Raw genomic sequence first — 144,179 nt, 5'->3', positions numbered from 1 at the left:
TAGGAACACTGGAAGTTGCCTTGCACCGACTCAGACCAATGGGCCAATCCTGTCCAGTACTGTCGATACATATTGGCAGCAGCTCTCCAGAGTTTCAGGCAGGAGTCTTTCCTAACAGGAAAGGCAGGAGTCTTTCCTAACTTTACCTGGAGATGCCTGGGACCTTTTGCATGCAAAGCTGGTGCTCTACCACTGAGCTACAGCCCCTCCCCAAACCATCCAACCCACAATGTCACAAATCAGGACTGGAAAAGGATGGGATGGCAAGACAAAAAACATGGGAAAGCATCAGGTTGGCAACAACGCCATCTGGGTAGGATGGCCGTTCCAGACGAAAGGACATCCGTTGCACATCAGCAGGGATTTCATCAGAAAGCATTCCCAAATGCATTCTGCCATGGTTCAAAGCAGTGTGACCCAAACAGTAAATTGCACTAAAGCAAGGGTGTCGAACCACTTTCAGCCAGACGGCCAAATTCCATTTCAGAAAGCTCTCGGGGGCCGCATTCCAGTGGTGGGCAGAGCCAAAGGCAAAGGGGTGGGACCAAAAACGCCAGCGTATTTTAGCGTGAAGCTCTTCCTGCCCGTAACTCAGCCTCGGGAGAGGCATTTCAACCTCTTGGAATGGGGGAAAAACTGCACAAAAGCCAGGAACCACCAATCCATCGGAGGTTGGGTGGAAAGGGGCGGGGCCAGGGTAAGGGGGCATGGCCATCTGGGGAATGCCAGATGGCCAGATTTGGCTCCTGGGCCAGAGGTTCTGCAGCCCTGTACTAAAGTGTGCCAATCCTAAACACAAACAAAAACATGGGTTTCAGCAAGCTGAAAGGTTGGCCCATAGGATGTTTAAATTGCATGTTTATCGACATCTGCTCTTCCAAGCAATATTCTTTCTTTCCTTCCTTCCTTCCAACTGAAGCATCTGCCCTACCCAAATATCAAGACAGTTGTGGATTTATAGGCCAGGCAACAATGCTGGCAATACTTAATACGAACCTTCTTTGCATAATACAAGCATAATGCAATGCTAGCTTGGATGAATATTTTAGCCCTGATGAAGATAAATTGCATCAACTGCATCCTGAAGGACAGTGGATTTTGCCCTCCATTAGAAATGGTTTTAAAAATACACACACACACACACACACACGCATGAATTGAATCAAAATGAATAAATGTTAGCCCTAACATAGATGGGTAATAACTGAGCAGACTAAACATCACTCCTTTAAAAAAACAAAATGAAACCCTCACCCCAAGGTCATAAGAACATAAATTGCCTTGTGGAATCAGTGATAAGAGTCCACTTATTTGCAATATACCTCTGTGTGTAACCCTATTCAGGCATTCGGCATCCATGGGCACCAAACGCATGAAGTGGGTTCCATGAACATGTGGGCTAGCCCTGCCTCCTAGACACAGATACATTTTCTGGTGATCATTCCCCAGCTGGTGCAATATGAGTATGGATGTGTTGCTCCCATCAATCAAGGCTCCAGTCCTCATGGAGGGAGCCCTGTGTGACTACATACAGTCCTCTTGAACTGATGCCAATCATGCATCGGCCGAGGGATGTGACCGTTCATTCATAACATCTGAATACCGTCAAACACTGCATAGTTAACACCGCTCACACAATGCATAGTTAAGCTACGGAATTTGCTACCACAAGTCATAGTGATGGCCACCCATTTGGATGGTTTTAAAAGGGGGTTAGACAAATTCCTGGAGGAGAAGGCTATCAATGGCTACTAGTCCTGATAGCTGTGTGCTACCTCCAGTATCAGAGGCAGTATGCCTACGTACACCAGTTGCTGGGGAACATGGGTGGAAGGGTGCTGTTGCGCTCATGCCCTGCTTGTGGGTTCCCAGTCGACAGCTGGTTGGCCACTGTGTGAACAGAATGCTGGACTAGATGGACCTTTAGTCTGATCCAGCACAGCTGTTCTTGTGCTCTTAACAGCCAAAGCTCTCTGGGCAGTTCACAAAAATTAAATCCTAAAATGCAACATGATAAAACATAATATAAAACCTTTAACATACAAAAATATTAAAACAGTTTGAAACATGTGAAAAAAAATAAAAATCAACTGCCAGGACCCGATAAAACAGCTACCATTAAATAGCCCCATCATTTGCCGCCAAATGTCCGGGAGCAGAGGAAAATCTTCACTTAGGGTCGAAAAGATGATAATGTTGGTGCCAGGTGGACCTCCCTGGAGAAAGCGTTGCACAACCTGGGGGGCCATCACCAAGAAGGCTCTCTCCCTTGTTGCAGTCCTCTGAACCTCCCTCAGAGGAGGATCTCGGAGGGCCTCAGATGCTGTTCCTAGTGTCCGGGTAGGTTCATGCTGGGAGAGATGCTGTGCCAGGTATTGTGGCCCTGAGTTGTGCAAGACCAGCATGTGTGTTGGCATCTAAGGGAGCATTCCTATCGGGATAGGCATCCACCTCCAAACTTGGAGGCGACCACCTATCCATTGCATGGTGGGAAAAGCGCGGAGGGGATCCTCTCCTCTGGACTCCAGCTGCCCTGCATTTGTGGCTAGACGGCTGATTTCAGCTGTCTAGCCATGGGACGTCAGAGCGTGGGGTGGGGAGGCCGGATGACACACAGAGAGCATTGTACCAGCACTTCTGCACTCCCTGCCCCTCCCCACCCCCAGAAACACCCCCTTTCCTCCACTCTGCTCTTCTGAATGGGGAGCCCAGGGATGATCCGCACCACCTGCGAGGCAGCAGGGGAGGGAACAGGGAGGCAGTTCTCTGGGAACCGACCTCAGAGCATGGGCTCTGAAGTCAGTTCCTGGAAACCAACCAACCCTATGACCACCTAGGCACTGTCTAGCAGCCATAGGATTGCACCCTAAGGAGTAGCATTAGCCCACACCTTCTCAATAGCCTCTTCACACATCTAGCATCCCTGGGTTCTAAACACCTGAATAGGTCTATATTGCAAGTTTATTTTCTCATAATCATTTATTAAAAGTATCTATAAATCACTGGGGTGGGTGTGTTACCCACAGGATCCTCAAAGAGATTCTTAAAAATTAAAAATGCAGAAATCCAATGCAATTCAATACAATCAACTATCGGACTTTTATTGGGCTGCATCAGGTTCCACAAGGATTGCCCTGATAAGTAGGGAAACTTAGACCTCTTGAAAGACTAGATGCACATATATAGACAGATCTCTTCCTCTTGACCAACCCAAGCATCAGCCTTTTAAAATTCACTTGACTTTTTGTCACCTCCTGGACCAAGATGAGCTTCTCTGTGAGAAGCTTTTTGCTGTAGGTATAGTGCAAGGAAATTTTGGTGGATGACTTTGGCTACTTTTGGTCCGCTCTTCCTTGCTTAATTTTGAGACAATCGTTCATTTCCCCATCCCACCCCTCATGGTCATACCGCTTGCTTTCAGCTCTTGAGTAACATTTAACGGAATGCAGTATCAGTGCGGACTATGAGACCGGGAGAAGCATTGGCATGATTCTGAAGCAGCAACTCAAAGGGCATCCAGGTCGCGGTTATTTAGGTAACCAAGCTTCATCTTTCTGTATTAGGTAACACCGCTGGGCCAATCTATCTGAATTGCTGCCTCCCTGAGTTTTCAATGGTTTCAGCAGCCTCCATTCAAGCAAATCTAAAATATCTTGTTGATTTTCCTCTCCGCTGGTCACAGTTATTTTGTAGGTTTGTATTAAGCATTTGAGTACTATGCAAACAGAGGAACAATAGCAGTTAGTGACAATGGTGGTGAGAAGGTAGTCTCATAAAAGGAGGGGGCCCATTGACATTAGGTCAGTTCACACAACGCACTAACCCACACTCAGTGGTTGAGTATGCGTTGTCGTTGAACGATGGGTTAGAGAGTTGTCTGAACCCAGGATATTTTCCACAGGGTGGTTTGTTAACCATGCAGTGTGGCTTGTTAACCACCCTGAACAAACCATGGATTCTCAAGGTGGCTTGTTTGAGAAAAATAAGCCGCACTGCATGGTTCACAAGTCACCCTGCAGAAAATGTCCTGGGTTCAGACAACACGCTAACCCATGGTTCAACGAACAACCCATGGCTCAACAACAACCCACACTCAACCATTGAGTGTGTGTTGTGTGAACACAGTCAGTGACTTGTCCAAGGGCCCTCAGAAACTTGGTTACAGGCTTCCGGGACAACTCTGGATTCTCCAGCAGATGGAAATAACTCAGGCAGACAGCAGATTCATCTCCATCTGGACCATGGGATTTTGAAATATAAGGTCCAACCAGTGGAGGTTGGTGGCTCCAATTTCAACAGGGTGGTGAATCTGCTCTGGGTTTCCGTCAGAACTCTAAAGGAGCTATCCAAGGGGTTGAACCCATTTGGGGGATAGGGTTCAGTACTTTGGATAGGTCCTTTAGAGTTTTGACTTGTTCTGACAGCAACCAAGAGTGGGTTCACTGCCCCAGCCTCCACTGCTCAAATGAAAACCTCTCTGTTGTCTGCAACAGCCTGACACTTTTATCGCTGTTTTGGCTAAGTCAGGCTTTGGACTCAAAGCCACGATACTGTCAGATCCAGGGAAGCCGCTGAAAGTCTTTGAAGTCACCTCTAGCACACAAAAATTGAAGTCTCTGCCTTTCTCGGAGCTCTTTTATAGGCCAAGGGCTCCCTCTGCTGGAACAGGATCTGTTGGTGCTGGTTTGCATAGTTCTGAACTATGGGTTGCTCCCATGCTGATAGAATATACATTTATCCACTCTCTTTGCTTTGGCTAGTTTTTAATCGCCTCAGAAGCCATGTCCCCAAAGGTCACAATAAGGATACTTATAAGGTGAACAGGCTGCATTCCAACATATGAGAGGCAAGCAAGCAAGCAAGCAAGCAAACAAACAAACAATAACAGGCATGGCTGAGAACTAAGGGCCGCTCTGTCTTAGACGCTAGCCCTTTCCACAGCGAGGAATCCCTCCCTGTAATTTGGTGTATAAAGAACAAGAGCACAGAGGAGGTTGGCTTAGGATTCTTAGAATTCTGTTCCAATCCCAGAGAGGAGAGCAGGAACTAGAGATATTTTTAGAGATACTATTTAGAGGCACCATTTAGAGATATTTTTAAATATGGGCTGCAGTATATAAATCTTTTAAATGCATAAACTAATGGCTAGAGAGACTTTGGCAAGGCTTTGGAACTCCCTTCCAAGGAAAGACCATCTCGCCTCCTCCCTAACAGCCTTCCGCAAGTTGGTTCAAAACCTTCCCTTTTTGGAAGGCTCAGCACTGGTTAGGCCTCATCTGGAGTACTGTGTCCAGTTCTGGGCACCACACTTTAAGAAGGATGCAGACAAGCTGGAGAGGGTTCAGAGGAGGGCGACAAAGATGATCAGGGGACTGGAAACAAAGCCCGATGAGGAGAGACTGAAAGAACTGGGCATGTTTAGCCTTGAGAAGAGAAGACTGAGTGGAGATATGATAGTGCTCTTCAAGTACTTGAAAGGCTGTCACAGAGAGGAAGGCCAGGATCTCTTCTCGATCATCCCGGAGTGAAGGACACGGAATCATGGGCTCAAGTTACAGGGTGCCAGATTCCGGCTGAACATCAGGAGAAATTTCCAGACTGTTAGAGCAATACGACAATATTGCCATGACGTAGGGAGGTGGTGGGCTCTCCCACACTGGAGGCATCCAAGAAGAGGCTGGACAGCCATCTGTCAGGGATGCTCTGACTTAGATGCCTGCACTGAGCAGGGGGTTGGACTCGATGGCCTCGTAGGCCCCTTCCAAACCTACTATTCTATGACTCTAAGGCATTGGGGCTGCGAATGGCTGTCGTACTGAACTGGGGTTTTCACCATCTGTTTTGAATCGCTTTTATTGCTGCTGTGTACTCTGTTGCTTTCTCCTGCTTTGCAAGCATTGTTTCAAACGGTTTCATGTTTGGTTTTTATCTTTGCCGCTAGCCTCCTTGAGCAAGCTGTCAGAAAGGCAGGGTACAAATGTTTTAAATAAATAAATGGAATTTTAAAACCCACATTTCTTTCCATGTTAATTAGAGGCAGGGGGTTAAAGGGCAGGGGGTGGGGGTGGAAGGGTCACTGGAAGGAGGGGAGCAGCAGCAGCACCAGAAGAGGAGGGGGAGGGGGAAGGATGACCACCACAGTGGCAGAAATGTAAAATAAATATGAGAAAACACATACCAACTTGCAAATCCACTGGAAAGCACAATCCCATCCCCTTGCCATTGCTCGTCCACAGGCAAAACAAGTTTTCCTGCTGCGGTGGAAGGGGGCCAGAGGGACAGTGTGAATGGTCAAGATTATCCATAGCAGAGATAAGGTTGGATGTCTAAGAGCACCATCCTACCAGATTGATGCTCGATGGGGCTCCAAGGAGACTTTTAAGCCAGTTTGTCATCCTTTCCCTCAATTTCTGTTAAGACAGGCCTTGGACACATAGAACCATAGAATAGTAGGGTTGGAAGGGGCCTATAAGACCATCGAGTCCATGAGTCTTTCCCAACCCTACCTGGAGATGCCGGGGATTGAACCTGGGGCCTTCTGAATGCGAAGCTTGTGCTCTTCCACTGAACTACAGCTATTACATGAAGGATCAGAATTGGATCCAGGACAAGTGGGTCTAAGAACACTAGGGCAGACCTGAAGGCAGAATTGGGAACCAAAGCAGGCTCAAATTCAGACAGGGAACAGAAATTATGCACAGGTAGACAAGGGTGTTTTTTTTTTAAGACAGTGCTTGCCAGCAAGTAATCAGATTAGGAGACAGGTCAGGAAGCACACACAGTATTTCAGGCCTTTCTCTGGCCCCTCGTTGGTTCTAGGAACTGAATTACTACTGTGAATAAGCAGGAACTGCAACAAAGTGTTGCAGTGTTTAGTGCTTCAGCCACGCCCTCCTCCATGATACTCCAGTCCATTTCCTTTCCCCAGCTTTCCCCTCACCTGCTAGTCAGCATTCAATGGCCACTGAGCACGTTCAGTCCTTATTGGAATGTTCTGAGGGTTCTCTCACTCCACTCCCACCACCTGCTTCAGAGCTTTTTCTAAATATTTTTGTACTTCTGCAAACTAGGGGTGTACTGGTCACAAGATTCGGTTCAAAGTCCGATTTGGAAAACAGCCTGATCTGGAGGCTGCCTGTTTCAACTCTGGTACAAAACTCAATTCAGAAATCCAATCTTCATGATTTCCAACAATAGTTAATGGGAGGCAACAAATGGCTATAACATTTTTTTTCTGTTTGTTAGAATTGGGTGACATTTGCAAACATAGCTATCCATTATGAAGGGACTATGCCTGCCAAATTTCAGACAAATAGGTTCAGGACAGGGGTTTTAGTATACAAGTAATTAAAAATACTGCCAATAACTTTATTTCTAAGCAGAATTGGATGCAATTTCCACGCATAGTTGTGCCTTCTGAAGGGATCAAGCCTGCCAAGTTTCAGATAAATAGGCACAGGGTGCTTTGTACAAGAGCAGCCTTTAGTTTGGGGGTTTCCCCAAAAGAATGCATATACCCTTTTTTCATTGTAACATGTAACATAGGTGTCCCTAGTTAAGAACCTTGCAAAATTTCCAAAATATAAATGCGGCCTTTTGTGGGAGTGTTCAAAGAGAGGGGGAAATACTAGATTTACTCCTCTCCCTGAGTTTTAGTAATTTGCATGAAAATGGCATATGTCACAGAAGTGTCCCTAGGCAGGAAACCTACATAATTTCAGGATGCTATGCTAGGGAAGTTATGATGAATGAAAAACACTTGCAAGGCTTTTGGGTTTTCTGCTCAGTTGGCACCAAAGTCACAGAAAGAGCAATAGTGTAGGGCTGGATCATGGATTTGAAATATACTGTGACAAGAGGCAGGACCTGAACATACACCATTCTCCAAGCAAGTACCCAATGCTACACCCACCCAGGTCCCACAGACTCCACCAAACCTCTTTTATTGTCCCTGCTCTTGGGAGAAAACTAGCAAACTGCATGGAACTCTGCATCAGTCCTATGACATATTGAAGAGCCATGGTAAAATCATCCACTGAGATTAGAAGGTAGAATGGCCAGTCATGAAACAACACACCGTAGTCTCTCTCTCTCTCCACCCTGGTGTTTTCCTTATATTGAGAGCTTGAGAAATGTATCACTTTTTGGTGACATAGTTGTCAAGTGTTCCTTGGACTCCTGAATCTTCAAGAGTGTTCAGATTCGGTCTGCTTCGATTTGGACATCTCCCAAATCAGCCCAATACTGTTTGTGATTTAGCAGAACCCAAAACACATCCCTACTGCAAACACTGGGGTTCCTCGTGCCTGCCAAAACTGCCTCGTGTGTGGATACAGCTGTTCTGGGACTCACCTCTGAACTTCAGAAATGAAGTACTGCTCCCATTGCCTTCGTACTTTACAAAGAACGAGCTTTTGGGCTTTGCTGAATCTTGGGACCCCTGCACCAAAATGAGATGGCAGCTCTTAAAGAGAACAGATGATAGACAACCATGTATGCCACTGCAGAGTTCCTTGATAAAAACATAGAACTGTGTACAAAGGCAGTACACAAAATCCTGGATTCTGGCACCGATAGCACCCAGAGGTCCTCATAACAAAGTTATTCAGGAATGATGGTTGGCATAGCACAGAACACGTTATCACTAGGTAACAATAGAGAAAATATGAGCTGGAAGGAGGTCAGGTCTTCTTCATCCGACCTTACCCGGCTAAGTAGTAGGATGCTCCATATAGTGCAGCAATACCCTAATCAACCTAGAAGCAATTTGCAGAAAAAATATTTTTGTTTCACTCTGCAGGGAACATGCGATTTCGCTGCATGCCAAAAAATATAGGCATAAAAGAAAAGCAGTGTAGGAACACAATTAACTCCCATCCCATCGTAGCCAAAAGGGAAAGAGAATAAATCGGATATTCAAAATACAGTCTGCTGTGAAAGCTGTTCACTGGAGGGGCAGAGGCACCGCTCCCTGGCCTGCTTCACTCCCCAATTCCACAGAGGCTGTTGCACGGTTGGGTGCATATGCTCTGCCGAGACACTCTTTTCTCCTTGCGCTGGGATAGATTCAGCAGGGTGTGCATGCACAGGACATGTAAGTGTATACATCACTATCCTAGTGTGGAAGGGACACATGCATAAGCCCGGAAGAACATAAGAGAGCCCTGCTGGATCAGACCCAGGGTCCATCTAGTCCAGCATTCTGTTCACACAGTGGCCGACCAGCTGCTCACAGGAAACCCATAAGCAGGACAGGAGTGCAACAGCACCCTCCCACCCATGTTCCCCAGCAACTGGTGCTGTTGTTGTTGTTCAGTCCTGTCCGACTCTTCATGACCCCAAGGACCATAGCACGCCAGGCCTTCCTGTCCTGCACTCTCTCCTGGAGTGTGCTCAAGTCCATATTCATTGCATCGGTGAGACGGCATCTCATCCTCTGCCGTCCCCTTCTCCTTTTGCCTTCCATCTTTCCCAGCATCAGGGTCTTTTCCAGAGTTTTCTCTTCGCATTAGGTGGCCAGAATATTTGAGCTTCAGCTTCAGTATCTGTCCTTCCAACGAGCACTCAGGGTTGATTTCCTTTAGGATGGACTGATTTGACCTCCTTGCAGTCCAGGGGACTCGTTAAGAGTCTTCTCCAGCACCACAGATCGAAAGCATCAATTCTTCTGCGCTCAGCCTTCCTAATAGTCCAGCTCTCATAGCCATACATTACTACTGGGAAAACCATAGCTTTGATTAGACGGACCTTTATCGGCAAGGTGACGTCTCTGCTTCTTACTATGCTGTCTAGGTTTGCCATAGCTTTCCTCCCAAGGAGCAAGCGTCTTTTAATTTCATGGCTACAGTCACCGTCTGCAATGATCTTGGAGCCCAAGAAAATAAAATCCGTCACTGCTTCCATTTCTTCCCCTTCTATATGCCAGGAAGTGATGGGGCCAGATGCCATGATCTTCGTTTTTTTAATGTTGAGTTTCAGACCAGCTTTTGCACTCTCCTCTTTCACCCTCAACAAGAGGCTCTTGAGATCCTCTTCGCTTTCTGCCATTAGGGTGGTATCATCTGCGTATCTGAGGTTGCTGATAATTCTCCCGGCAGTCTTAATTCCGACCTGTGATTCATCCAGCCCGGCGTTTCTCATGATGTACTCTGCATATAAGTTAAATAAGGAGGGCAACAATATACAGCCTTGTCGTACTCCTTTCCCAATTTTGAACCAATCGGTTGTTCCATGTCCGGTTCTTACTGTTGCTTCTTGACCCTCGTACAGGTTGCTCAGGAGACAGGTAAGGTGGTCTGGTACTCCCATCTCTTTAAGAATTTGCCAGTTTGTTGTGATCCACACAATCAAAGGCTTTAGCGTAGTCAATGAAGCAGAAATAGACGTTTTTCTGGAATTCTCTTGCTTTCTCCATGATGCAGCGAATGTTGGCGATTTGATCTCTAGTTCCTCTGCCTCTTCGAAACCCAGCTTGTACTTCCGGTAGTTCTCGGTTCACATACTGCTGAAGCCTAGCTTGTAGGATTTTGAACATAACCTTGCTGGCACGTGAAATGAGCGCAATTGTACGGTAGTTTGAACACTTTGGCATTGCCCTTCTTTGGAATTGGAATGTAAACTGACCTTCTCCAGTCTTGTGGCCACTGTTGAGTGTTCCAAATTTGTTGGCATACTGAGTGCAGCACTTTAACAGCATCATTTTTTGGATTTTAAATGGCTCAGCAGGAATACTGCCATCTCCACTAGCTTTGTTGTTACTAATGCTTCCTAAGGCCCACTTGACTTCACTCTCTAGTATGTCCGGCTCAAGTTCAGTGACCACACTATCATGGCTATCAGGGACATTCAGATCTTTCCTGTATTGTTCTTCTGTGTATTCTTTCTATCTCTTCTTAATCTCATCTGCTTCTGTTAGATCCCTGCCTTCTTTGTCCTTTATCATGCCTGTCTTTGCACAAAATGCTCCCTTGAGATCTCCGATTTTCTTGAAAAGATCTCTAGTCTTTCCCATTCTGTTGTTTTCCTCGATTTCTTTGCATTGTTCATTTAAGAAGGCTTTCTTGTCTCTCCTTACTATCCTCTGGAACTCTGCATTCAGTTGGATATATCTTCCCCTTTCTCTCTTGCTTTTCGCTTCCCTTCTTTCCTCAGCTACTTGTAACGCCTTGTCAGACAGCCACTTTGTTTTCTTGCATTTCTTTTTCTTTGGGATGGATTGAGTTGCTGCCTCCTGAACAATGTTATGGACCTCTGTCCATAGTTCCTCAGGCACTCTGTCTATCAGGTCTAATCCCTTAAATCTATTCCTCACCTCCACTGTATATTCATAAGGGATATGACTGAGGTCATACCTGAATGGTTTAGTGTTTTTTCCTACATTCTTCACTTTAAGCCGAAAATTTGCGATTAAGAAGCTCATGATCTGAGCCACAGACAGCTCCAGGTCTTGTTTTTACTGACTGTATAGAGCTTCTCCATCTTTGGCTGCAAAGGACAATCTGATTTCGATATTGACCATCTGGTGACGTCCATGTGTAGAGTCGCCTCTTGTGCTGTTGGAAAAGCGTGTTTGCTATGTTCAGCGTGTTCTCTTGGCAAAACTCCATTAGCCTTTTGTCCTGCTTCATTTTGTACACCAAGGCCATGCTTGCCTGTTATCCCGGTGATTTCTTGACTTCCTACTTTAGCATTCCAATCCCCTATGATGAAGAGGACATCTTTTTGGGGTGTTAGGTCTAGAAGGTGGTGTAGGTCTTCATAGAACCGATCAACCTCAGCTTCTTCAGCCTCAGTGGTTGGGGCATAGACTTGAATTACTGTGATGTTGAGTGGTTTGCCTTGGATTCATACCGAGATCATTCTATCGTTTTTGAGATTGTACCCCAGTACTGCTTTTCCCACCCTTTTATTGAGTATGAGTGCTACTCCATTTCTTGTAATGGATTCTCGCTCACAGTAGTAGATATGATGGTCACCTGAATTAAATTTGCCCATGCTTGTCCATTTTAGTTCGCTGAATCCCAAGATGTTGATGTTCAATCTTGCCATCTCATGATTGACCACCTCCAGCTTACCTTGATTCATTGATCTTACATACCAGGTTCCTAAACAATATTGTTCTTTACAGTATCGGATTTTCTTTTCACCACCAGACACGTCCACAGCTGAGTGTCCTTTCGGCTTTGGCCCAGCCGCTTCACTCTTTCTGGCGCTACTTGGAAATTCCCTCTGCTCTTCCCCAGTAATATATTGGACACCTTCCGACCTGAGGGGCTCATCTTCCGGCGTCATCTCTTTTAGCCTTGTGATACGTTCCATGGGGTTTTCTTGGCAGGAATACTGGAGTGGGTTGCCATTTCCTTCTCCAGTGGACCACATTTTGTCAGAACTCTCCGCCATGACCTGTCCGTCTTGGGTGGCCCTGCACGGCATAGCTTATGGCTTCACTGATTTCCGCAAGCCCCTTTGCCGCAATAAGGCAGTGATCCACGAAGGGGAGGAACTGGTGTAAATAGTCATAATTCCTCTGATCCTGGAGGTAGCATATAGTCATCAGGTCTAGTAGTCCAAGATTTCCTCATGCACCCTACTGACATATACATTCTACACAACAGATCAGAGTGCAAACTGGTTCATATGTCTGCCTTTCTCATAGAATAGTAGGTTTGGAAGGGGCCTATAAGACCAGAGTTCAACCCCCTGCTCAATGCAGGAATCCAAGCCATCCCTGACAGGTGGCTGTCCAGCCTCATCTTGAATACCTCCAGTGTGGGAAAGCCCACCACCTCCCTAGGTAGTTGGTTCCATTGTCATATTGCTCTAACAGCCAGGACATTTTTCCTGATGTTCAGCCGGAATCTGGCTTCCTGTAATTGAGCCCATTCTTCTGTGTCCTGCACTCTGGGATGATCAACAAGAGATCCTGGCCTTCCTCTCTGTGACAACCTTTCAAGTACTTGAAGAGCGCTATGTTACTTTCTGTTACTTATGCCACCTGTCTTTTACTTTATTTACAATATTTATATACTGCTCCGTATCTAAAACAGATTTCAGGGCAGTGAACATAAAAGGTAAAATAGTTAAAGGATAAAAAGATTAAAACACCATATTAAAACTGCTTTTAAAGAACGGAATGCCAATAAAACTGTGGCTGGTCGGTTAAGAAATGCCTCCTGGAACAATGCAATTTTCAGGAGACACCGGAAGCAACCCAGTGTTGGTGCCTGCCTGACCTCCAGGGGCAGGGAGTTCCAAAGGAAGGGCCACCACACTGAGGGCTCTTCTCCAGGTGGACACCAGTCAGGCCATATGTCCGTGCGGAACCACCAGGAGCATGCCCTCCAATGACCTCAGTGACAGGGCAAGTTGATAAGGGAGAAGGCGCTCTCTCAGGTATCCTGGTCCTAAGTTGTTTAGGCCTTTACACACTAGTACCAAAACCTTAAACCTGGCCAGGTAGCGAATAAGAAGCCAGTGCAGTTCCCTCAGCAAAGGAGTTGCACGCTGAAAAGGGGCAGCAGCTCCCGACAATAGCTGAGCTGCTCCATTCTGCACTAGCTCCAGCTTCTGGAGCAGCCCCACATAGAGCACATGGCAATAAAGGACTATGTCTTATACCGGACAGATTTGACTCATGAGCCTGGCCAAAGCACTAATGCCCAGACAGACAACCAGTGGTAATTTGTCCACGTGCATATAAACCATGGGCCAGCTTACACTACTGATCAACAAGAGATCCTGGTCTTCCTCTCTGTGACAACCTTTCAAGTACTTGAAGAGTGCTATGTGCTTCTGCACTCCACTCCCTACTAGTGATGCTCTGGTCTTTTGTAACTGCAATTGCCCGGATAAAGACCAGAAACTGCACAAAGCTTATACAAACCAAATCACAGGCGTATTCTTATATTGCGTATCAATCTTCTGTTAATGCTTTGGTGCACAGGCATATGCATTAATTCTATATAAGCAGAATGACTGAGAATACAATCTGAGCTATTTTGAAGAGAAACAGTACCACAGGTGCTTGGAGACAAGGCTTACAGGTAGCTCACCTTGCAATGCAATGTAAAATGTGCCGTTGCTTGGGTAGTGTTATATACCAGTCGGAAAATATGCAAGGCTTTGGTGCACTTGCCGTGTGCCCACAGAACAAGGATTGACACTGGCTGCAAACAGTCCATTTGAACAATTTATTAGTATGCCTGTTTTTTACAAGTTTAGAAAAAGAACCCCAGGATTTTTCCTCCTGTGTGTTTTCGCCTAGCCTCCTCGTGGTCCATGATCCCCGCTGAAGTGGTCAGCACAATGTACCTATTGAAAGATGAGGAAAATACAAATTCAGAAAGAGAAATTTAACCACACCGAAGAAAAGACACTGCTCAAAAGCTAAATGCAAATTTAAATTTTGTCAAGCCAGCTATTTGACAAGCAGGGAAATAAAAGTATACGTAGGATCACCACCATACTGATTCAACAAAAAGCAATGGGTTAAGTCTTAAAGACAGGTCTGATATAAAAGATCAAGTGCTAATAATGCTGGCTTTGTATCTAAAGTAATTAATTTCCATTACAGGTTTGTTACAGCACAGAATCAACACGCTTTTAATAACCACACATACCACTTTCTTGCTCTGTGAAGCTGATAACTGGGAAGAGTAGCCAGCGCAGGATTCACAATCCATCCTCATCACAAGCATCAGAAATTCAGTTCTGCACAGCTAACACTCACCCAAACTGACGTGACGGCAGCAGGTTGTTCTGCCATTTTTCCAAATCCTTCAGCTGGACATCAAATCTGGGACTGATCACACCACACTATCAAACAAGGCAAAGGTGGGGGAGAATGTTAATGGGTCTTCCAAGGTGATTACTTATGCAGCCATTGTGCTACTTCGTTTCATTCGTGATACTAAATATTTTAAATACAATAAACCAACACAGTTGTGCTAATTAAGTCAACAGGACATGTCAGGAAGCAGACCAAACTCCTCCAGAGGTGCCTCGGGATAATAAAAAAAAGGGCCGTGGAATCAGACACTGACATTTATGGGCAGTTCATGCAATCCTACATAGGGTCCTGAAGTCACATGATGCAGTCATGTTGTTGAAGCTAAGCAGGTCAGTGCCTGGATGGAAGACTATCTGGAAACCCCATGTATGCCACCTCCACTTCCATGATGTAAGATAGGATGGAAATGGACTAAATAAATAAGTCCAACTCATGCCTGGCAACAGCTGAAAGGACTAGGCTTGCTAGACGTGGGTTTAACTGCACTGTTCACAACAGTGAGTTCCACACAGAAGTTATTTATTTATTACATTTATATCCCGCCTTTTTTTCTCCTTAAGGAACCCAAGGTGGCATACGTAATCCTCCTCTTCCTCCATATTATCCTCACAACAACAACCCTGTGAGGTGGGATGGGCTGAGAGTCTGTGACTGGCTCAAACTCACCCAGTGAACTTCCATGGCTAAGTGGGAACTAGAACCTGGGTCTCCCAGCTCCCAGTCCAACACTCTCACTGGCTCTCTGTGTAATGTCATCACACAATGAGAAATGACTCTGCCCTGAGGATACTGAATGTAAGACAGGATGAATTCATGTGGAACTGCGTCCTGATAACATGCAGGAGCTGAACATCAACTTGTCAAATGCAAACACTGCCTCTGTCACCAGCCCCAAGGCATATACAGACTTTCACATTCCTGCCACGACCTTCTTAGTCTAGTAATCGCAAGACAATCTGACGCGCTACTACAGTGGAATGAAGCCGTCTACTCACAGAAGCTCATGGTCATGAATCTACATTATGCTACTGTGGCAAGTATAATAGATACTCCTGTATTTCTGCCAAGAGAGCAGCTGAGTTGCATGCCAGTGTTCAGCTTCATCACGGCTATGTATTAGAGGCAGGCTTTAACAATTGTGTACAACATGGTAAGTGTGGCGCCTTCTGATGAACATGACAAACTATCAGGGAAGGCTAGGTCTTGCATCTTTGCCTAATGGTGCCCAAGCTGGCATGCTCCCTGCTGGCCTTTCCCATGGGAAAGGCTGTGTGCGTGAATACGTATGTCACTACAATTTTTAGCTTGGCCAGCAAGGCTAATGAAAAACTGCAGACCCAATTCCAGCACCGAAGCAATAATGTGAGGTCAAGGAGACTTTCTGGTAGCTTGTCTGGCATCACCAAGCTTCTCAAAGAACCCCCAATAAGCTTTTTTTGGGGGGGGGGGGGGACTCTAGGGTTGCTAGAAGTATACAGCTGCAAAGTAAGTTAGCAATACTACAAACTGAATCCCCTTACTAGAGATGAGACCTATTCCAAAATGATTCCAGAATTCAATTTCTAATTTACAGAACTCTCTCTTTGGAGGACAAGTTGAGGCAAAACAGGATTTTTGCTCTAAGTGGCCTGCCCAAGTGTTTGGTAGAGCCAAAAGCTATTTCTGCTTAGGCTCACTAGAAGCGACACCCCTTTGTTTTCCCATTGGATTATTCCAGTAGTGCAGTACCAGGGTCAAATGATAGACACAGAATACTGAGGTTTTGGAATTTTATGGAACTCTTCCTGTCACAGGATATTAAAGACAACAAAAACGGGGAGGAAGGGTGCAAAGAGGAGAGAGAAAGATGTTGCTGGTTCAGGACTCTCTCCATTTTTTATCATCATGCCTTGAGGAGCTGTTCTGAGACCCAAAGGCTTCCCTGTTTTGTGACTTTCAGTTGGTTTCAAAAAAAGTATTTTCCTTGCTGCTGTTTAGATTCTTTTAAACGGACTCATGCAGCTACCTGAATGTTTATTTCTTCAATAAGAAATTATTCAAAACTTCTATGCGACTGTATAGAATTTCACCCTGCCACCTTGATTTTTGTATCATTTGTTTATTTGTAGAAAATTGCATATGGAATTGACATAACTGATTTGCTGCATTTCTTTGAAGATAACATAACAAACTGACTACTTTTGGAAAAGTTTTCCAGCCGAGTGGCAGTGAACCTCAGTAAGAAAGAAAGAAGTCATTCAGCCTCTAACTGTAGCCATCAAGTCAGAGGTGAGAAAGCTTCCTCCCAGCAGGATATAAAAACAGGACTAGGGCATGAAAACAAGACTGCAAGAGTCCATGCTTCTTTATGCATCTCTTCAGGCTTCATCAAGGAGTAATATTTTGTTGTTGAGATGTGAAAATTCTAGAAATTGTGAAGCCACCGGGGGGGGGGGGGGGGGGCAAGGGAAGAGGGGGAACATGTCTAGACAAATTGAAATATACAAAGCCCAAGATTTACCACTTTCAGAACACACACCTAACATTTAGCATCTAAAACCGTACTGTTTGGCATATTTATGAAGTAGAAAAGGTATTTCTTCATTCATGTTTACGTTACAAATATAATCAGTTTCAAAGATGGAGGTGCAAACAGCTGCAACCCAATGGTTCTAAACATATCAGTTTGCCAGCTCTTTTTCTACATCCTGCTCCTCTTAGGTTTTTCCAGGCAGCCCCATTGCTAGATAAAACATTCCAGTTTCACGAAAATGTAGTAAGCTTTCGGACTTCACAACCGATAAGTCTGAAATCAAGTCCAAGAATCAGTGGCAAGATTAAGAATGCAAGAGTTGCACAACTCAGTTTACTGACGATGTAGAAATCCAGTGGGAAGCCAAATGGTTAGGTTATACATATTTTCTGTGTGCTCAGTAGAGTTGTTTCCTTACAGCATGACCTGTTTCTGACTGGAAGCTGCTCTCCAAAATTCCTCTTTCCCCCAAAGGAAGCAGAGGAGCAACTGGCTGCAGGCTGGGATGGCCAGTTAAGCGGCATCCTACGGGCCTTTCCCCAGCCTCAACACTAGGAATAAAAATGGTGCTGTTGCACTGCCTTCTGCAATGGGTTTGTAAGACAAGCAGAGCAGAGTAGGTGTCTGACCATCTGCCAGTTTTAAGGTGCAGTTTTAGCAGCTCAAGTCAGCTTGTGCAGTGGCTGCTGTAGGCAATTCACAGCATCAATGATCCACTGGTGTTTCTTAAAAGGCGATGATCACAACTGCTGCTTCTCAAGCCATCTGCTTCATGGAACTACTGCAGCCACCTCCACATAACAGAAGCCTCCGTGTGGTCATGTGCACAATCACAGGGAGAAAATACATTGTGTTTTCTTGTGTGAACCATCCAACAGACTTCCGAGGCATTGTGCCTCCATACAAGTCATCCTTCATTTACCCCAACCTACTATAAGTCCCCAGAGACATTAGAATTTTCCTCCAAGTGAAATGAATTTAAATACAACTGACAATCATGTCTTCCAAGATTTAGCTCTGGTAGAGTTAAGTTCAATGGCTTAAGCAGAAGCCAGATCCTACCTTGTTGAGTCTGCCTGTGAGGTTAACAACAATCTTCCCAGCTCTATGATCATCAATGATCTCAAATTCACCTATGTAACCTGTGAATTAAAGAACAGGACTCAGTATATTCAAACCTTTGCATTGTTCAAACACAAACACCAAACTGAGAACTAAAACAGCCTAAAGAAACCTCCTTTCCCCTCAGGAACTGCTTGACTATTTCACAGGAGTATTATGCCTTAAAATCAAAGTTGCAAAGATCTAAGAACTAGCGTGGCATAGTAGATAATATTGGATCGGAACCAGGAAGACCTGGGTTCAAATCCCTGTTCTGCCATGCCACTTGATCACACCAAATGATCGGTGCCTTGACCTTTGGCAAGTCGCTGGCCAAATCTGATCATCTTAAACCACAATGTCAATGAGCAGCATGCTACGCTAGTGCATGCAGCCTGTTTATTCCTGCTGCTACCCTCCCTTCATTAGACTAGGTAAACAAAGCAGGAAGAGCTTTGACTTCTACGGTTCTGGCCCAGCCTATCTCAAGGAGCGCCTCCAGCAACACTAGACAGGCCGCTCAAAAAGATCAGCCTCGGATGGCCTTCTCTCTGTCCCATCAGCCAGGACAGCTAGGCTTGTGAGAACAAGGGGGAGGGCCTTCTTTGTGGTGGTCCCACACTCTGTGGAACTCCCTCCCTAGGGAACTCGGCCATGCCCTCTCTTTAATGAGCTTCTGCCATACATTGAAAACTTGGTTGTTCAGGCAGGCATTTGGGGTGGGTTAGGGTATTTTTAGACAATGTTTTAATGTGTAATTTTACTGTTTTAAATTGCATTGTTGTACATCGCCCAGAGTGGCCGGGTTACTGGCCAGATGGGCAATTAAGAAATTTAATAAATAAATAAATAAATAAATAAATGTTTCAACCTGAAATTATGCTTACTTGCCCCCAAACAAGCCAAGATTGTAGCAAGCTTTAGGCCAGGTTTATGGTTGGCTTACAAATCTTGTCTTGTCTTGGAACACTTAACCATAATCCTGGGTTCAGATACAACACAAAACTATCCCTTCCTGGTTTGTTCACTCATTCTACCTTGCTCTAGGTGAATGGATGGAATATTGCATCACTTTGCAGGTTGAACTATGGTACAACCTGAGTGATTTTAGGGACGAAATTATGTTCCAAATACCTATCAATTACATCAAGACAATATTCTGATATTCAGCAACAGAAAACTTGCTGGGATTACTTAAATCTACACAGTCCCAAATCAATCTCTTAGATCTCCTCTCCAGTACACCAGCTCCTTTTCTTTATCTGCAGACAGGAATAAGCTATAGGACATAGTATTGCGGCTGAATTATTAATAAAACCTTAAATGTAGATGACAGTAGACTTCCAAAACTGCATGCGGGCTTTTATCTTTGAATATTCTGCACAAAGACTCAGCTGCTTCTTGTCTACAAATTCCTCCAGCATTGTGGCTTCTCTCATAAATAAAACCAGGCTCCTAGATTGTGCTGTTCAACTGGAACGTTCATATGGACAAATTAAATGAACTCTTGGATACAAGGTCTGCTTACTAGAACATGGTTACCAATATTTTTTAAACATTATACTTTTAAATGGTAAATCTAACCATACACGTCTATGCATATAGGATTACTTTCTTCCTTACCTTTGTAGTCCAGGGGTCTACAATTTTTGACTGGCCTCGCTATCCAAGCCAAAAATTGTAGTTGCCAGCCCCCACATCTGGGCAAACAGTCTGCTCCTGCCAGCCTTTTCTAAGGGAAAGGGCGGGCAGCGAGGGGGGCATGCCAGCTAAACAATCAACTCATGATGAGAATAAAAATGGATGGTCCCTGAACCCCTCAGAGTACAGATAAGACACAAATGTTATTTAAAAAAATACTGCTTCCATTGTACAATCGAAAGGAGCAAATTAATTTATTATTAATAACCCCTCGCCCCTGCCACCCAAGTATTCTGACCTGCTTTCTTGGAAAAACAATAAGCAACCACACATCCACCAGGGTCATCTCCCAACTGAACCACTTTTATTTCTAAGCAGTTCAGTCTAGTTTCAACATACATCCTGATTTCAATGTGAATATCCTGAGTTCACTAGCATCTTCTCCAGGCAGTCAGGTTGAATTTACATGGCCAAGAATCTGGATCTTTTCCAGACCATTACACCAAAGCTTCACATGCATGCTGTGGACTTACCATGCTTCATCATCACAGTTAAGAACCGGACAATTACTTTGGAGCACGGTCGAATGAGAACTTGACGCTTTCCACGCTTCTCTGCATTGTTGATGCTTTTAAGTGCATCTGCCAGAACATTCATGCGCACCATGATGCCTGTATGGATAAAATAGACATGTTTAAGCGAGAGGCCAAGTCCTCGTCAAATGGTGCCTTACCAGAATGATTATGGATGCTGGAAGCAGTGTAAAACACAGGGTGCTAATTAAAAGGGTCACCAACATGCACCTTCTGAACAAAGGAAAAAATCCTCATGTTTGAGCATCAGTATCATTTGTCGTTGCTGTGCAACCATCCCCACCGCCAATTGCAAATAAAGAATGCGTCAAAATCTTTTAGTCAACCAACTACTTAATTCTGCAAGCTTTCATGCCATTTGGCTCATCCTCAGACAAAACAATTTCACTCCTAACGGTTTAGGGTAAAGGTAAGGAGTGGATGACATAAGGTAGTACGGTGATGATATAATAGCCTTAGCCACCGCCAACTGTAGCAAGTAGTGACTGTCATACACAATTAACTGCCTGTAGCAAGTCTTACACTGCAAGTGTACTGTCTACATTTAGATACAAAGTTCACAATAAAATAGCTTAATCTCAATATATAATTCATTTAACTCAGCATTAATTCTTACAGACTGTTTGCATATTTAAAAATGCAAACACAAACACTGACTCCTAAAAAGCATCTTGTCTGAAAACCTAATTTTAATCATCCAGGCAAATAATTCAAAAAGTACTACAGATTTACTGTGCCAAATCTGAAGACTTTATAGAATGAGTGAATTTCTAAGGGAGCTGAGCATCAAATTAAAAACAAGAAAGCCCTTCTCTAATCTCTCATGTTTAGCATATGAAATGGAAGCACTAAATTATCAATCTGGGCCTCTGCAATAAGCTATTATTATGGATATGATCCAGCCCAAGTTAAGCACAAGGTTCCCGCAATTTCAATGAGGGAAATGGGGGAGGAGAGGTTAAGCGTGCACTTAAGGGCACAATCCTATGGGGATAGTCGGCTGCCTCCCTACTCAGAGGCAACCGACTATCCAATGCAGGGTAGGTGGGACGCGGAGGGGATCTTCTCTGCTGTGCTCTGGCCGCCTTGCATTTGTGGCTAGACGGACCATTTCGGCTGTCTCGCCATGGCAGCCAGAAGTGTGTGGGGGGGGAGCCAGACGGCGCATAGGAAGCCTCATACCGGCACTTCTGCTGTCCCTGCCCCTCCCCCAGGAACAGCCCCTTCCCCCCACTCCACACTGCTCTTGTGAGCACAGAGCTGGGGACAAACTGTGCCACCTATTAGGTGGCAGGGGAGGATAGACGGTTTTCTTGGAACCGACCTTGGAGCACTGGCTCCGAGGTTGATTCCCAGAAAATGAGAAAATCTTATGGGTGTCTAGTGGCCATAGGATTGCGCTCTAAATTACGTTCACCAATGTCAACTGGACTTAAAAGTTTAGCTGGCTTGTGCCCAAGGTCAACAACGGAATGGCAACGTAAAGGCATGTAAACTGTTACATCAGGAATACCATAAAACAGAGGTGCATAACCACAGGGCCAGGGGCAAAATATGTCTGGGGGTCCCCAGAAGACCATGCTTCCTTCCCCCAACTTCCAGTTGTTGAGGGGCTTCTCAGCTTTTTGCAGTTTTCTCCCCATTCTAAAAGGTTGAAATGCCTCTCCTAAGATTTAGTGACTGGCAGTAAGAGCTTTAAACTAGAATATGCTAGTATGCGAGTTCATTTTTGGCACCACTGCCAAAATGGTGCCAATGCACCCCTCGCCACCACCACCCCAAGGGCTTCTCCTAAATGGAATTTGCCCCTCAGGTTGAAAGAGGTGCTGCACCTCTGCCATAAAACAAAGAGACGATACATTAGAAAGTTTGTGTGCTTCTTCCACACTACAATAACAGAAGTGTTAACCTATTTTCAAAGAGTTCCAGCAATCCAAAATGACAAAAATGTAGACCGAGACCAGCCTTGCAAACTAGTTCACAAGAGTTTATTTTGCCCACCTGCTTCCAGTTATCTCTCTAGTACATGAACAACTTGAACCCAAGGGAACAGTGCCTCAAATTTACAAGAGTAGTCTGGTTGGTTGCCTGAAGGCTATTCTTGCAGCTGCAACCAGGAGAGTAACTACTTACAAGCCTAGATTGTGCAGCTTTGTTCAAATGCACTCACCACTTAGCTCTGCAGAACAAGTTAAATGTTCATGTAAAACTTAAAAGCTTCTCACACATGAAACAAGATGACTTGTGAGGTTGTGGAATTGTTTTATATGGACACTATCAGGTAACTGCCAGGATTAATTAAATTACACTGTCTCAAGATACAGGGACTTGATCAGACGTATCGTCCAAGGCCATGCAGTTACCTATTTAAGATGTAGCCATATTTTCTCCCTAGAAAGCCCCTAACATGTACTTGTTGTGATTAAATAGGAGTGAAAGAGGCACTCTGTATACACTCAAGGAGACTTGCTCATCACGCTTCATATTTTCAGGGCAGAAGGCGATAACCGATAACAAGTTCTATGGCGATAGTCCAAACAAAGCCCCGGACACCAGCTCTCTCACCCGAATCAAGATCACTTAAAACAAATGTTAAATAAGGCTTAAGACAACATTGTCCATTGGCATCGTAGTCTAACAGATCAGTTGTGGCACTAATAATATACTCATGATGACTATATGTTCAGACTTAGAACACTACTGGGTGCGCTCCAGATGTTTTGGACTATAACTCCTATAATCCCTGATCATTGGCCATGTTAGCTAGGACTGATCATTGGCCATGTTAGCTAGGACTGAGAGGAGCTGTAGTTCAAAACATCTGGGGGCCACAGGTTGGAATATGAGTTCCTGGGGAGCAACTAGGGGGAAGTCTACTACCATCTTGATGCCCTGCAGCCAGTGAAGGAAACAGGATGCTGGACATGGACTTTTGGTCTAATCCAGCAGGGCTCTTCTTACTTGCCACAAAGTGTTGTTTTTACTGCAACAGACCAACATGGCTACCCATCTGGGATTTAACAGAGCTTGGTTAGCTGTGCTGTTGATTTTACACTAAGAGTCCCACAAGAGCTGGATTTCTGTCTCCCCTTACAATGCTTCTAAGACTAATGCTAATCATCAGTATAGAACAGAGGTGGGCAACTTCCGGCCTAGCCAAATGTTTTGGCCTACAATGCCCATCAGCCCTAGCCAGCACAGCCAATGATGAGAGATGATGGGAGTTGTAGGCCAAAACTTCTGGAAGGCCAGAAGCTGTCCACCTGGGCATAGGAACACTCTGTATGCCAATACTTTGCCCAAACCATCCCCCACAGAAGGACAAGGCTACGAATCCTGAGCACAACGCAACAAGGCTACCCTAACCCTTTGTAAATTGAAGCTGGACACCACACACACTTTAGATTCCTACACTTCTCTCTTTCCCAGCAAGGGACCCAGCCATCTGGTACCTTAAATGGCAATGCACAACTGAGTGCCGCCAGAGCAGACCCATGTCCCCACCAACATCCCCCCCCCCCACACACAGGCACAGAGGAAGCTACCTTATACTTAGTCGAGCCATTGGTCCATCTAGCCCAGTATTACCGACACGGGCTGGCGGCGGGTCTCCAAGGTTCCACGCGTTTCTCCCCCCCCCCCCTTACTTGGCGATGCCGGGGATCGAACCCGGGACCTTCTGCATGCAGCATCTGAGCCAGGGCCCCTCTCCTCCACGCTTCCCACTATACCCAGTGCGGTTTACTTCCAGGTAAACGCGCGCCTATATGAAGTCGCAGCCCGAGATTCTTGGCGCGAAAATACGCAGCCGTGCCAGGCCTTCTCTGCCCGAAGCAGCCCCACCGCCGCGCTCCACCGCCGCTCCCTGCTCGCCTCCGGAGCAAGGCCTCTCCCCGCCCCCACGGCCAACTCTCCCTCAGCCAGCCCAGAATCCCAGGCATTCCTCTCCCAACCCCTCCGCCCACCCCGCTCCGTTCAAGCGACCCCCGCGAGGGCCAGGGGCAGCGCCGCCATCTCCAAAGGAGCTGCGCAGGTCGTGCGGAGTCCCAGCTCCCAGGAACCGGGGCGACAGCAGGCCGGGAGCACGGGATGGGGTCGATACGCGACGGATGCTAGCGGGGACCGACCACAACTCCCTACTCACCAGCGCAGCAAAATGGCGGAAAAAGGAAGGCGGCCGGGCGCGCGCGGGGTGTTATGGGAAATCGAGGCGGCAGGAGAACAAGGAAGTGAGGGAGGCTCTCGCGAGATCTTCGCCCCGCCCCGTCTCGCCCCGCCTTCATATGTATTGGGAAGTAGAGCATTCCGTCACGCTAGCTCTCCCTGGCGGCTTAGAAGACCATAGAGAATATAATAAAACAAGTTAGAGTAGTCAGACTGACGGTGCAATCCTATATACTCTGAAGCAAGTTCCATTCAGTTTAACGGAACGAGTATAGAGTTGCAGCTTCAGGCTGAAATCCTAGCCACACTTACCTGAGAGTTAGTCCCAGTGAACTCGGTGGGGTTTACTTCTGAGTAGACAAACACAGATTGTACTGTTAGGGCTGAATCCTATGCATGTTCAGAGGGTCAAGAAGCAACAGTAAGAACCAGACATGGCACAACCGAGTGGTTCAAAATTGGGAAAGGAGTACGACAAGGCTGCATATTGTCACCCTGCTTATTTAACTTATATGCAGAGTACATCATGAGAAATGCCGGGTTGGATGAATCAGAGGTCGGAATTAAGATTGCTGGGAGAATTATCAACAACCTCCGATATGCAGACGATACCACCCTAATGGCAGAAAGCGAAGAGGATCTCAAGAGCCTCTTGTTGAGGGTGAAAGAGGAGAGTGCAAAAGCTGGTTTGAAACTCCACATTAAAAAAGGAAGATCATGGCATCTGGCCCCATCACTTCCTGGCATATGGAAGGGGAAGAAATGGAAGCAGTGACAGATTTTACTTTCTTGGGCTCCAAGATCACCGCAGACAGTGACTGTAGCCATGAAATTAAAAGACGCTTGCTCCTTGGGAGGAAAGCTATGGCCAACCTAGACAGCATAGTAAGAAGCAGAGACATCACCTTGCCGACAAAGGTCCGTCTAATCAAAGCTATGGTTTTCCCAGTAGTAATGTATGGCTGTGAGAGCTGGACTATAAGGAAGGCTGAGCACCGAAGAATTGATGCTTTCGAACTGTGGTGCTGGAGAAGACTCTTAACAAGTCCCCTGGACTGCAAGGAGGTCAAATCAGTCCATCCTAAAGGAAATCAGCCCTGAGTGCTCATTGGAAGGACAAATACTGAAGCTGAAGCGCCAATGTTTTGGCCACCTAATGCGAAGAGAAAACTCCCTGGAAAAGACCCTGATGCTGGGAAAGACTGAAGGCAAAAGGAGAAGGGGACGGCAGAGGATGAGATGGCTAGATAGCATCACTGATGCAATGAATATGAACTTGAGCACGCTCCGGGAGAGAGCACAGGACAGGAAGGCCTGGCGTGCTATGGTCCATGCGGTCACGAAGAGTCGGACACGACTGAACAACAAAATGCATGTCTAGACAGAAAAAAGACCTTCAACTCCCAGCATTCGCCAGCCAGCATGGGAATGCTGGGGATTGTAGGTCTTTTTTCTGTCTAAACATGCAAAGGTTTGCGTCTTTAATGTCTTTTAGATCAACATACAAGGCTCAGCTTCTGTTTCTTTAGACTATTCCCCTCCTTCCTTCTGAGTGAAATAAAGAGCTACCCATGGAAAGCAGTGGGAAAATCTAAGGAGTATATTGTTGTTACTGCTATTGTTATTGCTATTATTATTATTATTATTATTATTATAGCTGTAATACAAACAGAAAGTGGCAACAGAGATGGGGGTACATGCTCCAGCTAAGATCTCGATTTATGAGACATTTCTGGAGTTTTAAACTAGTTAAACAGTCCTGCATGCGTCAGCAGAGCACTGGAGGTCATTTAAATAAACAGAGCTTTTGCTGCAGCCTAGGAGGTGTTCATGAACTTGAGCACACTCCAGGAGAGAGCGGAGGACAGGAAGGCCTGGCGTGCTATGGTCCATGGGGTCACGAAGAGTCGGGCACGACTTAACGACTGAACAACAACACAGGGGTGTTCTCCGTGGAGTAGTTGTAGCTGGGCATCCAAACCAGCCTTGTACTATTTCTAATTTCCGATGACAGTGGGCTACTTTGCAGGGCTGTTATTCTAATTATTCTTTTTATCCCACCCATCCTTGAAGTAGCTCGAGGCAGACTATATGGTTTCTCTCTCCACATTTTACCCTCACAGCAACCCTGTGAAGGAGGTTAGGCTGAGAGAGAGTGACTGGCCCAAAGTCCCCTGGCAAGCTTCTTGGCTGAGCGTGGATGTGAACCCGAGTCTCCTCAGCCAAAGTCCAGCACTGCCAACTACACCATCCTCCATTTCTCTCTCAGTGCAGATGACCCAATCTGCAAAAGAGGGTCTCATAGCAGTAGACTATATTGCAGGGTTGTTATATGCTACTACTTATTTAGCCCTGAGCCTGAACCTGCAACATGGGAGATAGCAGCACTGGACAACACTACAAAGTTGTTGTATGCTACTCTCCCAACTTCAGCCTGACCCCAGCTCTCCAGTCATATTATACGGCTGGACTCCACTGCTGGGTTGTTGTAAATCACTCTCTGACCTTGCCCATCCACCCCAACTTGCCAATATTCAGAGTGAAGTGCACTGCAGGGGGGTCCTAGGTCCTTTATCTCCCAGCCCACCCATTCTACAATATGGGGATAAGGGACTATATTAGCATCAGAAGTTGATTTGGAAGGGCTATCCATATGTTGTTGGACTTCAACTCCCATCAATCCCAGCCAACATAGCCAAAGATGAGGGATGATGGGATCTGCAGTCAAGCATCTGGAGGGTCAAACTTTCCTCATCCCTGTCTTAAGTGCTTAAAAACTTAAATACAAAAACAAAACAAAACCCACCATTTAAAAAAAAAATACGGAATAAGGTCAGAGTTCGAAAGAGCGCTTCTGCTCAGAACTCTCAAAGGCAGCTTTCTAAATGTTACCGGAAATCATGTCTGCGTGTCACTCCTCCCTTTTTCTATCTCTGTGGCATAAACCAAGGCGCCAGGAAGAGGCCCGAGCTTCCGGAGAACAAACTCCCGGCTGTCCTTTCGGTCTGGTATCCAGTAGCAACCAAAACGCTTCCGGAAAGGAGACGACGGCTCTGGGAGGGCGTTGGGGTGCAGCCCGGCCCTTTCACGTCGCAGGCGGACTTCGCCTCAGCGCACCGGTGAATGAATGTATTATTTATGGATTACATTTATATCCCGCTTTTCCTCCAAGAAGGTCAAGGTGGCTTATGTGGTTCTTCCCTCTCCTCCATTTTATCCTCATAACAACCCTGTGAGGTAGGTTAACATACACAGGACTGGTCAAGGTTGCCCAGTGAGCGTCATGGACATCTGAAGATCTGAACCTGTGTCTCTCAAGGCCTAGTGTGACACTTTTATAACAATTCCATCCGGCTTGTTGAGGTCAAGGATAAGAGATTTGCCACTGGTTATTTCAGTGTATCAGTAGAATTGGGATATCTTCCAAAATTGGGCCTGACAGGAACTTGCGACTATAAACGCATAGGTATATTAGGTTCCCCCCATGTTGTAATACTAACAATGAAAACAAGGAATGGGTGTGGGGAGGCTCACGAGGGAAACAGGTACATTTACTATTAGCCAAGACCAATGGTGTAGGTATCCAAATACCTGAGCAAGGGGCAGACCCTTTCGACAGTGCAATCCCATGCATGCCTATTTGGAAATTAAGTCCCCCTGGTTCAGTGGGGGTTACTCACAGGTAAGTGTACATAGGATTGCAGCCTAGTTTGCCACATTAATTTCTCCATAATGTCCCTGATGGGGCATCACACCAGGGAAAATGCATAGGTTCCTTGATAGGTTGAAACTAGACAGTAGAGTTTTTATATTAACAAGGCTAGAAATTATTTAAGATGGTGTATTAAGTAAAAAAAAGAAGCAAAATTCTGTAGCTTTACCTAGTAGTTGGAGGGGATGAGCCTTCACAGAATCAAGTTCCAGCTACAGGTGATACAAAATCCTTTCCCTTCAAGGTAGGATCCTGCAGACCCACACAGCACAATGGATTGTTCCCAGATGCTTGGAGGCAAAGAATCGTAAGAGCAATAAAGGGGGCACCCTTTCCTGCTCGTTAGATTCAGTAGACAAGATAGGTATCATATTTTAATGCCTGAATGTTTCCTCTCTTCGTTCTGGCTAAAGCCCATGGCTAACCAGTATCAGAGGAATCTAGGAAGAAAAACTGGCCATGCAGGGTGAGCAAAGGGTGCCACTTTCCTTCAATCCAGCAGTTACAGGTACAAGCCTAACCTCTACAGTGCCACATGGTTGTTGGCTATCATTTTGCCCTTTTGTTATCTCTCTTGCCTAAGCTAATTCCAACCATATAGCTAACAATGTGATTTTCCACCGAGTCACTGGATACAGACCTGCATAACTAGACTCCCTTTGCACTAGAATGGTAACCTGCTGGAGTTATGGATAGAAAAGGATGTAAGGGGAATTGCCCCACTGGAAAATGTTACATCTTCTCAACCTTTTATTTAGGATGTATGAAGCACTATGAACATAGTTCTTCGGTCAGCCACATTGTATATACGGTATAATAACCTTGCCAAGGTAAACCTGAGGGAGACCACAATCCACGTCCTTGGGAAGGGAAAGGAAAATCTCAATCAGATATGGAAATACTTTCAGCCTCCAAGGTTGATGTATGAGGTGTTTTCCAAGCAGACAGTTCTGCCACCAGACAACATGCAACTTAAAAGACATTACGAAATGGAAAACAACTTGAGGGGAGCCTCAAAACTTCAGCAGCAGCCTTTCAGACATTGCTGGTGAGGTCATATTTTGCTAGGACTTTTCTTGGGTAGAGTAACAGAGAAAACAGGAAGACTGGGCCTTGCATACACATTCAATAAGATGTCACTGACATTTTTTTTTCTTCTATTAACATATTTATTCAACTTTTAGCTTTCTGGGTATACATTTACCATCCATCTATATTACACATCAATGCAATCAAAAGGAAAGCAGCAACTTTGACAAAAAATGGCAAGTAAATGAAACATATTTCCCCTCCCTCCAACAGTGTTTTCACTTCTCTACCTTTGTACCCCATATGCCTTTCTCTCTATTACATTATTTTCCTCACATAACACACAGCTTTACTACCCAAGCCTGGTAAAGTTGGTTTAGATTTCCTGTCTAAAATAAAATATACAAAATAAAAGAAAGGGAGTGAGGGTAGGATATAAGGAAAGATGAGACAGTGTTTTTGAAAGAAACCAATTTCAATAATTCACTCTTAGTTGTCATGAAAGCACTCCAAAGTTGTTTTTGTATTTCACTGAAGGTTTTAATTTCTCTTCAATACTTGCTTCTTTGTGCTAGCGTGTATAACTATTAGATACATGAATCACCATAGATTTCCAAAGACCAAGTATAATTCACTCGGCAACTATAAAGTCACCACCGTAGGATTCTTGTGCTACATTCTAAAGCCCAAACTGAAGGTGTAACATGAAATATGGCATTCATGAAGGTGAACTTACTCACTGCAGTGATAACCAAGTTGGTGCACTGAAACATTTTGACTCAAGGAGCTATGATTGAACAACTCCCATAATAAGCAACTTAAGGCAACATCCTATGCATGTTTAGACAGAAATAAGTCTGTCAATCCCAGCATTCCCTAGAGAGCATGTTGGGAGCTGTAGGACTTATTTCTGTCTAACCATGCATAAGTTTGCACACGGAGGGAGCAATCCTATTGGGATAAGGCAGCTGCCTCCTACTTGGAGGCAACCGCCTATCCAATGCAGGGCAGGCAGAGAGCCGAGGGGATCTTCTCTGTGCTCCTGCCACCTTGCATTCGTGTCTAGACAGCTAATTTCAGCTGTCTAGCCATGGGACTTCAGAGCGGGGTGGGGGAGAAGCTGATGCGTAGGAAGCGTTGTACCGGCACTTCTGTGCTCCCCACCCTTCCATGTCCCTGGGAAGGCCCCCTTTTGCCTCGCTCCGTGCTGCTATTCCAAGCACAGAGTCCGGGGACAATCTGCACTGCCTACAAGGCAGCAGTTTTCCAGGAACAAACCTCGGAGCACGGGCTCCAAGGTCAGTTCCTGAAAACCAAACAATCCTATGGCCATCTAGCCACTGTCTAGCAGCCATAGGATTGCGCCCTTAGTGTTGTTTCCTGCATCTCCAGGGGCATGCCTGCATCAGGGGTTCCGCTAGCCATTCTAGAAATCAGTAGGCTTTGAGGTGTATCATCTCATAAGGCAGAGAATTAGGGAGGCTGCACTAATGAGTTTGGAAGTGGTGTTCCATTGGTTTGGAAAAACAAGGTATCTTGAAAGGGCTGCAGTTGTCACAAAAGCAATCTAACGTCACTCCATGGGCATTTTTAAATGTGGTTATAATGCAGATAAGTAGCTTGAAGAGCTTTGCTTCTGTGTGGCAGCCCACATTAAGCAACTAGTCTATACAACTTAGTTAATGGATTCACCAACTGAATATTTTTGCATTTACTTCCTGTGTACTGATTTTTGGGGAGCAAATCCAGAATATTTTGGGAATTTGATAATGCTATTTCTATCCAGTGTTTCCAAATAAAGGGTGTTGCTTCCATTTATAAAGTAAAATTTTGCCACAGGGGAGAGAATAATTTTTTCATGTGTTTGAGGAGATGGGGAAAAGTTAGTTTGTACTGATATGGGCCAATTCTTGTTTTTACTACTGTGTTATGCATGTTATTTCTAGGCAGGTATACCTAAAGCACATTCCATTAATTGCTGCCATCGCAATTAAGTCTTTTACATCACTATAGTAACCCAAAAGATGAAGAATCGTTAAAGAACTGTGCCCCCTCCCCCCCAATGTTCACTACAATATTTTGTAGAAAATGGTCACAAACTTAGGCTGGTAGCTTAGAATGAGATAGAGCTACCACTTGAAAGGCAGTAACATAAGCACCAGGGTTCCTGCTATACTTTTCACCAAGCAGTAAGAATGCCTTCAAGATAATAAAAAAGCAAAACTTCAAGGTTTCTCAAGTCTGTATTTTCAAACTGACAATAACACTGTTCATTCATTTGTAATTAAGACAGAAATGTGTCTTTTAAACACAAATTTAAGATACCTATCATTTTAACAGGTTACAACTCATTTACTTAAGAAAAGTTTAGTAGTAAAAACAAAATAGCATTAAGAAAACACAAATAACTCTAAAGGCAGACTTGTTAACGAGACAGATGCATCAAGTATTTTCAACATGATTTTGTATACAGACCATATTTTAAAAACAAAAGACACATATGCACAACATCAAAACTACAGCATTTTAAATAATGGAAACAAGAAAATTGACTGTCTGTGCATCCTAACTTCAGTTTTCCATAGTTTCAGTGCAGTAAGTTGTACTACAGACCTAGTGTCAACTTGGATGCAAGAGTTTAGGAGCCCTGTTTATTCAACTCACTTGTTTCCACAACTTCATAAGAAGTTTAACAACTGGAGGATATGATTAAGTAAATCTAGACAGTCCAGTGAGCCCCAAAATGCTTAACAGGAATGGAGAATATTAACTGGTGTATTTCCATCAGAAATAGTAACAACATCGTCACACAAATATAATCAGTTTACCACCACCAATTATTACTGATCAACAGCCTTATCATACTACGAGGTTGCTAGTCACACTTACTGTAAGATTGACTGTCCATGTTAGCAGACTGTATTAGTGTGTGACTGAGGGACCACACACTTCCTATTTAAACAGCAGAAGAGGGGGGCCAATTTAAAATTAAAAGGCAATGACTGAAATTAACCACTGCTAAACTATTAAACATACAATAATTCATTGAATTGTTCCCAGAACACAAATTATACTATGGAGTGAAACAGCAAGCAAAGCTTCATTCGTTTTTCTTCTCCTTTTGCTTGAGGAGTTTGTTGACCTCCCTTTTTGCCATTCCAGCATACTTTGAAATTATTCCATGTTTGTTTAATCCAGGAAACAACAAGAAGCAGCTCACTTCAAAAACAAAAATAAGAACAAGTTACCACTAGGTATGCACTTTTAAAACATCACCCACCATATTTGCTCACTTAATTTTTTATCCAAGTCACGGTAGGGTTCTCAAACTTTGCCCCCATTTTCTAGTATGGAAAAAAACACAGTAATATATATCTGCACCATCATCTTGTACATTGCTTACCAATAAGATACGTGAGAAAGAGGTTATGAACTTGCTGTCCTATCCAAGCAATCACAGATAACGAACACAGCATTGTCGTGAAGTACTAGAAGAGAGACCACAGTTAATTAGTCCTGTTGTTCAGGGGGAAGATTGAGTAAAATCCACAAATCAAAATAGTATGGCACACAGAAGTCAAATCAGGTGCTGTGCGCTTTCTAAAGTCTGCATTTCAAAACTATGCTTGCCAGTGCAGTCCAAAATCTTTGATTAGACTAAACTAATATTTAAAAAAGCACCCCCATTAAAAAAAAATCACGTAATTTCATTTCAGCAACTGAAAGCCCTTGTTTTAATACAGATAAGGCAGAATGAATTTATGATATAACATATTTGCAGTGAAGCTGAAACATCTTAAGAGGAATAGTTGAGTTACCATTTTAGGTTTTTCCTCCTTAAATGTGAAGAGTCGTTTCCACCAACCAACAATCCTGCGCCGTGTTTTTACCAGGTTGCTACAGATTTCATGGAATCGTTGCTGTTGTTCAGTAGTCCTTTAAAATATATTAAGCAAAAATCTTTATTACAATGTTCCATCTTCTGAAAGTGAGTACTTATTATACACCTTCAAACAAGCAGTCATTGTTCCACCTTCCATCAATTTATTGATACAATTTTTGTCTCATTCGTGTATGCATGTGTATGTATATATTAATCAGAACAAATTGTTATATGAATAACCATAACAAATAGTTATAGATGGAGTAGACAGAGGATTGGGGAAATATATACTGTGTGTATACATTTTAATGGACTAAAATTTTAATTAGCTTACAGTTGGAACACACATTGCAAATAACAGATCTTATGAACAATCCATCATGAACTGCAAACCCAAATTTTATTAAGCTATAATCCCGCAGGTCATCTCTTAGTATGTTGTAGGAGCAATTAATCAGCAAACCACTATTTCAACCAGTGAGGTTCTTGTGCTACCTCAGAATTTTTAGACAGATGGTAGCTTTTTTACATATATTTATACCCCAAGAATCAGTGTCAACTGGAGAGCAATCCTATGCACTCTCGACAGCATGTGGGGGGACATAGGATTGTTCAGTTTCTGGGCTCTGAGGTCAGAAAAAGGACTCTGAACTCAGAGCCCAGAAACTGTGCTCCCCTCTCGTAGCCAGCACGGTTCTGGCTAAGTCTCCGTGCTCGGAAATAAGAGCACAGAGCCAGGGAAAAGGGGGTGGTCCCAGGGATGGGGAGGAGACTGCAGAAGCTACTTTATACAGCTCTCTATGCACGCCTGAGTTCCTTCCTCTTGGAAGCACTGCAACCAGACAGGCGAAATTGCCCATCTAGCAAAAATGCAGGGCAACCCAAGCACGGCAGTGAGGATTGCCTCCATGCTCTGGCTGCCCTGCATTTAGATACTCAACAGCCTCTGCCTTCTGAGGCTGTTATCTCCACAGGACTGTGCCCCTGGTCCTTAAAGGCTATAGCCCTGTGTTTACTGTGCTGTTGAGGTACATGGTGCTTTATGAGCAAAAAAAAGAAAGAGATGGGTACCCGCCCCAAGGACTTTACAATCTAGATGTCAACTGTTCAGGAAAGATATGAAACAGAGTGAGACACAAGGGTAATGGAACAATTAGGTCATGAATTCACACAATTCTATCTTTGTACTGTATCATATCCCATTCATCGAAGAGTAGAAGGCAGTAGGATTTCAGGACAGGAGATAAAATAAAAAAGAAATAAGTAGTTTTAGTTATCAAACCTACCATTTACTGGAGCCAAAAATTCTAGGAGCAAGAGCAGGTACAAGGTAGTCAGCCAAACAAAGCAACATAACAAAACAAGAAACACCTGAAAGAACAGATGGGTCCAAGTCGTAAATCATCCTGTTGGGACAAGAAAAAAAAGTTGTTATAGGGCATGCTGGGAATGGTTGGGACTTTTTTCTGTCTAAACACACATCAGCTGACCATCAACTTACACAGAAAACTATGAGTGAACTATAGTAACTATAGTAGCATGGTTATCGATCATGGTGGCTAAGGGTGATGGGAGCGATCAACAACACATCTGGAGGGCTGGAGAAGACAGAGCTACGGCCTACGACCACAAGGTTTCCAGTAGCAGGGAGAATGATTGGACTCAAAGGGCCTCGCCACTCTGGCTGCAATACTAAAGAGTCTAAAAAGAAGAGTTGAACAAGACTGGACAGTATAATATTTTTAAAAATCAGCACTGCAAATTTGATTAGAAAATGTAAAAACCCTCCTCAGGTGTTGTCGTCAATTACTCCAGCCTCTCTTCTAATCCAGATGCAATCACATTAACAGTGTGCATTACACACCTGGCTGGAGGCCAAACTAGATATATTAACTGTGTAATTATACTGAATGTTCTTAATTTTAAATAGCTCTGTCAGTGTGCAGTGTTAACACTGTGTTAACATTGTGGTGGAAAGGCTTATTAGGACTTCTGACAGTCCCAATAAGCAACCCCCATGGCTGCTATTTACATTTTTAGAACTAGATATATTAATTGCAATCAAGCAATTATATCACATCTAGTTTGGAACTGGTGTAATGGGGGGCTGGGATAGCTCAGCCTGAGGAGTTGCCAACACATGGGCAAAAAGGTCCATTGGTAAGTTTGGGAATTATTACAAAGTTCTGGGACTACCTCCTAATTTATATATTATTCCAATCTTTTAAAAGAATACACTTCACCATATCCTAGTGCTTCTAGCTCTGATGGAATTTAGAAAGGGTAATCAGTGATTTTCTATTCAGATTATGAACAATTTAAGATTTCATATTGACATCATACTCATTTTTAGTAATAGCTCTCCTAAGCTTCAGCATTACTCTTCACACAGGGCTTTATGGAGCTGCCCCCAATCTTTCTCATTTCAAAAGTTGGTCATGCATAGTTCCATTGCCTCTGCTGAGAGACCAGCTGCCTCTGCCTCAACTGTCACCTAGCAGCAGCCATTCCAGCAGGCTACCTGAACTATTTCCATCCCAGCTGGTTGTGACAACTCATTTTAAGAAGTGGTGCTTGATAGAAATGTAAAATTTCTGGACATTTTGAGGCCATGGGAAAAAACAGGGTTTGGGGGGGGGGGGCTTGGGGAAAAATGGAAATTTGGGGAGAAACTGAAAAATAAGCAGTAGTCACTTTGTTGCCTTAGGACAGCCTTCCTCAACCTGGTTCTCTCCAGATATTTTGGACTTCAGCACCCATCAGCCTCAGGCAGCATGGCCAGTAGCCAGGAATGCTGGGCTTTGTAGTCCAAAACATCTGGAGGGCACAAGGTTGGGGAAGGCTGCTTTAGGAACATATTTTTTGTTCATCTTGAAAAGTTGTCTCTAGTGGTAATGTCAATCCCATGCCTACGCCACAGGAACCAGGCTGCTGAGTTTCTTTTAGGTAGAGATAGGGGTGTACGAAACCCCACTTACCTGGCTCCGCTGGGTTCCGCAGGTGGGGGGAGGCGCTCCGTCCCTCTCCCTGGAATCCTGGCCGGCCGTGGAACCATTGGGCAGCCCTACAGGGACGCAAATGGCGGCTGTCGTAGCCGCCGTCATTTGCGTCCCTGTAGTGAGCCGTGATAGGCTACGTAAATATTTACGTAGCCTATCACAGCAGGGGGGAAACTTCAGCGTACGCGAATGGCAGTAGCCGCCGCCATTTGCGTAGGCTGGGTTTTTTTCCCCCTTGCCGTGATAGGCTACGTAAATACTTACGTAGCCTATCACGGCCTCCGCAGGGACGCAAATGGTGTCCCTGCGTTAGCCGTGATAGGCTATGTAAGTATTTACGTAGTCTATCACGGCTGAAGGAGGAAGCGAATGACAGCTGCCATTCGCACAGCAACGCGGACGGGAGCAGGTAAGTGCTCCGTTTCACGCGCTTTTAGTGGGGTGGGGGCGGCAGGCACTTTGTTCTGCGTGCCTTTCGTGGGGTGGGGGGGCAGGGGCTTCGTTCCGCGACGGTTTTCTGAGATTACCCTTTTCCCCTCTTCCCTTCTCATCCCCTTTCTCTGCTGTGTCATGTGTTAGAGACTATATGCCTGAGATCAAGAAGTATCTTTACTGATATTTGTAAGCCATTCTGTGAGCCTTTTTGGCTAAAGAGCAAGGCAAACAACATTTTTTTTTATTAAAACAAAAAATGCTCATTTGTGTATTTTTTTTAGTACAAGGATTTTTTAAAAAAATGAATTTCTGGCAAACGTTTTATTCTCAATCTTTTGTACTTTTTCCACTTAAGAGACCCCCTTTTTTAAAGAACAGGATGACTAAGATCAGCAGCCTAAGTTTGAACACACCACTGCTTTCTACATCAGCACTATATTTCCAGCTACATAAACCATTCCTTGTATCTTTCGTACAGCACAACAGTGCCAATTACTTCCTGAAAAGTAGCTACTAATTGTTACAACATATGCAAGAAGAAAATGTTACAGTTAAAGCCTTTCCAATAACTTACAGAAAAACGAAGGAAACTACAGCAATCATAGCAGGTGGAAACCATGGTTTTTCCCAGCGAAGGATTTTGTCTGTCACCAGAATCACTTCACCCCATCCTTGCAACTGCTCTTCCAATCCAGCTGTCTCTGCAGCCTGTGAACAAAAGCTTTTAAATAAATGTACTTGCTACAGGAAGAAAAAGTTTATACAATGCATATACTTTATGGGGTATGCAGGATATCTTTGCACAAGTAGAGGAATCTTTTTTATCTGTCGTTATATTTCCACAGGAGATTCTCTTTTAATTTGAAGTAGGTCTTTCATGTGACAAAATGCTAAAGACTTGATTGCCCCCAACCAAGTAAATGGATCGGGAATACTACACTGGATATATTAAGACTTAGAGACAGAGTTCATTCATGGGACACTCCTGCGAAGAAGGGTGGGGGAGGCAATTTTTGTCCAATTCCTCCTTCCACCTGCACCTCCTGAAAAGCTGCTCTTGAGTTTGGGGACCCTCCAGAACAGTGTGGGAGATGACAGAGGGGGCTGTAGGGGGAAATTGGTGAAAATCACCCCCAAAAGCCCTTCTCCAGCTGGAGCTTCTACTGGATCTCAGTCCCTTCTGCAAATGGAGCGAGCCTTTCTATTCATGGAAGGGCAACTCTGGATCCAATTCTAAGTATTTTCCATAATGAAAGTTCCTTCTTACTTGCCATTTATTGTTGAAAATTCATCTTGTGAACATCATGCTCTGGCACTTGTTCCTATACCAGTTTTGTTAGATTTTTCCCAAGAAACTTGGATGGAAGAAGAAAATATTAATTTAACTGGTTTGTATTCAACCCAGATCTGATAACCATAATTATGTTTGAGTTGAAAGGCAGACAAGGTAAGGCAAAGCTGTTTTTACATTAATTAACTATTTTTAATGTTAAATAGTATGCAAGGTCTTTGTAGGCTAAATTTAATTATGATTTCTTTGAACGTTACATTTTGCAGAAGTTAACTGTATTTTGTGATGATTACAGTTTCAGCCAAAGACCATGCACTTGTAATTAGGAAAAATAACAAGTCAGATGTGAAAGTTTCATTATGAACCATGATGGAAAGGGGGAACTACCACTGAGGTCTACAGACCACAGAAAACTCCTGATTTAGCATTTTTAATTCTTCCTTAATCTGAATTTCAATTGCTACTCTTCAGTTCACCAAGAGATAGGTGTTGTTGTTGTTGAGTTGTTAAGTCGTGTCCGACTCTTCATGACCCCATGGACCATAGCACGCCAGGCCTTCCTGTCCTCCGCTCTCTCCCGGAGTGTGCTCAAGTTCATATTCATTGCATCGGTGATGCTATGTAGCCATCTCATCCTCTGCCGTCCCCTTCCCCTTTTGCCTTCAATCTTTCCCAGCATCAGGGTCTTTTCCAGAGTTTTCTCTTCACATTAGGTGGCCAAAATATTTGAGCTTCAGCTTCAGTATCTGTCCTTCCAATGAGCACTCAGGGTTGATTTCCTTTAGGATGGACTGATTGGACCTCCTTGCAGTCCAGGGGACTCGTAAGAGTCTTCTCCAGCACCACAGTTCGAAAGCATCAATTCTTCAGCACTCAGCCTTCCTTACAGTCCAGCTCTCACAGCCATACATTACTACTGGGAAAACCACAGCTTTGATTATATGGACCTTTGTCAGCAAGGTGATGTCTCTGCTTCTTACTATGCTGTCTAGGTGTGTCATAGCTTTCCCCCAGGGAGAAAGCGTCTTTTAATTTCATGGCTACTGTCATCGTCTGCATCTTGGAGCCCAAGAAAATAAAATCTGTCACTGCTTCCATTTCTTCCCCTTCTATATGCCAGGAAGTGATGGGGCCAGATGCCATGATCTTAGTTTTTTTAATGTGGAGTTTCAAACCAGCTTTTGCACTCTCCACTTTCACCCTCAACAAGAAGCTCTTTAGATCCTCTTCGCTTTCTGCCATTAGGGTGGTATCGTCTGCGTATCTGAAGTTGTTTATAATTCTCCCGGCAATCTTAATTCCGACCTGTAATTCATCCAACCCGGCATTTCTCATGATGTACTCTGATAAGTTCAATAAGCAGGGCAACAATATACAGCCTTGTTGTACTCCTTTCCCAATTTTGAACCAATCGGTTGTTCCATGTCTGGTTCTTACTGTTGCTTCTTGACCCTCATACAGGTTTCTCAGGAGACAGGTAATTTATTTATTTCATTTCTATACCGCCCAATAGCCGAAGCTCTCAGGTAAGGTGGTCTGGTACTCCCATCTCTTTCAGAATTTGCCACAGTTTGTTGTGATCCACACAATCAAAGGCTTTAGCATAGTCAATGAAGCAGAAATAGACATTTTTCTGGAATTCTCTTGCTTTCTCCATGATCCAGCGAATGTTGGCGATTTGATCTCTAGTTCCTCTGCCTCTTCAAAACCCCGCTTGTACTTCCGGTAGTTCTCGGTTCACATGCTGCTGAAACCTAGCTTGTAGGATTTTGAGCATAACCTTGCTGGCATGTGAAATGAGCACAACTGTGTGGTAGTTTGAACACTCTTTGGCATTGCCCTTCTTTGGAATTGGAATGTAAACTGATCTTTTCCAGTCTTGTGGCCACTGTTGAGTGTTCCAAATGTGTTGGCATATTGAGTGCAGCACTTCAACAGCATCATCTTTTAGGATTTTAAATAGCTCAGCTGGAATACTGTACTAGCTAATAAAAATTGGTTCCTAGTCAGTTCTCCCCTCCTCCTGAAGTTTAAGGCTGTGAATATCCTACTGTACACATATGTTTTTCTATATTTTAGCATTTCATAAGAAAAATGGAATTGTTATTCTACCCAAGTTCAAATGTCTGCTCAGCTATGAAACTCATGGAGTGATCTTGGGCCAGCTGCACACACAGTGTCACCTACTGGCACAAGGCTGTTATAAAAATTGTTAGGCACACTGAAGCGGCCACCTCGGACAGCTGATTTTGGGTGTCATGAAATGGCAGCAAATTGTTAGTTATTTACTTTATTATTGCTGTAGTTTTACTCCCAGAGAGAGGCACTTGTGAGATTTTCTTCGATACTGGGCCAGCCATGAAAATTCTGAACTCCTCATAAGAAAGGAGAGATATGTTTGACAAATAACAAACAATCACTTGAAAATGGCCACTAACCAATTGTTAATGCACATAGGGAGTGAGGGGTGGTGAGAAATCTGGCAGACAGAATGGTCATCAATGATCTGCATTTCAAACTCAAGGAAACATCATTCAGCACAAGTAGGCTAATTAGCACAGTACTGTTCATCAACCATCTTGCTCAGTGCTGCATGTTTGACTCCACCTGGCTACCCCTGAAACACTGCAGCTCAATGACAGCCTAAACAAAGCACACTGCTTGTTCCTGCTCACATTAGCATGACAAGCAAGCAGACCAGCCTAATGCCAAGGAGGAAGGTGACAATGCAGAATTCTGCTGGAGGAACAGAAAAATGAAACCCAAGCTAGACATTTTTGGATGCACCACTTGGTGGTGAAAAGAGACCAAGCACATCCACAATGACAACAGCTGCAGAAAGAGGTTACAGCATGCGTAATATGATCAGCAACAAGATTTGCAGAGAAACTAGACATACGCATGGGAGGGATCCCTACCCCACACTCATTTGGTAGAAAGCCCGGCTGCCAGAAGAACTTGTTTCTACAGAATGCAAGTACTTCCCCCCACCCGCTTTTATCATTTCATATACTCAATATAATGGCTTCTCCCTTGACTTTGAGTCCTTTCCAAGTTTTCAAATGCTACAATGAGAGGTGCACCCTTACCTAGGAACAAGCCTCACTGAACACAGCAGGCCTTGAGTCAATGTATCTAGGATGGAGTTGAAAGCATCCCTTGTTATTTAAGTTCCAGAGAGATCGTTGTGTTAGTCTGATTTAGCAAAGCCACCTTAAATACTAATAGATTTATGGTGGCAGAAGCTTTTGCAGAATAGAGCCCACCTTTATCAGATGCATGAAGTATTATCCAACAGCGTTTGTGTATGGGCATACACCGACACAGACACATATTTAAGGACAACACTTCACACATGAATAAATATATGCTAATGAGTCTGTGTGTGTACCCACACATGCAAATACACACGGATAACACTTCACGCAATCGGATAAAGTGGCCTCCCCTCCTCAAAAACGTCTGCCACTAAAAATCTGTTGGCCTTGGAGGGTGCCACGAGATTCTTCGATGCACTTTATTAACTTATGTAAAACATCTGTATGCCCTATATCATTAAGATCTCAGCGGCATACAGATAGAATCAGTGTAAGCAGTACAAAACAATAAATAACGTAAGCAGTTAAAAGCATAGTCAACCAGTAAACAAGCTAATGCCAATTTAAAATTCTAAAACAATAAAATAGTTCAAACACTGCAGGTTTAAGGCAACTGGTTTCCACTTGATCTCCAGCCTCGCCCCCCGCAACTCTTCGCCCCTTCCTTCCTCCCTCCCTCAAACAACCCGCCCCACCCTCCGGAAGAAGTAGCACACGAGGGGCGCGAACTACCGTTTTCCCCCTCAGCTTAACCGCACGCACACAAAAGCCTTGGGACGGGGGTGGCGTTGGCAAAAGGGCCCCCGCCCCCCGGCAATCGTGCACACAGGGCAGGTATCGAGACGGCGGAGCCAGCCCCTCCCTCTCCCTGCGTAAAGACAAAGCCCCAAGCCCCCCAGCCTAGACGCTCTTTTGCTGCCAGAATGTAAGCCAGGGCGAGGCGGCGGCACAACCGTCGTTCGAAAGCGAAGGGGAAACACCGCGCGCGAAGACGCTTCGCCTCAAGCTGTCACCCACCAGCAGGTTGGTGCTCCTATTGTCGCCCTCCGCCATTTTGTGCGGCCCGGACAGCAGCGGCGGCGGCCTCGCGTCTCCTCCCCTCAAACCGTCACGCCTCAGCTCCGCCTCTTCTTCTAGCCCGCAGCCCTCCGGAGCGCTCCCGTCCACCCAGCGCTCTGCCTCTCGCCGCCACCGCCGCCCCCCCACCACGCTTTCCTTTTTATAAACTCGCCTCCGCTCTCCCCGCCCTCCTCATCGCTTCCCATTGGCCGAGAGTGACCCACCCCCGCCCGTCGACACGCTCCTCGAGCCTCTCGGCTCCAATCAGCGGCGCTCGGGACCGTTCTGGTTTGAATGTAGGCCAATCGCCGCCGCTTCTCAAGGCCAGCACGATCCGCGAGGAGGAGGCGGCGGCGGCGGAGGAGGCGGAGGGAGACGATAACCCTGGAAGGAAGGAAGCAAAAACCCGGAACGGTCGCGCGGCCTCTCCCACCCCACCCCCCGCAGTAACCGTTTAACGGTTTTTTGCGCTGGAGAACGGTAGGACACAGCGGTGAGGAAAGGCTGCGAAGTGTGACTCAAGAGAAACAGTCGGACAAACTCGCCGCCTTATGTAGACAGATTCCTGAGGGGAAACCCTGTCAGTCACTTACGGCAAAACCCACACAGACTTGTGGCAAACTAAGGGCGCAATTCTGTGCATGTTTAGACAGGAAAAAAAAAAAAGTCCTACAACTCCCAGCATTCCCCAGCCAGCCAAGCTGGCTGGGGAATGCTGGGAGTTGTAGGACTTTTTTTTTTCCGGTCTAAACGTGCTTAACATTCTGCCTTAAAAGGCTCTGAGAGGGACAGAGCACTCTTTCCTACCTCCTCTGCCAGTCCCCAGAGGCGTAGTAGTATATATATATTTTTTCCAGGCGAGTAACGTTAAAAAAACGAAGATCATGGCATCTGGCCCCATCCCTTCCTGGCATATAGAAGGGGAAGAAATGGAAGCAGTGACAGATTTTACTTACTTGGGCTCCAAGATCACCGCAGATGGTGGCTGTAGCCATGAAATTAAAAGACGCTTGCTCTTTGAGAGGAAAGCTATGGCAAACCTAGACAGCATAGTCAGAAGCAGAGACATCACCTTGCCGACAAAGGTCCGTCTAATCAAAGCTATGGTTTTCCCAGTAGCAACGTATGGCTGTGAGAGCTGGACTATAAGGAAGGCTGAGCGCCGAAGAATCAATGCTTTCAAACTGTGGTGCTGGAGAAGACTGTTACGAGTCCCCTGGACTGCAAGGAGGTCACATCAGTCCATCCTAAAGGAAATCAACCCTGAGTGCTCATTGGAAGGACAGATCCTGAAGCTGAAGCTCCAATATTTTGGCCATCTAATGCGAAGAGAAAACTCCCTGGAAAAGACCCTGATGCTGGGAAAGACTGAAGGCAAAAGGAGAAGGGGACGGCAGAGGATGAGATGGCTAGATAGCATCACCGATGCAATGAATATGAACTTGAGCACGCTCTGGGAGAGAGCGCAGGACAGGAAGGCTTGGTGTGCTATGGTCCATGGGGTCACGAAGAGTCGGACACGACTGAACAACAACAAATCAAGCAAGGGCATCGCCATGCACTTAAAACATTGGGGGCCCCCGTACGACACAAATCTGCATAAATTGTGCATATGCTCACTTATATCTCTTATGTGCAAATTTAGACATAATTACGAGGATTTACATTTCACAGAAGGCAAAGCCAGCCAATTCATTTGTCACTGAAGTAAGCTCGAATTAAATACATGGAGGGCACAATCCTATGGCCGCTAGACAGCAGCTAGATGGCCATAGGATATCTGGTTTTCCGGGAACTGACCTCCCCCTACTTCCACACTGCCTCTGCGCTCCGCGCAAGAGGAGCGCAGAGTGGCCGAAAAGGGGCGTTCCAGGGCAGGGAGGGCGGAAATGCCTGTATGACACACCCAACTTGTCATACAGCAGCCTCCTCCCCTGCTCAGCCTTCCCGCGGCTAAACAGCCACCATCGGCTGTCTAGCCAAAAATGCAGGGCAGGAGAAGCACGCAGGGAACGATCCCCTCTGTGCTTCTCCTGCCCTGCTTTGGATAGGCGGTTGCCTCCGAGTTTGGAGGCAGCCGCCTATCTGAATAGGACTGCGCCCTTAATTTATTTGCACCCACCACCCCAGATCATCCCAAATCAGTAGTTGCTCTTAAATTACTATTTGCGGTCTCTCGCTGTGTCATCCCCACTCCTTTCCCCACACACACGTCTCTGTCTTTCCCTCCTGTATAAAAATTGCCCTGGCCCCATGCAATTAAAAGAAAACCTTTCAATGGACATTCAGAACACTGTGGCACAGATCCCGGGGCCAGGGAAATAGATTCAGGGCTGGGGCCCCATGGCCCCATGCCTAGCAATGCTCCTGCGTGTAAAATGTTGTGTTAAGGCTCAGGATTGGGGCTGGCTATATTGCTATAGGAGCATTCAGATTAGTAACCGCTTACACATTGCCAAAAAAGTGGAGACACATCACCCCCCCCCAAAAAAGGATACACATTTGTGTAAAATGTGCATGTGCCAATTTATAGGTACATATGCAAATTTGGGAATAATTGCTGTAATTTACATAGAAATGCAACAGATCTCACCATAGTGGGGAAAACAGTGACCTGGTGGTCTGTGTGCCTGTTCACTCTGCTCTCCAGTGCTAACAGTTGATGGGAAACTGCAAGGCCCCAGTGCTCTCCCTTCTTAGGGTTATCTTTAAATTGGATTTGGATTGGACAGCCCTTTAAGTCAGCAATGCAGAATCCCTTTCAGCCTGAGGGCTGAATTCCATCTCAGAGAAGGTCTAGGAGCTATGGGGCGGGGCAAAGGCAAATAGGGTAAAATCCCAGAAATACCTGTATATTTTAGCTTAAAGCTCTTGTTGCGAGTAACCAAGCCGTAGGAGAGCATTTCAACCTTTTAGAATGGGAGAAAAACTGCACAAAAGCTGGGAAACCACCAAACAGTCAGGGGGAAAACAGGTGGGGCCTGGCTTCCTGGGGAACCCTGGAGGACTAGACTGAGACCTCCAGAGGGCTGGATTTGGCCCCCAGGCCTGAGGTTCTACACCTCTGCTTTAAGAAGAGGATGCCTTCAAATAGAGGGCTGTTCTCTGTAAAGGAGAACACATGGCGACCCTAGCTGTGGTAGGCTGTGAAGTTTATTCTTCCTTCTGTGTAAAGACTTCCTTCGGAAGGGCTTGTTTCTCTCAGTTTTCCACATCCAAGTGAGCGGAGGATATGTAAAAACATTGTGGTTCTTAGGGTCCATTGCCCATTAGGTCAGCCTTCCCAAACCTGCTGCCCTCCAGATGTTTTGGAACATCTCCCAGTATTCCTGGTCATTGGCCATGCTGGGGCTGATGGGACTTGAAGTCCAAAACATATGGAGATCATCAGGTTGGGAAAGGTTGTTTTAGGTAATGACGTAGGTATTCCCTCACCTTCTGCTTTGCCCTCAGATAACTGCAAGGCGCAGCACATCTTAGCCAATAAATCAACAGTTCAGCAGGAAATGGAAGGTCTAGTTATCTACTTGATCTACCTCTTCAACAGATAACTCACCTTCTCCCTATTAAGGGAGGCAAATGATGCGTCTGATCCACCTCGAAAGAGGGATAGAGAGGAAAGCACCCACTTATGGCTCAAAGACTTTGCCAGGGCCCAGAATGTAACAGACATGGTATGCCTGCCTGCACCTCTGTTTTAGGTGGAATGCCCTCATTCCTCAGGAGATCTTGAGGAATGGCGTATTCCCTCATGCTTGCTGCCAAGAGAGCAATCCTCAGAAGAGAATGTCCTCCTGTCAGAACTGAGGGAGGAATCGCTGCTGGATCTTGAACTGCAAATTCTCTTTTTCTGCACTTGGCTCTGCCATGCAGTGTGCTACTGCTCTGCTTGTGATTTTTCTTTCCCTTGTTTCTTTCCTTGCCTATGGAGAGATCTCCAGTGAAAGTGGCTACTACTGAGGGTGGTTTCTCCCCTAGTAGGAAAAGTCCCCAACTCATAATGGGTGTGCTCCCCACTGAGGTTTAGTGATGCTGACGATGGACTTGAGGCCAGTCTACATTTTACTCACCCCCTCCCAGTCCTGTAAGGTTCTGCAATGCAGTGCAGGGCAACAGTGGGCTGTGGGAGTTATCATTTTGCACCCCAAAGGCATCCAAGTCTGGCACCAAGTCCTTGAATGACCGAGATTCTGCCATCACTGTATGAGATGGGATACCAGGAGCAAGCAGAGCTCTGACTGTGCCATCCCTGTGTGAAGAAGGGAAGCACACGCTGGCTTCTGCCATCAGCCAGGGCACCAAGAGCCACTGAGAGGCCGCACCCCTTGCTTTCCAGGAATATCAGTTGCAGAGAGCTCACTTCCCCCTCCCTGTCAGAAAGAACACTCAGCTCTAACTGCCCATAGCCCTGGGACTGCAGAAATAAGGGAAAACAACACCCCGGTCCCATCCTTGGGCCAAACAACTGGCACTTGCTATTCAAGCAGAAACTCCAGCAAGGGAAGATCAGCTTGGCCCAAAGTGCATTTAAATGCATGCTTAAAGCACACCAGGGGAGGAATTGCAGTTCAGTGGTACAGCAGATGCTTTGCATGCAGGAGGTCCCAGGTTCAATCACCAGCATCTCCAGACAGGGCAAGGAAAGAACCCTGCCTGAAACCCTGAAGAGCTGCTGCCAGTCAGTGTCGACAATACTGGGCTAGGTGGACCAGTAGTCAGACTCGGTATAGGGCAACTTCCTATGTACCTTGTTCTGGCCTTGAAAAAATGATCTCTCGTGTCTTCTTTTTTCCTCCACTCCCCGTCCTTTGTGCATCTTGTCTTTTTAGTTTGTAAGCCTGATGGCAGAGCCTGTCTCTTTTTTGATTGACGTGAGCCACTTTCGGAGACAATAATTATCTGAAAAGCTGGATAAAAATACAGTAAATAAATAAATGAGTTGGAACTTGGGCCATGGTGCAGGGACATTAGACAGGTGGCAAGGAAAAGCAGTTGCGTGGTCCACCTGTGGTGTCCAAAGCCGCAGCAGTGCATTATGCTTGCTGCTGACTCTCCCTGCAGCAAGAGAGATGTAGCCGCTGTCATGGTCTCAGCTAGAACCGTGTGCCTCTACCACTAGGCAGGGCTGGTGTGGGACAGCAGAAGGCCGCTTCTCCAAGGAGCAGCTAATTAGTGGACCATGCTGCCTGATCAAGGGGAGGTGCCTGTTCCCAAAGCCTTGTTGGAAGCCCTCTGGAATCAGTGGAGAATCACGTAAAATAAACTACGTTAAAGGGTACAAACTCCTCTTAATTGCGTTTTTTTTCTAGGTGGACGTGTTGCTGCTCAATCATGGCTATGCTAAAATCCTGGATTTCTCCATCTGTTTCTATGGGCAGCTCTCACATTCATTCTTGGGAGGGAAAGAAAAGCTGTTAAGGAGGAACCATTAAGCTCTATCCCATCACAGCAACTCCAAAATTCTCCAAAACCTACTCTGTAGGCTCACTTACCATCAACTCTCCAAAATCCTGGAAGCTCAAAAGACAGACCAGAGGCTTCAATAGTGGAGTACTCTTAGTTAGGAGGGAACTGGATCTGATGAAATAGGCTCAAGTCTAGCGAACTACATGGCACAATAATGGGTTATCTTTTAAAGGTGGCACAGGACCCTTTATTTAATGCAATATGTTGGAGTCAAAGGTAGAGACACCTTCCCCTTTGCACAGAGCAACAGATATAATCACCTCCCTTAGCTTGTTTCCTTTTTGTCGCAGGGAGCTCCAATCTCGGACCAGCAAACAGTTTTCCTATTTATTTCACTTTTGTGGGGGTAACTGCTAATGCGTGAATTGCTGCACACCCATCACATTTTTAAAATGCACAGGATCCTTTCCAGGAAAAATGTGGCAAAGTCAACTATTCGTATGGTTTAAAAAAAAATCCAAGACTCGTCTACATTTCCAGGGTTGAAGGGGCAAAATAAGTACAGGTCAGATCTAGAAAAATATTTTGGACAAGCTCCGAACAGAAGCAGAAGACTGCAAGCCTAGATACACTTATTTGGGAGTCCCTCTAATGTGGGCTTTTCAGTATATCTGTACCCAAAGAGGTTTTTGGACCTAAAGCAGCTTCCTATGCTCCATCACACCATCCTTTTGTAATTACTTAATTTCATTGTAACTCATGGGGCTTTCAAATATGGACGAGGGTGAAGAGGAAAAGGGGGGGGGGGCAGCCAAAAATTCCAGTGGCCACAAACAAGCCCTTGGGATGCCTAAAATAGCCTTTTAACTCCCAGATTAAAATAGGCTTGTGATAATTTAAATTTGTCAGTGCCAAAAAAAGTCCACTCCGAACAAAGAACTTTGAACATCAGTGTCACAACTGATGTGTATGATAAATGATTCCCCAACATTGTTGGGAAACTTCACAACAGACCAGTGACAAATTGACAGGAGCAAATGTCTAACAGCCTAAGCCTGTGTAGAATTGGGTTTGCCAAAGCCCATGTGAACATCACAATACCTCTAAAGTAGCTACAGGAGGACGATGCACTGGTTATTTTCCCTTTGAGTTCATGCTTGAAAGGATCAAAGTATGTTTCTAAAATAAGTTTCATCACCCACTAGAATTATGTCACCTGCCTGGTTTAGACAAACAGAGAACCCCTGCTCTTGTACACAGCTTTACTTTTCCCATTTAGAGCAATCCATGATTTGCTGTGACATACGCCAACTATAGTTTGCACTTAGCCTCCAAACTAGAATGGGAAATTATGGTTCGAAGTTGCTTTCCAATCTGGTTGTGAAGACCAGCATAAACCATAGTTGGCTGATTTGAACATGAAGGTAAACTAGGGTTTGCACTAAACAGGAAACTGGAAGAGGCACCACATAAGAGAATTTAATCAGGCTGTCATCTTAGATTGCTTATGTTCAGGAGGCTTTTGTGAAGAATGACACTGACCTGCAGAGGAAACAAGCTCTCAAATTGCAAAAAAGGAGTTTGACCATATATGGGCTATAGCTATTTGTTACGACACATTCTGAAGGAGAATCTTCCTTTAAATGAATGGTGGTGTGTACTAAATGCTCAGGAAACACAAAGCCAATTTCCACATTGGAAAACTAAGTTCGGATTCAAAAGGATACTGAAGAAGTGTCTATATGTCCAATTATGGCTTGGTACCCTACACATGATGGACAAACTAGCTGCAGTCTTCAACTTTTATTTCCTGGGTGATCCTCTTCATGAGGGAGATGGTGAACTTTCCGACACACACTGAAGTTACCTATGCTTGATACAGAGATCACAGATCCTTCAATACACTCTTAAAATAAAGATCTAGGAGTCTGAACCTTGTTGCAGTAAAATAAATGAATGCCATACAAGGAATTAAGAATACAAGTCAATTTTTGAGCTTTATTACATTATGCAGTTAAGATCCCATCTCCATACATGTTTCATTTCTGGACAGAAGCATAATAATACATGAATCATAGGTGCACCCCACCTGCTCCATCCCCATCTTCCAAGAAATATGTAACCATCTTATCCCAATTATATCTGGATGCAGACACTGCTCATTAAGGATGTTCCATACAGGAAGAAAAACAAAAGTGCGCTCACTAACTGCATGAATTTCATCTTAGCGGAATTTCACTGAAAAGCTAGTCTCTCACTCTTGCGATACATGGCAAAGGGTTCAAGAGTACTGGATTGGAATGCATTTGCTCACAAGCATTAGTCAATATGTAGGCAGTGCACACATCCCATCTAGTCGAAGTAATCAAAATGAAAGATTACTAGCTAGAGCCTATGTGGAAGATAGATTAACAGCATCAAGTCGACCCTTTATCAGATCTTTTAAGGAAGCCAAGTTTTTCCACATTATAAAACACTGGAATAATTCCTTGTGCTGGGCCTTGATTTATATTTGATATCCACTCTTCTAAACAAAGGCTCAAGCTTTCTCTTAGATAAAAAGGCTGCATTACTGAAGAGTAAACAACTCACTGCTTCAATGGTTCTTTTAAAAATCCCCAAAAGAGACTAAAGAGGATATGATGGGAATCCTGATTTGTCCTCATTTAATGGCTTTCATAACAAATGCATTAAATTTACATATAAAGAGATGTGGGGGTAGAGGAAGGGGAGAGCTCTTAGCTCCACAATTCAATCTGAAACTTTAGATTCAAGTGATATCTATCCTAACACAACAGCAAGAAATGATCTTTGTATTATGCATGAGTCTGGAAACAGCCTGTTCTTTTCTAGGACAAAGCCAAAACAAGCCCATAAGTTACTGAAAAAATTAGTTTAACAGGAAGTAAAACACTGAAGACATATGGAATCCGACTGATTTAAAGTGCCATTTTAATAGCAACTTCTCTCACACCCTCCATTCAAAAGTGCAAGGTAGATTTAGGAAAACCTGCTGAGAAATTCACTATGAATGTATTACTGAACACCATCTACTGGAAGTCATATGGAAAAGTAACTTCATTCAGATCTTTATACAATGTCACTTGAAGAAAGCAAAAACCAAAAGAAGAGTCTATTTTAGCTTTATATGCATCTTTAAATCCCCAGATTGAACAGAAACACTATACATTTACAAGTGTAAAATCAAAATTCGAAGTGAATCAAACAGCATAAAACTACCTCCACTAGAACTTCACTTTATTGATTTTCTGTCATCAACAATGTAAAAGTCTACTTAGGATATTGTAATCGTGGGGGGGGGTTTTGGTAAAAGGTAAAGATTACACTGGAGTAGCTACATTTACAAAAGAAACTACAGCAAATCACGATAGAATGAGCTTTGGAGGAAAAGGTTGGAATTACAAAAAGGAGCATACACTGCAAAGCAGAGGGAGGTGCACATGAAATCAAATGCCTGTTAGATTCATTACTTTGAAATGCACAGTGAATTTGGGGGAACTGTACATGATAGAATCACACAAAAATCACTTTAAAACAAAAACCCATCTGCATTTGATCACCCAACTCAAAAGGTAATTGCTTAAATGTTCAGCATTCCCTGTGCTTTTGGAAATTTGGTTTGCAAAAAAATATAGATATATTAATTTGACTGAACAGTGAAATACAAGGATTGAAATAAAAACATTGGAAATATACCTAAGCTACAAGAATAAACCAGAAGTGGGAAAGAAAAAGAAAAAAAAAAGAAGACAAAGGCTCTCTCTTCTCAGAGGGTTCTTCCAACGTAGCTGACGTACAGCTCTGCATTTCAGTCCATTTCTGAAGTTCATCTCATGTAGCATTTTTACTTTTATTTTTGCACTAACTGGTCAACTCAACCAGCATTGTTGCCGAGCAACAAGAGCGACTCAAGAAACTCAATCTCTCAAATCTTCCTTTGCTGCGATTTCTTCACGGCCCCCTTTTTCGGGTTCGGTATTTCCTGGATTGTTCACAGGGTCAGGTGGAACTGGGTTCCAAATCACTCTGCGGTCTGTAGCATTCCCAATTTCCTTTCTGCAGCTATTTCCCCCCGACACGTTTGCAGTTCTTCTGTAGCAGAAAGACAGCCGTGTTGTTCAGGCGGTGAGCTTTCACCCTTGACCCTGGGGGGGTTCCAGGCCATTGTGTTTAGCGTATCCCTGAGTGCAGCTACTCTGCAGGACTCACTTTCCCAGTGCACCGAGATTGCCTAGGTTTCCTCACATTAAGCCCCAGAAAGGCATCACCACCGACTGTGGTGCTGCTATGGATGCCGGAGGCCGAGTTGATTCTGCTGGATGTCTGACCTTGCTGAACCAGACTGACCTGCTATCTTCCTGTTCATACCCAGGCTGTCCAACCTTCATACAGCTGAGCCAAGTTATCTAGATTAGTTGCTTCCTTAATCACATAGTCAACCTATGAAATTGCAATTTAAAAAGAAGTTAGGGCTTCAGGTTATATCCACACAGAGACGTTTTAAGACCACCTTTATTGGAAACTCCAGCAATGAACCTGTCCAACACTACTTATGGAAAGCCTACTGTACTGAATTGGTTACCGAGCAAAAAAGTGGACTTCACAGAGTTCCTATATGCTGGTGGCAGACCTGTGTAATTTGGCTTAACCAACAGCTTTATGGTAAGCAGGACTTTTACACCAGGCATTCATTGGTTCCAAACAAGTAGAGCTCCATATGCCAACAACTGTACATTGCTAAGCCGTGCCCAACTATCTCATGAAGTGAAAGAGATAAGGGTGTGCTGCTTTGATTCTCAAGGAAGAGTTTGGAGACTCCCCTCTCCCAGGAGCGGGAATGTTGAGGCCCTAGTCGCAGAGAAGGGGTGACTGATTTCTCAGCCTGCGATGCTTTGAGCACTGGTGTGGGGGGGAGGCCCCCCTTCTCCTGAATGTGTGTGTGCTGCCCTGTTCGCTCCTGAAAGGAGAGAGGTGTTGCCTGTCAGCTCATGAGCTAGAGGTGGGCATCTAGCAGAAAAGCTTGTAAGATCCAATCCACAGGCTTTGTGCTCTGGTCTCGCTCCAAGGGGCAAAACACGCGTGGGCTGGCTTGGAGAAACTTGTGGCCCTACGAACGGCTTCTCTATCTATCTTGGGGGGCTAGATAGACATTTCAGCTGTGACAGCTTCATTGGCTGATGAGAGGTGTCAGGCCTCTTTGCATGTATATTCTGCATCTATCTTCTATCAATAAACTGTCATCTTTTTGCACAAGTGGCTTCGTTTCATCTTGATAATCAAAAGAATCTACTTTGACTAGGCCCTGATAAAATCAGAACCCCAGATCAATACACTGACATTAGAAAAAAATTTAGAAACTGTTTTAGAAAGACCAAGATTCATTCCTGTAAATGTTTACAGGCAATGTTCACAGCAGGGGCTACTAAACTATGTCACACTGGCTAACATTAAGAAGCTGGCATGAGCCTAAAGCTCATACGAGCGCAAAAAGGAAGAAGGATTAAGGCTGATCTGTCCATTCCTGGTTACCAAAAAACTGCAATTTGTGCTGTGTTTGAACTTGGGAAGCAGTGGGTGGTTCAAGTCACAGTTTATTAACAAGCCAGAATACCGAACCAGAATCGTGGTTTGATAACCTGACTTGTTCAAGTTCAGCAGCAATTAACTGTGGTTGTAACAGCAAAGTATTTTTTATGATGTGTAGATCAGACCAGTGAGTCTCCCTAAGAAGAAATAAATTCTCGATCAAGACTCCTTTCAGACCAAAAGACAACTCAGCAATTCAGTATTATTTTTTTTGCCAGTCCTGTACAGAACACAGATATGACCTGGGCCCTGCATATAGTTAACTTCAAGTGGCAAGAGCCAAGAAGATCAAAGCAGAATCGAGCAACAGGGTCATGTTAGCCCAGGGGAAAGGCTTTAAGGAAACAAGGTATTTATTCTTACAGACTTTGCACACTGAAAATCCAGCACCAAATGAGAGCACATTTTTAAAACATTCACCACACAAAACTCAAATGGTAAAATTATTTGAAGAAAACTTTACTTTGGGAGAACTCAAGAAGAAAGTGAGTTTTGGTCATGGAGTTACCTGTTCAGCAACAGACATTCTCCTGTTGGGATCCAAGTCCCGGCCCTCTAACTTGGCTTTGACACGTTTCCACACACTTACTGCATACGAATTCCGCTCTTGCACAGCTTAAAAAAACAAACACATGCCAAATCTATTCAAAGTCTATTAGACACATATTAGATTAAATCTATTAGATGTATTCTGCTCACTGTAATGCAGAATATTCTAAATAATTTCATTTTGCTACTTACCTTTTCCTGTTTTAGGGTCCCTGATGGCCTTTTTAGGGCTAGAGACAACACTCTTTCCAGTTCCTGTAATTGCGCCTGGAGGAGTATCTGCTGATGGTGCAAGGTTTTTCTGAATTAGCTTTCTTGTATTCTGTGACATGACCTCTGGCTGAGTTTTCTGCCCCGTATTGCTACGGACCGCTATAAAAACATAATTTAATAAGGAAATATTGAAAATGCTACAAAAATTAATTGAGATAGCTTTTTGATACAGTCAAGGAGAAGGATGTATGGCGTGCATGTTGAATGTTTTGTTTTATAACAGAACAAACAATCCAAAAACAAATATAAGTCATTGGTGAAAGGCTCTGACTTCAGGCCTCTTGTTCACAAGAGAGAGGGGATGAAGACTGCTTTGGCTGTGGGGGGATAACACTCCATGAGTTACCCTTTCCAAGTCTGCTTTTGTTTAGGGTCACTGCAGAAGAGATATATTCTATTGTTTTGTTCTGTCTGTATTTGAATGAACCGCCTTACTGGGAGCTCCCTAAAGATCCTATTTCCCACCTTTTTCCCCAAGCGCAGTCAAAATTTTACAGTGTAATCGTATAAAATGGTTACACGGAGAAATTTAGATTGGGTTTAAAAACTTGCTTTTCTGGTAGCACAGGGGAAATATGAAATATTTTGTACCATACATCGATTTAATATGTAATTTCTTCGTAGTAATTTTTTGTAGTTTGAACAGTGTAAGTGGCTGCATGAAGAACAAGGTAAGTTAACTTAAGTTCACAGAAATTAGAAATTCAATGTATTCCATATTTTACCTGCAGCAAATGTTGGTTGACATGTAGCAGCAGATGTTGGGCTTGAGCATTCATTGGGTGTATCCGTGATTAAAGGTGATGCAAAACTCACTAGATTATTGTAGACACTAGGAAAAATAAGGACTTTGATAATTAAGAATTTAGAGCTGGAAATTCCCCAAAAGAGAAATCTATATAATGATGTTATATTGTTCAAAAGTATTTTGGCACAGTTTGAGGAAGTCAAAAGGTGGTTAGAGCACAATCCTATGCTTGTTTAGAGAGAAAAAAGACCTACAATTCCCAGCATTACCCAGCTAACATGCATAGATTGCACCTTAGACTATTTTACCACACATCTGAAGCTGATGTGCTACAAAACTCCCCTTACAACCAACCTACCTTGTGATGGTGGGGTTTGGGGTTTTTTTTTTGTCTCTTGGGACTCCAAATACTTACCATAAAGAGAACCAAATCAAATCTGTACTCGGGATTCGGTCTGATTTTGTGCCTGTAGTAACTAGAATATCTTCATTACAGAGACTTTGTTTTTACTAAAATTGCAAATGAACAAGAATGTCTACTTACCTTTGACTCTGGGTTCTCAATTCTTTCAGGGTGGGAGTAATTTCTTGCAGCATTTCAATATGTTCCTGACTGCGGACCTGACCCATAGCCTGAACTAATGTAAACAGAACTGTTTGAATATTGTCTTGCCATAATTTATATTCACCCAAGAACTGTCTAACACTATTCTCATAAGGAACATCTTCGCCATCTGCCAGAGCAGCTTCTTCATCCTGTAATAAAGTAACATTCATTAAGACTTCTCTTTTAGAAGTGGCTGACAAAAGGTGAGAATGCTGTTTCTTAGGAGGACTGGGCAGTTGCTAGGATCTGCTCAAGTCCCTCCTTTCCCTTCCCTAGCCCAGTGGTTGGGTAACCGAGGACCAAATAAAGAGAGCACTAGCACACAGTTTACTGTTCAACACCTGCAATACAGAGCAACAATTTGGACGTTTGTCACTTCACATACTGCTGGAAAAGAGGAGTCCCTTCCTCCTAGGAATCCCCTGGGCCTTGCTCCCTCAGATCCAATTCTCCCAGTGGCCAGTTGTGACCTTCTTATAGAGAGCCTTAGGAAGACTCATTATGACAGCGTTTGAGTACCAGATTATCCTGGCTATGTCTATCATTATTGTATACTCTCATGAATATTTTTGCAGGATTTGCCCTGCAGTAAATTAGTAACTTTCTGGTCAAATCTCATCTATTGGTAGAGAATTAACTGTAGCTTCTTTTATAGCAGGCTTGGGGTTAACTAGATGCATTCTTAAATTTAAAATGTAAAATGCTCTGTGCAGCTGCAAAATCAAAATGTTTTATCTTCTATTCCCATGCTAATAAATACTTAGGGTACTACCTTTGCCATGGCTTTCAGCAGGTGCTTGACATCCCCAAGTTGTCTGTTGTGTCCACTGAGCACAGTTTTAATACTATCAACCAGATTCTGAATGGTTTCACACACAGTTTCTATTTGCTGCTCTTTCTCCGTTTGCACAGTCCTCTGGGTAGATGTGTCTTGTGTCAGTTGTTTGTGAGCTGTAATAAGCCATTCTGATGTACCAATGGGATGATCAAGATTGGTACCCTAAAGTGAAGGAAGTTTTCAAAGAGCAATCAAACTATTTAAATTCATCTGCAAGTCAGGCCACTTTAGTTTTCCCACACAGCCACAATTCTCAGTAACTTTGGGCAAGTTACCATTTGCCAGCCCAGCCTCTCTCATAGGGTTCTTGCAAACTTAAGAAAGGATAACCCAAAACATGGCACCCTAAGCTTCTGGGAAGAACGCAGCAAATAAAAACAAATATATTTAAAGCCATATAGCACAACACTACAAAAAAACCCAAACCTGGTTAAAATCTGAAGCAAAGAACAGGCAGCTTAAAATGTGCATTACTGCTATAATTTGCAATGGCTCATTCAGCCATCATAGCAAATCATGATTAAAAAGAAACTTAAAATATGATTTGGCACAATGGCTGAATTGACAAACCATGGTTTACAATTAGCCACCAAATCAGAAACTATGGTTTGAAGTGCATTTTCAATCCATGGTTTGTGCTATGTTTAGTCTAGTGTCTGCACTGAGAAACCAGTTACAGCTATTGCTCCGACCCAGAGGACACTATGCCTAGAGATGCGAGTGCCGAGGAGACAGAAAATGAAAGCCAATGAGCAGCAATAAACCATGGTTTGCCTATACATTTGCAAGCTTAAGCCATGATTTGGGTACTAAACTATGGTTAGATAACATGGTTTCATGTGGTATCTAAACTGAGTTAAATAGCTCAACTGATGGACAAGAGCCCAACCATCTAAAAAAATATTTAGGCTCATGAGCTCTCCTTGTGCATTTCCAACTTCCAGCCTGGTTCAAGCAAGCCAGTTTACTGTGACATCCAAATCAAGCAAACTGTGGTTTGTGAAAGCATGCAATTTTCCCATTCTAGTGTGGAGGGAAACTATGGCATGGAAAAACCACAGTCTGCCTAAACCAGGAAGCAAGAGAGGGCTTTGGCGTGCTCAAGGGGAGGGGAGAGCAAATGAGCACAAAGCACAATTTTAACAGCCTTCTATGATTTGGCTGTTATATGTAAAATGAGCTGTCTTTATCCTGCCCCCTCTTCCATTTTTTGTTTGTATGTTTTTACACTTACCACTCTGTGAAGTAAACGAAGCTCCAGCTCAGAAACTGAGCTGTTAAACTGAGATGCAAATGAACACATTTGTTGGCAACGTTTGACAAGTTCAAACAAGGCAGCATCAAGGTTTAAGGCTTCTGCTGTTCTGGTACGTAAGCTTTCAAAATGAATGATGTTGCTACAGAGGAAAGTAACCTGCAAGAAAGTAACCTGCAGTGAACAAAAAGGCTCATACAAAGATTTCTTTTGAAAAACTGCACTGCAAGACTATCAGATACAGAATACTGCCTATTTTTAAAAAATCTAGCATTAACAATTCCCTTCAGAGTTATCCCCAACTGTCTGGTGACAAGAATGTGCTCAGCTGGGTTTTTTGCCAAATCATCCTGACCTTCATGATGACCAATGTTTTTGAGGGTTGATGCCCATTGTAGCTGGTAAGAGTTTGGCCTGAAACCTGAAAGATTTCATCTTTGCCTTGGGCAATTTAAATTTAGGTTTTGAGCTAACTTTAATCATTTGCATATTATTACAATGGGTTGAGGAACAATACAATCTAAAAAAAGAACTACGGCTTTTAGAGCTTCATAAGTGCTAAATGCATCTTGACCAATTTTTTTTAAGGTGGTAGGCAGCAGTATTGCAACCAAAACTCCCCATGACCTGAGTTCGATCCCAGCGGAAGCCGGGTCGCAGGTAGCCGGCTCAGGTCGACTCAGCCTTCCATCCTTCTGAGGTCAGTAAAATGAGTACCCAGCTTGCTGGTGGAAAGGTAGTCACGACTGGGGAAGGCAATGGCAAACCACCCCGCTATAGTCTGCCATGAAAACACCAGCGAAAGCAGCGTCCCTGTAGGGGTCAGTAATGACCCGGTGCTTGCACAGGAGGAACCTTTCCTTTCCTTTCCTTTCCTTTCCTTTCCTCTCCTCTCCTCTCCTCTCCTTTCCTTTCATCAACTTCCCCAGTTAGCTGCAATAGGAGTTTGAAACCCATTCTCCACTCATTCACAACCTACTGCCTTCCCATCTGCAGAATCTGCTATGTGGCAAATTCACAGCATTGTATTAGTGTGTAAAGTGTATCAAAGTGCAGGCAAAGGGACAGTAGAATCTCATGCATATCTAGTTTCTACAATAGCAGGGTTGTGTATTCCAGGAATTTTCAAGATACTGTTATGTCAGGGCCGCCTCTCTCTCTGTAGTAGTGATAGCTGGGCTATTTCTAATCACACATTTTGGAAGCGGAATACAATATTTTGTAGTCCAAGACTGTAGTCTAAGTCTCAGAAAGGCATTATGTTATGTACAAATCTAAATCTATCTCTGTGGATGGGAGCAGTGATTTTTAAAATGCCATTTGATTTCTATTCTATAAATTTCTATTCTATAAATTTCTATAAATCATGATTCATTCATGATTTATTTGTGTGTGTGTTTTTACATGATGCAAAATTGGAACAACTAAGATGTTAATTTTGCCCCTATAAGAGGCCTCCACGTCTCTAGGTCAACTATGATTTAGGTTAAATTTAGTAAATTACTAAGAAGCTGCCTTATACAACATCAGACTATTTGTCCACCTATTCTGACTAGCAGTAGCTCAGGCGGGGGACTTTCATAACCCCTGCTACCCAAGATCCTTTTAACTGGATATGCCAGGGACTGAACCCTGGATCCAAAGCATGTGCTTTACCACTGACCAATGGTCCCTCCCACTACTGTGGTTCAAATACAGTCCTTATGGATCAAAAGAGCTAATAAATATTTGACATTAGCACAGCTGATGAATAGTAAGAAATGCTGCTGTTAAAATGTCCCATCTGAAGTCCAAATTGGTGGGACTTAGGCTGTTGCCTGCTCAACTGAAGTTTGTGGCCTTGATGCCAGAAGAGCAGCTAATATTAGGCTTACCAATTGAGCCACTGTGACTGAACAAGGTCTAGACTGAACTGATCTACAATCTTCTATGAACATGATATATATACTATTTGAAAGATGGAGCTGGACCACAAAATGAAATCAGGTACAAATCACTGTGATAATGATATCAAACAGATACGATTAAACTCTAACTCCATTTGAAGCCCAACAAGCAAAGGAACTGGATGTTGTGATGACTCTCATATAGAGTTAGGTAGTATATCAGTGGCACCATGTACTGTTAGACAAGTTATGACGGCCAGTTAAATACCAAAAGAGCCTCATGTTTTTGGTATCTCATTAGAATTCTCTCCAGCTATGGCAAACAGCCTTCTGTTTAAGTCTGATATATCTGATAAAGTTCTTGCTAGATACCGGATTGCCTAGATGTGATGAGTTTGAGTTGATTTTCAGGAATACATCTCATTATCCATAATACCTGGTTGGCTCTTTGACTTTCTTTAAGAACAAGGTTTCTTCTTTCAGCTATCGTGGCATCAAAATCTTGAAGAACTGGTGCTAATGCTGGATTAGCTCCTCCTGCCCATTTCAAACGCTGCTCAATACTTGCTTCAAGTGCTGCCAGCTTTTCCTAAGTAAACAGGATGAAAATAATAATAAAAATCTTAATGTTTAATAAAAAATAAAACAAACAACTTTTGTTTATACCGGGGGCCTGGGAAGAGGCAATCTTTTCACTATGTTGAAGAGGCAACAAGCTACGAAACCCTCTAGTATACTCCGACTGTATGGGTTTTTTTTAAAAAGCAACCAGCAATGTAGGAAGATGGAGTGCCCTTTTCAAAATGGTAACAGACAACAGCTCGGTGACAGATCCATGGCCATGTAGGTTTACACTCTCGTTACGAGTGGGAAAAAAATTATGACCTGCAAAGTGTGGTACTTACAAAAGCTGTTACCACTGCAATTTCAATATAGGACAATGAGGTTGGAGGATCAGAATTCCCAAAATTCTGATGGACTAGTTCCTTAGATTCTACGTGCTCAAGCACTTGAGGGTTTCCCCCACGGAACAGTGAAGAAACTTACCTGAACTGCTGCAATAGAAGCTTCAATCTGGCCAAGAGTGTGAAGTTTCTTTTTCATACTGGCTAAAATTGCAGAGCGAGGTGGAGGAGTGACTGTCATGGCTTGCGGGCGACTGATGAGATCTTCATGCTGCCACTTTTGAAAGAGAAAAAAATAGACATTTTAGTTCAAAGGTATGATAATACTGCAAAAGTGACCAGACTGAAAGGTTCAGTAAGCTACAGCTGCAAGAAAAATAGAAGTCTCACGAAAAGGTCTGTTTCATACAAAGTTTCCACCAATGACTGCTAACATTTACAGAGCAATAAACAGTCAACATAGAGAACACTGAATGTTGTAACCTAAGAGAGCCAGATACTGGCTGTTAGCTTAAAGCCATCTGTATTTTGTAATGTGAAGGGACAGCTCTCTTTCGAATTATTACAACTATCATGCTTTTAAACGCCTTGAGTGGACCAAATGCTGTGATTTGGTCTTCTGTGTGCTGTTCACATTTGATTTAGTTATTATTTTAGGAAATTGTATGTCAGAATTCTTACTGGGCGTTGCAGAACTGAAATAAGCCATACACTGATCTGTTGGATAAATACTATGAAGTTATTAACACTTTGTTTCCACACTCAACATATCAGCTGTAACAGATATGAATTTCAAGATTAACAAAGGTAGAAGGCTTCTGCCCGGAAGAAAGGAAGTCCAGAGCACCCTCAGAACCAAAGCCAGGCACAGGCTCTGCTGACAGTTAAGCCAAAAGGAGCCCTGCTAACTCATCAATTGGGCTTTTCTATGGGCAGAGTGAAATTGCTGGGGGCAAGAAGAGGCAGTCAACAAAGATGGTGAAATAAGGGCTCCAGATCTATACTACAGACTCTACAAGTACCCCTAGAATTAGTGTGGTATAGTGGTTAAAAGATCAGACTAGGTCTGAGGAGACCCAGGTTCAAATCCCCATTTAGACATGACATTCACCTCACATGGTTGTTGTGAAGATTTATCATGTACATTATGCCACATCCTTGGAGGAAACATGGGATAAAATTCTACAAAAAAAGCAGAGTGGCTACACAAGAAGGTCAACAATGCAATAGAGTCACCCCCAACAACTACTTGTCTTCTGGTAGATCACTGCCAGTTTCAGGACACTATTCCCATCCCTCCCCACCCCTCTTGTTCTCTCAGTTGGGCCTAGTCCACAGTTTGACAATCGAGGACATAAAATGAAACTACTTCTAAACACACAATATTGTGCATTAAGATCTCAAGAGGCAAATTGATCTCCTCAACTTAGGTAGGTATGGCATGGCTCAAAACATCCATAACAGACAACTAGTTTATTATGCTCTTCCCACATCTACAGGAAATGTTCTGCAATGAACTGCAAACTTACCTGGAACATAGCAATGTGGAGCTGCACTCTCTGAAGGCTTGTCTTACAAGAAGATATACTGGTCTCAAGTCTCCGCACCAGGTCATGCTTCTTCCATGCAGTATCATATGAACTGGCCAACACTGTTGCTCTGTTCATAACCAACTGTGAATATTTACCAATCTGGATATTGTGTTCTACTGCTTTCTTACACAGGTCATCCACTGAGACTTTGCTTTCAGCCCCAAAATCCTTTGCCTCTACTTGCGCAATTATATCTACACCCAGAGCACTAATGAAACTGCACAGTGTAAGTCCCAAAGCTTGATTTGGAAGGCCAATTAAAAGCTGTCGGACAAAGTCAGCGGTAAAAGCTTTGATTGGTTTGGCCATTTGGTCTTCACTAAAGCAAGAATTCCGATACAAGGTTTTCACGCTGACTATTGGCACTGGTCCGTTCACAGTGTTTTGATCTTCAATTGAACTTACACCTTTAGGGAGAAAAGGAGATCACACAGACTTAGAACAAGTATATTAAAAAATATTCTACTGACCAGCAATATTTGTTGCCTCCAAATCTAGCAGACATTGGTAATAGAACATCATGATTACAAGGGCATTTTGTAAGAGGCAAATGGGTCAGGTCCATGCCACTGTGGCATAATTATGAACCCCATTTAACAGCTTAGTACATGGTCCTACATCCAAGTGTGCAAGCAGTGATTTAGCTACCTCCACAATGGGCAAAAGTTTATTAGGATAATGACTAGAACATTCCCACAATCTGCTCCTTTAGCTCATCATTTGTGCTCATGTCTACAGCATGCAATAATTCTGCATACAAAAGGGAGGCAGAACTACACCACACAGCAAAATGATGCTGAAGATGGAAACCCACGTTTCCAAATGCATTTCAAGCGTGCCAGGCAAGGCTTTTTTGTTTTCTTCCAAATTATACCAAAGTAATATAGTCAGTACATTCAACATATGTAGTTGCTCAGTAACAGAGAAGGTATAGAGAAGCAGTACAGAACAAATATGAAGACAACTCTGTTGAGGCCACCTTGAATGCCATTTTTTGGTAGAAAGGCAGGTACAAATAAAATAAATAAATAAAACTGTTTGCTGTTCACAAAGAAGCTGGCATGTGCAATCATGGAAATAAATTCCCTGCACTTATTGGTTTCTGTCTTCTGCATCTTTATCCAGTAGTTTTCATAACAGCACAACACATCTACCACTTGTGGCCATTCCTGGCATAGTAGTAGCACCCATGTATCCCGATAAGGGATTGCAATGCTGCTATTGTAAGACAATGAATCACAATTTTAAACCTTGCTGGCATGGCAGGTCATAGGATAGAGCCTGAAGATCAGAGTCCTCTGAACCTAAGTTTTATTTTTCACACACACAGCTACTGTAAACCTGCCTTTTACTCAAAGGCTCAGGATGGGAAAAATATTATGGGCCTTAACGGTAAAGAAATTAGGGACATTGTATGTATTTACCTGAAAGGGTTTTAGAAAAAGTACCACAAAGTCTGAAAAATTCTTTTATTGTCTGCAGCCTTTTCAAAAAGAAAATCTCTTCTAAAACTTGCCGATTGTTATCATCATCAAAAAAGTTAGCTTGGGTGCTGCGGGCTTCCCTGATTATGTCAATCTTGCGCCAGGCAACAGGTATCTCCATCTTGTTTAGCTGAATGAAAATTAAGCAAAGGATTAGCTTCCTTGCCTTCTACACGTGTTATTTCTGAAGTTAGCTTTAGTAGTAAGCCTATACCTTTTCAACTAATAAGCCAAACGCTGTTTCTACTTGTGCAAACATTCCATCAAATGCTACCAGCAGCATCTGGCCTGCTGACATTTTGGGTGTTTCATCAACTGAGCCATTTCTTGGTTGAATCAGTTCACCATACTGGGCATGAAGCATCCTAAAGAAAAAGGTAGGAAGTGTAGTTAAAATTATTTAGCTTTTCAAGACCTAAAGACACAGAAGTAGGGCTGTCACCCAATTAATGAAATATGAGATAACTGATTGAACCTGAATACATCTGCATATGAATATGTTAAAAGCTTATGTGGGGGAGAGAATTACTAATTACACAGAGCCCTGGGTTGATGAAATCTGCACATGCTAGCACTTTTAAAGGACCAGAAATGGAACTGTGCAATAAGTCTCACCACCTTTCCAAACTCTACAACCATTTCCTTCAAACAGTATCTTATTTGTTCCTCTAAATTCTTCTTTCACACCTTATTTTGAAGCAAGTCGCTAGTGTCTATTATTTTAATGGCATTTTAGTTGGAGATTTATAATGTGGATCCTTTTCAGTCTGGCTTCCAGCCTAGTTTGGGGACTTGAGACAGCCTTGGTTATCCTGGTGGACAACCTACACCAGGAAGTGGACAGAGAAGTACATCCCGGGTGGTTTTGCTAGACCTCCCAGTAGCTTTCAAAACCATTTGCCATGGAAGCCACCCGGGTCATCTCACAAGGATGGGGATGGGGTTACTATTCTGTGCTGGTTCCAGTCCTACCTGCATGGCAAGTTCCAGAAGGTGGTGCTGGGACATTCCCCCCCCCAAAAAAATTTGGCTCATGGGGTCCCACAGGGTTACATCTTGTCCACAATGCCTTTAAAAATGTACATGAAACTGCTCTCCCATCAACAAAAAAGCTTCATCTTGAGGTGTACAAACTTCTGCATGGTGTGAAGAATGTGAATAGGGAGACATTTTTCTCCCTCTCTCATAGTACTAGAACCTGAGGTCACCCCATGAAGCTGATTGGTGGGAGATTCAGGACAGATAAAAGGAAGGACTTCTTCACACAGCGCACAGTTAAACTCAAACTCGCTACCACAGGATGTAGCGATGGCTACCAATTTGGATGGTTTTAAAAGGGGGTTGGACAAATTCCTGGAGGAAAAGGCTATCAAATGGCTACTAGTCCTGATGGCTCTATACTACCTCCAGTATCAGAGGCAGTATGCCTATGTACACCAGTTGCTGGGGAACATGGGTTACTTACCTTGCAACATCAATATAGTGAGTGCGTGTGTCTTCTTCAAGCCCCATGGCTGCATTTCTTAAGTAAGCTTGAAGAGACTCAACCAAAGTTTGTAAAGGAACATCAGTAATTTGTTCAATGAGGTTATCCAGTTCATTAAGCATGCTTTCCAAGGTATATTCCCCTTTCATTAAGCACCTAAGAGCTTCTGGGAAAATGATCTGACGGAAATTTGAATTGAGCTCCTGTCAGAAGAACAAATATATATGTATATATATTTAAGCATCAAAACAGAAAACAGCAAGCAGCTACTTTGTTATTATGTCACCATTATTAGATTTTTCAAAGGATAGTATGCTGCTGGTTAGTAGAAAGAAAAACAAACAACAGAGAATGCTGTTTCACTTTAGTAAGAATTGAACAAAAAAGTATTGATTAGCATTATATGGGACTTACCAATTTAGTTACTAAAGTCATTAATTGCTAGTGTCAGACAACTGCAATACCAACGCACAGAATGAAAAGTTACTTATTTGGGACACAAGGTAATTTTCATCATGTGGTATCAATCACAGAAACTATGTTGAGCTCTGAAAAAGAGCTAAGCATATTTTCATGGTATATTTTATCGGCTGCAGAGCCATATGTGCAAAGGAACATGCCACCGACGTGCACCTTCCATATAATTCCTTTTCTTTTATCTTTTATAGAAGATTTATACTGCCCTTCAGCAATGCCTCCAGGGCAGTTTACAAAAACACTAATATAGAAAAACATCAAATATTATAAACTGTAACATGTTAAAAACAGCAAGGCATGCCTAGCAGTTGGGAAATTTTAACACCTAGAAGAACCCCATCCCTCTAAAAACCTGCATGGACTTTTGAAACTTTTGAGAAGAAGGATCAAGTGTTTGTTTCTTCAGACATTTTTTGGCAGGTCTTTTGGCAGCTCATTCCCCTTTTGGCTACAAATACAAATGCTGGAAGGGGCTGAGAATGTGCTCTAAAATGGGAAATGCCATGGCTGGCTGTCCAGGTGCTGCAGTGAAATTATAGTGCCAGCTATAACACATTTGTACCATAGCCCTTTATTATAGGAACTTCTCTTAGAGAAACTCAAAGCTACATGGTTGGAATATTCTCAAGAACACAAAAATACGTATATTACATTACAGCTACGTCTCCAATCCATCACATGAAGAGGAAGGGTTTGTCTGCCACACCTTTTAAAATGACAAATGCTCACATACTCTTCTAGGAACAACAATTTCACTGGTTCCAAGTTTGGAATACAAATTAGTATAACCAAAATAAGTATTTTGCACTAAATACTCTGCCAACACTGCCAGTGTTATGAGAATATTAAATCCTTACAGTGCAATCTTATGCATGTTTATTCAGTCAGTCCCACTATTTCAATGGTTCTTGCTCCTGGGTAAGTCTGCATAGAACCTTGTAGCAACAGGAATAACTTTCAGTCAGTTTATTAGCTCACCACACAAGGGGGCTGTACATCAACATGAGCTATTAAACACACATATTGCAGGTATTTCACCTGAAGTGAGATGTAAACTCCATTAGCTAGATGAATAGCTTCTGAGGCTTCAACTGGGTTAGGAGTATCTAAATCCTGTGGGACCAGATGACACTGTTTCAATAACTGCACAAGACACGTAACGTTCCCACTCATGCTACACAGCTCCTCCAAGAACCAGGCTCCATCTCTTGAAGTCAGGTCTACCAGCTGTTCTCCTGCACTAGATGCAGCACCTTCCATCATAAGGTTACGCCTAAATGAAGAAGTTAGTCTGTCAATAAACAGAGGTATATGTGCCAAATCGTGCATCTCAAATCTTTACCTTTTAAAATTCATTAAGCCATTAACAGTACTAAGGTAAATGTCTAGGTGCAGCATTTTTATTAACTGTGATAGTATGAACTATGATGGTAAGTAAAAGTGATACATAAGAAACCCATTGGAAAATGTATTTCTGAAGGAAGAGCAAAATAAAAAGAAGTCACCATCTGTGCCAAATTTTGCAAGCATCTCACCTAGTAAGAGTGCACAGAGCAGAGATAATGACACTTGCTAAGCTCAGTGAACCCTCTTCTCCATTTTCGTGAAGGAAGACCTTGATGCAACGCTCAATTTCTTTTAACTGTTCCTCACACACTGGAACAGTGACTGCTTCTTGCTTCAATCGTTCCACTTGTCGGATAAGCCTGCTGTTTATATCTGCTGCGTATCGCTGCAAAGTCATTTCTGTAGTAGTTATGAACTGGCATACAGCTGGAGGGGGCTGAGGAGCGTACTGAATTTCATACCTGAGAAACAATAAAATTACAAACATTATGTGTATACCCTGTTACATGTTTTCCGTAATGTTAAGGCCTGGCCAACGCCTAGCATTAACTGTGTGTGTCCTACCCTTACTACAACAGGGTGGGCAACTCCCCCCCCTCTCTCTCTCTCTCTCTCACACACACACACACACACACACACCGCACACACACACACCTGCGGGTGCCAAGACCAGGACAAATAATAATATTTTTAAGATAGCATCTGGAGCTGCTACATTGCGCCCAAAGGGTCAAAATTACCTTGCAAACATGGTAATTTTGACCCTTTTGGCACTCTGTGTTTGGAGAATCTAAATCATGCGGGGCCATATGACACTGTTTCAGTAACTGCACAAGACACATAAGCTTCCCATTCATGCGACACAACTCTTCCAAGAACCAGGCTCCATCTCTTGAAGTCAGGTCTACCAGCTCAAAATTAGCTTTCAAGCATGGTAATTTGGGCATTCCAGAGCAACTTTGGACACCATTTTGTTTGCCAAAAAAAACCACCTTTTAAATTTAAAAAATGTTTTGGGTCCCCTGAATTTCAGGGGATGGTGAGGGCTGCACTAGGGGGCTGTGGGGGCTGCATATGGCCTGCATGTTGCCTACCCCTGCACTACAATATAAAGGATACAGCAGAAACAGAATATGAAGAATTACGAAATTACATCCAAAACTGAAATGGTAAATAGTGTTATTGCTACCAGAATCAAGACACATGGGCACATATTCATAAATTACTTATATGACATGCTGGCATGAGCCGAACTTTGGGGAATTACTATATTTTATTTAACAGTTTATTTTATCTAGAAACTGAAATGCCAAAGGCTTAAAAGGATTTCATTCTCCCTCCCTTTGTAGGTACAACTTACTTCCGGTAAAGATCCTGACAACGGTCTATTGTCATGTTAACAATGAGTTCTTCCATCCAGGTCTTCCACTGCTCAACGCGGTGCTTCTGAAACACTGTTTTGGGGTACTGAAGAGCTACAGTAGCATAGTTGTGCAGCTGTTCAAGACATCCACGTAGAACAGATCGCCTCTGCTGAAGAAAAGCACCAACCTCTCCCTCAAGCTGCTCACACTGACTGATCAAGTGAGCCTGGCCAGCATTCTGAAGGAAGGCAGTTGCAGGTACATAGCTTGGAGGACCTTTAATGAACCATTAGGGGAAAAAAGCAAGTTCAAATCTACATACTTTGCTGAGGAAATATTCAGAAGCTCTCCTCGTAGCTAAGAAGGACTGTTCACACAGCACACTCATTGCTTGCTTAAAATAAAGCAACATCCACTGCATTCCACAATTACTGGCAGAGCACCAGGTCGCTACAGTCAGTTCAAGACCTTCCGTGGCAGCAGGTTTACAGCAGCTGGCTGCTGAATGTCATAATACAGAAGAATCCTGGCCATATTTTTAAAATTATGGCCCAAGATATTTTGGCATCTGAAGTCCAAACTCTAAATGGTACAACCCCAACGGCAAACACACAACAAAACACTAAATAAATTAACACATTGCTGTTTTTTTTAACAGCCCTCTATCTGCCACCTCACACTGCCTCGTAGTCGGGCCAACCCGGGGGGGGGGGGGAGTGGGGAGGGGAACCACCTGATTTGTTTCATACCAAGATCCATTTGGGTACTAATTTCCTGGAGCAGACTTGCAAGTTGAGTGGCTTCCAAATTATTGAAAGCAGCTTGGTAATGAGATATCCACTGCTCAAATTCATTCAGTTTCACCTGGATTGCTTCCTGTACAGCTCTTTGCTGAGACTGCAGCTGAGTGTGCTCAGAATACCTGCATTAAAAGGAAGTCGCATAAGGGCATGTTATTCAACTCATATGTCTAGAGGAACTTTACTTAGGGATTTCGGAACTTAAGCATCACACAGTGTACTTCATATATGAAAGCATCCAGCACTATGGAAATGTAGTATGAGCCAAACAACCAGGATTTTTAACACAGTTTTACTACCTTAAGAATTTTACACTCTTGACTTTTAAATGAGCTTTACATTATGTACATATTGTTTTGCTTCTTTTACTTTTTTGAAACTGCCATGAACTCATTGATAAAAGGTGCTGTGTGCTTGTTTAAATCATTTAAACTATCTTACTGGCATGACTGCAAAGGATAACTAGGCATAACTGTTTGAGATTGCTGCGCTGTGATGCCATCAACCCGATACGGCAGTTCTGGTGAGCATATGGAATTCCACAGCTAACACAGGAAATTGTCTTATACCAAGTAAGACTATTTGTCCATCCAGCCCAGTACTGTCTCCTCCAACCATCAGTGGCTCTCCAGGGTCTCAGGCCGAGAATGTCCTTCTCATCCCATGTCACCTGATTTTTCTAACTGGAGCGGCCAGGGACTGAACCTGGGATCTTTGGCATGCAAAATACGTGCTCCGACGAACACTGAGCCATGGTCCCTCCCCAAGATGCTGCCTTGTTTTCCTCATGCCACGGAGCAACTCCTGCACACGTACAGCATGGAGCTATGGCTCATAGCCTATTTGTAGTGAAAGACTAGAAGTCACGGTTCTTCCTTAGGAAGCTCTGAAGGCAACGCTCAACTGAGATCGCAACGTGAACTTTACATTCCAAGCAATTAATCTTTTTGTTTATGCACACAGAGCCTGAAGAGATGCAACTTTTCTGTGCAATTTGCATTAAGTTAACCTAAGTTTACTGCCCAACAATTGATACATTTCCAGAAGAGAAGGTTCTTATTTTTCATTATATACCATGATGTTCATCCTCCTCCTCCTCTAAAACAGTGGATACACTCAGATGAAGCTTGAATATGCTTGGGACCAATGAATCAATGGTTCATCAGCATACTTAGCTTTGAGCTGGGTTGAACCCAATATTGTTGAATGGCATATTTTTAACATATGGAATTTCTAAGATTATGCTTTAGAAACTATCAAATTTGGGAAGTTATTTAATTCCGTTAGCAAGCCTATAAATTAGTTTAACATCTACATAAACCTTAAATGTGGTCCTAAATAGGATTTAAGTGTACTAATATTCACGTCAGATTAATCTTAAACAACCAGCCAAACTTACAGTATCCAACTTCCAATTTCCTTAACTTCTACAACACGACATGACCTTCCACCTTCTAAAATGTTGCATGCTTCATTGGCACAAATGGCAAAGGGCAGTTTCAAATACTTATCATCATCATCTTAAAGGCCTGAACACTCTGATTATTCTTAACACTTTAAGACCAAAACCTGGGCCTGGCAAATGCAGTTTTTGAGCGTCTATAAAGCATGTTGATACTCGCCAAACTAAAGCATTAATATGCAAGGATTTCTGTACCTGTGCTGCAGCGTGTGAGATGGGTGCTCCACCCCTTCTGCTCCTTCCAGATACTCACTCTCTTCTAATAATTTGCCCTGCAGTTTGTCAACATCTGTCAACTGCTCTTGCAAATTTAAATATTCCCCTAAACTGCCATCCAGCTTAGGAAGTACAGCCAGCATTTCATCTCTGTTCTTAAACCAGTTGACCTGCAAACAAATATTCCATTATGAGTAAAGTAGACTAAGTACTGAAGGAGTAAGACAGATCACATGTCATCTCCTGTCTAAGTTTACTGGGCACATACTTAAGGACTTCAGAACAAATTAATGTTTTTAATGCCAAGTGGTAAAGCACCAAATAGATACCCATGTTTCCCCATCTATAACTAGAGAACAAGTTTCTAAAATCAGAGTATAATTGCAGGGCCGGCCCTACCATTAGTCAGGCTGATGTGCTCGCATCAGGCGGTGGAGCGGGAAGAGCGGCAAATTGCGCTGCTGTCCTCCCTCACCCACACCAACAGGGCCCACCACTTCTTTTTACTGTGGGCATCCACGGCCTGCCCTTCCTACCTGCTTAGCCAGCCGGCCGCTCCCTCACTTACTTGGCCAGCCAGCCTGGCTGGCTGCTCTCTCCTGCCCGCTCTGCTGCTGCTCCTGCCTTGTGCCCCAGCCTTGGGGCTCCTGTGAGAGGCTAGCCAAACTAGCGTAATTCTCATGGAGCACTGGGTGGGCAGGAACGAGCAGCCAGCAGGGCTGACTGGCCAAGCGCGGGAGCAGCCAGATGGCCAAGCAGGTGCTGGAGGCCGCAGCAAGGAGGAGTAGGTTTCGCCACTTGAGGCGGCGAAATACCCTGGGCCAGGCCTGATAAACTGATTTAGTAAGAAGGAAGAGTGTTTCAAATGCTGTAATCTAAAACTACTTAAGATGGCCACAAAATTTGCTATGTTTTAACAAATTTGCTAAATTTGCTATATTTTAAAACTATATTTTAAATATTTTAAGACTGCCAAACGTAGCAATTTTGAAAGTCTTGAACATACCTTTATTTCAGCTACTCGCGAAGAGAAGAGGCTCCGTGTGATGTCTCTTTCCATCTCCCTCTTGCTTTGCTTGTTTTCAGCTTGTTGCCCGCCTCCACCATACACTGCTCCAGCAAATCCCGCTTCCCCCCCTGCAGTCCAGTCCACAAGTGGGTCATAAACAAAAGCTTCAAGTAATGTCAGCAGGGTTTCTCGTCCTCGCCGCATAATGTGCAGAACCTATTTTTTAAAAACATATTAATTGTAGTGTTGAAGTTATACACTTGCAGTTAACAGGCATTATTTACTGGAGTTAAAAGATGCTGCCCAAGTCTGAATCCATTCAGCATTACAGCCAGGCAGGCCTCCACAGGGAGGGCATCCCACAAGTTAATGCCACTAGTGAAAAGGCTCTTCAATGAAGCAAAGAACATGATTCACAGGGATTCAAGTCTTCTTTATCACCAATATCTCACAGCCTACCTGTTCGCAAGAAAGCCTGAAAACCCCTTCCACTCCTGTTACTCCAAACGCTGTTTCGATATTCTGCGTCATCCGGAATGGAACTTTCTCTGGCACTCGAAGACTTTTCCCTTTTTCAAAGCAAACGTTATAATCTATGTGAACAACTTCTCCAGTCGTCATATCTATAAGAACGTTATCGAGATGTCTGTCTCCAAGACCGATTATGTATCCAACCATGGACATAACAGCAGTGGATCTTGCATAAGACTTGGGAAGGGAAAAAGTTTTGCTATTATAAATTTGTTTTCCATCCACTTAAAAGAAGCATATTCTAAATACAAAACCACTCTGAAAGGTAAACAATGTCAGTACATGCACCAACTCCCTATAACTCACATGCCCTACACACACAATAAGGCCAGTTATGTATATGGGGGAGCACAGCAGCTGGGGAGAAGAATGGAGCATGAATACTTTCCTGCTTCTACTGTTGTTTGACTAATAGAGGGGTGAGGGAAAGTAGAGGATGTGCATATCTATACACATGACCCTCCTCCAAGCTCTCCAAAACAGGCTGCCACCTAGTACAGCTACCAATCTTAAAACTGAAATTAAACGACATCCAGAGCTGCAACGCAAGACAATTATATTATCTGGGGTTGTAACGTTATGAAAAGAGGGAAGCCCTTTTACAGAAGCCACTCATATTTCTTTTAAAAAAATCTAGAAAATCAAGATGAAAAGCAGATGGAGTACATACATACTCATCCAAAACACCTGCTATATAGCTTACAGACAGTGTCTACCAACCTGTGTAACTCTCCACCACTCATCAGGTGTAGTGCATGATGACCAAAGTTCTTTAGCAAGAAGATTGGGAGGTGTTGTTTCCATTAATTCTTCCAAAACAGACTTCATTACATTTAGAGGCCAGTCTCGACGGGATACATCCAAGCTAAGTCCAACAGCCTTCAAAGCCGGTCCAATTTTACTGTAGTACAGTTCACTCGGTCTAGGTACTATTCCAGGATTTTGAGGAGTCTGGTAGGAATCCTGGGCCTAAAATACAGTCCATTAAGTGTCATTTGCATAGCTCAACTAAATCTGAAGAATCAGATTATTAGAATTATTATTCCATATATTTAAACCATGGCTGGAGGATGACTTGCAACAGATAAACAAAAGTTCAATTTTGTTTGCTTGTAGCATGTAGATTGTTCCTTCATTACTTACCCTTTTACTATTTCTATTCCAAACCAAATCAGTTTGAGTAGAAATAGCCTAAGGCTGAGTATATTTGGAAAACTCAAGATTTCTAACCAATCCCTATACATTTTACACTTTAACCTTTATAATATTAGCCCTATTTATTGCTATGACCATATTTTTTTGTCTAACTCACAATTTCTATTTATTCTAACAGCCCCCATTTTATTTCTTGCCTTGTCAGCCTTCAAAGCAGGAACAAACCTAGCACTTCTGGATGCCATTTCTCAAATCCATGACAAAGACCACTTCCAAAACCTTAATTACAATGTTAAAAACTCTTCCACCCACATAACATGTAATTCCAACTTTACCTTTTGTGCTTGTAAAGCAGCTTCTCGCTGCTGCCACCTTTTATAAAGTCCAAATAAAGGAGTGGCTCCGTCCACCCACTGAATCAGGCCTGACCTTGTTCCTAGTGGCGTAACAGAATAATGTCTGGCATGGAAACGGGGTGTCTCCTGACGATTTATTGTGGCAAACATTGTATTAACAATTGATAAGAACTGCATGATCCGTTCATCAAGATGTAGGTCTTCCAGTCCTACATGGAAAAGTAGACACACAGAGTTATGTATGACTTAATAGAACCTTCTTTTCTTTCAGACTAAAATTGGGCCACATAAAGAAGGAGCTGTAAGGAAGCCAGGCAACTGTTCACAAGAAAAACCAAAAGCTCTCAATTTGAGCTACTGGACTTCTCCCTATAAGAAGTGACAATGCCTAACCAAAAGACCTCCACTCAATGGATCGGGCTTTGAGTAAACACGGACACAGTGCTGACTTTCCCATCCCATGTCACATCACAAGGTATTTCTGGAAGATCTGTCAATTTCAAAAGCAGTTTGCTCTGTGGCATAGGGAGATGGTGTTGAAAGAAAGAGAAACAAACAAGCTCAGGTAAGGATAAAGGTTGGAAATGACAGAGGAGGAAGCATCCAACTATGAGGCAACATAGCGTACAAGTGACAGGAAGCTAGGCAGGGGACAGAACCTCCAGCCCAATCCAGCCACCCTAAGTTTTCTGAGTTCCTGTCCCACACACACTTCAGCCTTCTCTCTTCCTCTCATTTTTATCTCTTAATCGCCAGGGCTATACTTTTTTATGTCAGAGATAAAGCGAATAATTCACAACCCTTCAACACCCAAGGATATGACCTATTGTACGTGGAAGAAATGCCTCCTCATACTTATGAGCATTAACACCTTTTATTATATCAATTTATTGTGCTAAGTCCCGTCCCCCCGTCCTCCAGCCAAAATGATTTACTTAAATTGGCCTTTTCCTTTACAATCTTTTTACAATCTTTTTTGTGCCCCCTTTTGGGGTTTTAAATATTTTCTGTGTGTGCACGTATGTGTATTTTATTATTTGCTCGTGAACTGGTGCAGCACTCCTTGCACTGATCTTAAGACAAAAAGCCTGCCTTTGGGGGTATTGGACTTGCCTGGGTTCAACTGCCAGCCTTTCACTAATAATTGCAGACACTGAAGGATTTGCCTCCACTCTCCCCTAAGACCCCTTTGTCCTTCCCCAAACTCAGCTTGACTAAGAAGGGGGAAGGGAGGGCTCATAAGAAAAGTCTTCTAATCTGGGCAGTTCCAAGCCTCTAAGTGGGGGCAAGATATAAACTGGGAGGGGCTCCAATCAGAGGGGAAGAAGTATTTTGCAAAGCTCTGCCACTACACGTGTAAGGGATATAGTGTAACTAGAAAGGAATCCAATATGTCCAGTGATTATCCTCCAAAAGAGATATTCAGTTTCAGTGAATGAGAAGCTATAAATGTCTTACCTTTGAAAAGGTATGGGTAGTTTTTCCCATCCGAACCCAGAAAGAGGAGCTTTTTGGGTTTGGTTTTTGTAGGCAGGATTGTTATGGTGCTCCCCACACTATGAATCGTGACAGTGTCTCTGGCAGACACTTCTCCAGGGAGAGCTATTTCAGTGTTGGTCATGGCAGCCAGCCAGGGGCTTATTTCCTCTAGACGCAGAATGTAACTGGCACGCTTTTGGGCTCTCTGCTGAAGATTGAGCATTACCTTTTTTTTAAAAAAAAAAAAAAGACAGGTTTAAGATGAGGCTTACAAACCCTTGCATAGTTCCAGTCTGTCAATATACAAATTTTAAAGGATTTAACAAAGTGAAGTTGTCTCTCAGGTGTCAACTGCCTAATTTTATGGACCAGATGACGAGGAAGTGGCAGGCATTTCTACAGAGGGTGCCTGCTCACGTTTCTAATTTCAAACAGCTGCTGTTCTCTTTCTTTCACCCTACAAATAGTTCTATTTCTTTTTTCTTCACTTAATTTGCTGCTAAGAGATCCTGGCATGGGCAATCTAACCTCCTAATAAGCATATATTTTTCAAACATTTCCATCAGAAGAGCATATCTTAAGCATCTTGTGAATTTTTTTCCAGTTTCCATGGGAAATATGCTGCATACAACAAACTGATATAGCTGTAGAGCTAACACCTAAGGTGGCATTGATACATATTAAAAAGACGGAAGACTACATTTGTGGATATCATTGCAGAATTACAGGCTATACTTTTTGGGGTAATCTATATGCACAATAATACCCTCTAATGTAAAACACACAAATATCAAAGTTACTCTGAAATTATAAGAGTTCATAACATTACTTTGAAATTACAGAACTGCTCTGAGAGCATCTTGGGGCTATAAAGCCTGATTTCTCCTTGTATGGCATGCATACATACATACATACACACACACACACACACAAATGAAAATTGAAAAAACTAGGGCAATTTGTAGCTCATTTTTCTGTTGCTTTTCTCTAAGTTCTCTACAACCCAGGGTAGAGATTCACCACAAAAACTTTGCAAGTTTGAATGAATTCTCCAATATTCTGAATTCCAATAGCAACACTGAGGTTTTTTTATTCATATGCAGCAGACAGAAATACTTCAAATTCACCTATTCTTGGCAAGCTAGGAACAATGCATACTGTACCTCTTTAAAAGGAATCCAGCTGCTTCCAGGCTTTGCAGGATTAGATGGGTTCTTCAGTTTCTCCAGGGCATTTTCAATTGCATCTCCATAGTTGTCCTGAAACCACTTCTCATGTGGAGTTTCAGCAGGAGCTGCAGTGATGCTCCGCACATGTTCCAGAGCAAATACAATGGGCTTCATTAGGGCTGTGTGCTTTTCACGCATGATGGCTATTTTTTCCTCTCTAAAAAACAGAGAGGTTGGGGAAAGTATCACTTGCATTACAGGAATGCTGACGTGATCAGTGCCTGTATTTTCACATGATGCAATGTTATTGACTAGCATTCCATCACAAAACTTATAGCAAGTTGTGACTACATACTGCTATAAAAATAGTGTATAAAGAATTGCAGCAGCCATGATCTTCCAAAGGAGCTAATACCTAAGTGGCTTACCATTAAAAGTATGTCTAATTATTTTTAGGAGGAAAGTATTCTACTTTAAGGTCTATTTAAAATCTCTCTGGCCCATTGTTAGCAAAATCAGATTGGCGTGTATCAGGGACAGGACCTTCTCAGTGGTGGCTCTGCAGTTGTGAAATTCCTTTCCTGAGGAAGTCCATCAAGCTTCCTCCCTTCTTACTTCTAGACTTTAAAAAATATGCAAGGTTATTTATTTATTTATTTATTGCATTTATACCCCGCCTGTTTTCCTCTTGCAAGGAACCCAAGGTGGCTTACATTATCCTCCTCCTCTCCATTTTATCCTCACAACAACAACCCTGTGAAGTGGGTTGGGCTGAGAGTCTGTGACTGGCCCAAAGTCACCCAGTGAGCTTCTGTGGCCGAGTGGGGACTAGAACCCGGATCTCCCAGCTCCTAGTCCAACACTCTTGCTCTTATATATTATTTTTATAACACATCCCTAATTTTTGTTGACACTGCTTTAATTGTTGTTGTATTTTTGTTCAATATTTTTTTATTTTGTGAGCCATCGTGTTATTTTTAAAGCATGATACAAATTATTAAAAAAAATCTCAACCAGACGCAAAACCAACTAATGTTCACAGCAGAAGTATGGGGGGAAACGGAAGTACTATTTACACAGAGAATTTGATTTTGAATAATTCATAATGGGTAGCTGAAAAGAGCAATTAAAGCAAGCATATTTTGCTAGTTTCTAAACACCAAGAAGATATCTAAAGAAGAAAGGAAATTATTTTTCAAATCCTATTATGATCAGCAATTTGTCCCCACCTCTACACATTATATTCTGTAAGGGGACTCTAATTACGATTCTCACTTTCTTCCAGTGGCACATATGTCATTTATTCCAATGAAGATTCTGCTGGTACGTTGCTGAAGTAGAGGCAATGAGCACTTTAGGACCATTTTCATAAGGCCCCTGTTTTCAGGATACAATGTTAAGACACCTGCCATTAAAAAGTTGTACCTGGCGCTCCTTCATTAGAGTTTTTAAACCAGGGGTGCAGAACTGTTTTGTGGCGGAGGGCCAGACTGCCCCACAGGCAATCTGATTCTGAATCAGATTGCCTGTGGAACAGCTAGATCAGAGCCTGGGGGAGGGACCTTCCCTAAAGCCCCAAGATGCTTGGATAGATTCCTCCAAAGGCCTTGACAAACAGATGGCCCAGGCTGTTGCTGCTCCCTCCCACCACTGTGAGAACTCAAGTTTCCGAGGAGGAAGAGGGGCGTAGCCTGAGAGATGCTACAGTGTGTGGCAAAGCGAAGCGAGAAAAGTTAGGGACGGGGCTCAGATGCTCCATCAGGACAGCCACTCTTGGAAGCCAATGTAGGAGGGAGCCACCCTAAGGGAGGGGCATCACTGCGAAGCAAGTTTGGCCATGAGGTTCACAGGCACGCTGTCGGCAACTTCACTACTCTCTGGTTCATCTCCTCTGATTAGAGATTGCAGATTAGTTGTTTAAGGCCTGAGGCAGTCTGAGAGCGTCCTTGAATCTGCATTTGTAGAAAAGCTAGCCTCTAGCAAATAAAGTCGTATTAGCCTGAAGCTTTGTCTCTTTGTAGTGTTGATTGCGAAGGGGAAGGACAATCCAATCCCAACAATTTCCTGTGCTGGCAGGGTGTTGGACTAGGTGACCTTTGAGGTCGCTTCCAAATCTATGAGTCTACAATTTCTCAAAGGGAAGAATTCTAATGGGCCACACGTATCTCGACGCACTTCTGTTAAAAGCTTACTTGCGTAGAGTGTTGTTGTTCTGGACTCTCTTTACTTCATCTTCGAGCTGCTGAATTCGTCGAAGGACATACATGTGCTGCTGCAAAAGGACCCCCAGCCAAAGTTCATCCCAAAGAACAGTGACTCTGCGCAACTCTGCTACAAGCATCTGAACCTGGATTGGCATCAAAAATATTTATTGTGCAACATTACTTATGCAGTAGCAGTTTCAAATGTCTAAAGATGCAGTTCCCGAAGTAAGTACAATGGATTCCCTCCCGCATAAATTCACAGCATGTAAGCACTTGACTGTGCGCCCTTTGATTGCAAAGACTAAGACTGAACTGCAGATCCAATTATACCTGCAATACCATTGTCGGATTTGCAGTTGACAACTTCTCTACAATTTTGCTGTAGCAGTCTTGCATCATCGCCTGGTCCTCATTTAATCCCATTTTTGGCTCGTCCTTTATGCTCTCTTGAGAAGCTGGAGGGCTTCCCCCATCACACTCACCACCCAATAATTCTTCACCTTGAATATTGCCCAGAAACGTAGGTATCGCTGAGGGGAATTTGCTCCCTAGGTTTTAAAGAGAAAACACCTTTATTTCTGTTAGGTCAAAATTCAATGGCCTGCCAGATGCTGCCATACAGTAACTACGCCCAGAATTGTAGCAATTTGCCCTTGATGACAACATGTATAACAACTCTCAAAATGACACAAGTCTGTGGAGGACACACCAATGACTCTCTTCTGTATGAGAAGATAAGCTATGCTTAAGCGGGACTGGGAGCCACGGGTTTGGTGAAACCAGTTCATCTATGGAAGTTAAATCTGGGAAAATAATTGCAAAAATGTTAAAGACAGGTAAAGTATAAATGCTTAGCCATGCTTTTAATTGACTAAAAGCTGATTATGTTTTAGAAGTGGGCTCCTCAACAAAATGTTGCAATGCAGAGCGCTCCTCTTCATTGTCCAGGTAAGTCAGCCCTGCCCTCCTCCATGATACTCTATTCCATCCTCTGCCACTACAACAGTTGGCGAACATTCCGTGGACACTTAAGCATGCTCAACCCTCACTGGTCTGTTCACGTTTTCTCCCATTAGAGTTTTTTAAATATTATATTTCGTTTAAATATAATGCTTTCAGTGTAGTTAAAGATATGTACAATCATTGCAAGACAACATCCCCATGTACATATTGGCCACAAACTCACCCCAACTGATGCCAACAATAAAATCCTACAAGCGGGGTGGTAATGCTGGTAATTTGTCCAACATATTCAGCAACAAAATGACTTACATTATTAACAAAGTGGAATACTGATAAACACAAATGGCAACTACCTTGAGGAATGAAAGACTTCAAAATGTGCCCATCAAACATACCTGAAGCTTGAGACTCACTGCTAAGTGAAATAGTACCCACAATTGCAGGGTACAGTATAAGATGAGGAGAATCCTGCGCTACCCGGCAAAGAAGGTTACAAATACTCTGACGAACATATACTTCGGGGTGATTCAGACGCGAGAAGAGTTGAGGAATAATACCTTTATGAAGATAAAAGTGGATGGCGCACAGAATTAAGTTTATACACTGCAACCAAAGAACATAATGGTCACTTTTACATTTGATAACTGAAATGGAAATTTTCTCTTATTCCATGTAAGTAACCATTACAAATGTTATCCCTTGACAGTACAAGTACCAGACCTCCCCCCCGCCCTCCTCCTTATGAGCGAAGATGCTCATGAATTTACCACCTGAGGATTCTGCTAGACATCAGCAACTTGGGTCCAATAATAACGGGCAGAGTTCTAATCAAGCAATCAGGCTTTCGTGACTCATCCTTCCCTCTGAAGCCCTTTGCACCCCCCGAAAAGCTGTTCTTGTCAATCAGGGAAATGGAATGTGATGTGGCATGAGAGGCTGCCACTTTGGGAAGGTGAAAAATCAGTGAACCTCCTTTGTAAAAGGAGAAGTACCTTCTGCTCAGACAAAGGAGTTCTTCTCTGAATCCAAGCCAATGTAAATCAGAATTCTACTCATGCAAATAAGAGCTAACATAGCATAGAGACAGAACTATCCTATCATGCCATGCAACAGTGTTTTCATATACACTTTGAAGCTAAGAATAAGAAATTTACACATTGTTGAAGTGTTAACAATATTACCTAAGGAAATATTTAAACTATTTAATTTATATCTTAGAAAAGCTCAAGTGTTCTAACAGATATACCACATTCAAAACCTAGCCCCAAGAGCAGGTACTGAACAAGTAACATGAGATGTAAGCAGTGTTCGAAACAGGCCCTTTGTAAGCAGCCAGGCACACTTGTTAAATAATGGGAGAGAAGTGCAGGTTCAATTACATTTGTCTGCAGATGGCCCCCATGCAACTTCAAAAGATGGCACTATCTCACTGAGGGTGGAGAGGAATTCTTTGCTTCAATGGGGAATGCTCGTTAAAGTTGGAAGGAAAAGAAATGTGCCACAACTGAAACTGTGTGTGTATTTTCTGTTAAAGGCTTTAGAACACTATGGTACGCATGTGGCGTGCGTGTACATAAGATGACCTTTTCTACGGATAGCATAAGGTCTTATCCTTCCCTGGAATAAATACTTCCTTTACTGTATGCTCACCACCTTCCATGAGTTCTATCTACTCTTCTCCAGTTCCATACAAAAAACTAGACCCAATAATTCCACAACTCTTGAAATAAATAAAAATAAAGCACATAACTACGATCCAAGGGATTTGCACATGCACAGTGAAACATTCCTCAGTTTGAAAAGCAGCACAGGGGCTGTTATTCAAAAAATACAAGCATAAAGCCCCCATTGGCTTGTGGAACCATAATGGTTCTTTAAATCCTAGCCTATGAATTGGTATCTGTTTTGTTTCTCTTCATCTGCATGCAGATCAACACCACAGAATTCCAAACTGGTAAGTATTTCCATACCTCGCCATGGAGCTGTAGGGGTAGTTTCTAGCCCATGTTCTAGATACTGCCTAAGTTCTCCAGCATGTTTCACAAGCAGCCTCAATAACCTCAAGGTTGCCATAACAATTACATCATCGGTGCTCTGTTCTGAAATGTTTCTTAGATGCAGTCTGGGATCATCTTCATCTAGAGGAACCTACACATTAAAAGAAACAACTTCACTGCCCATACAACTTCTTTCATGGGCCTCAGAGACTTAAAAAAAAAACCCAAAGAGCATTGCTTGCATCACTAATCAAAATGTGTGGCGTACCTGACCAGCATTGAGTTTAAGGAAAGTAAAATAGGCACTGCATGAGAGTTTATAAAGGCTGAAGATTCTGTCTACAACTTTTCTCCACACTTTGATGAGACCCTCAGTTGAGTTTTCATCAAGGTCTGAAAGCCAGGGGCAGCTCGTCAATAACTGACGCCAGATGACATCGACCATATCATCTTCTTCATTATCTTCATTCTCTGAGATCTGAAGGATTATGTCCTCATCCTAAATGCAAGTTAAACAAAAATAAATATTAGCCCTTATTTTCTCCCTCCCGTCTCACTCCATAGCAGCTTACGAATTCCCAAAGCACATAAAAGTATTGAGAAGATGGTGCAAGAGTATTAAATTCATAGGAAATATTATCATAAGGTTACCTACTGAGGGTGGTAAGCAATCAAGCTATAAAATAAGACTGCAACCAATGTTTTGGCTGGTGATGTAAATCAATGTGAACTTTAGCTTCACACATCTCTCTCAGCTTCTGTTCATGTGGTATCACTTTTGCCCACTTTTTTCGCCCAGCTTCCCTCACAGACTATTTACCTAAAGCATTTGCGTCCTGGCTTTTAAGGCAGCTATCAGTGCAACATTTAAAACTAGCAATGCAACTCAAGATAAAACCTCCAGTTCTGGCCTTCTCTCCATTCCCCTGGACCACTCATTTCCAATCCTCCTTTCCTATAGTCTTGTGTTTCCCCCTTTGCCTGCTTCTCTCTTAGACCCCAAACTCCTCTTTTCCAAAGCACCTGTTTCTTCTCTCTCCTCTCCTTCAGTCCATCTCTGCTTATCATGCCTCCTAGGATTAGTGTAGCTAATCCTAGGAGGCATGATAGCTACACTATCATGATGGCTACACTATCAGCTACACGTGACAGTCCAGTGACATGATTTTGCCTATTGCTCCTTTAGTAATCTTTTAGCATTTTATAATCTAGAGCAGGGGCCATTTGCAAAGGGCGCATGTAAGAGCTAGAAGCAATAAACAGGGTCTGGACTACATACCACTCTTGGTTTGGGTTGCTCTCTAGTTCCTTTGAATTGGACATCAAAAAGGTACTGGTTTCACAAACTTAGTTCAGCTTAGATATACTGACCTGGTTCGCACATAATGATAACACATGGGTTTTTTAAACTGTGGGTTGTCAGGACTGCACAGGAACGAGCAAGTTGTCTCATGACCGCTCACTGCTTCCGCTTTGTTTCCAGACTACAAAACAACCCGGGCATGCCCTGTTCCTGGGTTGTTTGCTGCAATGTTGGAACCTAGAACTCAGGGTTGCTGAGTGAGGAACATCCCAGTTTTAACTCATGGTTTGTTGTTGCTCCCGTGCAGCCCTGACAACCTATGGGTTGTCATTACATGTGAGCTAGGTCACTGCTGTAAGTTAGTATCACAAATATATAAAATTACTGTATTTTCTCAGAAGACGGTGGCTTGGATCCAACAGTGCCTTACATGAGTGGAAAGCATTCCACTCATACAAAAGGTAGGTGGGTGTGTGTGTGTGTGTGTGTGTGTGTGAGAGAGAGAGAGATTTCTGCCAATCCCCTACCTCCCATAGCAGCAGTCCCCTATACCACATCAAACTCCATTCTGAAGAATCCCCTAATCCTCAGGAGCTGTTAAAAGCAGTAGCAAGGAGGAAGGAAAGCTGTGTTCTGCAATCAAATTATAGTATTTATCATCTAAGCCACTGTCTGCTTTATTTATACATATATAATTTGATAAATTTTATCACAGAAACAGTGTCCCATAATTGAAATAATCAATTACAGAAGGAGGGTCTGTTTTTTCCAAGCTCAAGTATTTAATATTCGAGATGTTAATAAATCAACAGTCATGTCTAAAATCGGCTTTCAGATCACCTTTCCGAGGTCCTGCCCATATTGCTGACATTAAGATGAGTAAGGTTGGTGGTAAGAAAAGATAAGGCCTTTTCGGTGGTGGGCCTATGGTTATGGAACTCCCTTCTGAATGAGGCTTTCAAGCAGGCCTTCACAATGTATCACTTCCAGGCAGCCTTTCCATGAGACTGTTTTTATGTAGCTAACTGTGTGAGTCTGTGCTATTTATCTAATGGGTATTGTTTAGATCTACGATGCTAAAATGCTATCTAATGTATCTTTCTTCTAGGTATGCTGCTTTGTGTGGGCATGGGCCTGAAAGGTGGCTTATGAATACATTAATAAATAAATCATCATGTTGTAGGTATCCAGCCTAGTTATGCTGGTCTTATGATTAGTAATTAGCAATTATATGAAATTGACAGTTAGCTTTGGTTTTGTTTAAAAAAAAGGCAAATTTCTGGATTTAAAATCTTTATAAACCATGTACAGATTTCAGAAAATATTTCATTTGAAAGTGTTCCAGTTTAATTTCATTCATTTCATTTATACTAACCTGAATTCCAGCTGGCCGGCATACTGCCTGTCCAAGGATGCCATAGATTTTCTCTCTGTCTTCTTCTGTAATATTTTCTGGAAGCAGGCTTTGAACTTCAGATTTCTCTCTTGGTAGTAGACGGACACCTCCCTGACTGTAACACCATATATTTTATCTCTTCAAAAGTAAGTAATAAGCATGGTGCTAACATATCTTTGCCACACCGAACACTGTTTTCTAATACGCTAGTGTACAAATTAGTTGTTGCATTAGGTGAAATTATCTTCTCTGCACAAGAACTAGCAACTGAGTATACAAGCTTCAGTGCTGCCTAATCATCAGTGACCGCTGCTGTTACTTCAAACCAACAATTCTCAAAGTGCAAGAGAACTTTAGATAAGTAACTGGAAAGTTTATCAAAATTCCAATATATTATTCCTGGAGTTAGGGGAGAACCCTATGGCAACTCCTTTCACATGCCAAATCTACCTTTTGTAAAATCACTTATGAGCACTATTAACAGGACTATTCCAGCTGAAGCAACAATAAAAGTAGTTGAAAGCTATTTCTAATTTTCTATTGTAATCAAAGCTTCAATATGAGCAAAACATGGATGAAGAGACCCCACATCCATAGCGCTTCTTCTATAGAATATAATTTATTATTTATTTGTGTGTATTTTTAAAGTTATAGGCTGCCAAGGCGGAGTCAACAAACTCTAAAACCACAAAACACAATACAGTGATTAATATAGGACCGAAGACCATTCACAGTAAGAATCCAGTGTACTTGGAGAAGCATTCCATACCCACCCGTAACCCCATAATATAAGTAAATCTACTTGGCAGTGGGTATGTTTTGCTGGATTTTAGAGAACACATGGTTCAATATTCAACAAGAATTGATATTTCCAGAGGGAGATATAACTGCGGGATAATCCCTCTTAAGATCTGTTCAGTTTTTATTTAATAGACTGGACTGGCTCAACAAGGTAAGATTTTTTTAATTACACAGTTGTCCAAGGATCTCATTAGCATAAACCTTTGTTATTTAAAATGACATCCCTCTACCTTACCCCTTATTTGCTGGTTTAATAATAATGTTCTCCTCCTTAAGGACAGCTGCATAAGTGATATCTTTCACAGCTGAAAGAGACTCAGTTTGACCTGTTTTAACGAATTCTTCAAGATCCTTGGCACAGGATAGACAAACATAGTATCTAAGGGAATAAGCTCTATTTTGGGTAGGAAGACATACAGGAAGTTAAGACCTGGTCAGAACCATCTTTAAACCATCCCTTAGTCCATGGGTGGAGAGTCTCAGGCCCGGGGGCCAAATTCAGCCCTCCCGGGGTCCCCCTTTCCCCTGGTCCCACCCCCTTTCCCCAACCACCAATTGTTTGTTGCGTTTCATGGCTTTTGTGCAGTTTTTCCCCATTCTAAATGGTTGAAATGCCTCTCCTACAGCTTAATTACTGGCAGTAAGAGCCTGAAGGTAAAATATGCTGATTTGGGGGGGTATTTTTGGCACCACCTTTGGCCCCAACCACCACTGGAATGCGGCCTGAGTGGTTCTCCAAAATGGAATTCAGACTTTGGGCTGAAAGAGGTTCCCCATCCCTTCCTTAGTCTATTATTTCTTATAAATCTGAGAAAATCAGTTATACCCGCCAATGGTTCGTAAGTTCTCTCTATCACTGCAATCCATTCCCCTGCATCTCTTGAGATGTCCATATTGGGAATAGTTGGGACACCCTTCTCTCCTTGGCTCATAAGATCCAGCTTATTAGTTTTCTTACTCAGCCCACAAAGGCCCAGACATCAGCAAGTAAATATGTTAGCAGAGATTCAAAGGTTAAACAAGAAAGCTTCATAGTGGTTCAAATTTGAAAACCACTTGCTTAAAGTTATTAACCTAAAACATAGTCAAGTTAAATACCTTGCATTTGAGAGTAAGATTTACCTGGCATTATCAACTACCTTTCGGCCCCATCTGTAAGCCCAGCTAGCAAGTGCTGCCCATGATTTTGCTACTTCAGGTGCTTGTGCTGAAGACAGACGGTAGAGCTGTCCCAAAATGAAGTCAGGTTCCCCAACACCAATGTTTACTGAAGTGAGAGAATAAAACAGGAAGTGATTTCAAAAAGTTACATGTTATGATGATCCTCTACATGCATTAGATATGATTACACTTCAGGCTTGCAGGATCAACTTTTATTTTTTTGTCAGCACCTCATGGTCCACCAGTGGGAGCCAGTGCAAAGTAGAGGCCGGGGGGAGAAGGGCCTATGCAAAATGGTGGCTCAGGGGCACAGCCAATTACCTACTGCATGCCATGAGCCATTCATCTGAATACATGAGTACAAAGCTACATCTGAGTTACTATAGATAGAGTTCTAGCAGCCCAATTGGGGGCGGGGTGTTGTTGCTACTGTTAAACAGTTCGGAGCCAAACTATTACCGATGTACTGCAAATCATCCAATCAAGTACCAGTAGATCTGATCTACCTTCTGTTCACTCATGTTCTACCTTCTGTCCATCTCAGCTTTTGCAAGCCTACAACAGGACACATGTGGGTCAGTTTTTAAATGCTTAACATGAATTAACATGGAGAAAAAAAGGATTCCTCTTAGAATAAGCCTCCCTGATTTGATTTTGACAAGCCCTGCTTCTTGCAGCCTCTATGACTGGTAAAAGCATCAGCTGGTGTAAGTCAGGGGGGTGAGTGGTCACCTTTCTCCAGTGGTGTGGTCTTGTTCCTATTTAGGGGCAGAATTCCAATTGCCTGGAATAATCCCTTAAACCAAATATTTTCAACTGAAGTATAAAATATTGAAAAGTTAAATATTTAACTGGAAAAGTATATAATATTTTTCAGTTAAATATTTTCAGCTTAAGTAGTTCTGCAGTTAATATTGCAGAACTACAAGTAAATGTAGTTCTGCAATATTAAGCTTCTCCTATAGAATTAATACTGCCTCATACTGAACAGCATGAAACCACCATGTCAAACTTGTTTAAAATATGTAGGATCTTTTCTACCTGTGGATTCGCTTTCAATCCTGGGATAGTCCTCTTCAATGGTGTTAACAGACTGCAGGTCAATCAAACTATAGATGTTTTTAGATAATGTGGAAAGGCCAGCAAGATTTTGTTGCTGTCGTGCTCTGTAGACCTGCTTCAGCTGTCCTGAAATCTCTTTCCATTCGGCTTGGATCCACTTGGCTAATGTAAGAATAGACTTGGCTACAGCATATTCAGCTTTGGCAGATTTGCAGAAGCATATGGCACACAAGCTCAGCATTTCCATTGCGTGGGTTGACTGGCCTGAAAAACAGTGGTGAAATTTTTAACAACAATTTAGCAGCATACTTAGTATTGAATATGAAGCTTCCATTTTAATTCTGCGAGTTTCAGAGAACAAAACTGTCTTTTCAACCCATTATTGTTATCCACTGAGCAAGAGAGTCATATTTCAAGGATTAATAATTAAGGCCAAGAGCCAAAGAGCCATGCTACTAGCTCCACCTACCCAAACAGATTTGGGCTTGTGTTTCTCAAATAGTATCCCCCCACCCCAGCCATGCTGCCATCGCAAATCACTTTTGAAAACTGCAGAGAAAAAACAGTACGTAATATGGCATGGCGGCTTACTGACAGTAAAAAACAAGCATTTTGATATGCCTAAACTTGACTTTTCATCCTGATCTGAAGGTCCATATGGCACATTAGCATGTATACAAACCTTTTAAGAAGTAGGTTTAATTCTTTTCCAATAAAACTTAAATTCAGAATTGATATCTGAGACAACCATATGGCACTTACCTGCTGTGTATAACAATTTGGTTTTTTCAATTTCAAGCTCAAGGCCCCACTTTTCATCCATTTGAATTGGTGCTGACAGTTTCTTAAAGTGCTGGACTAAATCTTGGGCTGTTGTGGTTTTTCCAAGCTGAACTTCACTGCACTGAGCAAGCAACCGTGTAGCCAGTGCAACATTCCCACGTTTCCTAGCAAACTTTGCAGCAGTCAGTCCCAATTCCATTAAATGGCTTCTAACCGGAATACTTTGCTCTGAAAGTACATAAAGTCAGAAGTGTTCAGTCATTTTTAAAGCAATTCACTTCCGACAAACCTCATAATTTTTTCTTGAACAATATTGCCCTGGACTGAATCCACATAAAATTGTTCATTTTACTTAAAGTGTAAAAATATATCCTGAAACAATTGTTGATTTAAACACAAAGGTACTCATGGTTCTGATGAAATCTGTTCTTTCATTTTTAACTGAAGGAGGAAAATCAGACTGAGAAGTTTTATGTCTGAATAATTCATTACTTTACTACTGTAGTTTGGGAAAAGGTAAGTTTGCATACTCCCAGGAACAACTGATACAAGCAGAAAAGTTAAAATATATAACATCAGAGGCTATGAGCAACACACACAAATTAGCTTTTGTATCTCTCCAGTTAAACCTATAAAAGAAAGAGGTGCTTCTACTTTGATACATATACCTTTAAGTTTCTCCAGCAACTGATTCTGGTACATGGTATATCTTAGGGCATGCATCCATGGTCTTACATCATGTTGCTTGCATGAACGCAACGCTTCACTGAAGAGAGGAATGAGACAATCCTGTAAAAAGCACAGATGTTGAGTGCTTGATAGAGCTTTACGCTGTCTAAAAAACTCTTTTTCCAGACTTCTAATAAAAACAGGGTGTATGCATACTCTCAAGATTACAACTATGTCTAATCCAGATGCCACAGTTCATGCATCTCTTAATTAGTCCTTAATACATTATAGTTCAGTCTTCTGAAATGTGACGTCCTCCAGATGTTTTGGACTTCAACTCCTATCAAACCCAGCCAGCATGGCCAATGGTAAGGAATTCCGGGAGCTGAAATCCAAAATATCTGGAAGGCACCAGGCTGGGGAAGGCCACTATAGGTGTTTGATAAGGGTGAAAAGTACAGTTCCAAATTCAGCTTGATTTATTTTGTGTGATTGATGTAAGTCTTAAAGCACTCTGAGCATATCCAGGCCCACTCAGAAGGGTGAGAGGGCTTAGGGCAGAAGGAGGGTAGGATAAATTTCTGAGAACTGTGAAATTTTCTTTTGGAAATTTTCCAAATTTTTCTTCTGAAGTAGTTCTTTTGAGGTATTTTCTTTTGGAATAAAGGATGGGTCTCTCTGGGAAATCATTCTATCCTTGTGGAAGACACACAGGTGGTCCCTGATGGAGAGAGTGTTCTGTGATGCTCCAGACCAAGGTAATACCCATATGAGGAATGCCACCTGTCACCTTAGCAATACTGTCTTCAGAGGTTCAAAATGAGGTTTTATCAGAGCTCTGAGAACTATGTGAGGGTTCCATGAGTCTGCACGCTGCGGATAGACAAATGAGTGACAACCCTCTTAAGAATCTCGTCAGGTGAGGGTATGAGCCAAGTAGCCTATGCCCTCACCCTAGAGGAGAGAACTGAGGCCTGTCTGTGTAAGGTATTGTGTTTGAAGTCCAAGTTAAGGTCCACTTGCAGAAAACAAAGGAGTACGACACCTGCCAACTTATAGTTGTTTTACATCTTCACCATCAGAAAAAGACCTGCCACGTGATTTCATTTATACATAAGGCAGAAAGTTTCCTAGACGACAGCAGGGACTAGACTACCTCAGGTGGATAATCAAGCCTTAGGAAGGTGTCCTTTTCAGATGCCAGACAGCTCTGTACACCCAGACATCTGGATGTACTATGGAACCCTAGGAGAACAGGTTTCTTACAGTGGGGAGGAACCACAGATCTACCTGTGTCATGTGGAGGATCTCTGGGAACCACAATTGCCATGGCCAGAAAGAGACTATGAGGATGACTGAGGCTTGTTCTGCTCTGATTTTCCATCGCAATCTGGAGAAGACGGATGGGGGGGGGGGGGGAGTGGCACAGAGCTCCTTTTAACAGCTTATGTCCTTATCTGGACAGAGATAGCGTAGCTAGTTATCCATGCACTGATAACCTCTCATCTGGATTATTGCAATGCGTTATTTATTTGTTTGTTTGTTTGTTTGTTTATTACATTTATATCCCACCTTTTTTCCTCTTTGAGGAACCCAAGGTAGCATACATAATCTTCCTCCTCTCCATTTTAGCCTCACAACAACAACCCTGTGAGGTAGGTTGGGCTGAGAGTCTGTGACTGGCCCAAAGTCACCCAGTAAACTTCCATGGCCAAGTGGGGACTAGAACCCAGATGTCCTGGCTGCCAGTCCAACACTCTAGCCACTACACCACACTGGTTATATGTGGGGCTGTCTTTGAAAATGGTCTGGAAACTTCAGCTGATCCAAAATAGGGCAGCCAGACTGTTAATGGGGGACTGCACAATGAGATCATATTATGCCAGTACTTTTCCACTGGCACTGGCTGCCAGTCCATGTCCGGGCCCAATTCAAAGCACTGGTATTAACAATCAAAGCCCTGAACAGCTTGGGGCCATGTTACCAGAAGAATTGTCTCCTCTCAGATGTACCTGCCCGGACCCCAAGATCATCTTCAGGGGTCCTTCTCCATGAGCCCCTGCCAAAGGAAGTGAGGTGGGTTGCTACCAAGAAGAGGTCCTTTTCTGCTGTGGCACCCTGGTTATGGAATGAGCTTCCCAGATAGGCTTGTCTGGCGCCTACATTGTCATCTTTCTGGTGCCAGGTGAAGACCTTTTTATTTTCCAAGGCATTTTAGTATTTTAGTTCAGTTGTTTTAAATCTGCTACTGTATTTTAAATTTTTATTTCTCCAGCAACCCTGCATTGCTGCTAGGTTTTATTCTGGTTTTAATTTTATACTGGAATTTTAAACATTTAAGTTTTATATTGTATTTTATGCTGCATTTTGTAGTTTTGGTTGTTGTGAACTGCCCAGAGAGCTTCAGCTATTGGGTGGTATAGAAATGTAATGAATGAATGAATGAATGAATGTCCCCTCAGTCAAGGGGAGTTCTGGACATCCATGCCTTTTGCCTCACTTGTCTGGTATCTGGTGAAGTAGCAGGGGTCGTGTGGGTTGCTGGAGAGATGAAGACCAGATAGGCTGGTGCCCATGGTGATGAAAACTCTGGGGGGATCCTGAAGGGATAGTCCTCTGCAAAAGTTTTAAGGGTTCACTCACTGTGCAGTGACAGCTTGTGAGCAATTTTCTCCTGAATGAGTAGAAGCCATTGCAGGAGCCAAGAATGTGCCCATCGATGGAACTCATCAGCCTAGCATTTGCTCTAGGGACAGATAACTGATTTGAGAAATCTCAGGAGGCTGGTGTCCAGTAGCAGTTTTTGGATTCTCTCCTATGAGAGGGAGGTAAAGCTTGTAGCTATGTCTAGTCACTCCTAAGTGCTGGATCCTCCATGATGGGCAAAGACGGCTCTTGCCTGTTTATCAGGAAGCTGTGATGTTGCAAGCATACTAAGGTGTTCTTTAAGTTTTATGTTTATCACAGAGCTCTGTGGCCAAGGACTCCCAAGCATGGAGGAATAATTGCAGGGTGCATACTAGGAGGTAATGTTCTGAAGTGAGCTGGCAATCTGCTTGATGCTGGATAAGGATCCATAGATTCTGCATCCAATTCCTCGGAAAAATGGGTAAAGAACTGTCTTAGCTTTCTTAGTTGTCTCAGATGTGATGTCCTTTCTCCCCCACCCTCACCCCCTTTTTGCCTAAAGGAGGGAATGGTATCTGATTATAGTTCCTCCTCCCTGTTCCACTTGTGAGGGTATCTTATCTATATTTTGTTGCCCTAACTTGTCAATTAGATCACTAATTACAGCTTTCTCCCCTTCTCTCTCTCTTCAGAAATTGGTCCTGGAGGTAGAACAAACAGGGGAAACCCTGGGCATCAGTGTAATGGAAAGACGCCCATGTTCTGAAAATCAGAAGCCTGGAAAGGATTGCCCGCTTGAAAGGAGAGCTGGAATCGTTTTATCTGGCATGCATTGCCATCTGGTGGATAGACTCAGAATAGATTGAATTTTGTTTTCTTGGAAAAGGAAAACATACCAAATGAGGAAAAATTAAACAAGGCTCCTTGGACTCAGAAAACTACTTTCACAGTTGCTTGGATCCTCACTGTTGCTAAGAGGCCAGAAACAGGCAGCAATGATTCACGGAGGCCACTTCTTCCGTTCTGCTTTGTTTAAATTGTATTTTAAAAAACTTTTGCATGTCTTGCTATGACCATTTTAATAAATGCCGATATTGTTACTGAACCCTCATGCCTTTCCTTCCATCTCCAGGAACAATTCACATCTTTTACAAAAGTTATGGAATCCTTTCAGAGGCTGCAAGGTGAAGCTATTTAATAGGCAACACACTCAGGCTGCTCTGGGCTAAGCTTTACCTCCTGTAGCACACTTATGATCCTACCACTCATGTAATTTCACCACTGAGTTATGCTTAAATCTGGCTGGTTAAGGGACCATGGCTCAGGGGTAGAGCACATTCTTGGCATGCAGAAAATTCCCAGGTCCAATCCACAGCATCTCCAGGTAGGGCTGGAAAAATTCCTGCCTGAAATCCTGGAGAGCTGCTGCCAGTCAGCGTCAACTACACAGGACTAGATGGACCAATGGTCTGACTCAGTGTAAGGCAGCTTCCTATGTTCACCCTATGGAAAGTTCCAAAGTATTATGCTACAAAGCAAAAGAATCTAATGGCACCTTAAAATAGATGTGTTATGGCATAAGCTTTCATAAACTACAGCCTACCTTTTCACATGCAAAGTGTTATCGTCAGCTGGCAGACTCGATATCACTCACATTAGATCTCTCTCTCTCTCTCACACACACACACACACACACACACACACACACACGGCAAGGACTGAAAGGCACATTCTCTCCATCTGGCAACTATCCAGCGGTCCAGACACTAAGGTGTTCTTCACCCCACCCATGAAGAGGCAGAATCTTTTAAAATGAAGGAAGATGTGGTCTGTGGACTGGACTAGGAGGCACCTCCCACTTCCTCTCCAAGGCCAGTTTTTCTCCTGCCTCAACTACCTGTTGCAGGTTGCATGTGGGCTCTGGAAGACAAAGGAACCCAGGGCACAGGTTCTCCCCCCATTTCTCTGTTCAGGGGTTCCTGAGCCATCCTAGCATTGGTCTCAACTCCCCTTGGGAGGGAACCTGACTGCCCTTTGCCTTCTCAGGCAGTTAAGGGTTAGACAAATCATGCTCCATTGGAGGTCGGGGACATGGGAGATTACTGGTTCTTGTTGTGGACTGTTTCATCTGTTGGAGACTTCGCTGCTCCCAGCCAGCCAGCCAGCCAGCTTCTCTTCCCTGGTCATCACCTATGGACCTGCTTCAAAGACCTCCACTGCATGGTGGATCAAGGCATGCATTTCAGAGGCCTATAAGGCTCTGTGCAAGCCACCCCCATCTGGGGTTCTAGCACACTCACACTCAGAAGAGCTGCTACCTCGTGGGCCATTAAGTCTAGAGCAGGGTTGGGGAACCTTTTTCAGCCCAAGGGCCAAATTTAATTTTGGAGACGTGCCCGAGGGCTGCATTCCAGTGATGGGTGAGGCCAAAAGCAAAAGGGACGGGACCAAAAATACAACAAAAGAACCCCCAGCATACTGTAGCTTAAAGATCTTACTGCCAGTTACTAAGCCTTAGGACAGCCACTTCAACCTTTTAGAAAGGGGGGGAAATGGCACAAAAGTTAGGAAACCCCCGAATGACTGGTGGTTGGGGGGGAAGGGCATGGGGCCAAGGGAAGGGAGTGTGACCAACTGGGGAACTCCAGAGGGCCAGATTTGGCCTAAGGTTTCCCCCCCTGGTAGAGAGCCTCTTCTGAGGCAGCCTACAGGGCAGTGACCTGGTCTTTCCTCCACACATTCATTACTTACTACAGAATAGATCCTTTTGCCTCCTTTGAGGCAGTCTTTGATCAGAGCATGCTTCAGTGTGTGATCCAGCCTTTCTCCTCCTCCTCCTCCACCACCACCACCACCACCCCCCAGCTATTGGGGTACTGCTGTTACACCCCAGTGTTATGACCACCGGATGGGCTTCAAGTATGGAGCCCATCCAGAGAGTTTCCCTTAGCTGTGAATTCTCCTTCTACTTGCTGGGGCGGAGAGTGGTCCAGCTCCTGCCCTGGAAGTGATTAGTCTGGATGTATTGCGAGGTTCTGGGCTGGGCCACTTAAGAGTGAGAGTATTGTTTAATCAGTAGTTTCTCACAAAGGCTATGGATATGGCCTGTGAGATGGACTAAGAAGCACCTCCCAAGCCTATCTTCATTTTAGAAGACTGTGCCTCCTCGTGGGCAAAGAGGAGAACACTCCTGTGTCTGGACCACTGTCTGGACCAACAAGTAGAAGGAGAATTCACAGGAAGGGAAAATTCTCCAATCTATGACAATTCTTTGTAAAGCTTATACATATACAAGGATAAGCACAGTGACCAAACACAACAGTGGTATTTGGTGATGTTAATTAACACCCATAGTGGAGTAGGAAGTTGTTACTCCCCTTGGAAGTATTATACTGAGGTTTTTGACCTTGAGCCACATTGCCTAAGTGTAGATGTATGTTTAAGAGTCATGAGGTCATGGAATTCTCAGCTGCAATGTACCAGTTTGTGCATTTGCCAGAGCAGTCCATATGTGAGTATGTGGATCCGGAGCCAATATATATAAATATTATGTAAATATATGAAATGTTTGTGTATGCAGAGAAACATACCTCTGAGGAAAGCCTATTTGACACTGTATTTTCCAAAGCAGATGAACAGTACAGTTGTAGCGTGCTCAATACTGGCAAAGACTGAGACACTGTCAGGGTGGCAAGTCTTAAAGGTCCAATGGCAATTCGTGAAGTCTGTTTCAAGTATTTTATAAGGTTCCTGAAATAAAAGGTTACACAAGTCACTTATCCAGGTGACTATAATTAATTAAATATGAAATAAATCTATATATACACATAATTTCATAATACAATGGCCTTTTTGGCTATAAAAATATAAAATGTACAAATATGCAATACTGGTGTAAGATTAGTAACAGTATAAGTCTATTTAACTTGGTATCATTCTACCCTATCTTGAATATTAATATACGTGAGATATAAAGCTCACATTCTAACAGAGTAGACAGCGCTAGTTATCTTGGGGCAGGGGGATGGAGAAAGAGAGGAACTCCACACACAAAGAAAGTGGTCCTCAGTTGAAGTTGCCCAGAGAGAGGAGCATGCTATAAACTCCTGTGCTCTCTTCTCAATTCCACAACTACCACATTAGCATTTTTAAAAACTCACTCAGTAATGGGTTGCCATTTTTGTTCCTGCTCGATGTGGTTAATCGCTGTTGCCAGGCATATTGAACTTCTCAATAATTGAACCTCAATGGCTTTCTGAAGTTCTCTTGGATCAGGAGAAAGCATGTTAGGAAGGAGTTTCTTCATATCTACAAAGGTTATTAACATATAAGTGTATCAATAGTTGTTAACATTCATTATCCTTCATGCTGTTTTTCCCTCACAATATACCAAGATAAAACTACCAATGTACAAGAATCGGACTAAAAACGAAGTCCTTAGGAATCGTCATGTGTGTAGCAGTTTTTAATTTATACCTATTTTTTCTTTTGCTCCTCCAGTAAGCAGGTTGATGTCTTCCCCTGGAAGCAATTCTAGCTGTTCTGTACATTCTGTAAGTTCTCCAGATCCAAAACTGCTTAGAGACCTGTAACAAAGGTTTAATGCATACCTTATTTTATCTTAATGACTATCTTAAAATTAGAACTAAAAAAGCCACAAGATGTAAATGCAGTTTGTAGAGTGCAGAATTTCAGTCGCTTAATTTAACATTAGTATTTTGATTTTAATTCGTTTTCAAGAACGGTAGCTGTACTGTTCAGGGGCAAAAAGAAAGGTCCTCCTCCCACCCCAATTCTGTGTTTTATCATGACTAAGTGACTTGATGAGAAGGTTGCCAGCTTTTAATTTAAAAAAATCTGGTACCTAGGCAAGGCCAGGAGGCAGAATCCAGTGGCTGCTGTACCCCAGCAGCAGAACCGGCACAATCCAATTACAAAAGTGCAGCTGTCAGAAGATGGGAACTAAAGCATGTGCATTCACCCAGGTCTGCCTCACGTCTCACCCAAGTCAATGCCACTGCCACAACTTAGCTAAAACGGATTACTCAAGGCTGGAATCCCAACAGCGGTGGTGCTTGGCATCAGACAGGGACTTAGGCTTTAGAGAAGAAAATTGGAAGAGGGCATCCACAATCCCCTGCAGAAATGTTTTCAGCCCCAAAGACTGCATGTGGTGCCGGGTGAGGGGCCGCACAGATGTGTCTATGCACACACAGCCTCTTCTCCCCCCATCCCCGCACCCCCATCTCAGCACACAGGGCTAAGGCATAAACCTCCCTTCCATGCCCGTTGTGATGGGCTTGCTGGGAGGGAGGGAGGGAGGGAGGGAGGGAGGGAGGGAGGGAGGGAGGGAGGGGTGGTTAAAGCCTCATCCACCCCAACCGATCCCCTCTGAGACCACTGTTTCCCCAGCGATCTCGGCAGCATCAAGGTTGCTGGGTGGTAAGAGTGGCTTTAATCTCCCACCCCAAAGCAATCCCGACTGAGATCAGTTTCTCCATCACCATTAGCAGCAGGGAAACCACAATCCTGACTGTACTGGAATCGTTTGGGGAGGGGCAACTAAAGCCTCTTCCCCCACCCCAGCAACCAAGTTGGGGGGCATGCGGTCTTTTTTCCCCACAGCCCAGAATTATAGAGAGGGGTTGTTAAGAGGCCTCGATGGTTAAATGCCCCCAACTAGTCCAGAGATAGCAGAACGGGAGCAGCGCCCAAGCAGAAGCAGCGGCATCTCCCCAACATCACCTTCCTCTCAGGATTGGGTAAGCTGCATGGGCCACTTTCTCTCTCCGGCTGCTCTGCACTGGTCCCCAATTTGGAACTGCCCAATTATCTGGCCTTCAAATTAAAAACAGTTCTGATCTGCTTTCACCTCAGCTATGCAAGCCTGCTCTCCTGGCTTCCCTTTTCTCCTGTTTCAAGCAGGTCCAGCAAGCTGAAACATGTTGTCGTGGCAACTGCAGAGGCCAACGATACTTACTTGATGTAGTTGAAGTCTGCTTTTAAACTGACCGAGGCACTGCTTGTGTTTTTTTTCAGGTCGTGGACCGCATTCTGCCATTCTTGAACAGCAGACCAGTCAGCGATGGAGATATAGCACTCACAAGCTTTGTTACCCAGGTAATTTATGACTTCAGGTGAAGAGTCACTCGGTTTAGCCAGAACTGTTTTTCGCAAATCCCCTGCAGAAGTAAAAATGTAAATATCACTGCCCGACAAATTTTTGGCACGACGATGTCATTTTTTAAGATGGAGACCCTAATTCAACAAGCTCCTTTTATTTGCAGACAAAGGTAGGATCCTTGCACAGGGAGATGGTTTGCTTTTTTTAATTTGTACCTACAGAGCCATTGCAACCATTAGTTTTGCAAGGTGGAAAACAGCGTGAAGTTCTCCTGCTCCTCCTCCTTAGCTGGAGGCATAGCACCACTCCTAACCTTGAAATCAGTTCTCCCGGGTAACAAGAGGGGCGCCTGCCAAGTAAACGATGCCACACCTCATACTCTGGCATCAGGGTGTTGGGAGGAACGCACAGGCCACCAGTTGGTCAAACCACCTTAAAAATCAATCTAAGCTACCTATAATAATGCTTACCATTTAGAGAGTGCTTGGGGCTGGCGTTATTGCCACTGTTTGAGTTGGCCAACTTCAAAACAGATTTATCAAAACCTGTGACGTAGCAATCCACTCCTGTCATGGCACAAAGATGCTCCTGGTACTCAACAGCAGCTTTTTCAAACCTTAAAAAGATTTAAGTACCAGAAGTTAGCAAAATGTCAAGTAGCATGTTGACATAGTCTATTCCACAGTAAACGTTTCTGATTCTGTAGCAATGGGAAGAGCTCATAGTAAGTCTTAGCAACAAACAGACCAGAGGCTCAATCAAGCCTGTGAAGTGGTGCTGTTTAGTACCCCACACCCTTCCAAGTTGCCATTTGCTCCATAATTCTGGGCTTCTCTTTCAGAGCAAGTGAGAAAGATTCATCAACAAGGGAATTCCCTTTCTCAAAAGCTTTTCCATCTCTCCCTCCCTGCTTGTCTTTCAGAACTAACACAGCAGGGACAGAAGACGCCCATGCTCATGTCTCACACTCTCTCTCTGTGAATTAGGAAGGCAAAGGGGAGGTGATGATGACAGTAGTGGCAGCAGCAGTAGAGGGGAACATGACTGAGACCTCATCTTTGCCCATTCTTCTTTTCTCCCTGTCCTTCCAAGCAGGGATTCTTGGATAGAAAAGACAAAGGGACAGGAAGGTATAGCTGAGGGGCATGCAAGGATTTATTAAATATTCAATAAGACAGAATGTGATTTACTCCAACTGACAGCTTCCAAGGGAAGCACAGAGAGAAAAAACTCTTCCTGTATGAGGGGAGGGGGAGGAGCACCAACGTCCTGATCAGAGTTCTAGATGGTTATACCACTTGACTTCAGCATGGCCAATTGTCAGGGATGATGGGAGTTCTAGTCTAACAACATTTGGTGGGCCACAGGTTCCCCATCTCTGCTGTACAGAGACCACAAAAGGACGGGGGGAGGAATTGTTTTTTACTTCAATCAAAATATATACCTAACACTAACAAATGGTTTATTTAAACCATGGTTTGTTGCCCTACTCAAGATTTGTCTGGCAGACAATCAAACAAACCATGATTTGTTTTCTCAGTCCTGGGTTGTTTGTCCCGCCACATTTCATCTGCTCCCTCCCTCTATCCCAACTGCATGTACTGGCATATAACAGGAGGGGGGTACTGCTCTTGCCTGCTGCCTCTGTAGCCTGGCAAAACAACCCATGATTCTAGATGTGCACAGAATGAAAATCCATGGTTTAAACAACCCACAGTTCACAACCCAACAACAACCCATGGATTCTCTTTGTGGGTTGTTCGTGGTTAACAACCCATGGTTAACCCATAGTTCCGAGTTTGCACGTAATGACAACCGACAATTCAACGAACTATGGTTAATCAGACCATGGTTTGTCATTACATGCAAACCACATCATATTCTCAGCCAAGTCATTTGCATAGAATAATTTACCGTCCTTCCGCCTGCTGAGCTACAGAATTAATCCAGGCAAGACACCTTCCAACAACAGCAGATGACCAGACAGCTATTCCTTGGATTGCTTCAGGGCAATGAAGCTCACAGAGTGCTTCTACCACCATCATGATCGTTACTTCTAATTCATTTCCCTGGTACCAGGAAGGGAAAAAACAGATAGTGCAAGTTATAACCTAGAGTAAAACATGATACCAATCCACAGAACACTTTTATACTCATGTACAGGTTTGTATGTGCTCAGCAATGCTTTTTATAGTAATCCCTGAACTGTAGTAATCATATCTCCCCCACCCTAGCAACCCATTACAAGCAACATTTTAAGACTGGGGTAACTGGCTCCAATTCAGGAACAACAAGTTTTTGTTCTTTGGAATTGACAAAGCTACAATAACTTGGGTTGAGATTCCTAAGCAGATCATTCTCTGTCATGTACCTCACAGTTACTTTGCAATGGGGGACAAAGACAGGTAAAGGATGGATCAGTTTGCTATGAATTAAAACCACTCTTGTTTACTCAGATAAAATTAACGTTGTGGAAATATTTTTGGTATAGAACTGCAGTACCTGAGAGATATTATTGGTCTTCATTTCTGTCAGTAAATCAAAGCCATGCCTGACAGTCACAGCTGGCTGCCCAGCCAATAATCCAACACGCATGATGGAAAGTCGAATTCGAGTTAGCCAATCTTGGCAAGTCTGCCGATTAGTATAAAAGAATGTCCTGATAACCTTCAGAAACAGAGAGGGAGAAAGCTCATTTTTGTTTTATCTATTCAATAGAACATAGCTACACTGCAGAATAATTTGCACTACGTCTATCAATTTCTCCCTAATAATTCTGGAATATCAAAATTCTTCTTAATTTTTATGCTTCCCCCCCCCCCCGCCCTCCACTTCAACAGCAGAAACCTTGTAGAACCAAAACTATGCAAAGCAAGTTCACGCACCACAACCTTTCCAGTCTGTTAATAATTAACACAGCAATGTTAAAAAACAGATTAGGTTGAAAAATTAAACACTGATAATCTGTTTGATAGAGGTGCAACAGCTGAAGTTCTGACCTGAATGCACAGCTTTCAAGTAAACAAGAAGTGAATGAACTGAACAGTTTCCAACAGCTTTAAAGCTGCACGGCAACCGTGAAGTACTACTGTCATGGACAATGTTCTTTCATGGGAAATGTTCGGAAAAATTATGCCTGTTAGACATCCAGGGCAAATAGAGTCCAACCTGGAGGGGATGGACTGTAGTTCAGTGGTCCCAGGCTAAATCCCTGGCATTTCCCATGAAAAGGATTTCAGGTAGCAAGGTTTGGAAACACCTCTCTTTATCCAAGAATTGTGGGAAGCTACTGCCAGTTAGAGTAGATAAAACTGGGCTAGATGGATCAATGGCATGACTCAGTGTAAGGCAGCTTCCTACGATTCCTATGCTGGAAGTGTCTGGGATGAAAAGCTGAGGATGGCAAGAGGGGCCATCTACTGGTTGTCATATTTCAAGGATAGCTGTAAGACAGTGGTCAATGAAAGAGGAGGCAGGTATCATGGTGGTTTCAGAAAAAAACAAGGAGCAAAGTTGCATGGAAGTATCTGAACATCCTCAGCTCATCTGCTCCTTTGATGCAACTGGCTAATAGCATACACCACATCATATAAGGCCTGTTTGCACATCACGGCAACAAACCATGAATTAACCACTGTGTTGTTTAGTGCCTAAACAACCTATTGGTCAACGTTCACACGTTGTGCTGACAACCTCCAATCTTGCTGATCAGAGGATGTTTACAGTAAACAGAAGAGGCTCACAGATGGTGCACATCCTTACAAATCATGAGTTAAATAACCCACAGTTTGCAGCCGTGACGTGTGAACTAGGTCATAGTGTAGCTTTGCCTTGAGGATGGCAAGGAAGAGTAGTATGGGATAACATCTGGGAACTCTTTAAAAAACAGACTTGACTAATAGCAGCATGTCAGAGCTTTTCAGGAAAGTAGAACTCTTACGTTCTCCTGTAGATCTGCATAACAAGCTCAAGTAAAAACACGAACACATACACACACAAAATTATTCAGGTGATCTTTTCCAGAAACAATGGGCAATGAGACTTCCACTTTTTAAGAAAAATGTACCCTTGAAGTCACAAGGTAATTTGAGTAATGGGTCTGTCAATCTACTTGCCTAACAGTATTTATTTCATTTTATGTATTACATATATCACCCAATAGCCAAAGCTCTCTGGGCAGTTCCCAAAAATCAAAACCATAAAATACACCGTAAAAAACAGAGTAAAGGCTAAGTAAAGATCTAAAATACAACTCATTTAAAAACAAATGTGAAGGACTAAAACACTTGGGAATGTATGCCCCAGTAAACCCTAGACTGGGTTTACTACAGAGCTAATGGGGATGCCCCACAACAATTGGGAGAAGCCAAGTGAGAAACTGCAGTTGCTGCAGTGGACACAGACCTTAGGTGGAGATGTGAGTGCGTTCGCACATCCTTCATAAGCATTGTACATCAATTTCTCCAAGTTCTCCAAGTACTGCAGAAGCAGAACCAGTCTCAACTGATTGCTGCTATGGCCTTCATCATTGTCTGCTGTAGTCCACTGGCCAACATCTTGATCAGGGTTTAATGTGTGGGCTGCAAGACTTCTAATGATGCCTGGAAACATCCATTCAGAACATTTCAAGGTACAGGATATCAGACTAACATCTTCAAACCAAAACTATTATTTCCTAAATAATAATTCATTAATTTCAGGAATCATCAGGTGTGAAAGGCAAGGAAAAAAACTGGAAAATTCAGGGAAAACACACTTCCCTGACACCCCCATCCCCCCAGGACTCCTGTCCCCCAGTTCAATGATTCTAATAGAAAAACGGGGGGGGGGATGGGGGGCACACAAAAAACACCTATGAAATATTTTGTCTTTTGGAACAAGTAAAATATTGTTAAGGAAAAAAAAGGTTTTACTCACAATGTATAATATGAAGACTTTTATGTAAAACAATCTACAGCACTACAGAATAACTCCTGTGTATAGAGTTCAATATTTTCAATGCTATAAAGTTAATCTTGATATCCAAATATACTACTAGTCCTTAATACTGTGAGAGTACGAGACTGTTTCTGTCTAAATACACTTCCTTGTTTTCTACAAAAACTGGAGTTTCTATTTTCAACTTTTATTTTTTCCTACGTCTCAGATGGCAGTAACTAAAACAAATGTCCTTAGGCGACACAGGGTGCGACACTTTGCTGCTCACTAGCATTCATTATATTCACAATTTTGCTTGTATAAAACTAGAGCATTTAAACTTTTGAGCCTGCAGTCTGGTGCGTGCTTGCCTGGGAGTAAGATCTAAATGTATTGGGTCTTACTTCTGAGTAAACATGCATAGGATTATGTTATATAAGTTGTCTTATATATTAATATATGTTATATATATATATATAGATATATAGATATATATACACACACACACACACACACACACACACACACACACAACAGTTGTCTGTTGGGGAGGCGTACCCTAAAAGGTGGCCTAAAAACATTTAAATGAGTAAAACTGCACTGTAAATTTCATAAATATGCCAAAGAGTAACCATTTATATGCTAACTTAAGTTATAAACAATGCTGTTTATGTTATGACAGTAAAGTAAGTTCAGGTTTGATAAGAAAGTACTGCATATATTTCCATTTTCCCAAACATTTCCAATTTTCTCCAGACAAAAAACAAGCACACATTTTGTTCCCCATGCTTTCAAGAATTCTGGAAATGTTTTATCTCCAGTTACACAATGATTTTAAAACTAAAAAAACCCCTCTTTCATGAATATACAAGCTCTTTAAGGTTACCTTCAATTGTCTGGAATGTGTCCTGAGCCCTGCCTAGCGGTGTCCTTAACTTTGAAAGGACAGTGAATTGGGCTGCTTCCCAGATAGCCCACTGCCAAAGAACAGCTTCAGTTTTCAATAAATTGCGTGGAATATTTGATTGGTCACGTTTATCCAGTCTTTGGCAACTGTAAAATAACCTTTCTAACCAGCTCTCTTTCCTGAAACAAAATCCAGTATTAAGACAGATGTATAGCTGTTATTATCTACATATATTTGAATAATATTCCATAAAACCGGATGGGGGGGGCAGTACAGTTCTATAAAAAGAGTATTTGTGCAATTATCGTGGCTCTACCATTTATCTATGGTCTATATCTCTGCATTCAGATGTAATACTGAACTATGATTTAGCATTACAAGAATGAGCCTCCGGCTTGTTGGCTCCCCAATCCCCTCTCCGCAGCTGCAAGGCCCAGCCACAAGGCGATTGGAAGCTTTCGCTTCCGTTTTCAACTAACTGCAGAGTAGCATTATGTCAGAACCTGGACAAACTGTGCCCTCGGCTTTCCATAGGCATCTGGTGGGCCGTCGTGGGAACAGAAGGACTACAGAGGCCTTTGGTTTGATCCAGGAAGGCTCACCTTATGTTCATACTTTAGGTTAACCACTGTTTAGGATTAAGACCTAACACTGAACTGTGATTAATTGAAAACTGAAGTGAAAGCTTCCAATCACTTCTTAGTGACTGTGCCAGAGTGTGGAGAGCACATGAGCCCAAGTCCTACTTCTGAAACACAGAACCTGTGAAAACGTTTGAGTCACTACCTACAAATAGCACTAACGACTCACAGAAAACTCCTGGCACCAAATTTGAGCAGCCAGACAATCACAGTCTATGTTCTTTATGGTCTTTGGTGGAAGAGCAATAGAGATCCAGAATACTGGAGAAAAGCATTATGTTACTGAATTTTTTAAAAGGTATTTCTACTGCTATTTCCCAGCCATTGATGATACATGCTAAGGAACATAGGGACTGACATACAGCTTTAGAAGGAAACACTGTATCAAGATTTTGGTTAAAAGATGAATGCAGGCAACGTCCAACATTTAGGCAACGTCCAACGTTTAGGTGACCTCAAAAGGATTTAATTTTGAAAAAGATTAAAAGCTGCTGAAGTAAAGAACTGCCAAGGCCACTTTGTCTTACACTTTAATGAAAGTACTATGTCCATTTGCACCTCAAGGTAATATATATTTTGCATCAAATTGATTGAATTATTTAATGTAGTAAAAAAATTACACTCCTCTTGGCAACTGACTGCCAAAAGCAGTACACCAAACTTTTTTAAGAGAATGTACACGCTGCTATGTATCCTTTACAAAGTAAAAATGCCCTTACCCTGTTCTGTGAGAGCTCCCATACAAGATGAAACTAATGATATCGGAAAAGTCTTGTGGATGAAATGTATTACTTGGAGCTTTGCTCATATGACTTCTTATGGCTAAAGAAATTTCTTGTATTTCTGTGTGGTGGTTGTTACTGCAAAGAGAAAAATGCATGATTTTTTGTGAGGCCTTCCATACAAACCATATCCCCTTCCATCAATCATCTACATGGAAGTTCACAATAAGATCTAGACAAGTGCCAACCCCTCCCTCCACCACTGAGTGGCACTCTGCTTTTACGTGCACTGTCGCTACATACATACATACACAAAGAAACCCACCCTCCCATTGCCTTGCATTGTCACACACATCCCTCACACTCACAGAGGAGGGGAAGCCCCTGCTCACCTCCTCACCATCATGCCCTGAGAGATTCTGGAGCACAGAGGCAGATTGGCAAAGGGTCAATAGGTTGCTATTGGGAGGGGGGAGCAGGACAATACATTCAGCTCCCTCCCTGGCTCCTCAGACAGCCTGTGGATAATGTATGTGCACTAGCTACTGTGGAGACTTCCCCAATACCCATAGATAGCAAGCATGCAACAGCTGCTTATATTTGGGATTGTTATGGTTTTAAAAGGAGGAATATTAAATAGCAGGCAGTCCTGGCATTATCCTTCTTTCCTGCCACTCTTTTCAGTCTGCCACTGTGCGACAAGAGCTGTCAGAGGGCAGTGACAACCTGACGTATGGCAGTGGCAACTTGGCATAGATCTCCTGTCCACCAGCTCCATGAAGCCAACAGGTACAAGGAGTTGGTGGCTGCTTCTACCAGACTTTCACTGCGCTCTGGAAGATTCCTCTGTAGTCCTGGGAGGAGTGGTTGGCATTAGGGATGCTGGAGAAATTCAAGATGGATTAAAATGAGCTCGGATTTCTAAGAATCCGACCTGCGGAATCTGCTGCAGAGCGACCCCCTCAGGCCGTGCAGAGTCCATGGGCTTTTGGATTTTTTTAGTTTCCCAAAATTTATGCATATAAATCCGTAGAAAAATAGACAAGTTTCCCCCCACCGCTGAACTCCAACAGCAAAATCAAAACACAGACAAGAGGCTTCTATCCATGACTCTTTAATCCTTTTACTTCAGTGGATCATACAGATGCTAATTGTCAGTAACTCACAGTCTACAAAAAAAAAGCCTTCAGGGAGTTCAAAGGGAAACCAGGAAGGCTGAAAGTTGCCTACCATTTGAGAAAAGGTGGGCACGCTTCCCTAACTTAAGGGGTGGGTGGGGGATCTCCCTCTCGTGAGGACTCTAAGCGCAGCTGTTCCCGCCGGGCCAATCAGGCAGATGGTCTAAGCTCCGCCCCTGCCATCTCTCTCTTGGCCCTGCGTCTGCGCCTGGCATCTAAGAATTCAGGCTGTCCAAGCCCCACCTCTCCCTGTTCACTACCTCTCATGGGGGTGTGGGAAGAGAGGCTCTCTCCATCCAGCTGGACTATTGAAACCTGAGGGGTCTGTCCCTCCCTGTCTGGAAGAGTCTGGGAAAGTTTCTCCCCCACGTTTTGCGGTTCTGAGCTACTCTGCCACTGTCTATGCTCAGAGGCTCCCCTGACAGAAACGCTGAATGGAATGGGGGACAATACACTAAATGTTACGTACTAAATATTTACATAAGTTTTTCTGCATGACGGAAAAAAAATTCGCATCCGTCTGTGGGCAGATGACGTAACGAAAGGCACCTGACAATCCGCGAAACACAGACAGAGCGGATTTTACGAAGTCCGTACATCCCCAGTTGGCATACACACTCTGCACTGCCCAGCTCCATGCCCCATTAGAGCCAGCGTAATGCACTATGAGCTACTTAAGGGGGGGGGGGGCAGAAACAGCTCAACTCCCTGTTCTTTTTCTGCAAGGCTAAGTAGAGCCTACCACCAAGAGATCCTCTGTCCTGCAATCTCCAATACGTCAATTTCTGCCCTCAGTTGTCCACATGTGGACTGACTTTCTGGAAATATGATACAACACCTGGAAGGATTTGCCTACCATGTTGAACCAAGGGCCACTGGGAGGCTGCACCCTCCACCCCTGCCTCCCAGGAAGAACACCAAGGCAAGGGGGAGACCAAACCGGCCCCATACATCAGCCAGAGGGAGCAGCTGCAGGAAGTGTACTTTGCCCCTCCCTGCCAGAAGGAATTAACAGTTCCCTGGGACTGCAGGCTCTGGCCTCATTCATCGGCCAGAGAACCAAGGGCCACTGGGAGGTTGCACCCCCTGCCTCACAGGAAGAACATCATGGCAAAGGGGAGACCAGCCTAGCCCCATACATTGGCCAGAGAAGGAACAGCTTCAGCCTTCCCTGCCAGAAAAAACATCTATAAGAACTTCAAAACTAAGGACTAGTGCCTGAGTTTTGCTTTTTTTTGCTCCTCCCTCCCAATCCCTTTTCCTTTTGTGTTGTGTCTTTTAGATTCCAAGCCTGAGAGCAGGGACTGTCAATATTAATCTTTGTAAACTGCTCTGGGGGCATTTTTTGGCTGAGGAGCAGGGTAAAAATGCTGTCAATAAATTAAATAAATAAATAGTATTTAAAGCTTCCCGACACCCTTATTCCAAAAATTCACTTTATTCATTATAGTAAAACCCAAACTACTTACCTTAGTACTACATCTAATGGAATAGACTTTAACAGTTTTCCAAAAGTCTGCCTTATACGAGCACCACTGTGGACTAGCTGAACACGGCATACGTCAACACATCTGTGCCGCAAACAAAAAATAAATAAGGAGCAAGCACATGACTGAATGTGATATTTGCCTTGGAAACAGAAAATTAATGAAGTACCTCTGCAACAGGTCATCCGGAAGAGAAGGTGACAAAGCATGGAGGCTACTACATGCCTGAAGACAAATATTGACATCTTCCAGAAGAGCTGTGTATTGGGTGAAAAGGAGACAGTGTTATTTTCCACCAGAATAATTACATAGAATCATAGAATAGTAGGGTTGGAAGGGGCTTATAAGACCACTGAGTCCAACTCCCTGCTCAACGCAGGAACCTAAGGTGTCACTCTTTATCATTAAGTGACATGATCTCCAACATCAAAGGCTATTTAAGAAAAATAAAGAGAAATAAGAAACTGTACTCCAGCCCCTTTCCTCAATTCAGTAGATACCCCAGTACAAATAGTATCTTAAGTTTACATCCCTCACATCAGGATCTGGTTAAGCTTATGACGTGTTATGTATTGTTAGCAGAACTCAGTTTCAGACAGTGAGCGCTTTTTAAAGTCATGCTAGCAGCTTGCCCTAACCCAGTGAAATTGCTGACATGTCTTTCTTTGAATGTGACCCCATACCATGTCACACTTTGCTTTGGAAACAAAGAAGAGCTTGCCATGCAACAGAGGGGGGAGCAGTTCAAAGAAAAAAAGTCAAATGCCCCTGAGGTTTATGGCACGTTTCAGAATTTTTTGAATTTTCTACTGAGTCGCCCCCGCCCCCACCACACCACATATAAATTTAACTGTTCTACACACAGTACAAGGTGGCACACAGGAGTTTTTGTTGTTTTTGCTGCAACAAAGGTGGCTACCACTCTGGAATTTGTCAGTTAATAATGGAATTTAAGGCTGGGTTGAAAGAAGGGGCAGTTATCAGTGTTGCCAAAGCAGTGACAATGGAACTGGAAGGAGTTTCATTTATCCATTTCCTGTATTAAAAAGAAGCATAAGATTCTTACTGTTTGCTAGAAGTCCTTTACAGAACTTATGAAAAGATGGGAGAGAGAACAATGGTGCATAGGTCTCTGATTTTTTCATTAGGACAGCCACTTCCAAAGCCCAGGTCATTAGTAGTTTCCTAGAAATGTATTATACAATAGTTACTCTAGATCACTGCAAATTACACATCTACCCATCCTCCAAAGTTGCTTTATGTTTACATATAGAACACAATGACTGAGTGACATGATACATAAACATCAGAAATATCCAAGCCTTAGGCCATTACCTAATAATGCCAAAAAAACCTCCCTTAAATCATAATTGTAGAGATTAGCAGCAGTATGTGTGTTACTTACAAATGAGGGCTGCAGTCTTATACATCCTTACTAGGAAGTAAACTCCACTGAACTCAGTGGGACTTGCTTCTAAGTACATATGCATAGGATCAAGCTGTAAGTTTTGAATGTTCTATACTAAATAGGCTGTTTCAGAGCGGCTTTGGAGTTCTTAGGCATATAAAATTATTATTTTTATAAACTACCTTCCTGCAAGACATCACTAATCCCAGAGCATATTATGAGAAACATAAGTTCCCTAGTTTATATGTATAAACATACTACTGATCTTTAATTAGTGCCGCTTATTCTTCCAGAGACATGTTATCTTTTGACAGGAAAAAAAAATACTAGTTACCTGGTATCATGTGTAAGGTTATCCTTCTTAAGTAAAAGTCCCAAGAGATTTAGTATGATAGAGAAATGTTTCTTTGTAGCTGTGGTTACAGTGCTAATGACAGCCCCATCAAACAAGGATGGAGATGAGGAGCTGAGGCTGCTAGATATGAAGTGGTCATGTCTGGAGAGCAACACAAAATTAATTTTTAGCCATATCATCTGATGAACACACACATACACAGAGGGTTATCAACACACATGTCTGCAGCTTTATAACATACAAAGTATAACAGCAAAAACTGAACTTCAGTATTTCCCACACGTCTTACTTTATCACCCTGTTCCACTACCTCCTAGACCACCTTCTCACTGAGCCTGCCTACCTTGCCAACATGGGTTCTCCTGCTCCTAATGCCAGATAACCTATTCTCTCACTTTCCTCAAAAGGAAGAAACTGACCATAAAGATTACATACTGCCCATTTTACTCTCCCAGCTCTCAGAATATCTGTGAGTGTTCCAAGACATCATCTCATCCAATAGAAGCAGAGGCTTCGCTATCACTCCTGCCAAAGATATTCCTTAGGGCACAGTCCTATGCATGTTTAAACAGAAAGACGTCCCACAACTCCCAGCATTCTCCAGCCAGCTATGCTGGCTGAGAAATGCTGGGAGTTGTAGGACTTTTTTCTGTCTAAACATGCATAGAACTGCACCCTTAGTATATTACAATAGCTATTCCACAATGAAGCCTCTATTATCAGGTAAAGATGGTCTGGGGAAGCCCACTAAAAATAATGGAGATTGTACAGCAACCTCTGTTGTGTTGCAAACTCAGCAAGCACTTATAGATGCACCACTGTTTAAAATGACCAACAGGATCTTCTGTTATATAAACAAATGGTTCCACTAAAACAAATATATTTGTTTATACTATAGAATGAATTCATACCTGGTGCAATGTGAATAGAGAGTATACAGCACGGCATACTGGACTGCAGGAAAGTGAACTGCAATGTCCCCATGTGCAACCATTAAGTTCTTGCTCAGCAAGGCAAATACCGTTGGAGACAGAGCCCACATCTGCCAAAGCAAGCAATTGTAAAGGACAATGAATGTATAGAAATTACATCGTTATCAGTCCTACTTTATTTAGTAATTAGGAAACAACGGTCATGACTTTTTACAACTGCTGCCCAATGATGAAACCAAGAATGAGTAGCTAAGATTTCTTGCAAAGCGTGATGCAAAGATACAAAGAGGTGGGGCAGACATTTCACATGGCTGGAAATAGCCACTTCCTGTGCTATGCTAGCTGCAATGCAGGGCCATGTGCACTTGTATACATCAGTGGGAAATGCAGCAGCAAACACAGTTCCCCTCTGCCTTAATGTTGCCATACTCAGAGAACACAGAAAATGCTCCTGTTCAAAAGAACTCCAAAAGCAAACGAAGTCACACAGCTCTTTGTTGTATGAAGTAATGTAGTATCACTGTGCCCGTGAACTTAAGATACTACTTATTATTTAGTTTAAATAAATTAAGGGCACAATCCTATGCATGTTTAAACAGAAAAACGTCATGGCTGGCTGGAGCATGCTGGGAGTTGTAGAACTTTTTTCTTTTAAACATGCACAGGATTTCCCCCTAAAAGGGCTTATTACTAAACCAGTCTTCCCCAACCTGGTGACCTCCAGATGTTTTGGCCTACAACAGTCCATGGGCCAGAAGGGTTGGTCATTACCATTTGGAGTGAACAAACAAGACAGACTTTTTAGATAGCTTATGACCCTAGTAAAAATTATTAGCCTCCATTATTCATTCCAGATGGTAATAATCACCCCTTTTTCAGATCCCTGGCCCATGGACTACAACTCCCATTGTCTACAACTCCCGTGGCCATGCCAGCTAGAAGACAATGGAAAATGCAGGCCAAAACATCTGGAGGTTGGAGAGGGCTGTACTAAATCATCCCACCCTACTGATGTTTTCCCCACCCAAGTAACAGGCAGACAGTTGTCCTTCAATGCTGCCAGTTACTGGCCTAACAATATGTAAGATGCAACTGCTTTTAGATTTCTAACAGCCACCAAGGTTCCTGAACTTGGAAATATAAATAGCCATTCAAATTACTGTTGTAGAGATACTCACTCCAATCAATGAGTTTTTTGCATTTCCAATTGTAGTTAGAGCACTAAGGTCAAATATAACAACAAATTTTGCATTAGCTACATCGAATACATGGTTCTTGAAAGCGTCGTGTAGAATTTCTGAACAAGCCTCTGGAAGTTGTAGGCTGCAAAGAAGACTGTTCAGGGCACATGCCATTTCTCCAAGTATCAACCTGTAGGCCGTTTCCAAAACAGGAATGTTCTTTAAGCTTAGTACTGCTTGATACACAGTATGTGCTGCTGCAACAACCTTGAAAACAGGGGGGAAAATCAGCAGGTCACTAAGGCAGGATGAAGAACCAAATTCAGCCTGAAGGCTGAATTCAATCTCAGAGAAGCTCTCAGGGACCACAATCTGGTGGCAGACAGGATTGAAGGCAAAGAGGCAGGGCTAAAGGCAAAAGGGGCGGAGCCAGAAATACAAAAAGTACCAGCATATTGTAGCTTAAAGCCAATAACTAAGCCTTAGAAGAGGCATTTCAACCTTTTAGAATGGGGGAAAAAATCCAGAAAAGCCAGGAAATCACCAAACAATTGGTGGTCAAGGAAAGACCAGGGGAAGGAAGTCTGGCCATCTGGAGAACTCTAGAAGGCTGGATTTGGTCTCCTGGAGAGCCAGGTTTGGTCCCTAGCCCCAAGGTTCCCCACCCCTACACTAAAGTATGGAATGCTTTAATGTTAAGGTTTCTAGAACTGCTTATTACACATTTTCTATATTCCATCCACTCAATTAAAAATCACCAACACAGCACACAGTTTCTTAAGTTCACTTCTTTCTCTAGGTAAAGCAGGTTCTAGGAGTGGAGCAATATTCATAATAATGGTTTGTCAATTCGGACAACACTCCAAACCATACCTAAGCTTCCTTAACCATGTTGGGCATGATGTCTGAAACGAGTTACTGATTGCACAACAGCTTATTTCTTTTATTTATTAGATTTATTAGCCACCCATCTGGCCGGTTACCCAGCCACTCTAGGCAGCATACAATACTAATAATACGAAATACAACAAATTTACATAATCAACTGAACAAAACAACGTAACAAAACAACACCGCTCTAAAAAACCCTAACCCACCCCAAATGCCCACCTGAACAGCCAGGTTTTTAAAGCCCATCAGAAGCTCATCAAAGAGGGGGCATGGCGGAGGTCACTAGGGAGAGAATTCCACAGAGTGGGGGCCACCACAGAAAAGGCCTTCTCCCTAGTCCTCACTAGCCTAGCTGTCCTGGCCGATGCACACTGACTCGTCTATAATAAAAAGGAATGCATATATGTGCACTCTTTTAATTTAGTGGCTTACCATTAAAACATAGATACTCTAAAAGGTGTGTCGAGAAAAGTATGACATGAAATTAACAGTTTATTGTTTACCTCTTTTTCCTTGTGATAACGAAGCACAAGCAACTTAGACTCTGGTACAAACAATTTCTCAATAAATGATGATGGAAGTTTTGTATTTATTTGTTCAACAATCTAGACAAAAAATAAGCACTGGTCATTACACTTTTACTTGTCAAATTTTTACTTTGATTCAAAGATATATTTTGAAATATACCAAAAGCTGGCCCTGTTAAGCCAAGATATTTACAGTAGCAATGCAGGATTCCTACTTGGCTAACTGGCAATGTATAAAAGTACATTTAGTGAGCAGTCGAGGAGTCATCAAGGACATAGCCATTAGCATCATCCCATGGTTATAGTGTTTAACAAAACATATTTAGTACAAGTTTTACTAACTTTTCGCTGGGAAAAAATCACCCAGAGATCTACCAGTAAAACCAGATCTACCTTCTTCCCACTCCTGACCAAAAAGAGCTATTCCCCAAAACAATCCCTTCAGTTAAGCCTGCTTTTCCCATATTTTATAGATGGGAAACTGGGATTGGAAAAACAGAGTGATTTATTCAAGGCCATGAAATTAATCTATAACCCAAAATGAAGCTAGGGTATTAACTGAGGTCTTCCCAGTCCACTCTTATGAGTTCTATTCTTAGTCTTCTTTTTAATGAACAAAGTTGTATTAGCAAATCCAGATATTATGAGGGTTGTATGTACCAGCATCAATAAGTTCAACACCGAGATGATATAATCAGTACCACAAATCTGACAATTTTCCAGTTGATCTAATCCATAGGTGATGACCATGTCACAGTGTATAGTCATACTGGGGTCCAAACTACCAAGCAGGACACCAACACACTCATTGGCAGCTGTCAACACAGCCTCAGAAAAGAAGACTTGGTTTGCTGCTGTCACACATCTCATTACCCTGTACAGAACCTGAAACAAAAGGGGAGAAAGAATCAAGTTTAGTTAAAACTTTGGTAAATCATGTCCCTCTGAACTCAGGCTAAAACCGCACATCCATTTGGAGCCATTCTCATCCAACATTTTCAACATAAAATATTAATGCCACTATTTAAACATTCAATGCACATCAAGTAAGAAGAGAGGTCCGAAGACTGGAATAGAGAATACATGGGGCACAATGCAACCAAAGTCAAGCACGATTACATCGCCCACTGATTCAAGGTCCTAATCTCATTGAAAACAGGATTGAGAAATGCTTGGTTTTGGCTGGGGTATAGTCTGTGTAGATTATTTTCTGCTGTGATTGAAACAAAGAACAGAACAGTGGATCTTTAATCCCATGTAATATTCAGTGTCTTTGATTTCATACGTCATAGAGCCTCCTGAGGTCTGTACTATTCATGCTTCTAACAGAAAACTGTTGTCATCTCAACATAAGGTGCACTGCTTAGGAGATCCTCAAACCAGACAAAAGTGGTCTATTACATTTTGATCTAAATGAAGTAAGGAGGCACTACGTTAATCATTAGGAAACTGGAAGAATAATGAGATTTCATTTCCAAGCAGACTGGCTGTAGATGTGAACAAGGCATGCATCTTAGTCCAGCCCCAGCTAAGTCTTTCTTCTGAAAAGAAACTGTCTCCTAGTGGATGAAGAGGGAGTACCCACTGTCTGAATCTATGGACAACAAGTAGGAAGAAGACAGGGAATGAACATATCAGTTTTGCATCAAATTTTGGACTCTCTGCTACTAAATATTAACTTCCATAGATTTACCAAACAAACTGGCATAAACAAAAAATGAGCCTTACATCAGTTACATATGCTTCAGTAATTGGTGGCCCTCTAATAGGACTGAATCGCTCCCCAATACTCCTCACCACTGTACTGAAAACCCGAAGCAGTGCTGCCAGTTTGGGCAACGAAACAGAAGGCGGAGGAATATCTTCATCGACTGATTCTCCAGAAGCCACATGGCCGAGATCCTACATGAAGAATACACAGAGTTAGTGTGTGTTCTAAATATTAACTGGAAACTGCAGGCTTTGTGTGTTTTAACATGACAGAATCACATTTAGTTTGGCCTTTATACACCTTTAAATATACTATTTGGGAGAGAAACTGGTTTATCCAGCTCCTCAAATCAGGCTAAAAGCCTCCAATGTTCACTGCGGAGGCAGGAGGAGGATTGGCTCAAGTGGATGAAGTGGGATGTGCCTCCTAGTTCAGCCCCTTGGCTAAGTCTTTGTTCAAAGAGCCTGCCTCCTAGCATACAGAGTGAGCCATTGCATGGTGACAAGCAGAAGAAATTATTTTAAGATGTATTTATGAAGCACTTCAGTCTTCTCTCCAGTCACAATGCTCATCACATAGTTTATATAGAAGAAGAGAGCCAATATCTGACAATACCCAGTATCCCACTCCTTTCTGTACATTTATCAAGGCCAATGTTTTATTACCTCGGCATAAGCTTCCATATCCTCTAAAAACTGACCCAGAAGTGTGGTAGAAAACGCAAGGTCAGCTACCCAAAATGGTTCCAGACTCTGTAACCAGCCTGTATAAAAGGTACCAGAACAAAGAAAACATGTAGTATGTTTGGTTCACTTAGAAATAAGGTACATAAAAGCCAACACCAATACACTCCGTATGGTGGGGATTCCCTTGCATCAACCATTGATAGAAGAAACAGTCAGTAAAAAGAGCTTACATCTTAAAGAGAGAAATCAAAAAATAGTGCATAATCACCCATCTGAAAGAATGTATAAACTAGGCAGAAGCAAAAGAGCGTGTTTCTAAACACAGTTTATCTATGACCAATACTAAGGCGTTAAGGGTGCAATCCCATGCATGTTTAGACAGAGCAGGGTCCTACAACTCCCAGCATGCCCCAGCATGGCTGGCTAGGACATGCTGCTACGACTGTTTTCTGGCTAAACAGGCATAGGATTGCGCCCTACATGACTTAGGATGAAGTTGAATAGGGTTGCCAAATAAGAGCATCTAAAATAAAGGACGTTGTAGAAAAGGGTGTCTGCCATAAGGGACACAACATGCCTTTTGTTCTATGGGATGTTGAAGTTCAGGACTATGGGATTAAGGAAGCAAGACTTCTATCAAAATCCTGGCTAAGTGACAGCATGCTGAGGAACATCCACAATCACTAACACATACTAATTGTATAGTCATATGAGGCAGTGAATTCCATTTTAAACAGACCAAGATGATCTATCTTTAATGAAATTAATAAAGGATTATCACCACCACAGTGAGGTCTCCACTATCCTACATCAAAATACCACCTATGTGAAATTAACCCAGAAAATCGTCACAACATGAAGATGCCCTATAAGTGAAGTCTGGGAAAGGGGGCAGGATGATTTCTAACACACAACAAGTGGGACCTGCAACTAAAAGTTATATTGTATATATACCCTGTTCAGGGTTCCATACCCCACATCCCCACCCAGTTTTCCCCCTCCCAACAGTCAGTATTCTGTGGCCACTGAACACTCTTAATCCTCACTGGACTGTTTTAAGGGGCTCTTCTGCTGACCAGGACGTTTTCCGGCAGATTTTTTTTTTTTTAATTGCTGCAAATCTTGGGATTCGCCCACAAGCCGCTTGTGTGTGGATGGTGCCATTTTAGCTACATAAGGGCCAGCACTTGGAAAACTGAGATTGCTATTAGTATATAAGATGCAAGAAGAGGGACTGTGTAAAAGGACATCTTATTTAGCATTTTTTCCAATCCATTACGAAACCTTTTCGTTATCAGTCCTTGTATACAAATTAGGTAGAAAAACAGCTTTAGATTAATATGTTCCTGGGAAAACCAGCTCATCATTTCTGTTTTTGCCATGGAAACTTTAAAAAATGTATCAGGCAGGATTCTGATAAAAGCATTGCATTTTAAGATAGGCAGCCATTCCTTACTCATCCTACAGCCCAGGACTTTTGTGAGCATTCCTTCATCACATGACAAGCAAAGTGAAGTACACATTAGATATATCTCTCCATCATCCAGAGGACAGACCAGAACATGTATACGGCCATCACATGAAGTTATTTTATTTTTTTCAGACTTACCTGACACTTGCTGTGTCAGAGAAGGTTTCTGAGTATGATCAATATGCCACCCAACTAATATGTCAACTGTGTCCTTGGAAAGCAATACAAAAAAATTAATCCACCTGTAACACATGATGTGTCTATACTGATCTAAAGACAAGACAGGCAAAAGCACTTACTCTAAAATTAGTGCTGAAAATGTGAGGGTAACACCGGGACACGAGAAGGATGCACTTGACACATTTACACAGCAATTCCGGCGTATCCACGTTCTCTAGGATAGACTGCAGGCTAGTCATGACGAGCTTTAAGAAAACAAAAAGCACGCATGTCCCAATACCCATACTGAACAAAAAGCATTCAAAACCCCCCAAGCTGAACAAAAAATATTTACAATTATTCAAAAAGCTATTTATCGAGGTGCATTAATAGCTACTTAAATAAATCATGTATTGTTAACCAGTCATCTAGAAAAGCCTACTGAGAAATAGAGGGCTGCTCCAAACTAAAACTGCTTTGGTTCTCAACAAAGAACTTGTTAGGAACATGCTTTACATGAGTGGGAAAGTCTTCTGAAGCCTGAAGGGGCTGACAAGATGGACACAGCTTCTAACATATTTATCTAATTAATTAATAGATTTCTAGAACAGTGACTATATTTAAAAATATCTCTAAGTGGTTCACAAAATACATAATATACATTAAAATACAATTAAAATACATAAAAATTGCTAAAACACTTATACAAAACATTAAAAAAAAATTAAAATCAATTAAAACACCCATAATTACAGACAAACTGGGGAGCACATTCACTCAGGGAAGGCCTGGGTAAAGAAATGGGTCTTTAATTGGTGCCTAAAGCATGATATAGTTGGCGCCTCCTCAATACTGGGGGGGGGGGGGTGTCTCATTCCAGAAACTGGGCGTCACCAATATACCATTCAAGGTGCTCATACGGGTACATTCTGCTGAAAGAACACAGGCGGTGGTTCCGCCTGACCTTTCCGCTCCCTTTATATAACTGACTTGCCCCATTATTATCATCACTTGCCCACACCAGTTTTCAGCCTTCACTGTTGAAGCTTTCCTGTCTATCATGTTGCTTTTCCTACCACCTTGCTCACACACTCTGACTCTTGTTCATCTGTATACTAACAAAAGAAAACACTGATTCAGGGAGAAGTATGCCCATTCAAAACTTTATTTGCCTACTTTTAGTAATTGCTTCCCACTTTGACTTCAAGCTTATGGGGAAAGACAGTTAACAGTTGCTAGTAGATTTGAATGTGTAAATTTTACATAAAGTTTGACTAACAGGGGGCATGCACTCACTTTAAGATTGTTCCTTGTCTTAAGAGTGTATACTAAGAATCGTTTAGTGCATATATACTTTAAGTGTCCATTTCTACACACCAGGATAGTGTTACCAATTCTCCAAACTGTCTTGAGGAAGAATTCCTTGCTCTTCACAAAGGTCCAACCCACGTTGTATCAAAATTATAATGATTTTAATTCATAGTTAAATAGAGAATATGGACACCATGTGCGTTAAAGACTCTGATTTAAGATACCAACATTTTTACCACCACGTAATGGTGATAAAATACCACTACATAATGGTGTGGTCATAGTAATTTTAGTTCTGAAAATGATTACTGGCTGAACATTTAACCCAAACTGCTCATTTACAACCTTATTTGAAGAGCTGCTAAACACTAAATAAGTGTTTAGGAGGGTGTGTATTAATGGCCATGCTACCACCTACCACAATGCTATAAGTCTTTGCAAGCAGAGGTATTCCAGTGCAAACACTCAAGTACTCAACATTCCAAAAGTTACACACAGGTAACACACACACACACAGCTCAAACCTATGAACTTCTCAAACCTATTGAGACAGCATTCTGATATATCAGAATACAATCTCAATAGATTTGGAACCTTGCACAACCAGTTTAAAATTCTGTGTCTGGGTTCTAACAGTGTTATTTTAGAGGCTAACTGATCCAGAAATCCCATTTGAATTCTAGGGGACTATTACAACACGTTCCAGGGACACTAAACTGTACTTCAGAAACTCTCTAGATTACGCTTAATATTTAAAAAGCAGTTTTAATGCAGTAATATCCTAGGCTGCTTACATTTCAGCTTAATTTTAAAACATAATTCAATAACTGAAAGCCAAAATACTCTAGTTTAACTGTTATTCTTACTTGCATTACAGATGAAAAGGCTTTCTTCTCTCCCACAGTCTCCAATGCTTTGTAAGTTGCACACAAATAAAGAAGTTTAACTTCATCTTTGGTGGATGAACTAAATTTGCTAAAAATCCATTTAAAGATCTTCTCCGCTTCGTAGCTCAAAGAAGCACAAAGAAGGCCAAGACAGCAAGCTCCCTCCTGTCTCAGTTCTTGAAGCAATTTGCTGCTGCATTTATGGGAAGGGGGAAAAAAAGTGTTAAGGACATTTAGTCATGGAAAGTAGACCTTTATCCAATGGTGACAATAAAGGCTTAAATAAATTGATACGATCTGGTAATCACTTTCCATTAAGGACATTAAGAAATAAGTAGAAACACACAATTTGCAGTGGGTTCCATCCATCTGCCTTCACTTTCCACCAAACCCACAGAAGCCCTCTAAGATGTGCCTTCCATGGATCCATAGCGAAAACCTGCAGGGTAGGTAAGTTGAAGGTATATGCAAAAGGGATGAAAACTCTCCTTCCCCATCTGTCCTGTGTTGTCCCCTCCATCTACAAGCACAAAAACACTCTCACACATGATTTGCAGGTGCACACACCCACACACACTCAGATCAATACAATGACTCAGTTTGCATGCCGCAGCAGCAATGAGTGAAGCGCTCGAGCTGTGAACTCAAGATTCCTGTTCTTAATTAACAACCTAGGAATGCCCCGTTCCTGGGTTGTCTCATGACATGTGAACCGGAAACTCTGGGTTAAACAACTCAGAGATAACTCAACAAACCATAAGCAATTGTTGGGTTAACTCTGGGTTGTTTAGCCCATAAACAACCCAGTTTTGGTTTCACACATCACAAAACAACCCAGGAATGGGGCATTCCTGGGTTGTTAATTGAAAGCAGAAACAACGAGCACGCAGGAGGGAGCATACTCATCACTTTGGGTTAAACAGCCTGCCTTATATTGTAGATAGATATCTGGAACCCACACTTGTTAGATCACTCTGAACCCAACTCACAATGACTGGGGGCCAAGAGCAGTTAAACATGCTCAGCGTTACTTGACTCCTCAAAGCTTTCACTGAGGCTTGACCTCAGAGAAAACATGCAACAAAGCACCCAAATTCAAGTCAAACGCACTAGGTTTGGACATCATGCTCCACACCTTATGGAGGAGCCAATTGTAGGTTGTGTACTAACGTGGAAGAGGCAGACATGCTGCAGCCAGCATGCCTGCTTGTGCAATTTTTAAACCAATGGGTTGTTGTTACATGCAAACAGCCCCAATGTCAGGAAAGCCTCTCTTATACCAACTTACCTTTCATTAAGCACATCATGTATGGCGGTCAAGATATTATCCAGTTGTTTAACAAGCACCTGTAATAGTCAACATATGCAGCTTTTAGAATAATTACTACTGCAATTTAAGTTCAGACAGCCTTGTCATTAAAAAGGTTACCACCACTGCTTGCCATTCTATTTTCCCACACAAAAGAAACCCTTACTGGCTTTACAATAATGTGCTAGGGACAGTTTATATACTATTCTTGGTTATTTGTTGCAGTCTTATATACATGCTGCACTATGATCTTTCCACAACAAGTTTTTGGAATACAATAGTACTAATGTTCATCAGATATATTAAGCCATGAAGGCTTTGATGGGAAGCATGTAGTGACAACATGCCCCTTTTGCACAGCTATAACACTGTTAACAGTGGATGCGAACACTGCCCACTTTTTCTTAATTTAAAGCGAATCTATCTGAACTTATCCATAACATCTTTTTATAGACTGCAGAGGTAAGGGGAAAGAACACTTTGGTCCCATCTATTGGCCAAGGAAAGATGAGCCATCAATTGCTATTTAAGCAAGAACACCAGTGAGGGAAGATCAGCCTGGCCCAAAGTAGTTATAAATGCCTGCTTATAGCTCACTGTTGTATTCTGGCCTTGAACAACTGATTTCCGTCCTCTAGCTTTTTCCTCAACTCCCCTTCCCTTGTTGCCTTTTCCCAACTTGTCTTTTTAGTTCTAAGACTGACGGCAGAGTCTGTCTTGCTTTTCCTTCTCTTATAATACATGGAGTGCCTGCTAGATCAGAAGTAACACCTCATATATTGTAAAGCATCACATGAGGTACTGCTTCTGACTCAACAGGCACCCCATGCAAAATGGCAGAACGCCCAAGATTAAATGTGTGCCCATAGGTGCTCTGTGCATTTTTACTGAAGCCTTTGGGACATCCTATTGTTTAGAACTAGAAGGGTTCTTCAACTGAGGTGGGGACAGAGGGTGCAGACCCTCCCTAGCTAATGTAATTGGGGTGTGTGCAAAATAAGAGTCTGGCTAGAGAAGATCCAGCCCTCCAGGCTAAAGAAGTTAACCATCACTGAAATACATCAGTAACTTCAAGAGGACAGCTTTATAGCTGGTTCAAAGATTAACATTTATTTTATTGGATTTATAGAGTAGCCTCCCTGCCTGAAGGCACCCATGGCGATGTTCACATTAAGACTAATTAGCCTTAATGAGCAACTACATGAAAGTTACCCTCCCTCTGACTATTGGGAATCCTGAAAGATAAAGATAATTCCCTTCAACAACCCTTGCAATTGACAGAGAAAGCTGCAGAGCACTTGAAATCTGGCCCAGCCCAGGTTTCCCATCCATCCCAAACCCCAGAGACTTCTCCAGAAGGAGTTCAAAAGACTTTGCTCCCACAGAAGACCTGCAGTAAACCAAAGGCAGCGTAAGGATACCTCACCAGACCCCCAAATAAACCCTTCAACCCTATCCCCTGAGCCCTGCTTCAATCCACAACTCTCCTCCCTCATCCCCAGGTTTCCAGAGCAAAGGTGGCAGTGAGTTGTCAGAGGAGTCTAATAACAGAAGACTCTCTTGCCAGGGGCCTACTCAGGAGTAAGGTAAAGACCCAGCTTGCAAGCAATAAACCAGCAGAGGACCAGGAAGAGGAGGAGCTGACAATCTGTGCAGGTATAAAAAGCCATCAGTCTCTGCTGGATCACTGCTGGGTGAACAGCTCTTTCTGAGCCTATTATGTCCAGTTCCCCTCTCTCCAGTTACCAGGTGCAGGTCATGGCCATGGCCTTTTCCCAACTTCAACAGAGAAGCGTTCCTTCCTACCCCCATCCCCCACCAGATGATGCAGCTTCTTTTCAGCAAAGCTGTTTATTCCCAGAGGGAAGAAGGAATCTCGGACAGGACTCTTTCCTTCATGTGTGATGCAGCTGATCTTCCCTTCTCCTCCCCGCCTCCCAACGGTTGCAAAAGATCAGCCACACCAGGATGAAGGAAGACGCCCAAGCAATAGTCCCTTCTTTCCTCTTACCAATGGAATGTGCATAAAGGGACACGGTTCTGATCATTATCATCATCAGCGGAAAGGTGAAAGGGAGGTAAGTACTTGGAGTGTTCTCCAAACGTCAATGTCTCTGGAGACAACTGGTGGAAGAGGGCTGGCTCCCTAATTCATATTCTAAGCAGTCAGTGAGGCAAGCCAGGGCCGGGTAGATTTTGTGCTAAGCAATCCTGCAAGTGCTCAGCCATTGATGAGGAAGATGGCAAACCTTCATTCTCTTCCCCCCAACCCCGCCAACAATGGCAGGGTGTCTCACACCCCTCCCAAGGGAGATCTACCTCACCATATGAGGAACACTGTATTGATATGTTGCTAAAAGAAGACAGACACATGATACTTAACCAGTTTGTTCTCTGGTTGCTGAATGAATTCTTTCAGTTGCTTTACAGTAGCCAGTCTTCGGTCTCTGTCATCTTCCCGAGTAATCCTCCGAAGAAGATTTGACAGTCGAGACTCATCAGAGTAAGACAATGATCGCTCTAGAAAGTGAGATATTACACATGCACATGCTTCTACCCAAATACCAAGTTTAAATACACGTAACAGTGAAATAAAGTAATCCCTTACCAAGAAGCAAATTACACCTAACGTATTTATCTTTTCCTCAAAACTAGTGGATACAAACTTTCAGTAGCTTTGCGACAATGTGACAATTGACCAAGGGCCAATCTTACCACCGAAAAGCCTCTTATTACAATACTTTTAGTATACCCAATTTATAACAAACTAAAGTGTAATTATACCTAATGCTAGAGATTTCACATTTTCAACTGCTTAATAGAGCTCTAATTTTGGCAGACACCTTTTGATGCTACTATAATAGGAAAGTCATTGCTACCAGAGCAGAATTTCCATTTTTCTTCAGGCTAACACAATTCTTACCCTGTGTTTTCCTCATGTCTTTTGTGACTAAAGCACGATTCCCATGCTGAACATTGGTAAAATCAGGGTTGGTCACATTGTTAACTCTCAGCTCTTGCCCCAACGACTTCCGACCATAAGTATTTTCCCCAGATCCTCCATTGACACTGTAGCCACCTAGAGAAAAGGTATTGAACTCATGTTCAGTTTTTCTTGGGAGCAATATGTTGTGTCTATGGCAAGGGTGGGCAGACTTCAGACTTATTGGATCTACTTCATTTTTACTTGACCCCCAATTTCCACCAGGTGCAAAGGATATACACACTGAATTACAGAATTTGGAGCCCAGGAATTTATTTTTGAGTACCAGAATTCTCAGTCCTTCCAAGCAAAAACCTAGTCCTGATTCTCCCCCTCCCCTTCCTTTCTTCATTTCAGCAGTACAATTTACAGTGGCGGGGGGGGGGGGGGCAGGGGAAGGAGTGTGCCATTATGTTGTTGTTACTGTTACAATCTACTAAATGTCACCCAGGGGTCTACCAGCAGATCCTAATCAACCTTCTGTCCAACCCTGGTCTATGAGTTTCTGATGAACCAATGGTAGGACAATCCAGTGCCACAGGGCTTGATATTCAGACCTACCGAACATGTAATAAAACCAAAAAGTTGTGGCTTCTGCTGAGATAGCATATCATTAGCAGAGAGAAAGTTATGCTGTGAGACTCAGAAGGCAGTCACCCTTCCACAGGGTACACTTGGAGTATCTACCTATCGCTACAGAGAACCAAAGCCCTGGGATAATGTATGGGGTTCCCTAGATCCTAGGAAAATGACCTCAAAAGGCCAACCCCATAGCTGCTGCTTATACAATCTCTGTAACCACTTAAGATACCTGACGGGGACAAAGAGGAATGTAGTGAGACACAGCTGCAAGATGGACTCAAAATAGCCCCTAGGCTGAGTGAAAGCATAAGCTTAACTCAGGGGGTCCAGAGCCACCTCTTCTCTCTTCTAGATATCTTCTTTAGGCTTAATGAAAGTGTCCACATAGGCAGGGCAGCAGACTAGACAAAGTTGGCTTTCTTTCCATTAGCAACAGAGAAGTATGGTCCTGTGGAGAAACAGCTGGTGCTTCTGACACTCAGAGAGCTGGTTTAGAGTAGTGTCAGAGTAAACTTTGAGTCCAGAAGTCACATCTCATCCCAGACAAGAATTTAGCAGCTTGCTCAAGGCCATTTAATAACTCTCTCCGACTCCCATCTAAAATAAGGAGATATTACTGACCTCTCTTAGAAAGCAGTTATAGATTATCAAAATAATGAATGTTAAGCTGTTGGAACACACTGAAAGCACTATATAAATGCAATCATCCTACACTAGCTCAGGGCCAGCCTGTCTTCTAAAGTCTGCCTTCTATTGGCAAGAGAATGAGAACACCTAGAGTCTGGACCACTGCCTGGCAACAAGTAGGGACAACTCTCGCTGTCACAAATATGCATCACCACACCTGGCTGATCATCTCTTCTACACAGAAGGTAGAAATATTATGGCTTCCCACAAAAAAGCCCTTGTAGAGAATAGGAAAAACTTGGGAAAGGTGCTCAAGTCTAGCAAGGTTTTCCACATTTACTAGATGTCCAACTATAACTACATTAGGGCATTCCAATTACCTTGATTTCATTCAAAAGAGTCACTTTGATCAATAAGTATAACACAGTCTTGGCTTGATTACCTTCATCAGGCAAAAATCAACAAACGTTTACATAGTCATTCCAACAGAAGTTGATCCATTAAAATCTATCAGTCTGCATTATCTCTCATGCAGGGGGATCACCACAGCAGCTGGACTATAACCCATTTATTTTCCACAACCAGCATTCCCTTTTTACATATGAAGGTCAACTATGTACCTTTTTCTTCATTCTGTATGTCAGTGGGGACTCTGATATCATCATGTCTATGTCGAGACACCACAGCTGAATTTGAGGATTGTAATCCATAGGAGGAAGAACTACTTCGGTCTCTGGATGAAGAGTATTTTAAATTATCTTGGTCAGCTGATGAATTGTCAGTTCTGCAAGAAAGAAAGAAAGAAAGAAAGAAAGAAAGAAAGAAAGAAAGAAAGAAAGAAAGATTTTATGTGCTCCACTCAAGAAGTCAGTGTTGGCCTTTACTAATTCCATATCTCCAGTTTCCAGACAGGAAAGGTTGGAAGGGCAGAACAGTATTAACTGGTGGAACATATGAATCCTCACTGTGGCTTAACAAACTGATAAATACTGGATACTCTTATAATGGCCTAATTCAAAACAATGAACCACAGTTCATTGTTACGGACAAGCCACAACGAGCCTTGGGCTTGCATGCTTTCCCCCCACCCATCCTTCCTGCTCAGCCGGGAGGAGGAGCTTAGAAGCTTTTGCTTTGGTTTTAGATTATCTGAAATTAAGCTTTATGTCTGAAACCCAACTACGGTTAGTCTTAACTATGGTTAGTTGAAAGAAATTTAACGTGTTTCATAGTTTAGAGAGGTACCTTGATTCAACAAACCACAAGTCAGTAGTAACCACAGTTTAGGGTTCGGATGAAACGCAATACTGTGGTTAATTAAAACCAGAAACAAAATTTTCCAAACTCCTCCTCTCAGCCTCAACAGCCAGAGGCTTGTGCATGTAAAGATAAACGATTGTTTGTTATATCCAAACCACGCCAATGAGAAATGCCTGAGACGTATGAGCACTAGTCTTAAGGTGCAATTTTATGCATGTTTAGACAGAAAAAAGTCCTACAATTCTGGAGTTGTAGGACTTTTTTCTGTCTAAACATGCATAGAATTGCGCTGCTTAGTGATTGCAGTATTAAAACTCTGTCTACTAGCAAGAAATAGCTCATCTATAGGAAGTGGACATCTTTAACCCAAAAACCTCCAAATAACTCTACAGTTAGTAAGAGGACCATTTTTAAAAATACTATTTAAAAACTGAATTGATGCAAACTTTATTTCTAAACACATCATTTGGTTTTGGGTTAGAATATGGTTTAATATAAAATTTTTGAAATCACACATATGCCATAATGAAATTTGTGCAATACAATTCTATTTAAAGGTTTTTAAACACTTTGGGTTCAAGCTAGACAATTAAAATAAAGCCGGGGCGGGGGGGGGAGATAAAACCAAGTGATTTGGATTATTTTCTTAGGTATACAAATAATGCCACTAGACAAATCAGAGGCGGGGGGGGGGGTGTTACTTGCATTCAGTGATCTCGTCTATAATATAGAAAAGAGAGGGTGACAGGAAAAAAGGGGTTGGCAGCGCGAGAGATATAAGAGAGTGGCAGCTAGAGTAAGGGAACGGGGTAATCTTTTTTCAACAGAAAAAAAGGTTGCCCACCCCTGGCTTATATGGTACAGCAACACACTTACGTGGGTAAATAAACAATAAGCAATTCTGTCACGGCAGCGATTAGTTCAGTTGCCTACCCATCAAAATGTCTGGGCAGTCTGAAGGGACTCTTAACAGCCATTAGCTAAATTATTTCTTCCTAAGTTTTGCTTTTTCCAATTAAGTAAGCTCCCCTCATCATAAGTCTCTCTGCCTGGTTTTGTCCAAGCAATCCAGACTGTAGGGGTGAAGGGCAGGCAGAAGAGTCTAAGCAAAGGATAAACTCGGTAGAAGTCTCAGAAAGTAGAAATTGGTGGCCAGAAAAGGAGGATGGTGGAATGGTGAACCCAAATTGTATAAAATAAAAGAACTGAAGGGAAAATTGGAATAGAGAAGAGAGGTTGGTATTCATGCAGAAGCTGGTAAGAAAGGCTGAAGTTCACATATTGATTTGAAATAGCCAGCCAAAGTCTTTGGCTGATTGGATTGCTGTTTTTGCACATCTTTAAAATGAAATTCTACAATAAGGTAAGCTTGGGCTAGCCACATGTCATAGTGCCTGCCTCTCAAAGACTTCTTTGTGAAGAGGTAGCATGAGCTTAAGGCAAGATTGCCTACTTTTCCATCTGTAACATTATATAACAGAAAAAGTTCCCAGTAACAAGTACCTTCCTCTGTGGTTTTAGCATTATGTCAAAAGAGTCTGATGCAAAAAAGGGCATCTGTTTATTATATTTCTATACCTTCTATACCGCTGATGCTCTCTCTGCAGTTCACAAAACAAAACTTTGAATCACTGGATGGTAACCCCGAATAGAACTAGGGAAATGTTTTCAATTCCTAGGAGCCAGGGTTTTTTTCCCCAATTGTAGATGATTCCAGCTGTGCCCCAGAATGCCCCAAGCCACAAAAGTTATACTACACGGGACAGGTGATCATATGACATACCCATGATTGAAAGATGACAGATGCACCCCCAGATTAATCTGAAGACTTAGCTGTTGAGAGCCAGGCTAAATATATTTTTGCAATTCCTAGGTGCCAAGATGACTGAGCACCTAGGATTTTTCCACCCCTGAATGGCTGTCAAAGATATTATGCAGCTGGACTGAAAACCTTTTAAGTTCTTACTTCATAGTAAGAAGTAAGCACTCTCTCAATACAATAACTAAAGCACCTTGTAGTATTTCTACTACCCTCTCCCACACTAACAATATCATTTGAAGTTGGGAGCAGCCATAGGAATCCCAAGCATTGTTATGGTGATACGCCCAATACGCACACCACAAAAGTTAAGTACCCTAAGAGACGCTGAAATGTAGGGGACAAAAATCCACAAGAGCATCCACAAAACAGCACGTTGATGGACAGTTGTCCCAATTAAACAGAATTGGAAACCCCACCTAAAGAACATCTCTAAGCTATGTCTCAAGTCCTAAATCAATGCTCCCAAGTGTTTATCCTGGCATCACCTTCCTCTTCAATCTCTTCATGGGCCCAACGTACAAAGGAATTAGAAAAGCAGTCTCAGAACAGCAACCCTCATGTCAGGCGTAACACAAGAAATAGATGCATTGAGTCCCATTATTTCAAGGGTGTTTAAACATGCCAATCTTTCTACTGATTGCACCCAGCATGTGAGCAAGATCCAACAAATCCACAAAGTAGATTATCAGGAAGCACTAAAAAAAATGGCCGTTTTCCAAGAAAGAGGCAGTTCTAGTTTAAATATTGCCTTGTATCTACACGGATGTCAGCACGAATATACACAAATACACACAAACCACAGACGAACTGGCATCACTGGTTTTTCTGGTTGTTTAAAGGGGACATGCTTTGTTAGTAGCTCTGCACTTTGGATGAAGCAATCCCCAGGGATCTGAAAAACTGCATGCAGAATTAACAGTCATTCTCATATGCTATTTTAAGGTCATGCTGGCACTTTTGTTTCAGTATTAATATTTAGTATTTCCTTCCACTTGGGGGGGGGGGGGTTGCTTATAAGAAACTACATGGCCAAACATTCACTGTATCCTGGTTTCTGAAAAAATGCTTAGGGTGACACACAATTCTCTAGATAATTTATTAATGCTATTTCAATTCAAATGATCGCATCATTCCTTAAATTATGCCAATGAAAAAAGAATGAGGAAATAATAATAGGCTGTTTATAATAGTAATATTTATTATGAGAGCGATCACACACCTACACCAGAGAGGACCTCTCCAAATGTCACACAGCGACATGAGATGCATTTCCATTTGGGAAAGGCCTTTAAAAAAAACCTGAATGTAGATCAAGTGTGGAAAATGGTAGAAATCCATTCTACCGTGTTAAAAACATTGAAAGAAATGCACGTGACCAAACATGAGGCTTATACATTTGCCCCCTACACAGAAAGGCTTTCAGTGCCTGAAATGGCTAACTTACAGAGCTGCCCAGAGTTCCTTACATTAAGGGTTCCTCAATTCCCCATATGCCCACCCACTTCCATCCACTTAGAAAAAGTGTTCTGATAAGAAGTATCATGGTCCAGTGGATTAGGGTTTTAAGTCCTCGTTTAGTATAGCAGCTCTCTCAAGATCCTATTGCCAAGGTTAATCTTAAAAATAAAAAGATACCTGCCAAATGACTACAGAAGTCCAACACTGATTAAATATTTAATAACTGACAAACACAAACTGAAGCAGCTTCTTAATTTTATTAAATATATGTTACTGTAAGAGCAATGTGCTGGATGATGGGAGTTATAGTCCAACACTTCTAGAGGGCACCTGATTGGGGAAGGCTGCATTTGATGTTATACAAAAACCCAGTCAGCGCAATACTATAATATCTACTCAGAAGTCCCATGGAGTTCAATGAGGCTTACTCCCAGGAAAGTGGGTATAGGATTGCTGCCTTAATACTGTGACCAATACAAATACAAATGGGCAGGAACCAAACATGCACAGGATTGTCAAGCAGTTTTTCAACTACAACACACAACAGTTATATAAATCACATGACTCTGCAGAGAGAAGTTTGAATATAGAAAACTATTCTTACCTTAGTAACACAGGTTCTCAGGAAGGCTCTCAAACTATATTACTAACAGCCCAACCTTATACAGTTAAGGGCACAATCCTATGCATCTTTAGACAGAAAAAGTGCTACAGCTCCTAGCATTTGTGCTAGGAGTTGTAGGATTCTTTTTCCATTTCATTTATTACATTTCTATACCACCCAATAGTCAAAGCTCTCTAGGCTGTTTACAAAGATTAAAAGCCTTAAAATACAATATTGTGCACAATAAAAAAAGTTTAGCAACAAACATAAACAGACAGCAGACATGCATATCCAAACAATATTCCATGACCTGATTAAAAACCGGTCATATCTTGCCAAATGCAACAACAAGATAACAATGTTGGTGCCAGGTGGGCCTCATTGGGGAGTTCATTCCATAATGGGGAGGTGGGGTGCCACAGAGAAGGTCCTCTCCCTTGTTGCCACCTTCCCAGCCTTCCTCGGAGGAAGCACCTGGAGGAGGACCTTAGACAATGAGCGAAGTGAATGGGTAGGTTCACACTGGGAGAGGTGCTCCATCAGGTATTGTAGTCCCGAACTATGTAGAGCTTTATAAGTCAAAACCAACACTTTGAATCAGGCTTGGAAACAGAGGCAGCCAGTGCAAGCAGGCCAGAATCAGTGTTATATGTTTGGACCTTCATGGCCCTGTTATCAATCTAGCCACCGCATTTTCCACAAGCCACAGCTTCTGAACCATCTTCAAGAGCAGACCATTGCATAGAGAATCCAGTGCCATCCACTCCCAACTCAGACAATCATCCCAGAAGGATACCATGGTTGATGGTACTGAAAGCTGCCAAGAGATCAAAGAGAATCAACAAGGTTACACTCACCCAGTCTCTCTCCAGACATAGGTCATCATACAGGGCAACCAAGACTGTTTCCATGCCAAGACCTTGCCTGAATCACAACTGAAATGGAACTACCTAACTGGTCACATCCAAGAGCATCTGGAGCTGGTTGGCAACCACCCGCTCAAGGACCTTGCCCAGGAAAGGAGCATTTACCACCGACATAAAGTTATTGAGATTTTCCAGGACCAGGGAGGGTTTCTTCAGGAGCGGCCTCACCCCCGCCTCTTTTGGGTGGCCCAGGACCATTCCCTCTTGCAAGGAGGCATTAATCATTTCCACGGTCCAGCCAGCCATTCCCTCCCTGCCAGTTTTTATAAGCCAAGAGGGACGATCCAATACGGAAGTGGTTGCACGAACCTGTCCAAGCACCTTGTCAACATCCTCATGCTGTACCAACTGAAACTCATCCAAGAAAACAGGATAAGGCTGTGCTCTGGATACCTCACCTGATTCACCTGCTGTAACACTGGAGTCTAAGTCCTGGCAGATACTTAAGATTTCATCTTAGAAGCACCTAGCAAGTGTATTACAACAGGCCTCAAATGGATCCACAGTGTTCCTAGGGCCAGCATATCATAAGCCCCAGACACCCCTGAAAAACTCCACTGGGTGGCACATAGAGGATTTAATAAAGGCAGTGAGTTTCTTTGCTGCCCTCACTGCCCCGAATGTACATGACCATAGGCACACACCAGTATTCGGTTGCATTTACTAGGAGTTCTTCTCCATATGCACTAAAGCCATCTCCTGTTTTGCTTCCTCACTCTCAGCTCTGGAGAATACCATGATGCCGTATAGGCTCTACTTCAGAAAGGGTGCTCAAGTGCAATTGTCTCAACCACCTGGGTCATTTCTGCATTCCATGAATCAACCAGAGTTTCTACCAGAGTTCTGTCTAAACATGCATAGGATTGTGCCCTTAGTGTGCAAAAGCCCACCGACTCCAATTAGCCACCCTAAACCAAATAGAGTAGTCTTAAGCCTTCAAGAGTAAAACATCAAAAATAAAAAACTGCTATTTTGCTATTTTGGTTGGTCATGTTTATTTTTATTCCAGATCCTAAACCAGACAAATCAAGAAGAGCCCACAAGAGGTCTGCAAGCTTTATGAAGTTCTCCTCAAGGAATAAATTGATGGGAAATGCATATAAGAGATAGATCCCATCGTACATCAACTTTAATTTCAGAATTAAAAAAAAGATAATTCACTGTCATAGCTATAAGTTCTGAACATTTATTGGAACCTTTTAGACTCATTAAAATCTCCTCTTATTTCTCAGCTCCACACTTTACTATTTTGCAGCACCTTTGCCAGCTTGGCACTATGTTGCTCAACACCAGCCCAACCTACCACATTTCCTATCAGTTTAAAAGAAGTTTAACGGAACTTGTACACTACAAGTGAAACAAGCAAAGTCTTATTTCAAAGAGCAAGGAAAGGAGACAAGAACAACCGAACAAAACTGAAACGTCCGAACAGGTATAGAAAGCAAAGGAGAGAGGAAGGTTAGCCCCCTGAGGGGGTCACAAGAACTGGTTCAAGTCTCCCAGTTAACAGCCCTTCCTCAACTAGGTATGGCAAACGATACTTTGCTGATTCAGGTCAAACAGCAAACTACAGTTTGCAGTAAACCAGGATTTGAAGTGGTGTGGATGGGGAGTGGGGAGCCTGACATTCTTGTAACTTCTGATGTTGGGTCTGAATGCATAACATAATACTCATAAAAACTGACAAAAAGTGGATAATTAAATTGAATTGAATTTTGTGTAAGACCATAACTTACTTTATCTCAAAAAACCACAGATCATCCAGATCCAGAAACTGCTTAGTTTCCCCATCCCAGTGAAAATCTATATTTGACACTCTGAAGTTCAAGGGACTGTTCTTAAGCCTTATTTAACCCGATTCTTGTCCCAGATTTTAAGTGCAGAAAGATAATTTTTTAATTCCATCCATGAGCATGCTTGTAGTGAAGTATTTTTTCCATCTTTTTTGTTCAAGATGAGCCCAGAAGGCCCTCCTTGCTTAAAATGAAAAAGAGAGGAAGGCACTACCAAAAAGAGTATAGAACCTGAAAACTGGTTCCGGATGGAAAATTTATTAAAGGATAGAATATGAGACTGGAGAATTTATTAAAGTATAAAATGTGTGATATGTTTTGACAAATGTCTTTTCAAGTGCAGTCATTATACATTCCCTTGGGAAGAAAAACTCTGAGAAAGCATCTTGTTGGAACAGGGGAATGTACAACCATTATCGTGGAAAACATCTTTGTTAAAACTGGCACAAATTTGAGATGCACCTCCTTCTCCTCTCTTAAAATGACAAAACTCAGGCTGAGCAACACAAAGAGATCAGCTGTATCAAGCAGGACATTCTTGGAGAGAGCAATCCTATGGCTGCTAGACGGTGGCTAGATGGCCATAGGATTGTTTGGTTCTGGGAACCAACCTCAGAGCCCACGCTCGGAGGTCAGTTCCCAGAACAGCACCTCCCTGCCCCCCTTTTAAGAGGTGCAGTTCGCCATGGGCTCCGCACTCAGAAAAGCAGCGTGGAATGGTGCAAAAGGGGGCATTCCTGGGGGCGGGAAGCACAGAAATGGTGGTACAACACTCCCTATACGTCGTCCGGCCTCCCCCCGCTCTGAAGTCTCATGGCTAAACAGCCTAAATCAGCTGTCTAGCCATGAATGCAGGGCAGGCAGAATGCGGAGAGGCTCCCCTCTATCTGCCCTGTGTTGGATAGAGGGTCACCCCTGAGTTTGGAGGCGGCCACCTATCCACATAAGATTGTGCCCTGACATATTCAGCAGAACACAGGAAGGAGCCTTCTACCAAGCCAGACCATTGGTCCATCTGGCTTAGTATTGTCTCCTGGCAGGCCAGGGTGTCAGACCTTTCCCACCCCTACCTAGAGATGCTGTGGATCTCCTCCATAAAAGCAGGTGCTCTATCATTGAGCTATGTCCCTTCCCTTCTATGTACTTAAGTTTGGGTGACTAGACTTTATGTACTTTGCTTGGATGGAACACCGTGGATTGGCTAACAGTTTATATTGTGTCCGTTGCTGGGAAAGGCCTGTATTTGTAATACATTCAAATTGGAGCTGTGTGTTTCTTAGCAATATCATTTATGTAACTGAAGGGATAAAGTTGTTTCTGAACCACTGATGACTTCAGGCTTGTTGACAACATTCAGTTTCAGTCACATTAGTGAATTTCTCAACTGCATTTTCATTTACAATGCATTTTATTGATACAGTGCCTGTAAGTTTAGCCTCTCATTAATTTAGAGGAACAAGCAAAATAGCTTCTTCTCTCTTTCAGCTACTCAAAAAGATATTAACAGCATCCTCTTAAACACAGCTATTGCCTTAGTTTGTAATACACCTGCCTGTTGTGGTTTAGCAGTTATAATGTTGGTTTAAAGAGCAAATTCATACCCTTGAACTGTATACAGTAACAGATTCCCAGCATTTTAGACCACTTTAACGCCAATAAATTCTATTCTTTAAAGCTGCAGTCCTCTGTGCACTTACCTGGGTGCAATAATTGTGTTGTAAATATACTATATTAGAATGTTATGCCTTAGCCTAGAGATTTGTGTTTCATGGGCTGATTTGATCAAAGGAATTCAGAGTTAATTTCCTCTATCATGTATAAAGGCATAACACAGCTACAAGTATTTATTTTTTTGCCTTCAGAAAAGAGAGACCCTAAAACTGAAATGAAGTTAGTAATGTGAAGACATACGAACAATACTTCACAAATCATTTCTGGTATATATAACAAAACAATTGTTAGGTTCTGTGTACTAGTTCCACAAGCTCAGGGAGGCTTTGGACTTGTGTTGCACACTGCTTGGCAAACTACTTTTGAAATGGAAGGGCTTGAAAAAGCAGTGTGATGTAGCTTGACAGTCTTCTCATTGAAGTAAAAAATCCCACGGGCCATGCTCAAGCCCTTGGACATGCTCATCTAAAGAAGCTTTTCAATTCCCGCCCAAACGTCTTTAACAATCTGTAGCATTTTATTGATTTACAGTACACCTCATCCTAAAAGTTTCATTCCAAATGCTGTGTCCAACTCCACATACTTCTTAACATTTATATACAACCTTTCTTCTAAGGAGCTCAAGACTGTTTAGATGGTTCCCCCTCCCCCGTTTTATCTTCACAACTAATCTGTGAAGTAGGATAGGTCAGGAGATAGTGACTTGCCCATGTTTTTCTAGTGAGCTTCATGGCTGAGAGGGGATTTGTACCTAAGTCTCCTTGGTCCCAGCCCAACACTCTAACTAGAACACCACAAAATAAATGCTACTGGAAAATGTGAGACTTGAGAGAGATAAGGACCAAAATCCAAAAAACCATGCAACTAGTTCCATGAGTTTCTTGAACAGCAATTCTGTATGCCACATGCTAAACCATTTATGAAACTAAAGGGACTTTCCAAAACAGACTCTGGTATGACATAGGGGTCTGCTCTTCATAGTAATTTAAAAAAAAAAACCCACACTTACCATGCCCAAGTCGGTTCGATCTTAACTTACGTCATTTAAAAGCTATTTACCCTTTATGGAGATATCTGGGACTCTCCTTCATTATTGACAAAGCAAAACTGATTTATCCCATACACACACTTCCAAAATGTAGGGGTGGTTTTGCTTTGTTATACTTGAAAATGTTGAATTGATACAGTAACAGACCCAATTTATAACCATCCATGTGTATGAAATTTACACACGTTTCTTTAACATTAATACAAACACAGAAGACCAATATGCACTTCCACGACACCATGTGTTTGAAGTAAAAAAAAAATCTGTACAAAGTACCTAAGTTGTCAGAGTACACATCACACCAAGCAACTATTAAGGCTGTATTTCTTCATTACTGATTTGAAATACTAGATCGTTCTATGCAAAACTTAGCATCAAATTAAACATTCCAAAACCATAACATTTTAGAGTCCTTGATTTCAAACACTTTCATTTCAATTAACTGCCAACTAAACATGCAAATATGAACTAGACACTAAATTTGTGGCCCAGTGATCCTTGACACCACCATAAGCAACCCAAACTTCCTCCTGTCTAGAAAAGTATTAACAAGATACCAGCTATGCAACAAAGTTGCTATTCAAGATTCCTTGAAATTATCTCAGTGGATCAAGGCAATAAAAAAAAATGGATCCTTGAATCCCAAGAGATCTTAATGATCTTAGGAAGGAGCACTGCAAAAAAAAAAAAAGAGGACTGGGATATGTGCAAAGATCATCTCCTGCATATATCAACATTTCGTATTTCCAAAGATGCTGTCATGTTAGTCTGTTGTACCAAAACACAAAGAATCTTGTGGCACTTTAGAAGACGAACTTTTGCTAACTTCTGTGAACTAGTTTACTTCATCAGATGCATGAAATATTATCTTTAATAAGCAGCTATATACAAACATACACATATACTTTTGTAGAATCACATCAAGGTTCGATGGCCAGCCTAGTTCAACCTACAACAGGGACGGGAAACATGCAGCCCTCCAGATGTTGTTGGAGTGCAACTCACATCATCCCCCACCATTAGCTATGCTGGCTGGGGCTGATGGGAGCTGCAATCCAACATCATCAGTTAGGCCACACGTCTCCCACCCCAGTCCTAGCAGAAGCCCCTCAGCCCTTACAATTTCTCTCACACAGTTCTTCCCCCCATATCAGTTTCCTATAAATAAATAACTTTAAAAAAAAAAAACCTTCACCCCACACTACTTTTCCCCATCGCCATAAGTAGAGGGCCTAACTATCAGCAAATACCCACCACGCAGGGTATATTTTCTCCGCCCTGTACTATACATATATACACACACACACACACACACACACGGAGAAAGAGAGAGTGAAAGCAAGCTTGCGCGCACACACACGTACCCGGAACCAATCTCACACACCTATGTGTGTGTTGGGGGGGGGGGGGGCGGGTTTGAAAAAAATAAAGAAATAAAATAAGGGCGCCGGAAAAGAAAAAGAAGAACAGTGGGCGGAAAAAAGAAGGGCAACATAGTCATAACCCCCCCACCCCCACCCCACACACACACACACACACCTCATCCACTAACACAGGACAAGCACTCAGGCTCTCTGCCTCTCTCTCTTTAGGCCTCAAAGACCAGCAAGCGCCGAAGAGGAGGGTGGCGACAGCGGCGGCACCGCCTCTCCTTTCCCCCATAGGCCGCGAGGGAGAGGCTTCGCAAGGGCTTCCCCGAGCCCTGCCTCATGCCGCCGCCGCCTCCTCTGCGCAGGCCCCCGTCCCTGAGCTTGAAGGGCCAGCCCCGCGCGCCTCTTCGGCACTAGGCCCCAGCGGCGGGCGGGTCCGCCGTGGAGGGCGGGGGAAGCCCTGCTGGGCCATGAGGGGCGAGATGAGGAGTAACCAGCATCGCTATCGTTATTGTCATATTACGAATCCACCGCAGCCTTAGGGGCGGTCGCCCCCCCCCCGCCCGCGCGCTCTCCCCCTCGCCCTCTCCGTTCAGGGCCTTCCTTGTCGCCGCCTCCCCCGCGCCAAGGCGAGACCCGCCCCCGCCGCCCACCCCTAGGCCGCACCGCCGACGTACACCCGCTCGGCGCCCGCCACATTCCCACCTGGGTTGCCAGTCATTCCAGCTCCGCGGGTGATAGTGCTGCCTGGTGCCGGAGGAGGACGCGCCGCTCAGCCGAGACCCCGGGGCTCTGCGGCTCATTACCTTGCCCGAGACGGCATGGCCGGCCGGGGAAGCGGCGCGGGGCTGAGGTGGTGCTGAGGGCGGCGGCCAGGCAGGGGAGGGACAGCGGGGCGGAAGCAGTCGCGACGAGAACGGCGGAAATAATGGTCGGGGGAGGCCGGCGAGCGGCTACGGCAGCTCGGCGGGCTTCTCCTCAGGCGCGGCGGCGGACGCTGCTCCTGCTGTCTCACGCGGAAGGCGAGGAGGCGACGACAGCGACGGCCCCGCCTGCTGCTGCTGCTGCGGCTCCTCCTGCTGGCGACGGCGGCGCTGATCCTGGTCAGGCTGAGGCGCGGCGCGCGGCATGCCGGGAAGGCAGGCCGGAGGGGCTTGAGGGGGCCGCCTGCCGCAGAGCATCATGGGGCGGCCGCGGCCGAGGGAGAGGCGGCGGTCGCCCGGCGTCCCCTCGGCCCCGGGCTCGGCTCCTCGGGGAATTCCCGGAGGGAGGGGCAGTTGCTGCTCAGAGGAGGGTGGGTTGGCTGTTCAGAAATGGCGGCGCCTCGAGCTGGGCGGCTCTCTGGGCATGTGCAGAGTGCCGCCTCAAGACGCTCGCTCGCTCCCAACACCTCACGGACCCGGCTTGTCTTCCATCTCCCGCAGCCCCCTTTTTTTTCTTCTAGTGTCTGGTGAAGAATGCCATAACGGGAAAGGGCGAGGGGGCGGGGGGGGGGCAGCTGCTGCTCAAAGGAGGGTTGGTAAATAACTCAAAAATGACGGCACCTCGAGCTGAGTGGCTGTCTGGGCACGTGCAGAGTGCCGCCTCCAGACGCTCGCTCCCAACACCTCACGGACGCAGCCTGACTTCCTTCTCCCCCAGCCCTGCCCCTAATTTTTGGTGAAGAATACCTAAACAGGAAAGGGCGTGGGGGGGGGGGAGAGAGAGACCTGGCAGTTGCTGCTCAAAGGAGGGTTGGTAAATAACTCAAAAATGACGGCACCTCATGCTGAGTGGCTCTCTGGGCATGTGCAGAGTGCCGCCTCAAGACGCTCGCCACCCCCTCTTCATGGTTGAAGCTTGTGTGTGTGTGTGTGTCCCCGTTTTTTCTAGTGTCCAGTGAGGAATACCAAAAGGGGAAAAACATTGGCAGCCATTGCTAAGGAAGGTTGGCAAATGTGGAGTGAAAAAAATATGGCGCCTCGACCTGGGTGTGTTTCTAGGCAGGAGCAGATTGCTGCCGCAAGACATTCGCCCTCACCCCCTCTTATGGTCATAGCTTGTGTTTTCCCCATCATCCACCGTTTCTAGTGTCTGGTGAGTGATGCCAGAAGGTGAAAGAAGAAGAAAAAACATTGGCAGTAGCTACTGAGTGGGGGCTGCCAAATATTGTGTAAAAAATTGATGGCGCCTGAAGCTGGGTGCCTCTCCAGGCAAGATCCCCCTCCGCAGAGGCATAGCACACCTTTTCTCCTTTTGATACCTGATAAAGAATACCAAGTTTGAAAAAAGGATTAGGAGAGTTGCTGTTGAGGGTAGGTAGCCAAATTTCTATGTTCAAAAATAATGGCATCTTCCTGGGCATGTCCAGAACACCACACACGTACAAGGGTGTGGTGCATCCTTTTGGTATTCCCATGAGGAATATATCAACATGATAGAGAGGGGGAGGATGTCTAGTTCTGTTAGGGAAGGGTGGTCCACATTCTGTGATAAAAATTTTGACACCTTGAGCAGGGTGCATCTGAGCATGAGCAGAGTGCCATTTCAAGAGACAACCCCCCCCCCTCCACTTCAGCTCTTCCCTTCTAGTATTTTGAGAAGGGATATCAAAATAATGGGAAAAATGGCCAGTGCTGCTGGAAAAAGGTGGCCTACTTTGTGTTCAAAATTTTGGCGCCTTGAGACAGTTGTCTCTGAGCATGTGGGGAGTGCCCCCCCTATCTTTTCCAACTTTGTTTACTTGGGCTACAACCCTATACACACTTACCTGTGAGCAAGCCCTGGTTAAACACAGATGTGAACATCAGCCTATGCATGTTTAGAATCATAGAATAGTAGGGTTGGAAGGGGCCTACAAGACCATCAAGTCCTTACGTTTATTTAGTAAGGCTGCAATCTTATATGCACACCTGGGAGTAAGTCAAATTGAATTTAATGGGACCTACATCTGAGTAGATACGCCTAGGATTTCTCCATAAGTCTCAATGGGTTCATTATTTTTTCCCAAATATCGATTGTTGGGCTGAGAGAATGGGTGTTGTTCCGTCGTTAAGTTGTATCTGACTCTTTGTGACCCCATGGACCATAGTACGCCAGGCCTTCCTGTCCTCCGCTCTCTCCCGGAGCATGCTCAAGTTCATGAGAGAATGGTGCCTTGCATAAAATCATTAAGGCTGCAATCCTATACACAGTTACCTAGCAGTAAGCCTCATTGAACTCAGTGGGACTTACTTCAAAGTAGACATGTATAGGATTGTGTTCCAAGAGGGTTTGTGGCCTAAGTGAGATGTGAACTAAAGATGTCCAGTCTTTCCAAATGAGTATAAGGCATTGGAATGTGTTGTGATCCTAAGTGTTATATTAAGGTTGCTGGCTGACCTTTATTTTGTTAGGCACATTCTTGGTTAACGGTCCAGAATGGTCAGTTGATGTTTTATCAATGGAAGCCCATGCTTAGGAGAGTGTCTCCAGGTAGCACAGGATCTCTGTTTTTTAATGAGATGTCCATCAGAGGTTGGAGAAGATAACACCTTCACAGTCAGTTAAAATACTCAATTAAAATAAGTTTCATTGACTAAACAGGTGACTGTAATCAGTCAGCAAGTTTTGTATTGTTAAAATTATCTTAAATGCACACTGTAGATGGTAAGCCGCATCTTGAAAGAGGCAGTCCTTGTGTGAGAAGGTATTTGTACCAATGGTAGTTGCAGGGGCCAATTACATTTGGCCAAAAGCAGGATTAGGGAACCTCAGGCCAGGGAGTCAAATCCAGCCCTCTGGATTTGCCCAGAAGGCCACGCCTCTTCTTCTGGCCCCACCCCTTTCCCCCAACCACTGATCATTTTGTGGTTTCCTAGCTTTTGTGCAGTTTTTTCTCCATTTTAAAAGGTTGAAATACTTCTCCTAAGGATTAGTTACTAGCAGTGAGAGATTTAAGCTACAGTATTAGGGGTGGGGGGTATTTTGGCCCTGCCCTGTTTGCCTTCAGCCCCACCCACCAGTGGAATGTGACCCTGAAGAGCTTCCCTGAAATTAAGGGCACCATCACACTGAGCTTTTATCCCGCGATTGAGATTGCTCCTTCACAGAAGTTTGCAGGCTTTTTACATGACGCCGTGAACTTCCATGGTGACTCCTGCACTAAATGACCTTTATTACATTTTTAAATAGATCGCAGATAATGAGCTATCAAATTACCCTGTTGTGTTCCGCTTCAGTTTCCTCTGTGAAAAGAGGAAGCATGGCAAGAAGAGGAGTGAGACCAATGAAAGATAATGGAAGACTCAGATACGGGGAGAAGGAGTGGGGGAGGGAGTCAGTTGTGATCCTGCATTGGAAACCGAAGCAGAAAGCCCCGTTTTAAATGCAGGATTTTAGGCTGGTGTAGAGATGCCCTAAAGTTGGTCCTGCAGCTGAAAGAGGTTCCCCACCCCTGGCCAAAAGGCATCACCAAAAAAGAGGACAAAAGAGGATACAGATTTGCATAAAATTTGCATGTGTAAATTTGTACATCTAGATGAACATTTAGAAATAATTACCATCATTTAAATAGGAATGCCATGCACCTCACCATAGTTGGGAAGATGGTGGCCTGTGCGCCTGCTCGGTTTGCTGTCCGGGTGCTAACTGTGGATGGGCAACTTCAAGGCCCCTGCCGCTCTCCCTTATCGTTCTTGATCTTCAAACCAGACTTGGACTGGACAGCGGTTCAAATAGAGGACTGTCCCCTGTAAAGTTAGACACATGGCCACCCTAGTAATAGCTAGCTACCCTCTTTAAAAATGGGTGCAGCCATGCAGCAAAAGATGGCACATTAGGTGAGCCCCTGAATTCCTAGTCACCAGCCAAGATGGTTTGGGCTGCCTTTTGTATAGCACACCCTATATAAGTTTCTGCTGGTCACCATGGTGATATACTACCTAAATACTAAATATATGAGAATATACATGCTGGTGGAGATATATCTCCTTGACAACAGCATAATTTGGGACCAAAACTCTTGCTCAGAAAATGTAAGACAATATTCCAGACCTCGGGGGAATGATAGAGAGACATTTTAAGTACAATAATGAAAACAGTGATGCGTTCTTTACCAGGAAGACTTCTATAAACCAAACTATGCTTGTATTTCTATATTAGCACATTTGTTGTTACTCTATTTTTGGAGATATGTAGAAAAGATTACAACTGTGGGTTTTCCTCCATTTCATGGAACATCTCTTAAAGTGATAAGCAACATTCCTCCCCCACCCCCAAGCCCAGATTCCATCACATACATGGCATACTGCTTGTCTGAATGCTTCATCACAGCAGCAATGTGTTATATGTACCATCAGTGCACAAACCACAAAAGAAATGTAGCAAGGCTGTGTATATTCCTAAGTCTGCTTTGATACTCTACAAAACAGGGCCCAGTTCAACAGATCATGTGTGTAGCAGCCTGTGTTGTATAAGCATAGCCAAGCAATCACATGTGCATTTTCAAGGGCTTGGGAATGATCACTGAGGAATTGTTAGGTTTTTTTCGACCATGTGACTGGGATTGTTTCATCTTCATTGGCGCCTGGTTTCTTTCTAGGCCCAGTTCAAAGTGCTGTTTATTATGTATAGTTTGGGACCAAGACATTTAAATGGATGCCTTTGATCCTGTCTTCCGACTTAATTTATTTAAAACAGGGAGGGGAACCTTTTTCAGCCCAAGGGATGAATTCCAATCTGGGAAGGGTCTCAGGGGCCACGTTCCATCTGTGGGTGCAGCCAAAGTGGATGTGGCCAAAATGTGATTATTACCAATTTTAAGCCTACTCAGAAGCAAACAGAATGAGACTTCCGCATATCTACTAATAAGTAAGCAGGACTAAATCACTAAGCAGCACATTTAAATTGTATCCCAAATACTAAGTCTCTGCATGTGTACTTAGAAATAAGCAACACTGAATCACTCCGGAGCACTTTCAAACAGCATCCAAATACCAAGCCTCTGGGTGTCTACTGAGAAGTAATCATGAGCAGTATGTCTACTCACATGTAAACAAGGCAATCTTCAGAAGTAAGCAGGACTGAATCACTGAGCAGCTTCTTTCCCAGGCCTGCCCACTCTCCCTTGCAGGAAAAAGCTCTTATCTCCAACCTGTTGCTGAAAAGCCTGAATAGTTAATTTTAGACTCTAGACTTATGGAGCAATCCTGTGGCCGCTAGTCAGCGGCTAGATGGCCACGGGATAGGTCGGTTTCTGGGAACTGACCTCGAAGCCTGCGTTCCAAGGTTGGTTCCCTGAGAACCAACCTCCTCCTGCCCCCTGCACTGCCTTGCAGGCAGCTCAGAACTGCCCCGCGCTCGCAAGAGGAGCGCAGAGCAGCAAAAACAGGGCATTCCTGGGTGGGGAAGGCAGAAATGCCGGTAGGACACATCCAATGTGTTGTCCGGCAGCCACTTCCCCCACTCTGCCTTCCCACAGCTAGACAGCTGAAATTGGCTGTCTAGTTGCAAATGCAGGGTGGCTGAAGCATGGAGGGGAAAATCCCCTCCGCACTTCTCCTGCCCTGCATTGTATAAGCGGCCACCTCTGAGTTAGGAGGCGGCCGCCTATGCTGGTGGGATTGCTCCCTTAATGGTCTTACAGGGAGCCCTGTCTTTAGCTATTAATATGAATTCTTTTGAAATGTAAGTCAGCCCTAAGCCATTTGGGGGTCTTCCTGCTTACTCTGCTGAACTGGGCCCTAGACATCTTCCCCAAAGGCTTACCCCGATACCACCATTGCCTAGGGAAATAAAAAGAAGGCTCCACTTGGCACTGGGAAGACACTGCATTTGCCTCCCTGGGAACGGCATTCCACACGTAGGGCTCCAGAACTGAAAAAGTCTCTCCATTCATAAGATCTAGAAGACAAGAAGACTAGGAGAAGGTCCTCAGATGACACACATAACTGGCAGGCTCATTGGAGAGAAGGCAGTCCTTCAGTTAATCAACTCCCAACCCATTTAGGGCTTTATTAAAGATAAGCAAGCACTTTGAACTGTGCTGGTAAATGAAACAGTAGCCAGTGTTGTTTAAGAAATGGCTAGATAAGTTGCTAACAGAAACTGGCCATAGAAAATATGGCAAATGTATTCTGGACTAATTATAGTTTCTGAAAAGCTTTCAGTTGTTGCCCCCATACACCACACTGCATTGGCCTAATCTGGAGGTTACCAGACCCTAAATAAACATAACCAGGCTGTTGAGTCATCTCTTCTTTGACCCTTTCTTTAAAAGCAGCTCCTGCTCCTTTAATTAGTTGCTTTCTGTTCATAGCAATGGGATTCCTGAACCAGCCCTTAATTAGTCAGTTCCTGTTTGGGGGGGAGGCTTAATTATCTATTTTCTCATTTCGTCCCAAGCCATTGCTGATTATTTTTTATTTTATTTTTTTACTAGCGAACAGACAGGTTACAATACCCCTTGGCTTGATACAGTGAAGCCTTCAAGCAAACTTACGCAGATGCCAGGGCTGGACACATTGTGCCTACCCTGATTGAAGCCATGCCTGCTGGCACCCCTAACCACAGCCCCTGCCACAGTGTACCCCTACAGCTCCCTAAGGGAGGGTCTGTCCAGTCCATTCCCCTGAGGAGGGGCAGGGTGGGTCACAGCCTAAAAATCCGCCCTGGCTTTAAATTGTATGGACTGCAAACCTATATGCTGGTTAGGAAAGTCTGCCTCTAGTGACCGAAGTTGTTATTGCAGGCTTCAACCAGATGGACACATTTAAATTAATTAAAATTTGATTATGCGTTTTAGAAAACAAAACACTGAAATGCACACCCCTAGGACCCCTTAGTATGCACGCCAAGATGCCATTGTCTAGGTTTTATGGTCTTGGTGCTATGGCACTGATGGACAGGCATATATAACCATACCCTTTTAAGAGATTATTGCAATTGTGATAAAAAATAAAACAAAATCCTGAACAATTTATTTGGCTGCAGAGAGGAAA

The 144,179-nt window shown here is 43.1% G+C and overlaps 3 protein-coding genes across 4 annotated transcripts; all 3 read right to left on the bottom strand.

The window, feature by feature from the left end:
* Nucleotides 1–14,175: 14,175 nt before the first annotated feature.
* RPS15A (ribosomal protein S15a) lies at nt 14,176–24,805 on the bottom strand. Its single transcript, XM_084818606.1, has 5 exons — nt 24,780–24,805; nt 20,576–20,713; nt 18,363–18,442; nt 14,729–14,814; nt 14,176–14,310 (listed from the first exon to the last, which is right to left on the bottom strand). The coding sequence occupies exons 2-5, from the start codon at nt 20,706–20,708 to the stop codon at nt 14,217–14,219; spliced, it is 393 nt and encodes a 130-aa protein (XP_084674732.1). The 5' UTR covers nt 20,709–20,713; nt 24,780–24,805; the 3' UTR covers nt 14,176–14,216.
* Nucleotides 24,806–31,764: 6,959 nt separating this feature from the next.
* On the bottom strand, nt 31,765–42,439 carry ARL6IP1 (ARL6 interacting reticulophagy regulator 1). The gene is made up of 6 exons (XM_084818605.1): nt 42,264–42,439; nt 37,432–37,565; nt 34,710–34,829; nt 33,359–33,476; nt 32,944–33,028; nt 31,765–32,759 (listed from the first exon to the last, which is right to left on the bottom strand). Exons 1-6 carry the CDS (start codon nt 42,297–42,299, stop codon nt 32,641–32,643), a joined length of 612 nt encoding a protein of 203 aa, XP_084674731.1. The 5' UTR covers nt 42,300–42,439; the 3' UTR covers nt 31,765–32,640.
* Nucleotides 42,440–49,682: 7,243 nt separating this feature from the next.
* Nucleotides 49,683–137,302, bottom strand: SMG1 (SMG1 nonsense mediated mRNA decay associated PI3K related kinase). Of its 2 annotated transcripts, none has more exons than XM_084818603.1 (62): nt 136,927–137,302; nt 124,890–125,053; nt 123,001–123,156; nt 122,461–122,597; nt 120,057–120,115; nt 118,748–118,961; nt 116,711–116,836; nt 116,550–116,622; nt 114,920–115,017; nt 114,272–114,445; nt 113,204–113,428; nt 112,520–112,621; nt 111,123–111,392; nt 109,924–110,054; nt 108,992–109,153; nt 108,316–108,434; nt 107,419–107,506; nt 107,232–107,333; nt 104,582–104,722; nt 103,201–103,400; nt 101,802–101,998; nt 99,900–100,064; nt 99,312–99,466; nt 97,868–98,013; nt 97,254–97,455; nt 95,750–95,859; nt 95,434–95,581; nt 94,864–95,023; nt 88,645–88,765; nt 87,956–88,204; nt 87,173–87,457; nt 86,093–86,237; nt 84,149–84,284; nt 81,739–81,969; nt 81,444–81,621; nt 79,869–80,030; nt 78,841–79,058; nt 78,499–78,653; nt 76,301–76,523; nt 75,117–75,363; nt 73,638–73,867; nt 72,868–73,116; nt 72,076–72,324; nt 71,614–71,832; nt 70,587–70,777; nt 68,879–69,051; nt 68,126–68,405; nt 66,954–67,226; nt 66,457–66,691; nt 64,921–65,144; nt 63,670–63,820; nt 63,396–63,585; nt 61,909–62,378; nt 60,522–60,656; nt 59,911–60,063; nt 57,568–57,747; nt 56,268–56,495; nt 55,433–55,644; nt 54,866–54,972; nt 54,060–54,239; nt 53,827–53,933; nt 49,683–52,172 (listed from the first exon to the last, which is right to left on the bottom strand). In XM_084818603.1, exons 1-62 carry the CDS (start codon nt 137,022–137,024, stop codon nt 52,095–52,097), a joined length of 10,986 nt encoding a protein of 3,661 aa, XP_084674729.1. In that variant the 5' UTR covers nt 137,025–137,302; the 3' UTR covers nt 49,683–52,094. The 2 variants fall into 2 exon arrangements, with proteins under 2 accessions (XP_084674729.1, XP_084674730.1); XM_084818604.1 differs by lacking the exon at nt 136,927–137,302 and adding an exon at nt 136,391–136,414.
* Between the last annotated feature and the right edge of the window lie 6,877 nt (nt 137,303–144,179).

Source organism: Heloderma suspectum, chromosome 12 (assembly GCF_057233095.1).
Source record: "Heloderma suspectum isolate Gila_16-S chromosome 12, 16-S_ref, whole genome shotgun sequence".
Classification (NCBI taxonomy): Eukaryota; Metazoa; Chordata; class Lepidosauria; order Squamata; family Helodermatidae; genus Heloderma; species Heloderma suspectum.
Note: the sequence above shows the minus strand (reverse complement) of the source record. Positions and strands in the feature narration are given on the sequence as shown.

Coding starts and splice junctions, on each gene's coding strand:
- RPS15A (XM_084818606.1), bottom strand. CDS start 20,708: ATGGTGCGCATGAATGTTCTGGCAGATGCACTTAAAAGCATCAACAAT. Junction 14,815..18,362: donor TCACAGGCAGACTCAACAAG/GTAGGATCTGGC, acceptor CTTGTTTGATAG/TGTGGTGTGATCAGTCCCAG. Junction 14,311..14,728: donor CTGCCGTCACGTCAGTTTGG/GTGAGTGTTAGC, acceptor ATCTTTCAATAG/GTACATTGTGCTGACCACTT.
- ARL6IP1 (XM_084818605.1), bottom strand. CDS start 42,299: ATGGCGGAGGGCGACAATAGGAGCACCAACCTGCTG. Junction 33,477..34,709: donor ATTTTTGGCTCCAGTAAATG/GTAGGTTTGATA, acceptor TATATTTTAAAG/GACTACTGAACAACAGCAAC. Junction 32,760..32,943: donor CTTTCTCACGTATCTTATTG/GTAAGCAATGTA, acceptor TTGTTTTTGAAG/TGAGCTGCTTCTTGTTGTTT.
- SMG1 (XM_084818603.1), bottom strand. CDS start 137,024: ATGAGCCGCAGAGCCCCGGGGTCTCGGCTGAGCGGCGCGTCCTCCTCC. Junction 110,055..111,122: donor CAAAAAACTCATTGATTGGA/GTGAGTATCTCT, acceptor TTGCTTTGGCAG/ATGTGGGCTCTGTCTCCAAC. Junction 63,821..64,920: donor CACTATATTGATGTTGCAAG/GTAAGTAACCCA, acceptor CTTTTTCTTTAG/GATGCTTCATGCCCAGTATG.